Below are 142,014 nucleotides of genomic sequence, written 5' to 3' on the forward strand. Positions count from 1 at the left end.
TAACTACTGGAAAAACTATAGCTTTGACTATATAGACCTTTGTTGGCAAAGTGATGTCTCTGCTTTTTAATACAGTCTAGATTTGTCATAACTTTTCTTCCAAGAAGCAAACATCTTTAATTTCATGGCTGCAGTCACCATCCACAGTGATTTTGGAGCCCATCTGAGCAGATACAAACTACTATATATAAAATAAGTAAACAAGGTCCTACTATATAACATAGGGAGCTATATTTAATATCTTAGACCCTGATGCTGGGAAAGATTGAGGGCAGGAGGAGAAGGGGACGACAGAGGATGAGATGGTTGGATGGCATCACCCATGTCCATGATGCCATCACCCATCATGGACATGGGTTTGGGTGGACTCCGGGAGTTGGTGATGGACAGGGAGGCCTGGCATGCTGAAAGAGTTGGACACGACTGAGCGACTGAACTGAACTGAACTGAAACTATTTCTTACTTATTCATTTATTCGGCTGTGCTGGTCTTACTGTGGCACAGGATTTTGTCTTTGCTGTGGTGTGCAGGGTCTTTAGTTTCAGGATGTGGGATCTGAGCTCCTTGATCAGCAATCAAACCCGGGCCACTTGCATAGGGAACATGGAGTCTTCGCCACCACGCTACCAGTGAAGTCATCCAATCTCTTGTAATAAACTGTAATGGAAAAGAATATAAAAAAGAATATGTGTATGTATAACTGAAATACTTCTCAACACCAGAAACTAATGCAACTGTAAATCAACTACACTTTGATTTTTTTTAAAAGCCTATAGCACATTGCTGGATGCTTGAGTGTTTTTATGGTTAATCTCATTGAGAAGCCTTGCTAAGAAAACAAGGAAATTGGAATAAAAACCAAGGAGGTCTTCTTACAATGAAAGCAAGCCCAGAGGTTGAAAAATGAACCTCCCGGAAACCTGGCTGTTTCCCCTCCATGCACAGGCTCCAATCTATAAACCTCCTTCCCTGACCTTGCCACCCAGGAGTGCCAGAAGGGTGGATATAAACATCAAGCAGCCCAAGAGGTGACCCACAGCAGGCACTTGTCACCTTGAGCCTGTCCTGAGTCTGTGTTCCTTTTCTAGCAGTTCTTTGATTACCTTTCAGGAATCACGTCTTCTCCACTGAATGTGGTTTTGGTGAGCAGGCAGATCGAGGCTCCGGGCTCCTACCGTGGGATCTGGAGGAGTCTTCCAACCCAGAAGACAGTACAGAGAAGACACGGGCCTGGGGCTGTGCTGGGCCAGCTGAGAACACCCTCCCTGGCAGCACACGCATCAGGACTGAAACCGTTCTTCACAGCCACCATGAAAATTTGCTCCGGTTCCGACTGGCTGATTCAATGAGTCTGAATTTACGGTTTCCTATTGATTTTGTGAGCCTCTGATGTCTTTCCAACACATATTTCCTTTTTCCTAAATTAGCCATTTCATTCATTTTCTAAAATGACGATAAAAATAGATGTTCATAGTAGATGAACAGTAACAGAAATTCAATCCACTAGACGTTGGATGTTCTCTCCTAGGAAAGCCGCTGTTACCATTTTGATATATGTCCTTACAAACTTTTCTCTGTGTACATATAGAGAGATGGACTAGATCTCTAGATAATTTGGAGTTATGGGAGAATGGAAGAGGTTTTACCAAAAAAAGAAGTCACACTAAATAATTCTTATGTGTATTTTTTATAGGATATAGTATAAACATCTTCCCTCGTGAGTACAGAGAAATTTACACCATTCCTTTTAGTGGCTGCATAGCAATCCATGGTGTAAGAACCAGAATTTAATCACCCCCTGTTGTCATACATTAACACTGCCTCCAACTTTTTAGTATTACAAATAATAATGCAATAAATACTTACACACCCCTTCATGGGTCACAGCCTTGTCATGGCAAAGAGGCTTACATAATTCAATGACGCTATAAGCCATGCTATGCAGGGCTACCCCAGATGGATGGGTCATGGTGAAGAGTTCGGACAAAATGTGATACAAAATGAGAAGGAAATGGCAACCCACTCCAGTATCCTTGCCACGAGAACCCCATAAACAGTATAAAAAGACACCAGAAGATGAGCTTCCCCCCACCCCTGCATCAGTTGGAAGGTGTCCAGTATGTAACTGGGGAAGTGGGTGGTGGTGGTTTACTTGCTAAGTCATGTCCAACTCTTGGGACCCCATGGACTGTAGTCAGCTAGGCTCTGCTGTCCATGGATTTCCTAGGCAAGGATACTAGAGTGGGTTGCCATTTCCTTCTCCAGAGGATCTTCTTGACCCAGGGATCAAACCCAGTCTCCTGCATTATAGGCAGATTCTTTACCAACTGAGCCACCAGGGAAGCCCCTACTCAGGAAAAGCAGAGGGCAAACACTAATAGCTCCAGAAAGAATGAAGCATTTGGGCAAAGTAGAAACAATGCATCAGCTGTGGATGCGTCTGGTGGTGAAAGGAAAATAGGATGCTGTAAAGACCAATATTGCATAGGAACCTGTAACTTTAGGTCCATGAGTTGGACGTGGTTAAACAGGAGAAGGCAAGATTGAACACTGACATCTTAGGAATTGGTGAACTAAAATGGACAGGATGGTCGAACTTAATTCAGATGATCATCATACCTACTACTGTGGGCAAGAATCCCTTAGAAGAAATGAAGTAGCCTTCACAGTTAACAAGAGTCCAAAATACAGTACTTGGGTGCAACCTCAAAAATAACAGGATGATCTCATTTCTAAGGCAAACCATTCAACATCACAGTAATCCAAGTCTCTGCCCCAACCAGTCATGCCAAAAAAGCTGAAGTTGACCAGTTCTATGAAGATCTACACGAACTTGTAGAACTAACACCAAAAAAAAAGATGTCCTTTTCATTATATGGGATTGGAATGCAAAAGTAGGAAGTCATAAACAGATACCCAGAATAACAGGCAAGTTTGATGTTGGAGTACAGAAAAATGAAGCAGAGCAAAGGCTAACAGTTTTGTCCAGAGAACATGTTGGTCTTAGCAAATACCCTTTTCCACAACTTAAAGAGATGACTTTACACATGGACATCACCAGATAGTCAATTTGAAATCACGTTGATTATGTTTTTTGCAGCTGAAGATGGAGAAGCTCTATAAATCAGCAAAAACAAGACCTGGAGCTGACTGTGGCTCAGATCATGAGCTCCTTATTGAAAAATTCAGGCTTAAATTGAAGAAAGTAAGGAAAACCATTAGGCCATTTAGGAATGACCTAAATCAAATTCCTTATGATTATACAGTGGAGATGATGAATAGATTCAGGGGATTAGATCTGGTAGACAGAGTGCCTGAAGAACTGTGGACAGAGGTTCATAACATTGTACAGGAGGCAATGTTATGGTCCAGAACCATCCCAAAGAAAAAGAAATGCAAAAAGGCAAAGTGGTTGTCTGAGGAAGCTTTGTAAATAGCTGAGGAAAGAAGAGAAGCAAAAGGCATGGGAGAAAGGGAAAGATACACCCTACTGAATGCAGAGCTCCAGAGAAGAGCAAGGAGAGATAAGGTTTACCTAAATGAGCAATGCAAAGAAACAGAGGAAAACAATGGAATGGGAAAGACTAGGGTTCTCTCCAAGAAAATTGGGAGATATTAAGGGAACATTTCATGCAAGGATGAGCATGATAAAGGGTAGAAACAGTAAGGACCAAATAGAAGCAGAAGAGATTAAGAAAAGGTGGCAAGAATACACAGAAGAACTGTACAAAAAAGGTCTAGGTCATTCACCTAGAGCTGGGCATCCTGAAGTGTGAGGTCAAGTGGGCCTTAAGAAGCATCACTACAAACAAAGCTAGTGGAGGTGTCAGAATGCCAGCTGAGCTATTTAAAATCCTCAAAGACAATGCTATGAAAGTGATGCACTCAATATGCCAGCAAATTTGGTAAACTCAGCAGTGGCCACAGGATTGGAAAAGGTCAGTTTTCATTCCAATCCCAAAGCAGGGCAATGCCAAAGAATGTTCAAACTATTGTACAATTGTGTTCATTTCACATGCTGGTAAAGTTATGCTCAAAATCCTTCAAGCTAGGCTTCAGCAGTACGTGAACCAAGAACTTCCAGATGTACAAGCTGGGTTTCGAAGAAGCAGAAGAACCAGAGATCAAATTGCCAACATTTGCTGGATCATAGAAAAAGAAGGGAATTCCTGAAAAACATCTGCTTCAGCATCATTGACTATGCTGTGGAATAATTAGAGAGATAGGAGTACCAGACCACCTTACCGTCTCCTGAGAAATCTGTATGCAGTTCAAGAAGCAACAATTAGAACCAGACATGGTACAACCAACTAATTAAAAATTGGGAAAGGAGTATGACAAGGCTGTTTATTGTGACCCTGCTTATTTAACTTATATGCGGAGTACATCATTCAAAATGCCAGGCTGGATGAATCACAAGCTAGAATCAAGATTTCTGGGAGAAATAACAACAACCTCAGATATGCAGATGATAACACTCTAATGGCAGAAAGTGAAGAAGAACTAAAGAGCCTCCTGATAAGGGTGAAAGAGGGGAGTAAAAAAGCTGGTTTAAAACTCAACATTCAAAAAAATAAGATCATGACATCTAGTCCCATCACTTCATGGCAAATAGATGGGCAAACAATAGAAACAGTGACAGACTTTATTTTCTTGGGCTCCAAAATCACTGCAGATGGTGACTGGAGCCATGAAATTAAAAGACGCTTGCTCCTGGGAAGTAAAGCTGTGACAAACAAAGGCAGTGTATTAAAAAGCAGAGACATCACCTTGCCAGTAAAGGTCTGTAGAGTCAAAGCTATGGTTTTTCCAGTAGTCATGTATGAATATAAGAGTTGGACCTAAAGAAGGCTGAGTGCCAAAGAATTGATGTTTTTGAATTGTGATGCTGGAGAAGACTCTTCAGAGTCCCGTGGACAGCAAGAAGAACAAACCAGTCAATCCTAAAGGAAATCAACCCTGAATATTTATCTGAAGGAGTGATGCTGAAGCTGAAGCTGCAATACTTTGGCCACCTAATGAAAAAAGCCAACTTGCTGGAAAAGACCCTGATGCTGGGAAAGATTGAAGGAAAAGGAAAAGGGGGCAGCAGATAGCATCACCGACTTAATGGACATGAATCTGAGCAAACCCCAGGGGATAGTAGAGGACAGAGGAGCCTGGCGTGCTGCAGTTCTTGGGGTTGCAAAGAGCTGGACATCACTTAGTGACTGAACAACAAACCATAAGCAGTTACAGCAAAAAGTGAAGAAGCCATGGAGTCTGATGTTGTAATCCAAAACAAAACACAACACACACCTGCCCCTGGGAGAGGGCATGCTCCATGCTGACAGCCCCTGGTGGTTACAGAGATTGCTGCTTGCTGGTAGAGGCCTATGATGGTGTCCATTGGGCACTGCCAAGGAAGCAAATCTGAAGAGCAGCTTGAGCCTAAAAATAAGTTCAAATATTCCAAATGCAGAGAGGCCCATATTTGTATTCCATGCCCCAAATGTCTCAAGAATGTAATAAAGAGTAGCCAGGCTTGTGCACAAGTTTAGAATGTTGCAAGTTCCTGCTAAAGAGAGGCTGGTACAAAGGGTGTGAACCCAGGAGAGGCTCTGAAAAATAAACTGCTGCCACTGCACTTTTCCCCCTTCTCCTCTGCTGTCCTACCTCCCCTTCCCGGGCCCCACCCTCTAGTCATGTCAAGTGCCCAGGGACTGGGAGTGATCCATGGGGAAGAGTAACATGTTCGGTCAATCTTTATGGCAAACTGAGAGACCTCTAGGAGCCCAGTGGAAATGGAATGGAATAGGGAGCATCCGGTAGACATAGCAAGGGAAGGGAAAACAAAAGCCAAATAGATGTAAACCTAAAATGTTAATATGATCTTTATTATACAGCACATCTGGTGTGTGTGCATCCCAGAAGCACACGCTATAAAACCAAGTCCAGCCATTCAAAATTACACTAAATGAAGACTTAACCCATAGTTGTATGGCTTAAAAATATACACAATTAACACTGTCCTGCTGTAAAAATATTATGGATAGAGACAGGGAGCACAAGAGGGGAGAGAGTGTAAGAACTGCAGTTTGTGTCTGAGTAATTTTCTCTTGTTATTGCACTTTTATTCTACATACTTAGTATATTACACTTTTATTTAACACTGTAATAATAAACATTAGTCCTTTAAAACAAACACACAAAAACATTACGTAAAGACAAAAGACAACAAGCTATCCAGACCGGTTTCCAATGTCAGGTGTTCACACACAGTCTGTTTTCCATCAGCTCAGCTGGACTGGATGTTAACAAAGCAGATAAAGTTAAAAATAAAACCCTTTAAGAACAGTAGTGCTATTTAAAATCCCCAAGGGAGTTTGCCATACAAGTTTCTCAAGGTTGCTCCCACCTAACCCACTTAAACACCCACTAGTCCTAACCCACCCCACCCTCATACTTAGAAGGATAAACCCTCTTTTTTTCTTTTAAAGAAAAAGTGGGGTATTTGATCCAGCAAATCCAAAAATCAAGCTTTGAAAACTCAAAGAAAGCAACTACTCTTTTGGCAATGGACTCTTGGAGGGCCATTTATCCCACTCTGATGCAGTATGAACTTCCTGACTAGTCAGATGGAATACCACGCATGCCTTCTCTCCAAAGCAAGGCCAGGGGGAGTCTACTCCCCAAAGTGCTATTACAATCACCAACCCCCTTGGCTTCTCAGTGCTAAATAATAAGCCAAAAAATAAAGTGTCGTTCAGTGCAGTTATCACTTCGCAGCCCTGCTACCCCAAACCACTTCTCTGATCAGGGAAAAACTTTCTCGATGCCTCTTTGGCAGCTCAAGCAAAAATGCAAAAAAAAAAAAAAAAAAAAACCACCAAAAATGCAACGGAGAGCTGACAGGTAGGAGCTGAGAGTTGTACAGTCCTGCGTTTCTATCTGTGGCAGTACTACAGCCTTCCCTTTCACTCTTTTTAGTGTTAAAAATTAGGAGAAGCTGCTGCCTAGGCTCTGTCCCTTTAAAACTGATGGGAGTCACAAATGACTTCTTTGGTCTGGGAAGAACCAGCACAGCCCTCCTTTCCAGAGAAGTGAAAGGCTTTTGCTCAATGAGCCCCTCTCTGCAGAGGATCCAGGGAACTAGGGCATGTCTAGGGAAATCCACCCCAACGTGCGTCCCTCAGTCTGCCCAGACCAACCTTGCTGCCAGCTCCCTCGGCCACGGCAGCGACTCTGGAGCCCCAGGCCCCACTGTGTCTCCTGACTGCTCGGCAGGAAGGTTCCTCAGCCAGTTCTGAAGCAACAGAAGGGCCCAGACTTCAAGCACATTAAAAGTGGCCAGGTGATCAATTTCAGGCTGAGGTGAATTTCCCTAATTCAGGTGGTAAGAAGGAGGGAACATAGTAAGGGTAATTCTTCTCTCCACCCTTCCTCCTACCCCAGCCACAATCTCACCACATCACGTGGGAGCACAACCAAAGCTAGGAGGTAAAATCTTCAAGACTTTGGTCTTGTGGAGCCCTCTACAGCCCAAGAACTGCCAGACTTCTTTGAATATCTAGTGTCTTCCCAAGTAATATACAATACAGTACATTTCATGGCATTCCATCACTTAAATAATGGGTGCCAAGGAATAAAGAACCCAAAATTAGTGGACACTGTTATTAAACAAAAGCAAAGTATAAACACATGTTATACATATGTATTCCTGTACTCAGCCTGCTGAGTGTTTAAATAACACTTCCAAATATCTACATCTGGACTGTGGCTGGCCTGGAGACTTTCAGGAATATTTTGCACCTTTTCTTGATACTTTTTAAAAAATGAACTGTAACCACTCATCTCCTTACTAAGCATTAGCCCCTCCCCTGCTTCTTCCTACTCAGGCAAGAGACATGGGGCATCTGCTAGCAAACTAATGTCTGAGAGCAAACTAGGCCACAGAGGGTAAACTGAAAAGCGGCTCTGGGTAGAGAAAACCCTAGCCTCCCATGTGTAGGTAGGAGTGTGGACTACTAAGGCTTCTTAGAATGTTGGGAATGTGGGCTCCACAATGGAAGCACAGAGTCCCCATTACAGCTGGAGCTAAAAGAGTCTGGAAAAGGGAACTGTGTACGACTTTTCTTGAAATTTCATAAGAAGAGATTTATACTGGTTTTTTTTCTTGGCTAAAGAAATAGCTTGGGTACAGGGGACTGCTGGATATGCCTAAGCAGCCATCCAACTCTTCACTATCTGGGAGTCATCCCAGCCTGGGAGGGTCTCAAGTTTCCCAGCAAGCATCAGTCCCCTTGGGAGCTCTCTGTAATGAATAAATGTCAAATTCTACCCATAGCCAAAAGGTGAGGGGAAGGAAAAAAAAATAAAGAGTGAAACAGAAAGGTCTCTGCTGTCAAGTAGAATCATCGAGTCCTCTGTTTGGCCTCTCAGAATGTGACTTGCATAGCCGGTCCATGATGCCCTGGAGCATGGGCTGGACAATGCCCAAGAGAGGTCTCTGAGAGGGGTCACCATCCCAACAGGCTTCCATCAGCTGCCAGCACTCCTCATCAAACACAGGAAGGCGTTCTGGACGGGCCCCTAGAAAACGGAGCATCGAAATAAGACCAGAGGCAGCGAGAAGGGACCGACACAACGAAGAGGCGTGATCAGCCCGAGGCCGACTGCCCGGTGTGGGCTCAGGATGTTAAACGATGCAATAAGTTTTGGCTTCAGCTGCATTTATCTAGGTTAGAACTTAATAGTAACAGTGATGAAAAACTGGAATATACCGGCATAGGAAGTTGAAGAATTAGACATTTTAAAGAAAAAAAGCCTTCTGAGAATTCAGAACCATGCTGCCTGGAAGGAAAGGTTGGACTTAAATGTCTTTTCTGGATTCCACGATGGTTTAAACGTGTATGAGGTCCTGCTGTGGAGTGGCCAGAGCGGGGGATGGGAGGTGCTGAGGGAGCAGGGGGTCTCAGCGTGCTCCCGCCAGGGGAGTCGGTGAAGCAGGGCTCGTGGCTCTTACCTCTCCGCACATTGTTCCAGAGATGGTCTTTGCTGGCACACCTCTCAAATGCCTCAGGGAGCTTGACAGAGCCTGAGCAGATATACCAGAAGAGAATGCCAAAAGCGTAGACATCCACGGAATTATCATACTTCCCTGCAGCAAGAAAGTGTGACAAGTAGTGAGCAGGGATGGAATCAACAGCATCACTCTCACCTCCATCAGTGGAGGCCTTTTCACACTTTTTTCTAAAGCCTTCTCTATCCATTATCTCTTATAACAACCCTGTTAGAAAGGACACATTTATAATGCCCATTTTATAGTATAAACAATTATGGCACTGGGAAGGCCAAAGATTAAGAGAACCAAGACTAGAACTTGACAAAGGAGAAGGAAAACAGGCCTTTAATTTTAATGGGACTGTCAAGAAGATTAATCCTGAAAGGTCGTATTAGGGAAATAAAATTGGAAAACACAGGTGGGTAAATAGGTTGGAAGCAGAACATGAAGATACTTAAAGTCAGGTAGTCTGGACTGGGTGGGTAGAAGGGGTCATTTATGCTCTAGAGCAGGAGGGAACATGAAGAAAATATTTTAGAAAGATTACGTTTACAACAGTAGGATGAACTGCAGTAGAAACGATCAAAGGACTTTAAATATGAAGTAGCCAAGATCAAATAATAGAAGTGGAATAGAAATTTTTTAAAGTCAGGGAAAGAAAAATGATGGCTGTCTACTTCTTTGCGATGTGCGTAAGACTACAGTTAGTACACGACTACTAACTACTGTGAGTACACTACAGTTAGTGTGTCCAGCCAACTCCCGATCCTAACACTGTCGCCCAGCCGTGGCCGACTCTGCGACCCCATGGAATGTAGCACGTCAGGCTCCATGAGATTCTCCAGGCAAGAATACTGGAGTGGGCTGCCATTTCCTTCTTCAGGGGACCTCCCCCACCCAGGGAGCAAACTCGACTCTTCTGCACTGGGAGGCGGATTCTTCACCACTGAGCCACCAGGGAAGCCCGAGCAGCTTCCTACTAGCCATCTATTTTACACATGGCAGTGTACATATGTCAGTGAAACTCTCTTAATTTGTTCCACCCTCTCCTTCCCCTGCTGTGTCCACAAGTCCATTCTCTTCATCTGCATCTCTATTCCTGCCCTTCAAATAGGTTCATCAGTATCATTTTTCCAGATTCTGCAATATATGTGTTAATATATGATATTTTTCTATTTCTGACTTCACTCTATCAATACTTTCTGATTAAATAATTGGTTGACTATGGCAATTACGGCACTAACAGCCCAGAGAGACAGCCAGAAGACAGCTGGTGCCCCCCATTTATAACTGTCTTTCTTGCTCCTGTACCTCTTCCTTTTCTCCCTACTTGTCTTGGGTTTCTCCTGTTCTGGTTCCTCCCCTGCCTGTACCAGAACTGCCAGTAGTACTTGTGGGTATTACTTAGTCCGAAGGGTAGCACTTGGTTAAAATACAGAGCTCTGCCCAAACCCACTCCCCGCCCTCCGGCTTACCTGTGAAAAGCTCAGGGGCCATATGGATTGGCGTCCCCACAATGCTGCCTGACATCATGGCCTCTGGCTTGCAGAATCCTAAGTCTGTGATCTTGGCACGGTTCTGCTTGTCCAACTGCCGACGAAGCAGGATGACAGTCACCCTATGCCTGGTCCTGCACACAGTGCTCAACTACATACCCAAGCTCAGAAGTAGGCATCTACCTCAGAGCAGCACTTCATCAGCTCTGCCTCCAGATCCACTCCCATTCCTTCTTTCCCTAAACCGTAAGCAACCTGGCGCAAGGACTGTCTTTTTCATCTTTGCGTCCCCGGCACATACATAGTGCCTGGCACGCATCAGGAGCTTAGCAAATCGTGGAAGAATGAGTAAGTGAAGGACATAAGGAAAGTATTTCAGTTCCTGATTATTCTCCTCTGACCTCCAGAACCCAGGGCAGAAAGTTGGTAAGTAAGAAGGCTGAGCTCCTTTGGTCAGCTGAGGGCTTTTCTGACACCCTCAAGTTTCCTTTCCTAAGGAAATCTATGTCTCAGAGGAATAAAGAAGCAACTGCATGTATATATAATGGAATATAACTTAGCCACAAAAAAGAACGAAATGCTGCCATTTGCAGTGACATGGATGGACCTAAAGATTATCAAAAGAAGAGAAGTCAGTCAGACAGAGAGACAAATATATGATGCCACTTCTATGTGGGGTCTAAAAATGATACAAATGAACTTATTTACAAAACAGAAGCAGACTCACAGACATGGAAAACAACCTTATGGCTATCAAAGGGGAAAGGGGTGGCAGAGGGATAAACTAGGAGTTTTGGATTAGTAGACACAAACTATACATATAAAACAGACAATCAACAATGTTTATAGCACAGGGAACTATATTCCGTATCTTGTAATGGCATAGAATTGGTAAAAATATGATAAAAGAATACAGATATGTAGAACGGAATCACTTTGCTAATGCCAGAAACTAACACAACGTTATAAATCTTTATGTAACTGTAGCCGTGCTGTGCTCAGTCCTGTCCAGCTCTTTCTGACCCCATGGGCTGCAGCCCGCCAGGCTCCTCTGTCCATGGAATTTCCCAGGCAAGAATATTGGAGTGGGTTGCCATTTCCTTCTCCAGGGGATCTTCCCAACCCAGGGATCAAATCCACTCCTCTTGTGTCTCCTGCATTGGCAGGTGGATTCTTTACCACTGAGCTGCAAGGAAGCCCCGATAATGGCATTTTAATTATGTGGAAGAATGTCTTTTCCTTAGAGATACAAGCTGAAGTATTTGGGAGCAAAGTTTGTTTTAAATTAATTTAGCTGCTCCCGGCCTTGGCTGCGGCACTGGGAGCTTCCATCTTTGTTGTGGCATGCAGGGTCTTTAGTTGCAACTACGTGAATCTAGTTCCCTGACCAGGGATCGAACCTGGGCCTACTACATCGGGAGCACAGAGTCTTAGCCACGAATCACCAGGGAATTCCCTAGATGCAGACCTTTATCTGCAACTTACTCTCATATAGTTTAGTAAAAAAATGTGCATGCATATGCAGGTGAAGAGAGAGAGACAGAGACAGAGACAGCCTACACTGGGGGGGAGAACATGAATCTGGATGAGCAGTGTGTGGGTCTTCATCATACCACTTTTTTAGCTTCTCTGTAAGTTTAAATTTTCTCACGAGGGTTAGGAGAAAAAACCTTAAGCAATATAAGCTAGACCTATGATGCAATTCTTCCCTATGCTGCAAGTCCAAGATACCATCCATCTATTCTTCTGTGAACTGTTCTACTCTCACCCCAGTCTTTTCCTGTGAACAAATTTATATTTATATGTGAAAGTATTAGCCACTCAGTCATGTCCAACTCTTTGAGACCCTATGGACTGTAGCTAGCCAGGCTCCTCTGTCCGTGGAATTCTCCAGGCAAGAATACTGGAGTGGATAGCCATTCCCTCCTCTAGAGGGTCTTCCCGACCTAGGGCTCGTCTCCTAGACACGAGTCTCCTCCATTGCAGGCAGATTCTTTGCTATCTGAGCCACTAGGGAAGCCCTGATGTATGTGTACCTCCTTCCAAAGGTCACTTACACGCAGAGACAGGGAGTTACCCTGGGGAAAGCAGCTCTTACGTACCAGCACATTTTTCAGTTTGACATCACGGTGGACAAGTCCCTGGCTGTGCAGGAAGCGGATTCCCTCCACAACATCTAGGGCTATCTGCAAACGGGTCTCCAGGGCCAGCCCAGCCTTGGGGAGACAAAAGGGTTTACGTGTCACCAAGAGGACGACTCCTCAACCCAACTCGCTTATACCAACTGAGAGTTCCTCTGTGAGGTACTGAGAGACTGTGCACACAAGGGCACACGAGCAGAGAAGTGGATGAGAACAAGGGAAGAGGAAGGCAGGCAGGAGAGGGAGACAAGGGAGAAGCAAGGAAAGGCAAGCTGCAAGGGCCAGAGCAAGCCTCCTGGAGGCAGCACTCAGGCAGCCGGACGAGCCCCAAAGGCGACCAGGAGAGCCACAACCAAACACCCGAAGGAATGAGCTCATCTCTAACCTGAATCAACTCTAGAACTGCCTTAGAGACTCAGGGTGAGTATTTCTAGGACTCTCAGGCAGATTTACTTCTGTTGCTTTGTAGGCCTGGTTGGTCCAGGTTTGGTTTTATGGATTCAAATGCCAAAGTCATTCATGTTACTTCTAGCAAAGTTCCAATTTAGGGTCTTCTGAATTCTGGAGAATGTTATACCACTTATCCAGAAGCCCATATATGGTTCTCTAACCCACTTATGGAAAAGCACCTCAAGGTGCTGAGCCTAACTCCCATGAAATGAAGAAGAAGCCACTTGGAGAGTCCTTTTCTTCATTTTATTGATTTCTCTTGGCTCCTGTAAGCATTTCTGAAGATTCTTCTGTCTTACTTCTGAAAGCTTCCATATAAACTGGGAAAAGAGGCACCTGTCAGAAGAAACCTACCAGACACTCTGGGGTTAGCTTTTCTAGCTTGTGTAAAGGACAAACAAAAGAAACCTCCCTATTTCCCTGCTGGGGGCTGTTTTAGTTGAGGGGAACTCAGCATTCAACTGAGAACATTTTACCTTCGTTCAAAATCTTTTGCTTCTCACTGTCTACAAGAGGATTTGAATTTTATGGAATTCTTCACAGTTCTGGTCTTCTATAATTTGCTCCCAGCACTTCCTTGCATGTCGTTTCCCCTCTCTTTCCCAAACGAGCCACCTGCTCCACACAGTCATAGTGTCCTTCCCACGTCCTGGGCACTAGCCTATTTCTTCCCCTGGTATAACTTCTCCTTTCCAACATCTGCCCAAATTTTACCCACTAGGGTATTATCAAACTCAAATGCCACCTGTTCATGAAATGATCACTGACCAATTTTTTTAAAGTCCTGGCCAATATATATATATATATATATATATATATATATATATATGCTTTTTTTCCAATTATATATATATATGTTTTTTGATATCCTCTTATGTTGCTTAATACGAGGCCTTGTACAAAGTAACCACTAATAAATATTTGTTGACCAAAAAAACTGGTTTAATTCACAGAGAACAAAAAAAAGAAAGAATAGTAGCGTTATAGGAAGCTTTTCTGCTCCTCTGTGTAGTCTAGATTTTTACTATTACCACAATAGGTAAAAGTAGTGAATTGCAATATTCTAGATATAAAATGGGGCCAAAAAACAACTTCTGAGACATTTTTTAGGGTTTTGGAACTGAAGGTAATAAAGTTTGATTACTCCAAAAATGTCTTATGAGAGCTAGAGGCTCTGAATCAGGAAGAAGGGAGGAAAGGCCAGAAAGGAGCCCATGAACCTGGCTGCCAACTGGCCATCCCCTGTTGGCCCCTCACCTTCAGTCCCGTGTAGAGGTCCCGGTGCAGCCGCTCCATGATGAGCAGCACAGCAATGCTGGAGCCACCGCCGTAGCTGTAGTCGATGACGGAGCCGTGCAGATCCACCAAGCGCTCATGCTTTGGCAGAGACCTGGTGAGGAGCAGAGAGGCCTGGGCTAGAGCATCTAGGTGCTATCCTTGAGTAGCACGTCACCACGGGGGACCATGCTTAGTCCAGGCCCAGAGTAATGGCCCTCAGGACAGAGAGAGGGCAAAGAGAATGGCCTCTCTAACAAGGACAGAGAATTATGGAATCTGAAAGGGGACAGGCTTTGAGGACTAAGGAAGAAAGGCAAATATGAGGATGTGTCTAAGAATTAGGATGGGGGGAAAGGGCAGGGAAAGGAGTAAAGGCCTTGAAGAGAGCACATTTCTGGACCTGACCCTGAAATACTGGTCTACAACATTGTGAGACGTGGAATGGAGAGACAGGGCACACTGTATCTCTTGGTACAAAATTTATACGAGGTTTCTAGGTTCTTCTCTAGAAGAATTGCTCCCCACAAAGCTGACGGAGACCAGAACCTACCTCATGTAGTGGAACTCCAAAGCGAGGTCATTCCAGTGCTTCTCATCTGGAGGGACAACCGACTTGAGGGCACAAGGGAAGTGCCCCCCCCAGCTGTCACACAGGTACACCACGCCGTACTGGCCCCGGCCCAGCTCCTGCCCCAGTTTAGGTTTACCTGTAAGGCAAGAGATAAGGCAGCAAGGGTGTGAACGTGCTGGGCAACTGACTCTTGAGATTCAGACGCGGACCTGCCTGGAAGCAAGAAGTCATAACTATGCCAGGGGAAGAAATGTGGGTGTTTTGTAAAGTAGTAACCTAACTGCTTTAATTTAAATAAACTTCGGTTGTGTTATTGGAACTATATAAACAGCAGGACCAAGCAGACTTCATCAGAAACTCAAAAATAGTAGATGTTTAGACAGCTTTGCAAGCTTTAGACTGTGGCATTCTCCGAGGTTGGGTGTGAAGATATTAGATATCCAGAAGCCCCCTCCAATTTCCAGGAAAAAGTAAGGACTCACGATGCAGTAAGACATCCTGTAGAGAACGGCTTTCCAGCGAAAGGCGTGCCAGGCGGGGAGCATGATCTTTCCGAACCTTCAGCCATAGATCTTCAGTTTTCTCCAACCGGCCTGAGTGGCCAGCTTCCAGCTGGGACAGAAAAAGAAGAAAGAAATATGGCTTATCAGGTCCCCAGCTTTGGCTTCCTCACCTATTATAGGGATAACAGTATCTACCTCATGAGGGTAACTGTGAGAATTAAGTAAGATGCATGTAACGCAACTCAGGAGTTGGCAGGTACTGAGCACTCATTAAGTAGTAATTTTTTCCTCCTGGATGTATAATCACAACTACCCACCCTCCCCTCCACAAACATGTACACATATGCAACTGCACACACCCACACCACCCCCACCCTCCAAAGGCACAAGCAAATGCCACGTGATTGCAAACTACTATGAAAGCTGGGGGCTTCCCTGGCGGCTCAGACAGTGAAGAATCTGCCTGTGGTGCAGGAGACCAGGCTTTGATCCCTGGGTTGAGAAGATCCTCTGAAGGAGGGCACGGTAACCCACTCCAGTATTCTTGCCTGGAGAATCCCCATGGAGCCTGGCAGGCTGCAGTCCATGGGATTGCAAAGAGTCAGACGTGACTGAGTGACTAAGCACACACATGGAAGCTGAAATGCCGTCCCTTTTTGTCACTCATTCCTAAAATACTATATAAACTCATATAAAATTCCTACCCCTTGATTTTCATTCCTCTGAGTTTTCTCCATTCTCTCTAGAGTTAGAAAAACATCCACATGAAACATTTATTGATGAAACACCCTGTAACTTAGTATTATCCTCTAACACAACAGAAAGAAAATATACTGATGATTTTTTAAACAATTATATGGAGGGCAGTAGATAAAGCACTCCACAGCGGATGAGGCTCCTCTCTGCTTGATCCGGTTGCATTCCCTTTCCGACAGACTCACCTGCCGCAAGGAAGCTGCAAAGGCTTCGTGAGAACTGTTGAGCCGAGTCCTGAACTGGCTGCAAATGCTTTTGGCCAGCTTGGAGGCACTGAGGCTCTCGATGGCTTCCTGGGCCACCTTCCTCTTCCACTCCAGTGTGATGGCAGGTGGGCTCACCCAAGTGATGCGCTGGATGATCTGTCAGGACAGGGGTAGTGAGAGCACTGAGGGGTGGAGACCGGAACCGCTAGAACCCCTTCCTTGCTGGATTACCCATTCAGCAGGCCAGGATCTTAAGACAAGAGCTGTATGAGGTCCAACACTCCTCTCCAATTTCACCTACCTCAAAATCGGGGCTCAGTCCAACGGAAGGCATCAAAGAACACTAGGCTTGGAATGCATGTTCACGAATCCTCAATACATTACAGTCAGTACTGGGGGTGCCTGGTAAATCCCTTTCTAAAGTCAGCAAATAATTCAATATAAGAACCAGACTGAATACCAGAAAATAAATTCTATTCATGGTCTTTGGTAACAAAGCCTGGTTCTGAGAAAACACTTAGGTTGGGGAAAAGAACATGAAACAGCTAGAGAAGTAGAGCTTTATGGCTCCAAAAAATATCACTTAGATACATCACTTCTAAGAGTTAAAGGGGACACTGTTAATAATTATTTCAGAACAGGCATAAATCAGAACTTCCCCAGGCAGGGAAATCAGGACAAACGGCCACCCATATTGACAGATATCAGTTTGTCTAGGACAGACATCCTAGACATTAGTTCCTGTTGGAGCGACCAAGATTCATTTGAGCCAATTAGGGGCTGAAAAATCTTTCCCTAAAAAACCTCTACCTGTTTGATTTGCTCCCACAGCATCCTTGTAACTGAGGACCCTGAGTGAAATGTGACTTCAACATGATAGGCAGCATTTAAGATCTGAAAAAAGAAGACACAATAAGAAAGTCAATATGCCCTGAGTAAAGTGGATAATTTAAAAATGCAACAAATGATATTTATTTCAAGAACATGGTCCAGTTTCAAGGTTGCCAAATCCACCCCTCAATGTATGTGCAGAGTCAAGGCAGGGCGATCATCTGTTTTGTGACCAGTGGGACCCCTCTACTTCATCTTCATCATCTTGCTCATCGGCTGAACTGCAACCTGACAGTTCACAAGCGCCTCCCACAGACAGTGGTCATGAGACAGGAAAACAAAATTCAAACTGGACTGGCAAAAAGACTGAAAGGGAAATTCTTGGCTAACTTGACGCTGGGCTCGTGGGTGGATTCCATTTCATGTGTTATCTGTGGCCAGCTCTTAACTACCCTCTGAGTACCTGTTTGAGATAATTACTGGTGATGTGAACTGAGACATCCTGAGACTTCTCCAGGCTCTGCAGACACCGTTCCAGGGTTCCAACGAAGCTCTCACGTAGGTAATCCACGGAGCTGATCAGCTTGTTAGCCACTGCTTGATTAAGCCGGGAAATGATGAGCTCCTGGATCTGTCGGATGCAGCATTTGATCTCTCTGGTGCCCACTGGTTCTCCATTCTCAGGGACAATGACATCTATGGAGGCACAGCAAAAAGCTAGTTGGTTGTGAGGGGAATGGGCAGGTACACTGAATAAAGTCGGACCCAAGGAGCTAGCATGCTGATGGCTACAAAACACACATGGCTGACTACCTCGGACTCTCAGCATGCGGGGCCACGCGATCCTCAACCATTTCAGGCATCTAGGAGTCCTGAAGGAGCACCTGTTGTACAGAATGAACCTCCTGATCCTGTCAGCTCTTACACCACATTTACAGAAGGGAAGGAACAACACTCACTGAGTGCAGGCTATCTGAAATGCACAGGAAGTATTTTACATATCTAATCTAATCTAACCCTAACAACACGTCAGAAGGGTATCACTGGTTATATTTGATACATCAGGAAAAAGCTCCAAAAAAAGAATAAACTGGGCACTGGGAGGGGATGCTGGAGTTAGGGAATAATATACCTAGCATTTGAACGCAAAGCTCATGAATTCCAAAGCCTCTAATCTTTGTAATATTTCACACTTCCGAGCAAATTAATGAGAAAAATCCAAGAGTCAACAATTCAATTCTAATCAATTACTAGAGAAATAAAAAGTAAAACTGGAATGCTGTCATTGCCTCAAGGATACAAATGTGCATCCTTGCATTGGAAGTGCAGAGTCTGAACGTCTGGACTGCCAGGGAAGTCCCCATGCTGAGGTTTTGAAGCTGGTTCCCAGGAAGATGGTAACATCAATAACTGGGAATAGATAAAGACGAAGTAAGTGTGGAAATTGTGAGCATGAGCTCAGGAATCAGACTGTCTAGATTCAAGTTCTGCCTCTACTACTTAGTATCTGTGTGACCTTGAGCAAATTACTGAAGCTATCTGAGCCTTGTTGCTGCTGCTAAGTCGCTTCAGTCATGTCCAACTCTGTGAGACCCCAGAGACGGCAGCCCACCAGGCTCCCCGTCCCTGGGATTCTCCAGGCAAGAACACTGGAGTGGGTTGCCATTTCCTTCTCCAATGCGTGAAAGTGAAAGGTGAAAGTGAAGTTGCTCAGTTGTGTCCGACTCCTAGCGACCCCACGGACTGCAGCCCACCAGGCTCCTCCATCCATGGGATTTTCCAGGCAAGAGTACTGGAGTGGGTTGCCATTGCCTTCTCCGATCTGAGCCTTAGAAAATGGTAATAAGCAGAACCCACCTATGGAGGCTGTTCTACTACATTAAGAACTATGGATGGAAGTTCATGACATTGTACAGGAGGCAGTGATCAAGACCATCTCCAAGAAAAAGAAATGCAAAAGGCAAAATGGTTGTCTGAGGAGGCCTTACAAATATCTGAGAAAAGAAAAGAAAAGAAGCAAAGGCAAAGGAGAAAAGGAAAGATATACCTACCCATCTGAATGCAGAGTTCCAAAAACAGCAAGGAGAGATAAGAAAGCCTTCCTCAGTGATCAATGAAAAGAAATGAGGAAAACAACAGAATGGGAAAGACTAGAGATCTCTTTAAGAAAATCAGAGCTACCAAAGGAACCTCTCATACAAAGATGGGCACAATAAAGGACAGAAATGGTATGGACCTAATAGAAGCAGAAGATATTAAGAAGAGGTGGCAAGAATACACAGAAGAACTATTCAAAAAAGTTCTTCATGACCCAGATAATCACGATGGTGTGATCACTCACCTAGAGCCAGACATCCTGGAGTGCAAAATCAAGGCCTTAGGAAGCATCACTATGAACAAAGCTAGTGGAGGTGATGGAATTCCAGTTGAGCTACTTCAAGTCCGAAAAGATGGTGCTGTTAAAGTGCTGCACTCAATATGCCAGCAAATTTGGAAAACTCAGCAGTGGCCACAGGACTATAAAAGGTCAATTTTCATTCCAGTCCCAAAGAAAGGCAATGCCAAAGAATGTTCAAACTACCATACAATTGCACTCATCTCACACGCTAGCAAAGCAATGCTCAAAATTCTCCAAGCCAGGCTTCAACAGCACATGAACTGAGAACTTCCAGATGTTCAAGCTGGATTTAAAAAGGCAGAGGAACCAGAGATCTAATTGCCAACATCCTTTGGATCACAGAATAAGCAAGAGAGTTCCAGAAAAACATCTACTTCTGCTTTACTGATTATGCCAAAGCCTGTGACTGTGTGGATCACAACACACTGGAAAATTCTGAAAGAGATGGGAATACCAGACCACCTGACCTGCCTCCCGAGAAATCTGTATACAGGTCAAGAAGCAACAGTTAGAACTGGACATGGAACAACAGACTGGTTTCAAATTGGGAAAGGAGTACATCAAGGCTGTATACTGTCACCCTATTTATTTAACTTATATGCAGGGTACATCATGAGAAACACCAGGCTGGATGAAGCACAAGCTGGAATCAAGACTGCCGGGAGAATATCAATAACCTCAGATATGCAGATGATATCACCCTTATGACAGGAAGTAAAGAGAAACTAAAGAGCCTCTTGATGAAAGTGAAAGAGGAGAGTGAAAAAGCTGGCTTAAAACTCAACATCCAAAAAACTAAGATCATGGCATCCGGTCCCATCACTTAATGGCAAATAGATGGGGAAACAGTGACAGACTTTATTTTCTTGGGCTCCAAAATCACTGCAGATGGTGACTGGAGCCATGAAATTAAAAGACGCTTGCTCCTTGGAAAAAAAGCTATGATCTATCTAGACAGCATATTAAAAAGCAGAGACATTACTGTGTCGGCAAAGGTCCGTCTAGTCAAAGCTATGGTTTTTTTTCAGTAGTCATGTATGGATGTGAGTTGGACTATAAAGAAAGCTTAGCATCAAAGAATTGATGCTTTTGAACTGTGGTGTTGGAGAAGATTCTTGAGAGTCCCTTGGACTGCAAGGAGATCCAACTAGTCAATCCTAAAGGAAATCAGTCCTGAATATTCATTGGAAGGACTAATGCTGAAGTTGAAGCTCCAATATATTGACTTCTTGATGTGAAGAGCTGACTCACTGGAAATGACCCTGATGCTGGGAAAGACTGAAGGCAGGAGGAGAGGGGATGGCAGAGGATGAGATGGGTGGATGGCATCACTGACTCAATGGACATGAGTTTGAGAAAGCTCCGGGAGTTGGTGCTGGACAGGGAGGCCTGGTGTGCTGTAGTCCATGGGGTTGCAAAGAGTTGGACGTGACTGAGCGACTGAACTGAACTGAGAGCTAATGTTCACACAGGAGTCACTATACAAAGTCAGTAGCACCCAGACCTCAGATACCAAAAGACCTAAGCATTTGGCCCAGTTTTGTTAACAGTCACTCATGAAGTATAGGAATGCCAGAAAAGCTAAAATCGCTACTTTGGGAAATCCTTCTGAGTTAGGTCTCAGGAGCACCCTGAAAAGAAAATGAGACCATGACACACAAAAAAGAACCAACAAAGCAGCATGGGCCATGACAAAGGAGTCAGGATTAAAGCATGACTCTGACATTCTTCAAGCAGCTCTTCTCCAGTCTTAAAAAGGCAAGGGGATACAAATAGGAACTGGAGACTAAAGAGCAGTATTGGGATGAATTTATCAAATAGGAAGGAATGATGGCAGACTTTTCCAAGAAGGCCTCTCAGAAGAAGAGAGGCCAACTTCGCTCAATGATTTCAGGTAGGCTGCTGCTAATGAGCCCCATCGGGGTAGGTACCTTTGGGCTTCAGAATTGACGTACTCTACGCCACCTGGAAAGGGTTCAAGGATGCCCCAGTTCCTGCACCCTACCAAGCTCTAAGACCCACCTTTGAACTCCATGTTGGCAGCATCATCCAGAAGTTCCTCCTTCATGGTGTTAAGAGTCTCAACGATCATGTCCTTCATTTCCTCTTGCTTCCGGTTGGCAATATTCATCAATGATTCGTACAGCTCATTCTCCTTTTTTCGAGTGTATTCCAGACGTTTGGGCGTAATCTGCAGGTCCCGCTGCATGTCAAAAGCCTGGTTAATGAAGATGTCGAGGCAGCGGCAGTGCACCAGGTTCAGGGCCTTGGCTGCGTCCACCAGGCGAGTCTGCAGCACCTGGTGAGAAAACGTGTTCAAGTGTCTCAGCTTCTCACTTTGCTCCACCAACATGCTCTGAGCTTTGGTGTCCTGGCCGGGGGCCCCACAGTTACAGTGGCTGCTGCTCAGATAGCCCAGGTCAGTCAGCTGTCGATGAAGTGGCGATCTTTCACTCTCCATTCTTTCAGTGGAGGAGTCAATTATCTCCGAGCCCAGCTTCGGCACTTTGAAAAAGAATATAGGAAAGGAGAAATACTTTCGGATTTCCTGAAGCTCTTGCTCATCCCTCTCAGAGAGTTCATCTTTGTGGAGCGCATAGGTTATCACAGGCAAGAAATCATTCACCAAGTCACTCAGAACATCCACTGTGGGCCGGAGGCCTTGGCACGGTGCTACCACAATGTCCACTTCCTGGAAGGGGAAGGGGGTCATATCAGCACTTCAGGGTCAGAACCAGTCCTTGCCTCCCCAGAGTCCCACACTGAGACCAAAATCCAGACCTATGATGGGGCAACTGGGCTTCAGTATATGCCCTAATCACTTGTCCCCCTCCTTCCTCGGTTAGCAACACTCCCTGGTGCCACCTAAGCAGGCAGGCACTCATCAAGAGAGAGTGAAAAAACAAGTAAGTAGGAAGGATGGCAGTCCTTTCAGCCATTTAGATTAAAAAAGAACCTGGAATCCCTTTTGTTGCTTTGGAAACTCCCGCTGATTCCCTCTGTGAAGAACTCTTAGACTGGGAGTGGATCTGCCTGGAACATTCCTCCCCCTCTTTCTAACCTGACTCATCCTCAACTTTCTAACTCCCATGCATCCTTTAAATCTCAGTGTATACACTGTGTCATACCCTTCTGGAGTCTCTCCTAATAGGAAATCCCTATTAGGGGAGCACTCGCTACTTCTGCTTCTCTTAATGGTCAATACACTTATATACTTATAATTTACTTATTTAAAAACAAGTTGTTTTTTTCCCAATTAGCCCATAAACTCTTCCGAGAGAGGGAACATGTCTATCTTTCTCACTCCTGTAAGTCCAGTGCCTGGTATAGAGTAAGTCCTTAACACTGTTGAATCAATCAATCAAGCAGCAAACTAAAGGTTAGATGTGTCAAACATTACCATCCTATCTTAAGAGTTGGCAAACATCCCACGGTCTCAGCCATCTAGGTCTCAGGAATACCTTTATGCTCATGATCAGTTGGTCCGGCAGAGACTAAGGTCTGCCTACCCAATATTTAACTTCTGCATCATTGGGAAGGCAATGTCTTTCATAGATGGGGCAGCCAATAATAGGTAGGACAACAGAAAGCTCTTCAAAGGGTTGAATCTGCTAGCAAGTACACCCTTTGGCCCTGCCCTTCTTGCCTGGAGCACAGGTGTGACAGACAGAGCAGCAGTGGTCATCCTACAGTCCCTAGGCAATCCTGAGAGTAGAAGCCAGCCTGAGGATGAGGAAGCAAAAAGAAATCGGGAGCTTGGATCTCTGATGACTACAGAGCTGCCACACCAGCTCTCAACTGCCTAGCTTTGGACTTATATAAGGGAAAAATATATTAACCTCTGTCTTGCTTAAGCAAACCCCTATTTTTCTGATTGTTAACTATGTTTGAAGCCAATCATCACTGATACACCCAACTCCTAAACAGGTCATTTCCCTAGCTAGTAGTTTCTGCTTATCATTCTACTTCTTCACTAAGGATCTCGACTCACTTAAGAGCATACATTTCCATCCATATGGGAATATGGAGGGAAATAAATTTTGCTCCTCTAAACCTCTGAAACTGCCTACTTTGCCTGGCACTCCAGACCTAAACACTGATCTAGAGACTCGTGCCCATATTACCACTGCAGGCACACCAACCCTGAAGTCTGCAGACTCAAAATCAATCCTTTGCAGAATTCTAAAATGTTTTAAAGAGTTTTCCTTTTTTATCTCCTTCTCCAGACAATGGAGAAAGGGCTGGGAAATGCCAGCTTATTGCTTCTTGTACTATGTGTAAGTGTGTGTGTGTGTGTGTGTGTGTGTACGTGTGCCTGTACTAAAGAACAGAGAGTGAGAGACAGCAAGCTCTTACTTCCACCAAAGCACAAAGGTCTCACCTTCTTCCTCAACAAAGAATTCATAAATTTTATTCTCAGGTAGGCCACAGAGCTTTCATTTGGCTGGCCACTTTGAACTCCCTAAAACTAAAAGTGCTTTTAGCATCTCATCATTTGTAATTTGAGCAAACACTGTATAAATCTACTAGCTTTCTAGCCAAGCCTAGGCCAAGAAGAAATCTGCGATTCACCTGTGCCTCAAACTGCATGGAATGTTTTCTGATTGGAAGACTAATCTGACACTCACTCTGCTACTTGAAACAAGCCACCTCTCACTGCCCTGAGTCACAGTGCTGGAGTATGAATCGTTTCATGAGGCACATTCAAAAAAGAGGGTACATAAGGACATTTAAGGTCCACAGTATAGCATGCAATCGCTTAAATGCAACATTCTAATTACATATAGTAATTACAGACTAGAAGAGAATTTCAAGAAATGAAAAGTTATAACAAGATAATTATAGGTGACAGTGGCTTTAAAAAATTTTTTTAAATGGCTTTTGTCTTAAATATATCTTTTTAAAGATATAAATGAATCAAACTTATTAGAGAAATATTAAGAGAAAAAAGTCTAAATATTTAAACCAAAGTAAGTATTGTTTAGAAAGTTTTCAGGAAGAATTTTGCTGCTTGTTTATTTGATGGATTTTCTTAAAATTTTGAAGTGAATTTCCAGGTTTTTCTCAAAGGACCATTTTAAGTGTGCAACAGAACCGTCAGCCAAAGCCGCCAAGTCCACTTGTAGAACCAACATCCTTTGTAAAGGAGAGCTGACTTTATTTGCTCACAAATGCAAATTCATTTTTGAAAAAAAAAAAAAACAGGATTCAGTGGATAGAGAAGATGTGGTATATATATGTATACACACACACACACACACACCCCCTACCTATACTTCCCTGGTGGTTCAGATGGTAAGAAAATCTGATCCATGGGACTGGAAGACCCCCTGGAGAAGGGAATGGCTACCTACTCCAGTATTCTTGCCCGGAGAATGACATGGACGGAGGAACCTGGTGGGCTACAGTTTATGGGGTCACAAAGCGTCAGATGACTAAGCAACTAACATTTTCATCTATAACACACACACGCACACATACACATACAGTGGACTCCTCCTCAGCCATAAGAAGAATGAAATCTGGCATCCGCAGCAACGTGGATGGACCTGGAGGGCACTGTGCCAAGTGAAACGGACACAGAAAGACAAACTCTGTACAATCTCACGTACATGTGGAATCCAAGAAATAAACCAAGCTAGTGATTGTAACGAAAAGGAAACACACAGGTACAGAGAAAAAACTAGTGGTTACCAGTGCGGACAAGGAAGGAGAGATGGGAAAGATCGGGGTAGGGGATTATGAGGCACAAACTGCTGTGCATAAAATAAATAAGCTTCAGGGAATATAGCCCGTATTTTATAAATAACTATAAATGGAATATAACCTTTAAGAATTGTGAACCACTACATTTTCTACCTGTAACTTATATAATACTATACGTCAGCTATACATCAAGCTTTAACAATCCCCCTAAAATGAACTCTGATGGTAGATACTGCCTGGTGCATTGGCACCTAGAAAGAAGGTATCTACTCCTAAATATATCTTGTACAAACAAAAACATATAGAAAACAAGTACCGTGCTCTCTCTTCTCCATTCCCCAGTTAATTAATTTGTGTAGCAGGTCTCACTGTTCTGACTATCTTGACTGTTGGAAGACAGGCAAAAAGAGCTGCTGCTGAGACCCTGGCAGCAGTACAAACTAGACTGGAATGTGATACATGATTCTGCAATACTCACGGCAAAGAGATGACTCATGCCTGACGGTTATAAACAAAAAGGGAAGCCACAATGTCTCCTGGAGACAGGGAGTGAAAAAAATTCAAGAGAGGATGAGCCCTATTCTTGGCCCATATATTACAGCCACCTGAGAGGGAAGACTGACCTCAGACTATTTCATGGAAGACTGTACTCCTTCCTGGCACTTAGAACAGTGTTTGCACTTACTGAGCATTCAATAAATAAATGTGTAATTACTGGATGAATGAATGATGCCTTTACTATTTGCTCAAAACCATTTTCAATCATCATATGTAAAACTGTCTATTTTTTAACCCATATCTCACACATTTATCTGGAACTGCTGTTTGCGTCTACTCTAAGAATGAAGCAGGGAGGAAGCATTTTGCTCTGAAATCAGTCAAGGAAGAAGAATCCAAGGAATCAGAAGAATATGCCATAATTCCCATTTTGAGTCGCAGAAAATTCCTAAAGAGATGTCTCTTGTATAATATATCTGCACAAATCTGTGGAATCTACAGAAGCCAATATATTACCATCAATTCTCTTGGCAAGACTAAGAGAATATAATAAAAAAGCAAACTGCTACTCTGCAAACACCAGGATTTTCCTCTTTGGTGTTTTAATATAAAATTACACTATCGTAAGTGCCAAGAAGAAATGGTTCAGTCACCGAAGCCTGACCACTTCCTAAGAATACTGGCTCTGACTGGTGAGGACTCTTACGCTATGGCTCACAGTACATTACACCCTCAGCGATAGCTAAGGATGGTCGTCTTAACCAACAGTTCAAACAGAAGACGATCATACACTCAGATAGGTCATGAGTGTCTTTGCCTACAGCTCTGCAACCTCATTCCATCACACAGAAAAGCAGCACATAACTAGGTCCTACCCCTTGCATAACAACGGACACATCCCGGACGCCAGTCCCTGTCTCCATATTCTATCAACCATCACCATCAATTCTCCTCCCATGCCCACTATCACAGAACAATAGGAGGTTTTCCCCATTTTACTCAGGGTTGATTCTTCCTCATTTGTGTACAGTTCTCTGAAATCACTACCCCTCTTAAACATCAATTATACAGTAAGGCAAATACACCCCTCCATGGTGTTGCAGAGAGTCACACCACTGAGCACACACAGTCCATGCATACCCCTCTCCCTGTTACACTGCAGAAAATACCCTGACTCTTGATCTGAACACTCTCCAGTGGGGAGCTGTGACTAAGCTGCTTTCTAGAATATAATAGGCCACAAGCAGCTGTGCCAACCCAGGGCTTCATCCTAGTAGTCCACATAAAATGGATACTAGCTCATCTCCCTAGTCAGTAAAAGTAGGGAGTGGTAACTTACAGATCAGAACAAGACTTGAGAAAAACCATAATCCCAACCAAAGCCCTCAACTAGCCACAGAAAGCATGAGACCATCATGCTAAAAGCCGAAGTGTGTTTATGATCCCAAACACATTAAAGCAAAGGCTTTAGATCTGCATCTCAACTCACAAGCATGAAGCCCTCCAGGATCAAAACTATCTGATTTCATATTGTGATGAATCAGATAACACACAAGTTGACAAGAAGGTACTGAATAGCCTCCTACTGTGTGGATATTCAAACATCCAGGTGTCCACAGATACAAAATTAGGAATGTGAATTCTCTCACCATTTACTAGACTCATCAAGAAAGACAACAGAAGAATGGAGAAGAAAGAAATGTCTGAAGAAAGTTAAAAGTTACCTTTTAACTTTATAACTTTAACTTCTGTATTTTTTTTTTACCTTTATAACATCTCTCTCTTCTTTCATTTTATTACAAAAGTACTTCATAATAATTATGAAGAACTTTGCTTCTGAATGGAGCACAATAATAAGTCTAAGTAAGTAGGAACCAGAAGGACTTAAGTCTCACAATGGAAGGAGTTCCAGTATGGATGGCTGTCAGGGAACAGATGGGTGGCTGAGACAGGACGAAGTCCTCCTCTCAATTCATTCAAAGGGAGGCTTACTATGGGCCAGACACTGTGCTAGATGCTTTACACCTAGCCTCTCATTTAAGCCTCATACCAGCCCTAAAACACACGGATTATTACTTCTGTTTTACAAATGGGGGATGCCCTAGGACCACAGTCACACAGTTAAGTAACCAAGCCAGGATGTAAATCCAGGCTCACCTGACTACAAAGACCGTGTATAAACAGTGACTGAGGTCCACTGTGTCAGGAATTGTCTGGCCTGGTGTTAGAGAAGTTCTGAGAGAAGAATAAAGGATGGACAAGATCATTTCAGGGACTCTAACAGTCCTAGCTTTCTGTGTTAAAAGTATATGTTGGCAACAAGTAAAAAGCCCTGCTCTGCTCAAAAAAGGATGATTAAGACCATAATCTCTGCCAGATTTTCTCCCAAAGAGCTAACCTTGGAAGGCCAAAAGTGAACAAGTGGTGGTGAATTGAGAAAATAGCCCTTTAAGCTAGTCTTTTTAAGAGGGATCAAGGCTACTACAGCGAGCATGGGATTTTAAAAAGAATCGTGCCTTTAAAGCATACATATCCTTAATAGGTAAATTAACCTATAGTAAGTTATTACCAGGTTTGTTAGCAAAGAGCAATGTATTGGTTATATTTCACTACATATGTTAGTGTGTGTTAGGGGAAGGCAGAGAGATGCTGAATTCAAAGAACATAGAATTACTGCCTAGAAGGAACTTATATTCAGCATTTGCCTGAACTTCCCAAATCCTTTTTTAACACATTACTTTTAGTTCCCTTTTCTTTTTGCCGCATAAAATAATGGTTTCTTTATTTTAATATATATTTTTAGAATACCATTCTTTATTTCTCTTATACATATTACTCCAACCTTGTTATTTTTCCCTTGGAAATGGCCATCTTTGACCTAATTCCATATACTCTCTTTTCCAAAAGTATCCGCTTACTGTCAGATAAAAGACTATCACCCAAACTTCTTTCATAAGGTTTACCTTTCAATCGAGATACATTCCAGAGAAGACACAGCATCTAACTTAAAAGTAAGCAACACTTAACAAATTTATTTTCATAAGGCACCAAAACAAATGCCAAAAATTAAACAAAACTTGAAAGAAGACAGTTTTCTAGCAACAATGTTTAATGAATTTGGGGGTTTAAATTTTGCATAAACTTGTCATTTTTACTTTGATTTGGGGTTGTGAAAGTATTAACTGCTGAGAAATTAAAAAAAAAAAACAAAACAGTGTCTGTATGGACAGAACAGAGAGCTTAGAAACAGACCCACACACCTATGGTCAATTAATCTCCAACAAAGGAAGCAAGATACACAATGGAGAAAGACTGTCTCTTCAGCAAAGTAGTGTCCGGAAAGCTCATGAGTCAGAATCCCAAGGCAATAGAAATAAAAGCAAAATAAACAAATGGGGCCTAATCAAACCTATAAGCTTTTCCACAGCAAAATGAAAAGAATAATCAATATGAATAATCAACAATCAAAATGAAAAGACAATATACAGACTGAGAGACAGTATTTGCAAATGATGTGACTGACAAGGGTTTAATTTCCAAAATACACATATAGCTCACATAACTCAATAACCAAAAACACAAACGACCCAATCAAAAAATGAGAAGACGTAAATACAGGTTTCTCCAAAGAAGAGATATAGATGGCCAATAGACATGTGAAAAGATGGTCAACGTCGCTAATTATTAGAGAAGTGCAAATCAAAACTATAAGGAGATGACAGAGGAACGGATAAAGAAGATATGGTACACTTATACAGTGGAGTATCACTCAGCCATAAGAAAGAACAAAACGTTACCATCTGCAGCGACACGGATGGACCTAGAGGTTGTCATACTGAGTGAAAAAGTCAGGTAGGGAAAGACAAGTATCATATATATTGCTTATGTGTGGAATCTAAACAAAAATGGTACAAATAAACGTATTTACAGAACAGAAATGGAGTCACAGATGTAGAAAACAAATTTAGGATTACCAGAGAGGAAAAGAGGGGGAGGGATAACCTGAGGGACTGCGACTGACACGCACACTACTGTATGTGAGAGAGGGCTAACAAGGACCTACTATCACGCGTTACAGCACTCTGTCAGGACCTATGTGGGAAAAGAATCTAAAGAAGAATGGTTATACGTGTAACTGATTCACTTTGCTGTACTCCGAAACTAACACAACACTGTACATCACCTATACGCCAATAAAATTTTTTAAAAAATAGATCACAACAGCAGAATACAACTACAGTGAGGTACCATCGCACACCAGTCAGAAGGGCCAGCATTAAAAACTACAAATAACAAATGGTGAAGAGGGTGTGCAGAAGCCTCCTACACTCTTGGTAGGAATGTAAATTAGTATAGCCACTATGGAGAACAGTATGGAAGTTCCTTAAAAAACCAAAAATAGAGTTGCCCTATGATTCAGCAGTCCCACTGCTGGGCATATGTCCAGAGAAAACTCTGATTTGAAAAGACACAGGCACCCTAATGTTCACAGTAGCACTATTTACAATAGCCAAGACACGGGAGCAACCCAAGCATCCATCCACAGAGGAATGGATAAAGATGCGGTGCATATACACAACGTCCACTTCTCCTCAGCCATCAAAACGAATGGAGTAGTGCCGTTGCCAGCGACATGGATGGAGCTAGAGAGCATCACACCAAGTGAAAGAAACCAGAAAGATAAATGCCTTATGATGTCACTTATATGTGGAATCTAAGATATGATACAGATCAACTTATTTATGAAACACAAACAGATTCACAGATAAAGAAAACAAACTTCTGGTCACCAAAGAGGAAAGTGGGTGAGGAGGAATAAACTAAGTGAGAGTTTGGGATTAGCAGACACAAACTACTATATGTAAAACAGAGAAACAAGAGGCTTCTACCGTATAGCACCGAGAACTACATTCAACATCCTGCAGAAAACCATAATGGAAAAGACTTTGAAAAAGAACATATATACAGACAGACACATACATACATACATATAAGACTGAATCACTTTGCTGTACAACACTGTAAATCAACTAAAAAATTATATACCAAATAAAAAGCTTTTAATTTTTAAAGATTAAAAAGTAAAAATATCAATGTCACTATGAAATGACAAATAGATTACTTCCATTGATGGCTACTGAGGGTTATAAAGAGAAAATTTAACTATTTCAACTCATTAGAGTTCAAAGTAGCAAAGAAAAAAAATAAGTTTATTTGCAAGTCATTAGACCTTTCTTGTAAACATCAGTGTACTTCAGTTCCCTGAAGTACCCCTTCCCAGACATCACCAGGAGCCAGGCACCAGGACGCGTGACAGCCCCGCGGCCACGTGACAGCGTGTTTTTCCGCGGGGCCAGGACACCCGGCAGGGACACACGGGCGACTGGTGAGAGCGGAGCGCTGAGGGCTGCCCAACGGCCGTCAGAGATAAGATGCCGCCGCCGGGCTGCAGGAATCCCATCTCAGGCCGAGGAAGCGTAACCACCTCCGTTTCCTTTTATTCCTTCATAGGGAATAACATATCTAGACTCACATACATCAGACTGAGGCAATTCTAAGGCAGACGACTGTGTGCCGCTGGACTTGTAAATGGAACAAAAAAGAGAAGGAGCTGAGATATACACCAGAAAGAGGGCGAAGGTTAGGATGGGAAGGATGTACATGAAGACAAAACTAGTGAACATGGAGAAGGGTGAAATGTACTGCCAACTGGAAAATGACCATGTTTTGACACTAAATGAGGTTTTAGGAACTAATGGTTTGACAGTATTCCTCTATTATTGAATTATGAACTGAGAATCTCAGGGGACCCAGAGCTAAAAAACTGGGAATACTGTAGTATTCCATGTGGGTACCATGTGGTATGGGGTCCGTGTGAGTTGCCCTACTCTGAAACAAATTGAAAATGGCTAATTTATGAGGACTTTAAAGTAACATATTAGAAGAATGACCATTGTGTAAGAGAGTAAGGGGAAATTCTGCTTTAGTAATTTGACAGTTAAAAATGAACATCACATTTCCCCTAATTCAATCTTGGTTTCCTTTAGCTAAACGTTTCCTTTCTTTACGACCCCTTTTAGGAACCAAATTGAAGGGCTGTTTAGAGCTAATTCTCTAGTTCTAAATATAACTGGAGCTAAAAAAAAGATCTTTCTCTCTGGCAAGAAAAATCTTCAAGGTAGCTTAGGAAATGCTCCCAGCAGTAAGCCAATGGAGACAGGAGTCTGACGACAGTGGCAGAGCAGAGCCTGAGGCTGCAGAGGCTAAGGCCCCTCTGAGGCTCACCATCAGGGGGTTCTAAAGTTAGAAATGTGGGGGTCCGTGGCTGTTTCCACATCAAAATCACTGCCGTATAAAGCAGATCCAAAGAAACATTACTATAGAAGCCTCACAAACCACATGAAACAGAACACGGGAGGCTAGAAAATTCTTGAAGAAAAGAGAAGGATATTTCTCATGAAAGAGAATCTATACATATTTCAACCGTGCAGAGAAAACTGGTTAGGTATCTTAACTTCCCTCCCAGCCAAGTAGCCTTCTTAATTGTTAACTCAGTTTGAGTGCTTACTATATATACATGGGGGTTTCCCTCGTGGCTCAGTGGTAAAGAATCTGCCTGCCAATGCAGGAGATGGGGATTCAATCTCTGGGTCGGGAAGATCCCCTGGAGAAGGAAATGGGAACTCACTCCAGTATTCTCGCCTGGGAAATTCCATGGACAGAGGAGCCTCATGGTATAGCCCATGGGGTCCCAGAATTGGACACAACTGAACGACTAAACAACAACACTGTATTCCTTGAGCATCGCTGAGAACTCTCACCAGTAAGACATGCGCTCATGGCTTCCCTGGTGGCTCAGATGGTAGAAGATCTGCCTGTAATGCAGGAGACCAGGGTTAGATTCCTGGGTCGGGAAGATCCCCTGGAGAAGGAAATGGCAACCCACTCCAGTATTCTTGCCTCGAGAATCTCATGGGCAGAGGAGCCTTGCAGGCTACAATCTATGGGGTCGTAAAGAGTCAGACGTGACTGAGCTACTCACACACACACACACACACAGACATGACTGAGAGACTCACACACACACACAGACATGACTGAGCGACTCACACACACACACTTGGGAAATAGCTCTCACTTTCTTTTCTGTGACTTTATTAGCTTAGCTCATGGGACAAAAGTAAATGAGCACTAAAAATCAAAACCAACAAAATGAAGGAACACAGAGAAATCAATCAAATACTGCACCTGTCCTACAGATGGCTTTGTTCACATTCCAAGACTGTTTTTAAAACTCAAGAACAGGAAAAATCACCACCCAACCAAGAGCAGTCATTTCAGCTATTTAACAGTGTTTTTTAAGCTGTAGGTCAGAATACATTGTCAGATCAACAATTTAGTGGGTTGCTATCATTTTTCAAAAAAATGAAGTCAAATAGAATAGAGAAGAAAATATCAGTGTATTTTGCAAGAAGTTAAAGTACTGTTTCATGGAACTTTATTCCAAATGCACACATGTATATATGTACTCGGTCCTAATAATAAAATGCTATTTCTGAGCATGAATTAAAATCTAAAAAAGTTTGAAAACCACTGAGCTCTTGGAAACTGAAGTAACTAGACCAGAACAGAATACTATAGACTGTGCTTGGATCATACACTTACAAAGCTTATGAGTCAACTGAGCAGGCTCAGTCAATAAACAAGGGTCACAGCCAGAGTCATTCGAGAACTCTCGCATTGTCTTGGAGCTAAGAAGTGCACGCTCTCGGTCTGAACACAGAGGAAAGCCACCAGTGAAACTGAGCTGAGAGAAAATGCTGGTTTGTATACTAAATCCCTCTAGCATTTATTGAGATAAAAGACAACTGGACTCTGGAAAGAAATGAGATGACAGTTTCTACCTCCAGAGAATCACAAGCCAAAGCCACAATCAAAGGCCTCACTGCACTGACTGAGAGACCAAACCTTCCAGAACAGGAGTAGGTGAAGCGAAGAAGAAAGTGCTCTCCAAGTCCTGCCAAACGAGCCCCTCCTTCCTGGCACAGCTAATCAAGGTGACAAACTCTCTGAGAATGTCTGCTTCTTTTATTCCTGCCAGCTTCTGATCCTTGACATAGGCACCTTCTCTGCCCAACCCCATGCTCCTGACACATTCACATGCTGTGCCTGTCACCTTTTGGTCTAATAAATAGTCTAGTCCTAGCTATACAGTAGCAAAGGAAGTCTTGCACAAGAGACAAGTCCTTCCTAGGTAGAGATATAAATACCAGACAGATAATATTATCTTTTAGGAAATGCCACAAGACCTGTGTCCTCTTCGGGAGTTTACTTCAAGAGAGAAACAGACATATTCTTCAGTTGATAGGATCTCTTTATTTGAGCCAGATCTGTCCTCATGTTCTGAAGTCCCTTAGAAAGTAGGAGACATGACCTGGCTCACTTAGTAAATGACGGCTGCTGCTGCTGCTGCCAAGTCGCTTCAGTCATGTCTGACTCTGTGCGACCCCATAGACGGCAGCCCTCCAGGCTCCCCCGTCCCTGGGATTCCCCATGCAAGAACACTGGAATGGGTTGCCATTTCCTTCTCCAGTGCATGAAAGTGAAAAGTCAAAGTGAAGTCGCTCAGTCGTGTCTGACTCTTAGCGACCCCATGGACTGCAGCCTACCAGGCTCCTCCGTCCATGGGATTTTCCAGGCAAGAGTACTGGAGTGGGGTGCCACTGCCTTCTCTGAACTGATGGCAAATCTAAGAAAAAACTCGTAAGTTCTTCACTTGTTTTCAATTCCGTAAGAATGTCAATCATATGTTCCTTTTAGAAAGGGATGGCTAGAGACAATTCTAGCCACGCCTTCCTGCTAAGAAATGAAAAAGGATTTCTAACCCTGATCCTCTCTCTGTAAAGGCAGGCTGAGATGTAAGTATCATATTCTTCAGTTTTAGAAAGGGATTAGACAAACTGCTCAGGGCCTTGCAGCACAGCAGTAGAGGCAGGGATGGGCACTGCTACAGCCTTGTCTGGTTTTCAACTTCCTAGATCACGTTCCTTTGACTCTATCTGCTGATGCTCAGAGCCCACAGTACACACTGCCAAACTACTTTCTGAGAAAGCTCAGGTACAATGAAACTGGTGCCTACGAGTGCACCCGTGTAAGGACGAGACCAGTACCTGTAAGAGAGCATGGCGCATCGTCACCTCCAGTTCGGCTAGAACTCGGGCAGCGTCCTCACTGTCCTCCCGCGCCTCTAGGTCCTCCTCAGGGACGGTCTCCCAGGTGCCCTGGTGAGCAGCCAGCGTGTGCACTAGTTCGTACCGGTCAGGGAGCGCCAGGCTGACCCGAGTCTGAGTCCCATAGGTGAAGCGGAGGCGCCGAAGCTTACAGTTCTCACCGCCCAGCTTGTTGGTGGGAAGCACCTGCACCCCCAAGAGCAGGTTCAGCAGCTGGCACTTGACACTGCAGTCCTGGCCGAGGATCAAGATGCAGGGCAGGCAGTCCACCATCTGCTGGAGGCGCTTCTCTTCCTTGGGTGGGAAGGAAATGCAGCTCAGCTGGCCTGGGCAGGGACGGGGGTGGAAGGAGAAAGGAGTACAGAGAGAAGAGTGAGGAGGGGCAGACAGAGACTGACACAGAGATCCCATTAGATGGCAGCCTCCTAGAAAAGAAACTTCTAGGAAGCTCTTGGTGGAAGGAGATACCAGAAAAACATCCCAGTAAGGAAAAGTTTCTCAAATATCACACAGGAGTCCCCTCTATGGCTCACCCCCGGAGCAGTTCTTTCTTTCCAGAAATTTCGTGGCAGTGACCTAATCTCCCCTTCCTGACCCGGTTTCAATCAGTGGAGGGACAGCCTAAGGAGTTTACAAGGACTCAATCAAAGGACATTAAACTGACAAAACCAGAAAAGACTATGCTACTGGGACGTGAGTCCAAGGACTGAACGCGTGCGTTAATGCTCAGACACGTACAACTCTTTGCGACACCATGGACTGTAGCTTGTCAGGCTCCTCAGCCATGGACTTTTCCAGGCAAGAATACCAGAGTGGGTCGCCATTTCCTACTCCAGGGGATCTTTCCAACCCAGGGATAGAACCCACATCTCCTGTGTCTCCTGCACTGAGAGGGTGATTCTTTACCACTGCGCTACCTCGGAAGCCCGCAAGGACTGAACACAAATCAAAATAAAAACCTTCCTTGTGACACAAAACCTAATACTCGAACACAGAAAGGTTCTTTAAAATGACTCTACCACATGCAGTTTATTTTCCATATTTTATTGTAACTAAATGTGTGTAGTCTTTTAACACACATACATTGAAATAAAATGTTATTTGAGTGTGCATAAGCATAGAATCTTTTCCGGTTCATTTCTCTGATAGCTGGTAACAGCATCCCAGCTCCAAGTCATTTGTTTTCTTAAAACACTGAATGCTTAATTAAGATCAGTATCTCTAATCAAATCATATTCTTTCAGTTTATGGAAGACAAGACCCCAAGTAAGACAAAGGGGAAAGGACTACCTGTTAGGATAAAATCCAAGCAAATCAAGGAAGATTTGATCTATCTCAGAAATATCTTTCCAGGATACACTCATCTATACTGCAAGCTTCCACAAAACAGATCATATAATACTCAAGAGAAAAAAAAAGGCTTCCTAAAGTATGAGAACTTCTAATTGGGAAAAGGAACCAGAAATTTGTTGACTGGAACTCTCCGATTCCAAACTCAATCACTCCCCAACTTGTTCAGTGACAGTGCCTGCCCAAGTCTAAGATTCAGGCAACTTCGTGTTTGTTCAGAAAGGCACAGACACACAGTTCTTAGGCTGTTAGAAAGCCGATCTGTATTTGAAGCCATTTAAATACATACATCTTCATTAAAATTTAGGGTGGCACCAACTGAAACAGTATTTGCTTTAGTCATGTAACCATGAGCTGCATTAAACCATTCTTAAGCTATTTATTTTATGTAATTGAAGCAAGAGAGGCCAGATTCATTTAAAAGGTTGTCCCACTCTGGCTCTACCTGCATGCGTCCCTTCAGTCGTATCCAACTCTACAACCCCATGGACTGCAGCCCGCCAGGCTCCTCTGTCCATGGGATTCTCCAGGCAAGAATACTGGAGGTGGCTGCCATGCCCTCATCCAGGGGATCTTCCCAACCCAGGGATCGAACCCAGGTCTCCCACATTGCAGGAAGATTCTTTACCATCTGAGTCACCAGGGAAGCCCAAGAATACTGGAGTGGGTAGCCTATCCCTTCTCCAAGGGATCTTCCCAACACAAGGATCAAACCCAGGTTTCCTGCATTGCAAGTGGTCTCTTTATTGACTGAGCCACCAGGGAAGCCCCTCAACTCTACCTATCCTGCTACAAACTATTTTAAATCTTCTCTCCAACAAATGGCAGTAAAAGATTTAAAGAAGCTGGCTTTCACTCAGACCCCTTTACGCGTTTCATTACGCTCTTCCTTTCATGTCTGCCTGTTAAGTACGTCACCTGGTCAGCAGAAGCACATGAGCGCACACCAGCACACCAGCAATACGAGACACTGAAACACGGAAATCTATTCTCCTGGGAGAGATGAGAAGCAAAACATTAACTGAGGGCCCAACTCTATGCAAGGCATTTATTAAGCACGAGGGAAAAACACCAGACAACTGGTCTAATTTCTGACTTACAAACTAAAAGCAAGGGGACACAGCCCCTTGCGTGTGTGACAACTCAGCAAGTAGGGAGTCCTGAGTCCCTCCGTACCTCACTGACAACTAAACAGCATTTACTACAGTTGTCAGGGAGGAAAAACAATTTTCCTCTACCCTTTTAGTTTCCTCTGGCTGGGGCTAAGAATTAAATTGACATGAAAAAGATTAACAGTAGAAAATGAAATTTAATTACACACACATGAGGAATCTGAACACGAGAGTTTCAAAAGACAGGTTAAATGAGATACATACGTTATCCTGGAACAAAGAGAGGGGGCAGGGGGCTGGGTCTTCAAAGAGAAACAAGACAATTCACAGAAGAGTAAATGTTTGGTAAACAAATGTTTGCTGGGCCATCCAGAAACAACCGGACATAGAGAAGATTTTGACACCGAGTTCATACTACACTGTAGCTAGCTCCGGTGATAGGCCCTCTATACAAATTCATTTAGGCAGTTAAGGTGAGGAAGATAACAACTCTTGCTGAGCTTTTTGTTTCTTTAAAACAGCCAAGCCTGAACTAATTCTCATACCAAAGAGACACATTTTGGGACGGCAAATCTTGCTCACCTCTTCAGACTATTCTAGTCATACGTTTATAATTACCAAAGGCAGGAAGAACCATCGTATTTCTCTCTGTATCCTCAATACCCAACGCAATGACTAAAAAATGTTTTGTTATTTGTTTGCTCATTGAGAACTGTCTACAGAAAACCGTAAGTGGCTCTACTAAGTACTCAGAAAAATCCAGTAATATGATGAACAGTCCAGGACCATGAATAGTATAGGAGCAAGCGTCATTCCTAAAAACGCCCTTCATCTCAACATGGAGAGCAGAGGCGGACAGCAGAACAGGACTTCCCCATTCAGCTGCAGGATTTACCCCCCAGGCTCTGCCTGAGCACGAGGGCTCCTGCTAGATCCGCTCTCACCTTACTTCCTTTCTCTCCAGTCAGAGCTCAGGTGGCTGTCTAAGTAAGCTCATAGCAACACCCTTCATAGGGCCCACAAGAAAAGCTGGTCCACAGTAACAACAGTGAGTCGAAATGAGTTTTGTGACTACTGCTGCTGCCAGGAGAGTGGGTAACAGAGAACGAAAACTAACCAACCATTTTTCAGGACCAAAGGGAGAGATCTCAACACCTCGGAGACTATAGGAAAACCAGTAAACCATGTGGCACTGGCCAAAACCACAGCAGACACACCCATTATTCATCTGACCCAAAGTATCACACCTCCACCTCTGCAGTGACAGAAACGGTCACTATAAATAAACTCGCTGGAGTCAAACAACCGTCGGCCAGTGCAATGGGAGAGGGGGCTGACAGTGAGTCCAGTTCGAATTTTCGTTTCCAGGTGCTTTGCTAGGGTTGTGTGTGCAACTTACTAGACAGAGAAAAGGTCTTCAATATGGATATCTCCATCTGGTTTTCAATATATCATTATCCAAGCTCTTCACTTCTCCCACTAATCTTTAGTTTTTTTCATTGCTCTTCAATGTGTCTACAAGATTTGAACGAGAGCATGGAGAAAAATGAAGCTGAAACTAGAGGGTTCCACTCCTCGCTCCCCTTGGCAAATGGTCTGGTGAGGGTGGAGCATAGCAGGGCGGTGGGCAGAGCACCGGCGGGGCGGCGCTCTGACCCGGGGCCTCACCGCCGACTGGCCCCGTGACTCTGGCAATCCACTTGTTTCTCTCAGCCTCGGATTTCTCATCTGTGAACTAGGGAGCTGGATTAGATCATCTTTAACATCCTTTCCAGTTCCAAAATTCCAGGATTCCATCAGGTTTTAACTGTTGAAAGAAAAATAACTGAGGGGGCCAGGCAGTTGTCTGGTTGTTTTTCAACGAGACGTGAAGTTAATTAGGAGAGCTCCCCTGGACTGCTACAGCTGCAGATCAAAAGGTGACGGAGCAAGCCGGGGGCTCTGAGGGCCTCCTGGGCAGTCTCAGCGGTTCTCTAAAAAAGAGATGAAAAACGGGAGAACGACAGGAGGAAGGAGGAAGAAAACCTGCTTCAGAGCTAAAGCAGCTGCTTCACTGACAGTTAAGGACTTTTGAGTTAATCATGTTTTCTACTGTAATTAATATAACGGCATCTGCATATGGGACTGCCAGAAGGTAACAGCACGGCCTCTCAGCTGGAACACATTAACCCTGCCGACTCTGACTGCAGGAAAATTCAAAGCAAATTGTCTTAACAGCCAAAACATTTTTTTTCCCTTTATGATTCTTAAATACAGATTATCTTGGTTAACAAATGTTTCAAATACAAGAAGGAGCAGCTAAGCAGCAATGCATTTTGTTTATCTGTATCAGATAATGAAGGGGAACAAAACATATCATCCCAAAATATGCCTCTTTGACATACTACTTTGAGGTTATTTTTAAGAACTAGCAGACACAGGTCAAGCTCCGAAAACTGAGAAGTTACTTTTTCTAAGAGACATTTATACTTAAAAGGGAAATCTCCCATTTGTAGGGGTATATTCCTCCAGTTTCACGAATAGGAGGAAGACTCGAAATGTCTAGAAACTCTTCTCAATGCAGAACGCAACCACTTTAAACTGCCTAACAACCTTACCCCTGTTTAGTGTGCTTTTCCTGATAACCACCGATAACTGACTCCCCCACCTCACCTCACCCCGCCCCAGCGTGCTTCATCTTTAGCTAGAGACGGTATTTCAGGTATTGGCCTGCGCCATTTCGGAGTTACTTAGTTTTTCCTGGGTAGCTCCTATGTGTACACATCTGTCGTTTTCCCCTCATTAGTCTGTCTTTTTATAAAAGACAAAAATCTAGAAGGGTAGAGGGAAAATTATTTTTCCTCCCCCACAATATTTACTGAGCCCTTTCTAAGTACATCATTTTATTTGCCTCAGCTCATTTAATGCTCATAATCCTACCAGAGACAAACTGTTACTATCCTCATTTACAGAAGAGGAAGCAGTAACTTAAAAGGCAAAACAGAACAAAAAAGAAGCCATGTTTCTCTATTTATTTAGGACGGAGCAGGAGCTGTTTTTTAGGTCTCAGGGGGCCAGATGAATACCTCGTGGTAAACAATGTCTGTGAAGGGTGGCAGAATATACCATCCCCCAAAAGGCCTCTTTCGCGTAAGGATGATTTTGAGCTAAAGGCACTGAACAAACAGCAGGTATGAGAAGGGCACTCTGACCTCCCTTTTATCTTCCTGAAAGCCAGAAATAAAATCCTCACTGGGAAGATGTCCTCCCTATAACAGAGGAAAGCAACATTCTTATTATCGGAGCCGAGGTCAAGAAAAGTCTGTACAAATAAGTCTTGTTAAAGTAACCAGTGTCTTCCTAGTCACTTGCCCCCATTAACTGCCCTACAAGCCCCTTTGTCTTGTCACCTCTCGTAATTTGCTTCTCTTTGTCCAATTTCAGTATATAGAAGCACAACTCTGCTTCTGTGGGTCTTCATTCTTTTCTGAGGACTCCCTCGTACAGATAAGATTTAACAGTGTATTTACGCTCTTCTCCTGCTTATCTGTTTAATGTCAGTTTAATTCTTAGGCCCAGGTGGAGATAAGAGGGTAGAGGAGAAATTCCTTCCCCGCTACACCCCTCCCCTACACCACACTTTCTCCCTATGTGGGGTCAAACACAACTTAGTAGCTGCAGGACCCCAATTAAAAACAGACTGAGAGATTCCTTATGAAAACTGCCCAAGACCATGAGGAACAAAGCTTGGAGGAAAAAGACAGTATGACCACTCGGTGGTGAACGCTTTTTTAAAATCTTGTTATTCTACCTAAGAGCTCTTAGGGTCCCTTTCCTTAAAAAAAAAAAAAAAAAAGTAGGTACTTTTCAGAGGAACTTTTATTAGTCCCCTCATCAGTTAGTCTGTATTACCCTTTGGGTTGAAGTTAAGGTAGAGTGGGGAAGTAATGCTAGGAACAACTGATGTATCTAGAGACCCATTAGCGGAGATAGTTCGTTTAAATTGTTTTTGGAGTAGAGCTGCAAACCGTCAGAGAGAACACGCACTCCACGCCCAGTCGCCTAGGTTAGCTCTGTCTGAGGCGGCACTGTCAGTTTCTGAGGCGTGGGAGCCGAGTGTATCAGTACACGAAGACCGCAGCAGCCCTTCAGAACGCAAACCACTGCCACTGTGTCATCTATGATGAGAAAAAAAGGAGAGCCACTATCCAGACACCACTGGGTCGTTTTTTCAAGAGGGTAGATAGAAGAGAATCCAGCAAGACACCAGAACCTGAGCCACAATCGTCAGGCGTGACGAAACTGCAGCTTGTTCTGTCTCCGGTCGCTGACGACCCTTCAGCTCTACCATCTCCCCCACCCCGTCCCTCCTCCAGTCAGCAACTCTTTTCGCCTGTTCACTCGACGCCAGCCCATATGCCAGCTGTTGTACCATACTTTTCAATATGCCGTACTGTAACATTAAAAATGACTTTTTTACTTGTAGTTAATGTACATCCATGCTTACTAAATGATTAGCCTCCATTTTGTAAATCACAGAAATCATAACCGTCATTAAGTCACGTTTCTGAGAGCCTGTAATTTGCATTTTAATCAACACAATGAACTGTAAAAGATTTCAACTATACGTGAAATGAATATATATTAATAAAACTGAATGTTTTTTAATTGTCAAAAATGACTTATTTTGTGTGTTTGTTTTTTATGTATTGTGTGAAAAGTATTATATAGATGTATTAAAGTACTATATAGCCAATTGTGTTAGTTAGGTACCTAGGCTAACTTTGTTGGACTTACAAATAGACTGGACTACGAACATACTCTCAGAACAGAATGTGTAGGGAGGGGACTTACCGTAGTGGATTTAGAGCAACACATTCTCCTTCCTGCCTGTGTTCTACCCCAATCAATGATATGAGTGAAGGCCAGAGTAAGGCACAGTCCACAGCCGAAGAGGGGCGGCCGTATGGAGTGAATGAAGTGGAACTCTATCTTTGCTTCCTATTCTTGCAACTCTAAGGTTGCCAGGGCTTCAGCGTCAATTCAGGTCTCAGCAGAGTTACGACTGCAATACTTGTCCCTGATATCCAAGGATTTCCTTCCTTTGGTAAAATTTTTTTACGTCACCTTTAATACTGAACTTGAAGTCCTCTCTGTAAGTGACTGAAATACAAAAGATTTTATAAGTCACTGAAGTAATCAGTGACACAAATTTGCATTTACACAAATAAGTAGTAATGTTTTATTTCTTATTAACTACATGCGCCAAGAGTAAAGGACAAATCCTAAGTCGAGAAATGAATTGGTCCTTCTACTACAGTCAATTCTACTACAAGCTTCAAAGTACTGAGCTACAAAAAAAACCCCAGGAGTTGAGAGAGAAATAATTCTGCCAAGGAACATTTATCATTTCCAAACAAGCTCTCTGACCTTCAGCTAAATTTAAAGGATTCTGAATTACAGAGGAGGTATTCCCATTTAAGGAAAACACATGCTTAGGTAGTCTGGGTTTCAGAATTGTCAGGATCAAGTAATACACAGCATTTTGCTTGAAAGGGACAGTTTCTATGGATGGGTAACGGAAACGTGCTCAAGCAGCCAAAGCTCCTGGCAGCTGAGAGTCAAGCAGGCAGAAACGCCGTCAAGTCATCCTACCTGGTGGCCACGTGGAGATCCTGAATAGTGTGAAAAGCAGACCTGACTGCACCTGGAAAGAGGGACGCAACACCCCCCACCGCCCAGCCGAAGACTTGGATCTCCTGGGAGCTACACGAAGCCCAGAGAGCGCACTCAGCAGCCTGCTGACAAGCTCCATTCCAGGAGAAAGTGCTCCTGAGGCTGGCCACGCTGCAGAGGGAGCAGAAAGGCAGCTGGAACTGTGATTCATGGGATGCAGAGGCAGAAGCAGCTCCCTAGGAAGCCAACCCCACACTTCACTGAGGAAAGGCAGCATCTCTCAGCTACGAACCACTAAGAATGATCCAATGGTGGGAATGTGTTACAGAGACACAGGAACCAGCCCAAAGCAGGGCTTACTGACCAGACTGGGGACAATTTACGCATGAAAACATTTGTTAAATAATAATAAGAAATTAAAGTCCATTGAAAAACTTCAGAAGTCCACATTGGTATAAACAATAAACAAACAGTGGCAAAGGAAAGCTCTTCCATCCCAAACACTAAGACACACAGAGGAAACACAGGCCAGGTCATGTTAAACATGTCAAACACCACCACTGAGGCAGGTGTACGGCCTGGGCTCGGTCGTGTCCACTCTTTGCAACCCCACAGACTGGAGCCCAACAGGCTCCTCTGTCCATGGAACTTTCCAGGCAAGAGTACTGGCGTGGACTGCCATTTCCTTCAACTGAGGCAAGTGGGTTGTCAATGGACGCTAGGTCCAGTAGTAGGAGGCACCTTCAGGAGCAAGATTATCACTGAAATCTTAGAACACCTTCCCACAAAAGACTAAGCAACTGGAGAAGGAAGAACAGTGACTTGAAGATAAAGAAATGTAAAGGGCACTGACATGACCAGATATCAAGTTTAACATCTAAAAACGGTGGATGATAGACATCATGCACCCCTGGGTAATGACTATACATCACATCATTTCTGTGCCTGATCCTGCTGAGAGCTCGTGACCTGAGTTTACTCATGGAATAGCTCAATCCAGGCTAAGGGTCACCCCATAGAATGTAAAGCCTGCTCTTTAAACCTGTCAAAGATATAAATGCCAGGGAAAGACCAAAAGACTGTCCACAGTGAGTCTGAAGAGACATTAACAGCTAAATGCAACGTGCTCCTGGACAGGATCCTGGATAAAAAAGAAAAAGAAAAATGAAACTGGAGCCGATTATACAGAGTGAAGTAAGCCAGAAAGAAAAACACCAATACAGTATACTAACACATATATATGGAATTTAGAAAGATGGTAATGATAACTCTGTATGTGAGACAGCAAAAGAGACACAGATGTATAGAACAGTCTTTTGGACTCTGTGGGAGAGGGAGAGGGTGGGACAATTTGGGAGAATGGCATTGAAACATGTATAATATCATATAAGAAACGAATCACCAGTCCAGGTTCGATGCAGGATACAGGATGCTCGGGGCTGGTGCACTGGGATGACCCAGAGGGATGGTACGGGGAGGGAGGTGGGAGGGGGGTTCAGGAAGGGGAGCACGTGTACACCTGTGGCGGATTCATGTTGATGTATGGCAAAACCAATCCAATATTGTAAAGTAATTAACCTCCAATTAAAATAAATAAATTTAATAAAAAAATAAAAAAAGGGAAAAAAAATAAAAATTAACACATTTATGAAAATAAAAGAAAATCCAACTTTTTGAACATAAAAAAAAAGAAAACGAGATTATTGGAAAAGTTGGCAAAACTTAAATGGGGTCTGTACCCTGAATGGTACTACTGACTCATTGTTGATTTCCTGATTTAGGGAGCTGCAGGCTGAAATACAAGGTTATGCTCAAAATCCTTCAAGTTAGGCTTCAGCAGCACGTGAACCGAAAACTTCCAGACATATAAGCTGGATTTAGAAAAGGCAGAGGAACCAGAGATCAAATTGCCAACATTCGTTGGATCACAGTGAAAGCCTCTGACTATGTGGATCACAATAAACTGTGGAAAATTCTTGAAGAGATGGGAATACCAGACCACCTTATCTGTTTCCTGAGAAACCTGTACGCTGGTCAGGAACCAATAGTTAGAATAGGACATGGAAGGAAGGACTTGTTCAAAATTAGGAAAGGAGTACGACAAGGCTGTATATTGTCACTCTGCTTATTTAACTTATAGGCAGAGTACATCATGCAAAATGCCAGGTTCGATGAATCACAAACTGGAATCAAGATAAGCTGGGAGAAATATCAACCACCTCAAATATGCATATGATACCACTCTAATGGCAGAAACTGAAGAGGAACTAAAGAGCCTCTTGACGAAGGTGAAAGAGGAGAGTGAAAAAGCTGGCTTAAAACTCAACATTCAAAAAGCAAAGATCATGGCATCTGGTTCCATCACTTCATAGCAAATAGGTGGGGAAAAAATGCAAGATTTTTTCATGAGCTCCAAAATCACTGCAGCCATGAAATTAAAGGACACTTGCTTCTTGGAAGGAAAGCTGTAACAAACCTAGAAAGAGTATTAAAAAGCAGAGATATCACTTTGCTGACAAAGGTCCCTATAATCAAAGCTATGGTTTTTCCAGTTGTCATGTACGGATGTGAAAGTTGGACCATAAAGAAGGCTGAGTGCTGAAGAACTGATGCTTTTGAATTGCATTGGAGAAGACTCTTGAGAGTTCCTTGGACAGCAAGGAGATCAGACCCAGTCAATCCTAAAGGAAATTAATCCTGAATATTCATTGGAAGGACTGATGCTGAAGCTGAAGCTCCAATACTTTGGCCACCTGATGTGAAAAGCCTACTCACTGGAAAAGACCCTGATGCTGGGAAAGATTGAGGCAAGAGAAGAGGGTGAGAGAAGATGAGACGGTTGGATAGCTTCATCAACTCAATGGACGTGAGTTTGAGCAAACTCTGGGAAATACTGAAGGACAGGGAAGCTTGGAGTGCTTCCAAGTCCCCAATACTGAAGTTCATGGGGTCGCAAAGAGTGGGACACAACCAAGCAGCTGAACAACAGCAAATGCTAATATGTAAAAGCATGTCCTTGTTTGGGAGAAATGTACACTGGAAGTGTTCAGAGGAGATAAGAGCTATCTACCTATCAAGAGCTCATTTTCACAAGGTTCACAAAAATATATACATATAATAGAAACAGAGATAGACCGGGTGATGAGGCAAATGCAGTAAAATCTTAACAACTGGGGAGCCTGCATGGCATGGGTATGAGAGCTCTTTGTAGTAGTTCTGGTGACATTTACATAAACTTGAAATTATTCCAGAATAATTTAAAAAAATAAGCCAAAAGGATAACCAGCAAAATATATCCAGGTCTGGATCTCAGAGAAAAGAGATTGAGAGACAGAATTCTACTCGTCAAAAAAAACCCAGCAGGACAAAGTCCATTATATACAGAAACAGCAGACTTTAAACAAGAAGTTTCCTCACTGTCCCCACTTCTGCCCTGTACATTACTTCCTGTCTCCACAATCTCCCAGGGATGGTTTACTGATGCCAGTTGTGAGTCTGGGAAGTCCAAGGCTCTCATCTAAGTAAGTATCTAAGTTCAGGATCAGATTTAGAACCCGAGTCTTTAAGACCAAGCAGGGGCAGACAAAATACCCACTCCAGGACAGGATACTCTGATGAACCACTGAAGTTGCTCAGTCGTGTCCGACTCTTTGCGACTCCATGGACTGTAACCTACCAGGCTCCTCCATCCATGGAATTTTCCAGGCAAGAGTACTGGAGTGGGTTGCCATTTCCTTTTCCAGGGGATGTTCCTGACCTGGGGATCGAACCCAGGTCTCCCACACTGCAGGCAGACACTCTACCATCTGAGCTACCAGGGAAGCCCATTTTGATGGAAGTAACCTATAACCACCCAGTTAATTGAACTAGAAGCCTCCAGAAGCAGCTCCAGCTTGCACTGCCTGCAGTGGCCTTCTGATTACTCAGCAGTAGGGAACACACCTCCAGTGCAGCTCCGGCCTCCTTGGTATCATATGCCAACAGACTACTTTTATCTTAGACTAACAAGCCATGTCTCCAAGTTGCAGTAGCAGAACTTCTCCACTTCTCTTCATGGAGTAAGAGCCAGAAGAGGAGCACAATTCTTCAATCAGGAGAAACTGAAATAGGTCTTCCCAGGGGAGTTCTTACATGTCAAAAGAATGATTTCTCTCCTACTAGCTGTTTCCCCCATGTTCTTCCTTCTTTCCTTGCCCCTACATATTTCCATAATACTAAAAGTTATATATGTGTTAGTTGCTCAGTCGTGTCTGACTCTTTGTGACCCCATGGACTAAAGCCCACCAGGCTCTTCTGTTCATGGAATTCTCCAGGCGAGAATACTGCAGAGGGTAGCCATTCTCTTCTCCAGAGGATCTCCCAACCCAGGGATCAAACCTGGGTCTCCTGCATTGCAGACAAATTCTCTACCATCTTGAGCCACCAGGGAAGCTCCCATTAAAAGTTATTGGTAGAGTATATTATATAGACTATTCCTAAAAAGTAAACTCCATATTGGTTCAGTTACTCTCCCTCTAATTTGAATAAACACAAAGCTTTTACTCAAATTAGTCTCACTACCTACTTGCTTTTGATATGGCATTAAGTCTCTCTAGTTTGGAAAATTTGGCCTCACCAAAACAATCCTGGGAAATGTAATTCTCTTCCATTATATGACCCAGAAAGGGTAAAAACTGTCTGGCATAAATAACACACTCAAGTTTTAATCTGATGAAGCTAAAATTAGACCTTTTTTTATATCTGAGTAAAATAAAAGTGATAAAAGCATTTTTTAAGAGTTTTTTTTTTTTTAAACAATCAAAGGCTTTTATGAATACATAAGCTTCATTATTCTTTGGGATAGTTTTGATGCCTTATATAAAACAAGTGAAAAACAAAACAATCCCTCAAGTTCTACTCCCCATCTTCCTGCCCAGAGAACACCACCCCAGGGAACAGAAACACATTATAAAGCCCAACTTCAAAGGCTTGTGGTCAAAAGGTTCCCACAGCCACATGGCACCCCCAGGCTGGGGATACATCCAAACCACTCACATTGCCTACTAAACACCACAAAAGAAGGCACCGCACATCACGCGCAATTCAACCAGGGGCCCACGGCGAATTCGGAGTCCCCATGCTTTAACCAACCTTCCTTCATGGAGTTTTCGTGTGGCCTTTGGAGGAATTTTCAGCGCAGTCCAGTCGCTCAGTTGTGTCCAACTCTTTGCGACCCCATGGACTGCAGCACGCCAGGCTCCCCTGTCCATCACCAACTCCCGGAGCTTTCTCAAACTCATGTTGAGTTGGTGATGACATCCAAACATCTCATCCTCTGTCGCCCCCTTTTCCTCCTGCCTTCAATCTTTTGGAGGAATATTAGGAGGAGACTTCCTCATAGAGGCTGATTTAAGCAAGGGAGCACTTATCTCAATCACTGCTACATCTGTCCTATTAAAGTATCAAGTTCCAGGATCCCTAAGATTACCAGACTCCCCACTTGGCAAAGAATGCAGTCAATTTTCAAGCATGGGGTGGCCTATGCTTAGACTAAAAATCCTACAGGAGACTCCAGACATCTGAGAGTCATAAAGGAAAAGCTGTATCTTTCTCAAGGACTCTACACTCTTGTTATTTTAATATGAATGACGCCTTTCAAATTCCCTGGACCATCCCTAGACGTGAACTATTTTCCTACAAAAAGTAAATAGCAAGTTCACCTCAGATCTTAAAACTGTTAGAGAAAAAACCACATCCACCCACACACCTCACACTCTTCACACTGGCTCCCCTGTGAGAAAGCTCTGATGAAGATGAAAGACACTCTAACCACAACCTTCATGAATGCATTCTTCTTCTGAACCATGCAAACAAGACAGTTATAGTTATTCCATCAAAGATACACTGGGGTGAATTCTCCTGTACTGTCACAAAGTTAGTGAAGCATCTCAACTCCTATTTTTGTCAATACCATTTAATCTTAGAACTTCTCATATGCATTATCCTTATGCCCTCAAAGACTAATGGTTAAGCGGGAAATCCCAATGTGTAAGAAATCCTTCAGAGGATACACAATGAAACGCTAACCCTTCTTTCTTTCATAACCTCAACTTAAAAATAAAAATATCAGTTACTTGGACGGTGCTTCACTATTGAGTGTCCTGAACCCAGTACAGAGTTAGGCATTAATATAGATTTGCCGAGGGAATGAATACTAAGGATTTATTTCCTATATCATGGTGAAGCTCTGATATTGCATGCAACTAATTATTTGGGACATGAAACTCATTCTTTGGGATACTGGCAGCTCTAGCCTAACTAGTCATCTATCAAATGCTTATTATTGCTCTTTTTTAGGGACCAGACAGGAAAATGTGAGCAAATATACAAAATAGTGTATCTTTCATGGAGGAAAAATGTCCTTCTGAAGTGGAAAAACACATCATTCCAATAATCTACCAGACATGGAAACGATTTAACAGATACTAATTTGTCTGTTATGTACTATGGTAGGCATTGCAGGGATACAATAAAGATGAATAAAACACATCTTTACCATTAAGAATTCACAATGTAGCAGGTGAGATAAGACAAATATATTCATAGTTATTATACAAATAAATAAATACAAGCATGATCTATATGTCTAGAGCCTATAGGAACTGAGCAATAGGTTTAAGGTGAAATTTACTTCAATACATATTTGTTGAGGCTCTATTTTCAAAAGACTGCTTTCGAGAAGTGCATTTATTACAGGAAGATTCTTTGTTGCCTTAACCTAGTGAGACAGAGAGGCATGGAGAAAGAAATGCTGATGCTGGAAAGTGGACAGAGCAAAATAAAATTTTAAAACCAGAACTAATTTTTATTTTAAACCCATTCTTTATTTAAATGCTACTCACAAGGCTGAAGAACTCACCATACTGAAATCAGAAATGACTTTTAAGACTAAACTAAGCATGTTGCAAATGATAACCATCTTAAAGGTAATAATGTCTTTTCTTTCAAGAGCAGGCAGAATTATCCAAGCCTTTTTAGTAGTGGGCTACCCCATTCCATGGAAAATAGATTATCCTAGCAAAGAAGATTAGGAAGGGGAAAAGGAACTGGAAACTGGAATAAGAAGCTTAAGTAGGTAATGTCACACTATACTCAATCAGATAAAATCTCCCACTGAAGTAAAATACTGTTTCATGGCAAGCTACAGAGCCTGGGTTATGACTCACTTGTAACAAAATCTCTCCTATGCAAGGGTGCATTTTATAGTCTCATGGGCAGAGCAGGAAAGAACAAGAGGGGAGCTGCAGAACTGAACTGGGAGCTTAGAGACCTGGGCCTAAATCTGGCTTCAGCTCAAAACTGTTCTGTCCCTCATTCTTTCCTGCTGTTCCTCTTATTCTCCCCTCAATCCCCATGCGTCAACTTCCTAATCTAATGTTCACCAAGTACGGACATACACACACACACACTCAAACATTGCATGTTTAGTGCTAACTATACGCCTGTGCCATGTGCTTTATATGATCTCTAAATGTCACAACTTTGTGAGGTAAACATTATCATTCCCATTCTATTTGCTTATTTAGATAAAATTTACATACCATAAAATTCTAGCACATTAACAAAGTTGTACAATCATGACCACTATCTAATTCCAAAACATTTTTATTCCCTAGGAAGTAATCCCACACCCATTAGCAGTTACTCCTCATCCCCTGGCAAAATCATTAATCTACTTTCTGTCTTTACAAATTTTCTTGTTCTGGATGTTTCAAATAGATGTGGCATTCTGTATTACTCCCATGTGACATATGAAGAAACCAAGAATCCAATAGGTTAAGTGCTATGCTTAGTCACTCAGTCATGTCCCACTCTTTTCCACCCCATGGACTGTAGCGCCCACCAGGCTCCTCTGTCCATGGGAATTCTCCAGGCAAGGATACTGGAGTGGGTTGCCATTTTCTTCTCCAGGGGATCTTCCCAACCCAGGAACCCATGTCTCCCACATTTCAGACAGATTCTTTACCATCTGAGCCACCAGGGAAGCCCGTAATAGGTTAAGTAATTTGCCCTAAGTCCCACAGTTAATAAAGTCGTGAAGTCGCTCAGTCGTGTCTGACTCTTCGTGACCCCATGGACTGTAGCCCACCAGGCTCCTCCATCCATGGAGTAATTTGCCCTAAGTCCCACAGTTAATAAAAGGCTGAACTAGAAGAGGAACTCAGATCTGATTCAAATGCCTGTGCTTGCTTTTGACTACCTTTTTTTTTTTTTCGGTGCTGCCACATAGCATATGGGATCTTAGTTCCCAACCAGGGATCTAACCCCTACCCCCTGCAATGAAATAGAGGAAGCCCAACCACTGGACCACCAGGGAAGTCCCAGTTGACTACTCTTTTTTTCCCCCCATTGGTTAAAGCAAAAAACAACCGTGGTTGAAACTTTTGACTACTATATATTGCCTCCATGCCAGAAGAAAACAAAGAAAGTGAAAGTTTTAGATATACTTGGGGAAATGGGGTTTTCTTCATTTAAGGTAATATAACTAAGAATCACATTTACAGCACCACCTCTGCTAAGCTTATGTTGAAATGCTGAGGCAGCTCTTCCAAATAGATCAATACAAATTACTACAAACAACTTTGTTTCTTAAGAAAAGCTTTTCTTAAATCAATAGGTACACTATGCTTTTCTCTTTCAATTGTGGCAGCCAGTTTACATCAGATGTGACCAAAGGAGGGTGAAGGATGCTACAGAAAGAAAGCTGTTCACGAACCAAAGGCAAAAAGCTATAACAGCCTAAGAATTGTAACTCAATTAAAGGCTTATAATCTAACTTTAGCTTTCTGCTGTTTTTCCACTTTATATGTTGCACATGGTTGTGATAAGATTATACCTTTCTAGAGGGACAAGTTCAGATTTTCTTAGTCCTTTTTGTCCTCATTCAACATAAACAAACAGGTGCACAGTATTGATAATTGTAATTATCTTTCTTAACAGAAAAATATAGAATGGGAAGACTGATCTCCACTAATCCAAAGCCAAGGCCAATGTTTTTATTAGACTCTTTATCTCCCATACCAGATACTCAAATGTTTATTGACTAATAATCAGTTCACTTCGGTTGCTCAGTCTTGTCTGACTCTTTGTGATCCCATGGACTGCACCACGCCAGGCTTCCCTGTCCAGCACAAACTCCCAGAGCTTGCTCAAACTCATGTCCATTGAGTCACTGATGCCATCCAACCATCTCATCCTCTGTCGTCCCTTTCTCCTTCTGCCTTCAATCTTTCCCAGCATCAGGGTCTTTTCCAATGAGTCAGTTCTTTGCATCAGGTGGCCAAAGTACTGGAGTTTCAGCTTCAGCATCAGTCCTTTCAATGAATATTCAGGACTGATTTCCTTTAGGACTGACTGGTTGGGTCTCCTTGCTATCCAAGGGACTCTCAAGAGTCTTCTCCAGCACCACAGTTCAAAAGCATCAATTCTTCGGTGCTAAGCCTTTATGGTCCAACTTTCACGTCTATACATTACTATCGGAAAAACCATAGCTTTGACTAGACGTACCTTTGTCGGCAAAGTAATGTCTCTGCTTTTTAATATGCTGTCTAGGTTGGTCATTGCTTTTCTTCCAAGGAGCAAGTGTCTTTTAATTTCATGGCTGCACTCACCATCTGCAGTGATTTTGGAGCCCAAGAAAATAAAGTCTGTCACTGTTTCCATTGTTTCCCCATCTATTTTCCATGGAGTGATGGGACTGGATGCCATAATCTTAGTTTTCTGAATGTTGAGTTTTAAGCCAGTTTTTTCACTCTCCTCTTTCACTTTCATGAAGACGCTCTTTAGTTTCTCTTCACTTTCTGTCATAAGGGTGCTGTCATCTGTGTATATCTGAGGTTATTAATATTTCTCTCAGCAATCTTGATTCCAGCTTGTGCTTCCTCCAGCCCAGCGTTTCTCATGATGTACTCTGCATATAAGTTAAACAAACAGGATGACAATATAGAGCCTCGACATACTTATTTCCCAATCTGGAATCAGTCTATTGTTCCATGTCCAGTTCTAACTGTTGCTTCTTGACCTGCATACAGATTTCTCAGGAGGCAGGTATTCCCATCTCTTGAAGAATTTTCCAGTTTGTTGTGAACTGCAGAGTCAAAGGTTTTGGCATAACCAATAAAGCAGATGTTTTTCTGGAACTCTTTTGCTGTTTCTATGATCCAAAAAATATTGGCAATTTGATCTCTGGTTCCTCTGACTTTTCTAAATCCAGCTTAAACATCTGGAAGTTCACACACAGTTCATGTACTGTTAAAGTCTGGCTTGGAGAATTTTAAGCATTACTTTACTAGTGTGTGAGATGAGTGCAACTGTGCGGTAGTTCGAACATTCTTTGGCACTGCGTTTCTTTGGGACTGGAATGAAAACTGACCTTTTCTAGTCCTGTGGCCACTGCTGAGTTTTCCAAATTTGCTGGCATATTGAGTGCAGCACTTTCACAGCATCATCCTTCAGGATTTGAAAGAGCTCAACTGGAATTCCATCACCTCCACTAGCTTTGTTCGTAGTGATGCTTCCTAAGGCCCATTTGACTTCACATTCCAGGATGTCTGGCTCTAGGTGGGTGATCACACCATCGTGGTTATCTGTGTCATGAAGATTTTTTTTGAATAGTTCTTCTGTGTATCCTTGCCACCTCTTCTTAGTATCTTCTGCTTCTGTTAGGTCCATACCATTTCTCTCCCTTATTGTGCCCATCTTTAATAGCTAATACTTACACAGCACCTTACCAGGTACTGTTCTAAGCACATATATTAACTCCCAACAACCCCAGAGGCAACTACTATTATTATAATCCCCATGTTCAGATGAGAACATTGTGGCAAATCACAATAAGGTCACTCAGTAAGGACCAGAACCAGGAGGAAAGGATATAGCACAGACTAGAGCATTCCAACTAAATATATTCGAGTCATTGCAACTTCTTAAAATCCAGAGGTTTATGATACACTGCAATAGCTTGGAACTCTGCTGGACCAGAAAATAAGAAAAATACTTCTCCCTCTGCTACTTTGTAATACTCCACTCTGCCTATCTTCAGAAGTGCTCAAAGCCTTTATCTCACTACCTTTGAACCCCCTGTTACAGAGCTAAATCAACAGACAGGCTCTCAGCCCCCATAGTTAAGTGAAAAGAAGGCCAATGATTTGGGAAGAAAAGAGGAGCTGGGACTTCCCTGTTGGCCCAGTGGTTAAGAATCCACCTGCCAATGCTAGGGTTCAATTCCTGGCCTGGAAAGACTCCACCTGCCATGGGACAACTAAGCCCGTGCATCACAACCGAGCCCAGGTGCCGCAACCACTGAAGTCCGAGTGCCCTAGAGCCCGTGCTCCACAACACAAGAAGCCGCCGCAACCAGAGGTCCGGGCATCACCATGAAGACCCAGTGCAGTCAAAAACAAATAAATAAAAAAGAAAGCTTTTTTTTTTTAAAAGGAGGAACTGAATCAAAGCAATTTATAATTCAGTTTTTCCTGTACAGGCTAAGCAACTCTCATTTCAGTTTTATTCTACCTACTTTTCAACTTCTAAAACATCAAGTATATATACGTTATATGCTCTTTACACTGCCCCAGTGAATTAAAAACTGTCAAAATTAAGAAGGAAGAATTATTTGGGGGGTTCTCCCCATCTCTTTTGTGATTAAAAGTGAAATAATGAAAATTTAGTCTCTGATCTTCAATTGCTCAAATACCATACTACATTCCAACCCAGAAGACACTTCCATTCAGAAACAATTAAAACTTTCAGGAGGTTTATGAGGTTAAGCAAGGAGTGTTCCTTTCCTTGACATTTCAAGTTCCTATTAATCAGAAGAAAGTGGAGAATCTTTGAACGAACATGACCTTGTAAAGAGATGGTCTGTAAAGGGAGAGAACAAGAACTAGTTGTCGTTTAAGGAATGGCTTCTACTTTCTAACACAATCATTTAAACAGCAGGGAAAATCAGATCCCCCAAAATATACATAGTAGGTGCCACCTCTCTAATTTCTCCTTTTCACCTCCAAAGATAAAACTCTCCACTCTAAACTAATGGAAGCACTTTATGGAACAAAGTCAAAAGGCTCCCTGTCCTGTCATCTGTACGCTTCCCTACTTTTTACTTTGGATGAACAGACTCCAGAGGGTGTACAGAGTTAAATACGCGAAGATGAGTTCATGATGCAGTCAACTAGAAAAGCCAACGAGGCAAAATACAAAGGTGCATTTGCATTTCTTAAGTTGGCGTTTAAAGAATGAAAACAAGAGCCAACCAATGTGCCTTGAAAACCTCCATCTCTCTGAGGTGAATCTACTCTTTTTTTTCAATAGTAATTCTAAAATAAACAGTTGCTGTAAAATTACAGCAATAGAGGGTTTTTTAAGATAAAAGAAAAACTGAGCAGGGAAAGTTTCTGGCAAGCACTGCTGAGGAAGAGGGTGAAAGTACCCATTCTGGGGCTCATCTCTGAAAACATCGGCCCTTCTCACCCAAATCAGTTTTTTAATACCTTCACAGAAATCAATCCCCTTTATGGGTCCATTTTACCACAGCAAATCGATGGGCAGATGTCAAAACCACAACTTCAGAAAAGCTAGTCATCCCTCTCCTCCCACGTATCCTATGAGATAAATAAAAGCTTTTATCTACATCCAGGCCAATTACGTGAAATATCATTAATCAGAATCTGATTTTTATCACCATTTTTGGAGTCTCAGACAAATTTAGGATATTAAACATGCAACTTTGGAAACACAGGGCCTGACACAGAAACTCTGAAGAGTTTAAGAACTCAACGCATTCTACACCTGATATTCAAATTTGCTGTCAGCCTCTAAATCAGTGTTTCTGAAAGTGTTTGTGGCCCACCTGCATCAGAATCCCTTTGGGATGGCTTGCGTTTAGATTCTTAGGACCCACCCACTAGACCTACTCAATCAATCTGTGGGATAGATGTTTTTTACTTTAGTTTTAGCACACATTTTCGCTGGAGAATCACTGAATGAAATCCACTGACTCTTTGCTGTGTTATCCCAATATATCTAAATACATGGGACGCCAGTCCTTTCTCCCATCCAACCTGTTATTTCCTAATTAGACCAAGTGGTTAACAAACCCTCCTGTTCCCACTAAGAGCAGTTTAAGAGGAAGCAAGAAATTAGGCAAGATCAAAGACGCTGCACGATTTTAAGTGCTTTAAGGTCTCTAACACATGCCAGAGAGAATCAAGTCAAGTTTCAAGACAAAAAAAAGAGAGAGATCCTTCCCCTCTCTAACTTTACCATAAGCGCAAGCCGCCATCTCTGGAAATACCGTGGCAGACATAAGATACCCTTTTAGCGATTCCAGCCTCATTTAGAGTTATATTCCTTACTTCTTCAGAGTTGCCTCATGATTGATGTATATTTCACATACAAAATCAAGCATGCACACATACGCGCACACACAGCGGACACACACAACCTCCACTACAGTCCCCTGGCCTCCTTGGGTACTGAGGGTCCCTGCCTACCGCCCATCCTGCATCCACCCCCCCCCCCCCCCGCCCACTCCACCATCCCTGAACTGGGACTCTAAGCACAACTGCTTACCTCCGAACTTAGAGTAACTTTCCTAGGCGCCACCTCTGCAGCCTCCAAACGGGGGCCCCCAGCTCCCGCCCCCGCCGCCGGTCCCTCCGAGCCCGCTCCTGAAACCCCGCCTCGGGCGCCCCTCGCCCCCGGCCCCGCCGGCCGGTCCCCGGCGCCCCCTCCCCCACCCGAGACGCCTTCCCACGGCACCTCAGAGAGCCGGTCCGCCGGGCCCCGGCCCGGCCACGCCGCCCTCCTCCCACTTTCCGCCTCTTCCCGGGCCTGTTTCTCTGGGGCAGGGGCGCGGCCCGCCCCCCGGGCTCGCCTCTCCGGCCCCGTCTCTGTCACCGCTTGCCCTCCTTACCCGCCGGCAACCCGGTCGCGGCGACATCGCCGGCAGGGCCGCGCCCGGCCTCGCCGCCCTCCGCAGGGGAGGAGGGACAGCCGCGGGGCTGCGAGCCCCTGAGGTCGCGGAAGAACTTCTGCGTGTCGCGCAGGTTCTGCCGCAGCCGCCCCAGGTAGCGGCGGTAGCGACCAAAGCCCCGGCACAGCTCGCGGATCACTCCGCCGCCTCCCGGGCCGGGACCCGACTCCGGCTCGCTGCCCCACGGCACCCCGTCGCCCTCCATCGCCTCAGCCTGCTCTGTCTCCGCCGTTCGGTTCCCGGCCCTCAGGCCCGGCTCCCCTCCTCCCGCGCCCCCGTGCTTAAGACTGCTGGAATCCGCCTCCTGACGCCCCCGCCTGCAGTCGGCCGGGCTCCCAGCCTCCGTCACCGCCGTTCAAAACAAACCAACCCGCAGCGGGCCCTGAATGGAACCTTTATCTCAACTGTCTGGAAGAGTGAGGGGAAGGATCGGTGGCGCACCGGGTCACTGCGGGGGTTTCTGGGACTTGTAGTCTGCGCCAGGGCCGAACTCCAAAACCTGGAGACTGTGGAGGCGACCCCCACACACACATACACACCCACACACCCACACACACCCTGTATAACTCTACCCCAGTCTCACCCAGAGTTCTCACGCTCTTCCTGGTTTAAAAACATGTTCCTCCTTCCTACAAAAGTGTCTCTGGAGTGAGACAGCTTCTGCAGAACCAGAACTCCTGCAGAAGGGGAGTGCCTTACTGAAATCAGAGCGAAAGATTGTAATAGCAAAGGAAAGGAAGGAAACAAGACTGAGGCTAGTACTATACCCTAAATGGCTCTCGCTTTCCCGTACAGTAGATACTGGGGAACCGGCTGAAAATTTCATGGAAATAGGAAAACTCCTATATTTGCATTGCATTCTCCTTTTGACTTTCCTTTTCCAGGGGTAGAAAGTTGGGGGCGGCGGTGGTGGTGTGTGTGTGTATGGGTCGTTAAAGAGCCATAAGCTGAAGTTCACTTGGTCTGTTGAAGTAGAGAGATGGAGCCGGGTTAGGGGAAGTTGAGGTTAGTAGCCTTCCAACCCAGTTTTGATTATCTTAACTTGGCTTCTGCTAATATGGACCCAGTTCTGATTATCTTAACTTGCCTTCTGCTAATATGGAAGACTAGAATTCTAATGACACAGACTGTCATGGAGCTTAGGACACAATTAGGAAGAACACAGAACTTGACAGCCACCTCTTCTTCTCTTCCTGCTTTTTTTCTCCTCTTCTCCAGACAGGGATCCCTCCTATCTTTCCTGCTGTGTAAAGCCCCAGTATTCTATCCAGGCCAGGTATCTTTTTAGACAGTCTGGATAGTGTAGGTCCTCAACTAAATTTAAGAGGTGACTTGAGACTGAGTCTGAACTTCCCCAATGCCTTACCTTGAGATCAATGAAGTAAGAATTTGGGGTAGTCGATCTTTATGCCCTCTAAAATTTCGTGAGTTTTGCTTCAAAAATGTTAGCTTTTGTCTCCCAACCTCTCGTTCCTTGTATAAGTGCTCTTAGCACTTGTCACTAAGTGATGTTGTGATAATTGGATGAAGTCCAAGTGAAATGGGAAGGCTTTACCGAAATCAGGAGTTTTGGGGCTTCCCTGATAGTCAGTCAGTAAAGAATCTTCCTGCAATGCAGGAGACCCTGGTTCAATTCCTGGGTCAGGAAAATCCCCCAAGAAGAGATAGGCTACCCACTCCATGGACTGTGTAGTTCATGGGGCTGCAAAGAGTTGACACAACTGAGCGAGTTTCACTTTTCAATCAGGGGCTCTTCAATTCAGTTCAGTCGCTCAGTCGTGTCTGACTCTTTGCGACCCCATGAATCACAGCACGCCAGGCCTCCCTGTCCATCACCAACTCCCGGAGTTCATCCAAACTCTTGTCCATCGAGTCGGTGATGCCATCCAGCCATCTCATCCTCCGTCGTCCCCTTCTCCTCCTGCCCCCAATCCCTCCCAGAATCTGAGTTTTTTCCAATGAGTCAGCTCTTCGCATGAGGTGGCCAAAGTACTGGAGCTTCAGCTTCAGCATCATTCCTTCCAAAGAAATCCCAGGACTGATCTCCTTTAGAATGGATTGGTTGGATCTTCTTGCAGTCCAAGGGACTCTCAAGAGTCTTCTCCAACACCACAGTTCAAAAGCATCAATTCTTCAGCGATCAGCTTTCTTTACAGTCCAACTTTCACATCCATACATGACCACTGGAAAAACCATAGCCTTGACCAGACGGACCTTTGTTGGCAAAGTAATGTCTCTGCTTTTGAATATGCTATCTAGGTTGGTCATGACTTTCCTTCCAAGGAGTAAACATCTTTTAACTTCATGGCTGCAATCACCATCTGCAGTGTTCTTAGAGCCCAAAAAAATAAAGGCTGACACTGTTTCCACTGTTTCCCCATCTATTTCCCATGAAGTGGTGGGACCAGATGCCATGATCTTCGTTTTCTGAATGCTGAGCTTTAAGCCAACTTTTTCACTCTCCTCTTTCACTTTCATCAAGAGGCTTTTTAGTTCCTCTTTACTTTCTGCCATAAGGGTGGTGTCATCTGCATATCTGAGTTTATTGATATTTCTCCCAGCAATCATAAATCCAACTTGTGCTTCTTCTAGCCCAGCGTATCTCACGATGTACTCTGCATATAAGTTAAATAAGCAGGGTGACAATATATAGCCTTGAAGTACTCCTCTTCCTATTTGGAACCAGTCTGTTGTTCCATGTCCAGTTCTAACTGTTTCTTCCTGACCTGCATATAGGTTTCTCAAGACGCAGATCAGGAGGTCTGGTATTCCTATCTCTTTCAGAATTTTCCACAGTTCATTGTGATCCACACAGTCAAAGGCTTTGGCATAGTCAATAAAGCAGAAATAGATGTTTTTCTGGAACTCTCTTGCTTTTTCGATCCAGTGGATGTTGGCAATTTGATCTCTGGTTCCTCTGCCTTTTCTAAAACCAGCTTGAACATCTGGAAGTTCACGGTTCACATATTGCTGAAGCCTGGGTTGGAGAATTTTGAGCATTACTTTACTAGTGTGTGAGATGAGTGCAATTGTGCGGTAGTTTGAGCATTCTTTGGCATTGCCTTTCTTTGGGATTGAAATGAAAACTGACCTTTTCCAGTCCTGTGGCCACTGCTGAGTTTTCCAGATTTGCTGGCATGTTGAGTGCAGCACTTTCACAGCATCATCTTCCAGGATTTGAAATAGCTCAACTGGAATTCCATCACCTCCACTAGCTTTGTTCATAGTGATGCTTTCTAAGGCCCATTTGACTTCACATTCCAGGATGTCTGGCTCTAGCTGAGTGATCACACCATCGTGATTATCTGGGTCATGAAGTTCTTTTTTGTACAGTTCTCCTGTGTATTCTTGCCACCTCTTCTTAATATCTTCTGCTTCTGTCAGGTCCATACCATTTCTGTCCTTTATCAAGCCCATCTTTGCATGAAATGTTCCCTTGGTATCTCTAATTTTCTTGAAGAGATCTCTAGTCTTTCCCATTCTGTTGTTTTCCTTTATTTCTTTGCATTGATCACTGAGGAAGGCTTTCTTATCTCTCCTTGCTATTGTTTGGAACTCTGCATTCAGATGCTTATATCTTTCCTTTTCTCCTTTGCTTTTCGCTTCTCTTCTCTTCACAGCTATTTGTAAGGCCTCCCCAGGCAGCCATTTTGCTTTTTTTGCATCAAGACCTGGGGATGGTCTTGATCCCTGTCCCCTGTACAATGTCACGAATCTCTGTCCATAGTTATCAGGTACTCTATCTATCTGATCTAGTCCGTTAAATCTATTTCTCACTTTCTCTGTATAATCATAAGGAATTTGATTTAGATCATACCTGAATGGTCTAGTGGTTTTCCCTACTTTCTTCAATTTAAGTCTGAATTTGGCAATAAGGAGTTCATGATCTGAGCCACAGTCAGCTCCCGGTCTTGTTTTTGCTGACTGTATAGAGCTTCTCCATCTTTGGCTGCAAAGAATATAATCAGTCTGATTTTGGTGTTGACCTTCTGGTGATGTCCATGTGTAGAGTCTTCTCTTGTGTTGTTGGAAGAGGGTGTTTGCTATGACCAGTGCGTTCTCTTGGCAAAACTCTATTAGCCTTTACCCTGCTCCATTCCATATTCCAAGCCCAAATTTGCCTGTTACCCCAGGTGTTTCTTGACTTCCTACTTTTTCATTCCAGTCCCCTGTAATGAAAAGAACATCTTTTTTGGGTGTTAGTTCTAAAAGGTCTTGTAGGTCTTCATAGAACCGTTCAACTTCAGCTTCTTCAGCGTTACTGGTTGGGGCATAGACTTGGATTACTGTGATATTGAATGGTTCGCTTTGGAAACGAACAGAGATCATTCTGTCGTTTTTAAGATTGCATCCAAGTACTGCATTTCGAACTCTCTTGTTGACCATGATGGCTACTCCATCAGGGGCTCTTAGCATTGTATGAAAAGGGGCACTGCTTCACATGAATCTCTACTTGGTAAATGCATGTGAAGTCTGCCCCTAAGGAGGATATTCCCATTCCTTCTCATGTTCTCCCTCCCTTTTACTTGCTCACATAGTCTCCACTGGTCATTCTTTATTTTTGAAGATCCCCATGCAATCCCTAAAAGGCTCAGTGAAACAGAAATGAAAATACCAAATGCAAAGTTTAATATAAAATGGTCGATACTACTTAAAAGAAGAAGTGCTGTAACAAACCAATATGTGGTAATTTGCCACATACAATAATTTCTAGCAAAGGAGATCCTATGAGAGAGTAGTTGAGCTGGAGTTGTCCAAAAAGGGAATTGGGAATTAACATCTTGAAGAAAGAGTGAAATGTGGCTAGATAGAAGTAATCAAGGAGGGGCATTCTGTCAGGTAAAGGTCATAGAGCATATCCTTTTAAAAACTATTCATTAGTTCTTTATTTATTTCTAAAGTAAGTAGTTTAGGACTGTGGTGCAAAATGCAAATAGTGCAAAAGGTATGAAAGGGAAAACTAAGTCTTTCTACTGCCTTTCTCCCAGTCACTTAGTTCCTCTCCCGAGAGGTAACTACTGTTGCAAATGTAGATACTATATAAATATATTTTTAAAATTCCAACTATGGCAAAGTATACTTATTCTCTGGACTTCCCTGGTGGTTCAGATGGTAAAGAATCTGCCTGCAATGCAGAAGGCCCAGGTTTGATCCCTGGGTTGGGAAGATCCCCTAGAGAAGGGAATGACTACCTACTCCAGGATTCTTGTCTGGATAATTCCATGGACAGAGGAGCCTGGTGGGCTACAGTCCTTGGGGTTTCAAAGAGCCAGACAGGACTGAGCAACTAACACTTTCACTTTCACATACTTACTCTATTCCACCCTTACAGACTTTTCCACACCAGAACATAAAGATCTGCCTTGGGCTTCCCTGGCGGTCCAGTGGTTAAGAATCCTCCTTGCAATGCAAGAGACGATGGTTCGATCCCTGGTCTGGGAAGATCTCACGTGCCTTGGGGCAGTGGAACCCACAGGCACAACTACGGAAGGCCATCACCCTAGACCCTGTGCTGTGCAACAGAGAGGCTGTCACAGTAGGTCTGCACAGCGCAACCAGAGAAAGCCTGTGAGCAGCAGGGAAACCTAGCACAGCCAAAAAATCTTAAGAAAAATAAGCTACAGGAGTATTTTGTACAGCACACAGAATATAGCCAATATTGGAGAAAAAAAAAAGATACAGATTAAGATGTTTTATTTAACACGTCCTCTGTCGATGAACCTTTAGGCTGTGTGCAGTCTTTTGATATTATGAACAATGCAGCAGTAACTAACGTTTTAGATACATAATTTTTAATATCTATATTCTCATCTCCATTTTTGATCTGCCGGGGAAAGTGGTCAATTGTTTCCTGCTATTTATTTATCTATTTTTGGCAGCGCTGGGTCTTCTTCGCTTCGCAGGCTTTTCTCCAGTTGCAGCGAGGGGGCTAGTGTCTAGTTGTGGTGTGCGGGCTTCTCACTGCGGAGGTTTCTCTTGGTGCAGAGCACAGGCTCTAGGGAGTTCGGGCTTTCAGCAGTTACAGCACATGGTCTCAGTGGTTGCAGCTGCTGGGCTCCAGAGCACAAGCTCAGCAGTTGTGGTGCACTGGCTTAGCTGTTCCACAGCGTGTAGGATCTTCTGTAATCAGGGATTGAACCTGTGTCTCCCGCATTGGCAGGCAGATTCGTTACCACTGAGCCACCAGGGAAGCTCTGTTTCCTGCTATTTAAAACTTTAAAGGATGTAAATGACCGTGAACTCTTTCTAAATTACAATCATCTACAAGTAAAAAAATATTTTTTTCAAATATCTAAGGACAAATGGGAGAGAATAACGGTTGAATGATAACTAGAGAGGGTTTATGTTAGTATAGGACAGTGTTTCCTGAAAGTTATGAGTGTTAAACACTTAATGAAAATAAATACACAGATCTACTTTTGTTCCCTCCTAGAACACAACTAAAATGATAGTAATGGAATTTTTTCAAATCATAAGCCTGCAATAATGAGAGGAGCCAGTAGCAAAACCAGAAAACAAAGTAGAAGCTGAAAAGCAAATGGACAAGTGTTAATAAAGTTACTAGCCTGGAAAAACCTGAATCTGAAACCCAAAGTGGGAAAAGCTGAGACCCAACCTGCTCTATACTGCAGAATACCTCAAGTCTCAGGAGCTGGTAACAGTAGGTCCCCCCACCTCCACTAGCTGCTGTGGGGGTAGAGGACAATAGGGCTGCCATGTACAGGTTGTACCCTGGGCAGGGATTTAAAAAAGGAGTCTGGAAGCTGTTTATGAGCAGTCAGATCTCCAAGTCACCTTCCCTTTGTTCAACTGTCCCCCTGACCCCACTCCTCAGAAGAGCGAAGTACTTATTCTCCAGAGAGGGCTGACTCAGAGATCTCTGTATAAAAATGGAGATTAACTGAACTAATGGATTTTGGATGTGAAGATTCCCAACTCTCCTCCTCCGTTTAATTCCTGGATCTCTGGTTATGTTTATTCTTCAGAGAGGAAACATGCAGTGTCTTCTTCAAGGAATCTGAGCAGCCCAAGAGGAAAGGCTCAAAGATACTGCTATCAGGACCAAGATTCTGGTTTTATTAAGGTATAATTGACATACAACATTATATTAGTTTCACAGTACGTGAACTGAGAACCTCCAGATGTTCAAGCTGGATTTAGAAAAGGCAGAGGAACCAGAGATCCAATTGCCAACATCCACTGGATCATAGATAAAGCAAGAGAATTCCAGAAAAACATCTACTTCTGCTTCATTGACTACGCTAAAGCTTTAACTGTGTGGATCACAATAAACTGTGGAAAATTCTTCAAGAGATGGGAATACCAGACCACCTTACCTGCCTTCTGAGAAAAGTGTATGCAGGTCAAGAAACGACAGTTAAAACTGGACATGGAACAACAGACTGGTTCAAAATTGGGAAAGGAGTACGTCGTGGCTGTATATTATCACCCTGCTTATTTAACTTCAATGCAGAGTACATCATGAGAAATACCAGGCTGGGTGAAGCACAAGCTGGAATCAAGATTTCTGGGAGAAATATCAATAACCTCAGATATGCAGATGACACCACCCTGATGGCAGAAAGCAAAGAGGGACTAAGCCTCTTGATGAAAGTGAAAGAGGAGAGTGAAAAAGCTGGTTTAAAACTCAACATTCAGAAAACTAAGATCATGGCATCCGGTCCCATCACTTCATGGCAAATAGATGGAGAAACAATGGAAACAGTGACAGACTTTATATTTTGGGGCCCCAAAATCACTACAGATGGTGACTACAGCCATGAAACTAAAGACGCTTGCTCCTTGGAAGAAAGCTATGACAAACCTACACAGCATATAAAAACCAGAGACATTACTTTGCTGACAAAGGTCCATATAGTTAAAGCTATGGTTTTTCCGGTAGTCATGTACAGATGTGAGAGTTGGACCATAAAGGAGGCTGGGTACCAAAGAATTGATGCTTTTTGAACTGTGGTGTTGGAGAAGACTCTTGAGAGTCCCTTGGACATCAAGGAGATCAAACCAGTCAATCCTAAAGGAAATCAACCCTGAATATTCATTGGAGGGACTGATGCTGAGGCTGAAGCTCCAATACTTTGGTCATCTGATGGGAAGAACAGACTCATTGGAAAAGACCCTGATGCTGAGAAAGATTGAGGGCAGGAAGAGACGGGGATGACAGAGGATGAGATGGTTGAATGGCATCACCAACTCAATGGACATGAGTTTGAGCAAGCTCTGGGAGATGGGGAAAGATAGGGAAGCCTGGCGTGCTGCAGTCCATGAGGTCTGAAAGAGTTGGACACAACTGACCAACTGAACAACAATTATATTAGTTTTGGGTATACAACACAATGATTTGATATTTGTATATATTGCAAAATGATCACCACAATAAGTCAACATACATACCATACATAAAGGTTTTTTCTTATGAGAACTTTTTAAGATTTACTCTCTTAGCAACTTTCAAATGTGCAGTTACAGTATCATTAACTCTAGTTGACATGCTGTACATTACATGCCCATGACTATTTTATAACTGGAAGTTTATGGCATCCTCATCCTCACCTCAGCTTTTGACAACCACCAATCCAGAAGAGAGATTTTTATCTGGCTTGCTTATTGCTGTGTCTCAGCACCTAAAACAGTGCCTGTCACTTAGTAAATGTTCATTAAATATTTGCTGAATGTTCACTGTAGGTATTTTTGAATATCCAGAAAAACTCAAAAGAGAACATGTTTTAAAACCATGCATATTTCTATCCAGAAAGAACCAGTAGCTTATGTTTGTATCTATTAATATTGATCCTCTTGGGAAGAAGAGGAATAGATAAGAAATCTTGGGCTTCCCTGGTGGTTCAGTTTAAAGAGTCTGCCCGCAATGCAGGAGACCTGGGTTTGATCCCTGGGTTGGGACGATCCCCTGGAGGAGGGCATGGCAACCCACTCCAGTATTCTTGCCTGGAGAATCCCCATGGACAAAGAAGCCTGGTGGCTTGTAGTCCATGGGGTCACAAAGAGTCAGACCCAACTGATTGACTAAGCACAGCACAGCACATGTTACTTTTTCTAACTTTTCTGTGGCGAGTTTTCTCTGTGGCCATGAAGTGATGGGACCGGATGCCACGATCTTAGTTTTCTGAATGTTGAGTTTTAATCATAGGTTAGATGATTGCTAGAGAGATCCCAGACCTGATCCTCATGTTCATATAGGTGGAAATCAGTGCTTTTTGTGCAACACCAACAGACATTAATATTGAATTCTGTAATGTGAATTTGGAACAAGTTTACTAAGAGAAGATGTGACTATTCTCAACTATTCAACATAAAATCACAATCACAAGTCCAAGAATTAAAAAACCCACAGGGCTTCCCTGGTGGCCCAGTGATGGAGAATCCGCCTGCCATTGCAGGGCACGTGGATTTGACCCCTGCTCTGGGGAGATCCTACACGCTGCGGAGCAAGTAAGCCCATGGGCCACAACTACTGAAGCCCTCGTGCCCTAGAGCCCCTGCTCCACAGCAAGCGAAGCCACCGCCCATGCACTGAAACTAGAGAGTAGCCCCCTTCTTTGCAACTAGGGAAAGCCTGCGCACAGCAACGAAGACCCAGGACAGCCATAAATAAATAAATATTTTTGTAGGTGCTTTTTAAAACACCTAAAAATTAAAAGAAAAAATACAACAAACAATGTTTGTGAGTTTTCCCTAGGTATTTACTGCTTGTTCAACTGTTGTCATCTTCTAAAGTTACTAAAAGGCAAGTGATATTTGACTCCAAAGAAGAGAGGAAGGATTATGGAAGGTGAGAAAATACAATTTGTTAACTTAATTTTATCTATGAATTAGGGGAAAGATTACCATTATCAAGGTGAGCAGTAGAACATATCTCCATTTAGTTCAAAACTGAGTTCCAAGGGAACCTGTTTGAGAATCCCTGTTCTAGACAATCTTGCTACCTTCTCTGCTTATCTTGTACATTGCTGGTGTGTTGCAGAGCAGTCTTCCCAAACTTGAAGGTGCACAAGACACATGTGGGCATCTTATTAAAATACACATCTGATTCAGGACATCTGGGGTGGGTTTGGGGTTCCACCTTTATGACAAGCTCCCAGGTGATGCCAGTGCTGCCGGCCTGTGGACCACACTTTGGGTAGAAAAGGTGCACAGAGACAGACCAGGAATCAGCAAAGCCTCAGGATTAAGAAAATAGAACTGCAGCCAAAGATACTTGCGTTCAAATCCTAGCTCTACCCCGTCCCATTTGTATGCCGTTGGAGACATTACTTATTTTCTATAAGTCTTAGTTCCTCATCCATAAGATGGGAATAATGGTACCTTCTTCATAGGGTTCTTGTGAGCATTAAAAAGAACAATGCAATTATAAATCTCTAAGTATGTAGAAATCAAAAGTCTTTTTAAAAAGCAGTTTCTGGGGGCTTCCCTTGTGGTCCAGTGGTTAAGAATCCATCTTCCAATGCAGGGGACATGAGTCCAATCCCTGGTCGGGCAGCTAAGCCCACATGCCACAGCTACTGAGCCTGCACGCTAGAGCCTGTGCTGCAGAACAAGAGAAGCCCGTGTGCCACAGCTAGAGAAAGCCCGCACACCACAGCGAGGACCCAGGGCAGCCAAACAACAACAAGCAGTATCTAACACATAAGTATTTATAAATGACAACTGCTATTTATCAATTGTATGATCATCTTTACAAACCTAAATTCTAGTCCTGACTTGCTACTGCATAATCTTGGACAAGTTATTGGCTCCTCTGCATCTTTGTTTTCAGTCATCAAGTGGGATAATAATTATGACCACCTTATAAGGTTATAATGAGAATTGAAATGGGGGGGAAAATATTTAAAATGCTTAGTACAGAGCCTGGCACACAGAAGGTATTCAGTAACAGATAATGGAGATGACGATGACCGTCACAAGCTGGGCTCTACTCCTGTATCTGTGCCTTGTAAAAGGGAGAGTGCTCTGATTGTGCTTAACATCACTCTGTTTGGGGAGGATGGAGTGAGTCCATCCCCTCTTCACAGGAAGAGAAAATGCTTTGGAAATGAAATGTAAAAATTAAGGAAAAAGCACAGGAGTCAGAATCTGACCTGAGTTCTGGTCTGAGCTATGATTAACTTTGTGATTTACTCTGCTGCTCTGTGGTTTGGAATCACTTAACTTCTTGGAGTCTCAGTTACTAATGCTTATCTCACAGAATTGGGAAGAAGAAATGAGAATGTATAAAGCAGTTAGTACTTTACCTGCTTAATTCTTAACATTTATTAAGAATGCTTAATAAATGTTTCTCTCCTACCTACAGTAAATACATTCAGGTTTATATATTTTTCCAAGAAAAATCGTGTATTTCCAAGAATATTTTGATTTTACTTAGAGATTCTCTACATGAAGTTTCATTAACTTGAAGATTAAAGGTCTATAAAACTGAATTGCTAAATGCATTCTATTTAATTATACATCAAGTATCATTCCAATGCTAAATATTTCATCAGTGGCATTCCTGGCTGTTAGGGTGCAGAGCATGGAAGGAAAAACAATCAATTAAAAGAAATTTAGTATAAGCCCAAACGGAGGTCATCTGTTTTACTGCCGAGTAGAAGAACAAAGGTTCCAGAAGTTTTTTAGAGTAACTGACTCAAAGCTTTCGAGAAGAAGCCCTGAACATTGTTTTGCTGCAATTCATTTATCATCAATAAGACCGGAAGATTGGTAATGCTTTTCCATATCTAAATGTTTTTGATGCTTTTTTTCACTATGTTACCTGCCATTCTGGTGGAACTCCTTTTTGGTTAATTTCTTTGCTTGCCCAGCCTACGACCTTGTAACATGTTGTATTTTTATCTTTCTGGGCTGATCTGCATGAAGAAAGATGGAGAATTGAAAACCTATCAATAATACCCTTTCCTTTGTCTATGTTATCTTCGTGGAGGGTTTCTGGAAGATTCTGAAACCTGAGTTCCAAAACATATTCCAACTGGCTTAGTATGTATCTATTAATATATGCCAAATACAATGCTTGACATAAAGAATATGCTTCCCCCCAAAAAAACATGCTCTATATATTTTAGCCAGAAGAAAATATTTCATATCATCCTCCTGCCTACCCCATTTCTCATGAATCAAGCTCTGCAGGGAGGTGGTTTAATGGAGGTGAGGGTTAGGATGCTGGAGCAAAGGTGAATGGATGTCATTCTGGTCATGAGAACATTCCCCATCCTCAAACTGTAGTGGAAAGAGGGAGCACTATCCAACAATCCTCACACAGATCTCTAAGTACCTGGAAAGTAGGTCTTGAACCTAGCTGAGCAACTTTCCTGCGTGTCAGTGTTTAGGGCTCCTGTCATTTCCCTGGAGCTGATTTCAGAAGTTCTGATCTAGAACCCTTCTCAAAATACGGCTCAGTGAAAGTGCTGCACTCAATATGTCAGCAAATCCGGAAAACTCAGCAGTGGCCACAGGACTGGAAAAGGTCAGTTATCATTCCAATCCCAAAGAAAGGCAATGCCAAAGAATGCTCAAACTACCACACAATTGCACTCATCTCACACGCTAGTAAAGTAATGGTCAAAATTCTCCAACCCAGGCTTCAGCAAAACGTGAACCGTGAACTTCCAGATGTTCAAATTGGTTTTAGAAAAGGCAGAGGAACCAAAGATCAAATTGCCAACATCCAATGGATCGAAAAAGCAAGAGAGTTCCAGAAAAACATCTATTTCTGTTTATTGACTTTGCCAAAGCCTTTGACTATGTGGATCACAATAAACTGTGGAAAATTCTGAAAGAGATGGGAATACCAGACCACCTGACCTGCCTCTTCAGAAACCTGTATGCAGGTCAGGAAACAACAGTTAGAACTGGACATGGAACAACAGACTGGTTCCAAATAGGGAAAGGAGTACGTCAAGGCTGTATATTGTCACCCTGCTTATTTAACTTATATTCAGAGTACATCGTGAGAAAAATGCTGGGCTGGAGGAAGCACAAGCTGGAATCAAGATTGCCGGGTGAAATATCAATAACCTCAGATATGCAGATGACACCACCCTTATGGCAGAAAGTGAAGAAGAACTAGAGTTGATGAAAGTGAAAGAGGAGAGTGAAAAAGTTGGCTTAAAGCTCAACGTTCAGAAAACGAAGATCATGGCATCCAGTCCCATCACTTCATGGCAAGTAGATGGGGAAACAGTGGAAACAATGGCTGACTTTATTTTTCTGGGCTCCAAAATCACTGCAGATGGTGATTGCAGCCATGAAATTAAAAGACACTAACTCCTTGGAAGGAAAGTTATGACCAACCTAGATAACATATTGAAAAGCAGAGACATTACTTTGCCAACAAAGGTCTGTCTAGTCAAGGCTATGGTTTTTCCAGTGGTCATGTATGGATGTGAGAGTTGGACCATAAAGAAAGCTGAGCACCGAAGAACTGATGCTTTTGAACTATGGTGTTGGAGAAGACTCTTGAGAGTCCCTTGGACTGCAAGGAGATCCAACCAGTCCATCCTAAAGGAGATCGGTCCTGGGTGTTCATTGGAAGGACTGATGCTAAAGCTGAAACTCCAATACTTTGGTCACCTGATGCTAAGAGCTGACTCATTGGAAAAGACCCTGATTCTGGGAAAGATTGAGGGCAGGAGAAGGGGACAACAGAAGATGAGATGGTTGGATAGCATCACCAATTCAATGGACATGGGTTTGGGTAAACTCCAGGAGTTGGTGATGGACAGGGAGGCCTGGCGTGCTGCGGTTCATGGGGTTGCAAAGAGTCAGACACGACTGAGCAACTGAACTGAACTGATCCATAAGCAGGTTTTCAGATGACATGGACACACATCTCCTACATAAGGAGTATGACATTTTTTTAAGGGTGAGAAGGAATAAAAGAAAAATAGTTTTAACTTTAAAATATAAAAAATAATTCATTTCAAATAAATTTTCAATAGTCTCAAATCTTGGCATAAAATTTAGGATTATTTCTTAGCACTCCCCTTCTATCCTTACACAGGCTTTATCCAAATTTTATCATTTAGTTGATATCATCTTTAATTCTTATGACAACCCTGGAAAGTTATATATTTCTAACCCTATTTTATAGATGAAGAAATTGAGACTCTGGTTAAGTGATTTATCTAAGTTCAAACACATTCATATGACTCCAAAACCCTTATTCTAGCTCAACACAATTTGCTTTCTAATGCTTTCCTTTTGTATTATTTAAAGAAGCCTTTTTGTGTCTAGATATTCTCCATATTTACGTCTTTTAAGAACAGCCTGACATTCCATTGTACTTTTACACCACTGTTACTCATCCACTCCCTATTCTTGGGCACTTAGCTGGTTTCGGGTTTTTCATTGTTACAAACATTTTTTTGTTGTTGTGATGTTGCCTCTTTTCTTTTGAATTATTTCCCAGGATAATTCCCAGGATGGTTTTACTGGAGAGTACAGACATTTATATGGCTCTAGCTCTATATTACTGAATTATGCCACGTCATTGCATCTTGAAAGAGAGTACTGTCTTCTTTTTTTTTAATTTAAATTTGTTTATTTTAATTAGAGGCTAATTACTTTACAATATTGTATTGGTTTTGCCATACGTCAACATGAATCTGCCACAGTTGTACACGTGTTCCCAATCCTGAACCTCCCTCCCAACTCCCTCCCCATACCATAACCCTGTATGCGAGACAGCAAAAGAGACACAAATATACTGTCTTCTTTCCCAGCGCCCTGTGAGAGGTTTAAGGAGAGCCTGGGAGATTTACCAATGAAAACAACCCTTTGTCCCTCTATCTGCTTAGATGTGCCCTAGGGGTGTATTAGACTCCCTGAAAACACTTCATAGCATAAGCATGAATACTCTTGAATAAGATCTCACATGGGATAATGTGACTCCCCCTTCCCAGGAAAGGTTTCCTTGATTAAGTTGTCTTTTTCTCTTTGTAGTCACAAGATCAGCAGAAGATATTTCAAGCAGCTGACATTTCCATCTTGATTCAGGCAGATTGAGCTCTTCATTTCTGTGTTGGGAAGAGGTGTGGTAGCTGTTAGAAACAAGCCTGGACTTCACTTAACGGTTTTCTATTCCAAACTAGCTGCAAAGGGTCGGGATGAATAACACCAGAGAAAGGAGGCCCCAGTAGCAGGTGGAAAATGTTTTAGGAATTTCAGGAGGAAGTAAAATTGAGGGAAAGTCATATGAGAAAATTGAGGAAAAGCCACCAGGCTCCCCTGGTGGCTCAGAGGGTAAAGAATCCGCCTTCAGTGCAGGAGGCCGGCGTTTGATCCTTGGGTCGAGAAGATCCCCTGGAGAAGGAAATGGCAACCCACTCCAGTATTCTTGCCTGGACAATCCCATGGACAGAGGAGCCTGGCGGGCTACAGTCCATGGGGTCGCAAAGAGTTGGACACGACTGATCAACTTGCAATTTCATGTTCATACTAGAATAAGCAGCTCCATTCCAACTGGTGGAAGGTAATTTTGGGATATATATTAATATCTCTGAATCCTAGTTATCTTACATGACTAGAGGACCAGCCACTGGAAGGTACTAAAAGATTTAGCCTGAAATTATATGACATATAATAGGCATTCAATCCCAAGGCACAAGGCACAGCAGGCATTGTGGGAAAAGCATAAACACTGAAGACAAGCAGAACTGGTCTAGCTAGCTCTTTCTAGCCAGGTGACCTAGGGCAAATCTTTAATGCTCTTTGAGCTTCATTTTCCTCTTCTGTAAAATGGAGATTACGATACTTATATACAAAGTTTGTCTTACAGACTAAGTGGGAGTGTATGCCAAACATAAAATGCTTGATAAAAAGGTGCTGTGCTGTGCTTAGTCACTCAGTCGTGTCCTACTTTTGCCACCCCATGGACTGAAGCCTGCCAGGCTCCTCTGTCCATGGGGATTTTCCAGGCAAGAATACTGGAGTGGGTAGCCTATCCCTTATCCAGGAGATCTTCCTGACCCAAGAATCGAACCAGAGCTACTACTAATTCACAAATCTATCAATAAGTGTGTCAACTAAGTCTTCCCCTACATCTGTGGTTCTCAAACTTAGTGAGCATAAGAACCATCTAGGTTATTTGGTTAAAGTGCAGTTTTCAGGCTCCACCCCAGAAATTCTGTTTCCATTAGTTTAGGATGGGGCACAGGAATTGACATGTGCCACTCAATTTGAAGGTAATTTATGTTGCTGGTAGTACGTAAACCATACTTTGAGAAACACTGCTCTGTGGTCTCAGGCAATAAAGAGAGAGGGGAAAAAAAAAGTTTTTCCCATCACTAATATGCCATAAAAACTCAAAAACATGCAGATATAAAATTAAATAGATCCAAATAGTGAGTGATTCTATATTCAGGAAGATTTATACAGTTCTCACCTACTTAAAGGCTTCGGAATCATCCTAAAGTGACATTTTATCCTTTTAATACTCATGGATGAATGACTCTTACTTGGAGTCATCTTAACCCCTTATGGAGATCTCTCTCTCTCTCTGGACTGTGACACTTAATTATCTCCCCCTAGGAATATTGACAGACGTTACCACTTAAATCTTATGCTATGCTATGCTAAGTCACTTCAGTCGTGTCCGACTCTGTGTGACCCCATAGACGGCAGCCCACCAGGTTCTCCCGTCTCTGGGATTCTCCAGGCAAGAACACTGGAATGGGTTGCCATTTCCTTCTCCAATGCATGAAAGTGAAAAGAGAAAATGAAGTCGCTCAGTTGTGTCCGACTCTTAGCGACCCCATGGACTGCAGCCCACCAGGCTCCTCCGTCCATGGGATTTTCCAGGCAAGAGTACAGGAGTGGGGTGCCACTGCCTTCTCCGCTTAAATCTTAGGTGGTTGTTTTACATTTCATTTGTGTCTCATTTCCCCAACTGGACTTTAAGTCCAAAGGCAGGGACCAATGTCTTTTTTTGTTCTGTATCTCCCACAAGCATCTTGCAAAGCCTTTATAAATTATATTTATTTCATAAATATATTTGAATGAATGGAGATGCATCTGACTATAGCTTAATAATCACTGATAAATTCTTAACCCCAAGAATGGCTCAAAATTACAGTTAGGAAAAGACTATCAGGCTTTTAGGTTTGGAGCCAAACACAGCAAAGTGTAGGTCTCAGGCCTATGAAAGTGCTATAATTTCTGTGAGCCTGTTTTCTCATTTGTAGGGTGAGTAACGCTCACCTCGCGGACTGGACATGCAGATTAAGAGAGAATTCATAGGGTTCCGAGCAAAATGCCTAACCCCTATGGTTCTTTCTGCTTGCTCTGACTGTTATATTTAAAAGTACCACATAGAACAATAGATGGACCTGCCACAGATACTTATCTTCAGATGTGAAATAATAAACAACTGATACTCTCGGAGCAAAGCTGATATTTTCTCTTTCTTTTCTCTTCTTTCTTTCTGATATTTTAAGGTCTAGCATTTTCAGCTTTAAGTAACAGATTGTCCAGGGATTTGTATGGATTCCCTCTGGGGATGGGAAAGGACACAAAGCAGCCATTTTTCCAGCCCCGGGCTCTCACACAGAGCAGGACAATCAGGGTTTAAGTTCATGCTTCACAAACCTCCTCTGTTCTGGCCGTGATTCTTGTGACTGTTCTCCCATTACTAAGAAGCAACAATCACCCAGAGTGAAGAATATGCATCCGACCCAAAATTAGAAGGTCCCCTTTTTGTATCACAGATAGGAGATTCACTACTCCCAGGGATGAGATAGACTTTGGATTTCCCATGTACGTCTTAGGAAAGCCGGGAGGAAAATGGTTACAAAAGTAACAAACCAGACTTGTTTACTCCTTTAAAGCATTGCTAGTTAGGTATCAGAGGTTCTGTGCAATGGAGGAAACAATAAACACAGTTTCTCAATAAAAACGGTAATTACAGTTTTATACCTGAAGGCAAAAAACTGAAATGAAAGCTGAGAATAAGGTGGATAGAGGTTAAATAAACCATGATATAGTCACTTGATAGAATGGTAAACAATCATTTAAAATGTTTACTTAGACATACAGAGATATGCTGAAGTAATACCATATGGAATAACATGGGAAAATGTAAAAACATATTGGAAAATGCTTCTGAGCACATTTTAACTAAAAAAAAACAGAATAAAATTTAGTTTAGACTTAAGAGCTTTCTCCAATTCACAAGTGATGCAGAGCCTTCCCAGGCCTGCCTGCCTCTTACAATAGCCAATAAAAGCGCGTACTTAGGTGGTGGGACTGTGACATCAGCAACTATTCAGCCAATCTCCCTGATGGTTATTTGCATAGTTTACACCTCCTTTGCCAACAGAACCCAGTTTCTTTTAGGGAGAGCACTGAGTGTAAGTGAAAATCTCCAAAAGAAAGGGAAGAAAATTACAATAACAAACGAATACTTGTAATGATGTTGGTATCAAGATACAGTGATTAAAATTATTACATTTAGTGTCTGAAGAGAGTACTTTTACCTTCTAAGCAAAGCACTCTAGTTAGTATGCTAAATCTTAAAATAGCTCTCTGACAACCCACTTGATGTTTAAACATTTTTTTATGAATTCCCACAGAATAGGAAACAATTTCCTGCCTCTTGCTATTGGGAAAAGAGAAGTCTTTTATTTCTTAGGATTAATTGCATTTACAAAAAGAAACAACTTTATGCTTACCTGTTGATCTTGACACCTTATCTTCAACACTTAAGGCTTCATCATTTTCAAGGTAAATGAACTGGCTGTTGACAAGGAAAACAGGATTCTACAAGCCTACTCTTTATCCTCCTTGTTTATACACGTACTACTTTAGCAAATTTGCTATTACCAGGAGTGTTCCCTTTCAGCAGCCTAATTGGGATTTCCTTTCACAAGAAGCATTAAGCTGAGTGGGATAATCCCACCTCTTCCATGAGGCGGACAGTGGGTTTAGACGAGTTTGTTAATTATTTTTGTTTCATTCAGGCTCGCTGAGCACATACTGTGTGTCAAGTGTTTTCACGCTCGTTTTTCAACAAGCGTTTTCAGTTTAATCCTCACAATAACCATGTAAGGATAGATATTATTAGCCCCTGTTTACAGAAGAGACAACCAAGGATAAGAGAGGTTAAGGGATTTGGTTGCCCCAAAACATGCAGAGAGTAACAGAACCAGAATTCTTACATGAATTTTCTAATGCCAAGACAAGTGTTCTTCCCACCACATCATGTTATTTATTTATAATTAACCAGTGGAACCAAAGTAAACTGGAAAATGCTACTCCTACATACTGAATATAATCTCTTGTATTGTAAACTTACACATTTTTATCTTATCGTGAACGTCAAAATATAGTATGTGCCTACATTTTCCCAAGAAACCTTTAATAGAATAATCTAGTCCTTTAAATAAAATTTCAATCCAAGTATTTTCAAGTTCTCTTTATTTTAGGTACTCAATAATTGACTGTGGCTAATGAAAATTTGTCATCGTCTTCAAACTGATGGTTGCATGTCACACAGCTCTTTACACAACTTCTCACCCAAACTTCTTTGGCAGCATAATATGACACTCAATGTAAGTCAGAAATGGGTGAGACACATTTGAACTCCCAAGGATAGAATCACTGGAGTGGAATGTTCAACTTTTGAAGCTGGATGACATTTCTGTTTAAAGCCATGGCCCTCACTCTGCCAGGCAATGTTTAAGTGCTTTATATATGTTACATATATAACACCCTATGTTACCCAACACCCTATAAGGTTGGTATCCCCACTTCTAAATGAGGAAACTGGGGCTTAAGGAGGTTAGACAACTTGCCTCCAATCCCACGGTCAGTGGATAGCAGAGCCAGGATTTGTCCGCAAGCAGACTGGCTGCAGAGTCTGAGCTCTTAACCTCTCAACACTGTCTCCCCAAAAGGGAATGTAAAGTATTGGCTGATTTCATGAAACACACCACTTTTATATTGACCTGCATCACTCCTCGGAAAATATGGGCACAAACAGGAAATCTGGGTATCATGCTATGTGTACATGAAAATATAAATATAAAATTCAAAGTCAGCTTCAACCTAGTATGGAAAGGAGATGTAATTCAGGATGATAATGGTCTCTGCTTCCTTAAAGCTTCACACTGACAGCCTCCACTTTTCTTCGGCCTAGAGTCAGGTCATGAACGTACATCCATACGCACTCACCATTTGCCACCCAAGACTTGTCCAGGGTCTGTGGGACCCCTGCACTTCCCTGGGGTGAGCCATCAGAGGACAGCGACATCGTGCACCAGGGTCATCGGCCCCGACTGGTTCTGCCGTGTCCTGCCACAGACTTCACTGGTATTCTGCTTTTCCCTCACCACTGAAAATGCTGGAGGCTTGTGGCCTCGTTTTCCACGTTGTGCCTGACACTGAGTAGTGGAAGTGGAGGGGGCTTTACATTTCTAGCCCATTCTAAATTTCTGTGTTCTAAAAATGGAGCTGCCTTGTTTAGAAAGTAGCTGCTTGGCTGAAGTAAAAACAACTTAGGCTCTTCTAGGACACGCATTAAAACAAGTGGTTGGAATGGGAAAAAGAACAGTCAGGAAACTCACAGACTAGCAGGACTGAAAGGGTAAGTGAAGTGAGGCTAGAATGGTACCATGGGTGTGAAAGAGCTTGGGAAACTGTGAACGCTTTAGAGATCACTGTGACTCACACACTAAGTGGCCCCTTCACTAGGGTCTAGGCCAGAGGTCCTCAGACGTTAGTATGCATCAGAATGACCTGAAAGATTTGTTGAAACAGATCTTGGGACCCACTGTTTCTGATTCAATAGGTCTGGATGGTGTCCAATAATTTGCATTTCTATCAAGTTTCTAGGTGATGCTGATGTGCTGGTCCTGGGACCTACTTCCAGAACTGTTCATTTAGCCTGCTGGGTGGGCAAAACCCATGGTATCCACAGTAACCACAAGGTAGCTACTCGGATGGGGTTGTTATTATTACCCAGCTCCATCTCTTGGTAACCCCAGTATTTGCTCTCTTCTGCCTCCAGATTACTCAGCCCAGTTTTGCTGAGATTTATGGGGGGAAAAGATTGAATTCCTTTCCTCTCTTCCATGTTTCAATGTCCTGCCATTAAAACCCCTTCTTATTTAAAAGCTGCTTCACAGTTTGCAAAAACTCTCACATACATTATTGTGTTCAAAAATGAGATACTTTCTTATTTCTGAGCACAAAGCTGAGACTCTTCAGAAAAATAGGGGAGGAGGCGATGGGGCAGAACACCCGCTCTCTTCCTTCCCTTTGCATTTGCAGCTCTGAAGGTAGCAATCTGTCCGCGTTTCAGATCAAGGGTCTTAGGATCTGCGTCTTCCTCACCGAAGAGATGCTATAATGTGCGAAGTTAGAGCAAAAAAGGCGTGATGATAAGCATCACTACGGCGCCTCCTCCCCGCCAAATAAAATGAGTGGGTGGGGGACACCCCGACATGTCCAGTGTTTCCTGGAAGGGTCCCTCGGGTGCTTCTGCTAAAATCGCGCCTTGGTGGCCCGACGCCCCTGATCTCAACTCCGCAGCCCGCTGTCCGCAATGCTAAGACGCAGCACTCTAGCCCTCCCGATTGCTCCTGGGGGATCGCGCGGTGCAACCAACCCCAAGGACGCGGCCGCGACGCCCCCCCGGCCCTCGGGGCTCCCTATTGGCCCGCGGCCGTCGTCACGCCCTCCTCGCCTCGCCTCCCCCCGCCCGGCCGCCGCACCGGCCGGCTAGGTTGCACGCTGGCCGCGGGCTCAGGCCGCGGCGGCGGCTTTGCAGCAGGCGGTGCGGCGGTCGGGGGCCGGGCGCGCGGGCGGGGCGGGGGCGCGCTGCGGGCTCCTCCGCCGGCAGGTGCGGGCCGGGGGCCCGCGGCGGGGCTGGGGGCCGCAGTCGCCGCCAAGGGCGGCAGACGAGGACCTGCCCGGCCGGCCGCCCCATGCCTGCCGCGCCCAGCAGCCCGGCCCGCCGGGAGGGATGCGCGGTGCCGCCCGGTTCTCCTCAGCCCTGCGCGTGCCCTGAAGCAGAAAGTTTGGGGGCCGGGGGCCGTCTTCCTCCTCCCGCTCCAATGACTGCCCAAGGACTCCTGCTGCCTAGCCTCGACTGTGACCTGCCTTCTCTCCCCGGGTGGCGATGAACTATTCCAAGCTGTAACCAAGGCTCCCCGCTCCTCGCCCTTTCCTCACCCTCCCTTGAAAAGGTTTATTTTTTCAATTCAAGAGATTGTGATCCGCTCGACTCCCCTCCTCGTTAATAATTTAGACCCCGAGCCTCGTTTCTGAGTGTAAGAGGGGGTGCGGTCTCCCTCCAGGACGGCGCGCTGGAAGGACAGATTCCCCTTGCCGACCCATCTACACCATGAAGAGGTGCAAATCGGACGAGCTGCAGCAACAGCAGGGCGAGGAGGATGGAGCCGGGCTGGAAGATGCTGCTTGCCACCTGCCGGGTGCGGACATCCGGCCTGGGGAGGCCGCGGGTGCTAACTCTGCTGGCGGGCCAACTTCGGATGCGGGCGCTGCCGCGGCGCCCAACCCGGGTCCCCGAAGCAAGCCTCCCGATTTAAAGGTGAGCGCAGACCCTCCCCTTGAGAGCCCAACCGGCGACTTAGCTTTCTCCGCCCCACGCAGAAGTGCTGTAACAGGCTAAAAGTGATGGGGAAGCCAGACAGAGGTCAGAGAGGATGGTCAGATGTTCAGCCAGACCCCGGGCTAGATCTCGGGTACCGTTTGTGCCTCTGTCTTTCAGCTTATTTCAGGCCTCTGTGTTTGTTCCTCATTATTCAGCAGACGTTCTAGTGACTCACGCATCCGAGGTTGTTTGAATAATGTGTGTGAAGCGCTATTCGCAGACAAAGAGCTGGAGAAATCCGAAATGCTAACTAAAAAGTTGACATCCCTTCCCCTCCTTGGAAGGGCAAGAAAATGACAGGGGTGGGAACCCAAGCAAAGGACCATTAGCTCCTTTGCTGAATTAGTTCCCTCCTGGGACCTTCCTGGATTGAAGCTCAGTTTGTCCATCTGTGAAAGGGGAGTGTGGGCTTCCTGCCGTTAGGTGGAGCCAGAGGTTAAGCTAGTGCTTGGAGATCCGGGCTGGTTTCCTAAACCAGCCCCCAGGGTGGAGAACTGACAGGTGGGTGCTTGGTGCTTGCGCTGGTTTGGGGCCTCGGTTTAAGTTGCACACATGCTGAGCCGGCAGGGAGAACCAGGATCCGAAAGAGGCGGCCGCATGCAGCTGGGAGTCCTTATTTTCCAGCCTGAGGTTGTGGAGACAATTATTGAGCTGTACTGGATATGTCTCTATAGTAACTAAAACAGCAGCTGTGATAAATAATGCACCTTTGCTGGAGCTGCCACAGGAATTGCAGGCTCAGGCTTCTCAAGCAAGCTCACAGCCGGGCTGAGAGAGATGTCAGCTCAAGGAAGGAACTTAGATGCCTTGGAGATTGATGCCTTGGGGAGATTTTCTCCAGAGGGGGTGCAAGGTCTTGGCTGAAGGAGCAAAAGGACTCCATTATGTTAAATAAAGCCTGTCTCCTATGGCAGCAGCCACTAAGGAGCTCGCCAGAATAAACCAATGACATTCCTCGTTTGGCGTGAGCGGCACAGAGTCAGGAAGTCAGAGCGCAGGTGAGTGTGCCCTTACCTGTGTGTGTTACCTGTCTGTTTCTTGGGGAGAGGTAAGATGACTTCTGCCTCCATGTGTGTATCTTAAAAATTGGTGGCAGATATTTGAACGTAACCTCTGATTTTGCTGCTGCCCTTTTTCAGAGGATCGGGGCTAGCTTTATGTGTAAGATGAGCTCCACTGGGTAGGCAGTGCAGGGAGAGTCCTTGGTACCTGGCCCGCCTGCCACCTCTGAGCCCACCTGAGTGGTCAGGAGCCATGGTTCCTATTTTCAATGAGATGGTGAAGCAAAAGGGCTGCCCTTAGTGCTGACGTGGGGCGGGGGCAGCCTTCTGCTGCAAACTTCAGCTTCCTTCTGGGCTGATCCAGATGGGTCTGGCCAGCACATCCTGATTCCTTGGCGAGGTGGGATCCTCACCCCAAGTCCGTGAAAAGCAGCCTTGGAAACTCCCCCACGATTCAGCTCCGGCCGCAGTGAAAACCACCGGCTCCGTTCATTTCCCCCGCTGCCTTCAGGAGGGAAGGTGGGCTTGTGGTGTGGGGGCTGCAGTGTCTTTGTCTCTGTAGATAAAGCTGTTGAAAGAAGCTCATTCATCTCCACCCGCTTACCTCTTTTACTCTCTCTCTCCTTTTTGGGTGGGGGTGGGGGGGGTGGTTGACACTCTGATTCTGGTTGGGGCAGACACAGCAACAACAGCTCTACACTTGATATTAAATGCGGGCCGTCCCTGAACCAAAGTTGAGATCAGGACACACCTTTTCTTGTCCTTCCAAGTTGTCCTCCACCCCCATCAGAAAACATATTTCTGAGCTGACCACAGCCATGTGAACCCAGGCTGGCAGCTCAGGGAAAACCTAGCTGCTGCCTGCTCCGTAGGAGCTCAGGGAGACAAGCAGGGCCTTTTCCTGTTTGTCTCCATCTGCTTTTTCACGTGTTTACAAAGTAAGGACTTCAGAGACAGACACGAACTTGGGGGCTATCGCAGTTTAATTTGCTGTGTGATCTCAGGCAAGTCACTCAACTTTTCTGAGCCTTTTTCTGGGGAAAGGGACTAGGAATTTTGAAGTCTGTCCAAACTTGTTTTCCAGCACTGGCATAGTTTTCCAGCAACGGAAAAATCCTATCTTTGGCTCTAGCGCTGCGTATAAGCTAACTTGTTTTAGATGTGATGGTGGTACTGGAATAGGGTAAGTGATTTTTTTAACACCCCCTGTCCCCTACCTGTGTCTGGCCTGGAGCAACCTGCAGTTCTGTTTTCATTTTAAACTTTGGAAACAGGAATTTTTGGTCCCTTAGTCCACTGCTGTTTTCTTGTAATAGCTCTAGGTGTTGTGATGGATTAGCTGCAGTGGAGGAAATCATCTTGAGAAAAAAAAAAAAAAGGTTTTGTCTGAAGCACCTCGTGGAAGTTGGGTGAAAGGAGAGGACAGAATGATCTACTTGTGCCCTGATAGCCAAGCTTGTCGAGCAGCCCCAGAGCAGGGGCTCCGGTGGTCTCCCTTCTTGTCCTTCAGTGTCCTGGAGGACTGCACTGTAGACTTCTCCTGTGGCGGCCTGGGATCTGAGATTGGGGGCCATGGAGGACCAGTGAGGAGGAAAAATAGTTAAGCAGCAATTTTAAAACTCTAACTGAAAAATAGCCTGAAAAAGTACATTGCCCCACAAGCAGCTTATGCAGGTGCTTTGGAGGCCTTCTCAGCTACTCTGCACACTTAATGTGACCTTCAGGGGCAATGTCACCAGACACTCCTGCAACAGGAGCCCCAAAATTCAGAGTCACATCGCCTTCCCCCTTGGCTTGTGGCTTGGACTCCGTTGACCCACTCGAGTTCATGTCTTGGATTCATTTGTGGTCATTATCCAGGCCTTTGCTCCTGCCAGTTTCCTTACTAGCTGGGAGGACACGCTAGATTGCTGCTTACAGACAGTGTTGGCTGACCAAAAGTACACTGAGATTTTCCAGCAAGTAAACCCAGTGCTAGTGAGAGCGGGAGTGGGAGGAGCTCAGGGGAAAACTGCAGAAAGGGACATGGAGCACATGTTCCTGTTAGAAACACAACATGTGGTAGATGTCGCTAAGGCCCGGGATGGGTGGCTAAGCACGAGAGTCAGCTGGCTCTGCCCTGAGGCCTTTTAGAAGCCCGAGGGCAGGGGAGGAAATCGCCAGCCTTGCCATCTCTCCCACCCCTGAGCAACTGGAGGACTTGTGCCTCTCCTGAAAGGAAGGCTCTGGGTATGCTGGCCAGAAACCGTCCCCTAGACTTTCCCTGAGCTTCTTTTTCCTTTCACAGATGCCTCTGCGATTCATTTCCCCAGAGAGTTCTGAACAGTATTAATATTTTTTCCAAGAAGAAGAAGGGGGTGCTCTGAAGTGCATCATCCCAGTCCTGGTTCGAAGTGCTTCTAACTCAGGACTCACTTGGGTGCCTTCATCTGTACCATTCACTAGTCTTCCTGTCTGCTCGGAGTGAAGAGCGATTCGGAACCAAAGAGCTGAGGGAGTCACAGCTGAATCCCGTAGGACTGTGCTTGCTGGCTCGCAGCCTGTGCTGAGCATGGGCGCACCACGTTCCTCGCCGCTCCCGGAGCGCCCGCTGGCGAAGGCTTCACGGGGCAGCAGATACTGACCTTCCATGGGAAAGCCTGTTTTAGATTGTGAAACATGCCATGTTTGTAAAAGTGTCTGAGAGTATGTGTACTCTTTAAATAACAGGGGCAAAATAGATACCCCAGCTACCTGCTACCCAAGAGGGGGAACATGTATATTTCCAAGAAGCTTCTGCTTATTTTTCTGTTCTTTTGTTGATTTTTAAGGCCCTGGGTTTTGATGAAATTTGTGGGCCTCAGTTTCTCTACTTTTTCAACGGAGAAGATCAGCAGCTTCGGGGAATGCTGGTGAGGTGGAAAGGTGCCTGTGCTCTAGGGCCTGGGGAAGGGTTCTGGCGGTAGGCAGGGCTCTCTGTGGCCTTCTGCAGCAGGGGGCCCCCAGCTGTCCTGCAGAAGGGACATGTTCCAGCGTGACGATTTCTGCAGTCTCAGGTGGGAGCGGGACCCTAGGAGAGGTTTCATCTGGAGAGGTACAGTCGAGGTAGAGCCAAGAATAAGGAAATGGGTAATCAGTTCTTTGGCAGCAGGTGCTGCCTCGGCCTCCAGGCAAACAGGCTGAAACACTTGCAAGAACGTCCTCATCAAAGCACACCGAAGTTTAAGGGTGCTTCAAGCATCACTGATGAAATCAGAAACATGAGGTTGATCAGAAGAGGTGTGCTTAGAGCAAGTTGTAAAGGGTGGAACTTTAATTACTGAAGAAGAGGAGAGCACTTTCTACGTGAGAGGGCAAGTGTCAGGTCCCCTGTAAGGCCACTGACTAGATGCAGCTCCCCAGCCCTGTAAGTAGTCAGGCTCAGTGGAGGGTGATGAAGAATGCAGAGGGTGTCTGTTTTTGTCCCACCTGGACCTAACGGGAGGAGCATGGAGGGTCCTTGGGCCTGGGGTTGCCCCTCCCCCACCCCCACTGCGTTCAGGAATTTTCAGAGACGTTGTGGATATGGACTCGGGAGGGACTGGTGGCCAGTGGGAAAGCACATGCCAAATGAAGCTGTCTGTTCTGCTGCATATCGCGTTCTAGATGAATCCCCAGCTGCCCTTGTCCCAATGAGAACTGTCTTGCAGGCTTGGCATCTACAGAATGTGCTATTTTTTGTGTATTTAATTGTCTTCACTGCCAATCCCATTAATAAGAATCTCTCCCTCAGCAAGGAATTGAAACATCTGATAGAACCTGAATTGGGAGGCTGAAGTTTTAAAAAATACGTGTCAGGACTGGGGAAAAAAAATCTCAGGTGGCTTCTCAGTGGTGGTCTTGGAGGCCAACTCAAAACTCATGTCTGACTTCATTTCTCCTCTAAGAAATGGGCTTTGAAATTCTCATAGTAAAGAATGAATACATTCTTAGAACGAGGCCACACTGGTAGGGTCCACCTTTATCAACCAAACACTTAAGCCTCTCTCTATGTTAAGAACTAAACAAAGCTGTTTGAGGGATCACAGGTATGTTTTGTGACTGTATGAAAAAGATAATATTTGATTTTTCATACCTATTGGCTAAAGGCGTCCAGCCAGGTTAGCTGAATGATGTCCACTTGGAAAACAAAGCTGGCTGGGAGAACATGGGCCTTGACCTAAGCCATTTGTGAGGACAGTCAACACATCCAGGCTCCTGGGTCTCTGTTCATCTTTCCCCAGGAAGCTCGATCTTGGCAGTTACTGAGATGACAGACTGAGATGAGGTTTAAACTGCAGCAGGAGAGATCTGGGCTAGACATGAGAAAAAGTTGTGCAGCTGAGCTTTTAAATCTTTGGAAAAAGGTAATTGTCTAAGGATTAAATCTCCTTTTTAAGATGATCTTGTAGATGTGCATAGTTTCCGCTCAGAAATTTATTAAGCAGCGACGGGGCTCAAATTATAAAGAATCTACCTGCAATGCGGAAGACCTGGGTTTGATCCCTGGGTCGGAAAGATCCCCTGGAGAAGGGATTGGCTGTCCACTACAGTATGCTTGCCTGGAGAATTCCATGGACAGAGGAGCCTGGCAGGCTGCAGTCCATGGTGTTACAAAGAGTCAGACATGACTGAGCAACTAACACTTTCACTTTCAATGGCCATATTGGTGTGAAGGTCTCTGCCCGCTACCATTGGAGGCACAGAGATAATAGATGATATAGCTCCTGCCCTCTATGTACTCATTGAGGATTCCATCCAGAGGCTAGTGAAAAGTTGGATAACAGTTTGAGAGAGCCCTGTCACAAGGCAGAATGTGATTAATGGCAAGATGAATGGTGTAGATAACGAGCTCTCTGGAGTTCAGAGCAGGGTGGTGAGATCTCTTTAGACTGGCGTGGTACGAGAGGACTGTATGCAGCAGGGGAGGTGGGTGGTGAAGGGTAGGTAGGACGAGAAGAGGCAGAGAGAGGGCATACCAGGAAGATAACTTTAATCAGAATCTTTTATGCTGGTATATGTTGAGCCAATTCTGCCTAAAGACCCATTGTATGAGGTCACTTGACCTGACTTGCATTGACTCCAGAATTCTCTGAGCAATAAAGGAATAAGAAGTTTAAATAAAATTGAGAATGGGAAAATCATTTGCCCCTAAGTTGAAATCTGTTCTTTTTTTTTTTTTTTTTTATGTCAGCTGGGTTGCTGGGGGAGAAAAAAATGATTCCGAAAGTCTTTCATCACTGTGTTTTTAAGAGAGACAGTTGCAGCCGCTCACTCTTCTCCATCACTATGGCCATGAGCGCCAGACCTGGGGTGACTGCTCCTCTCATGCTCCAGCCCCAGGCTCCCCACCCAAGGCTTCTTAAGGGCAATCGGAGACTTCTGCAATGCACTTTTTATCTTGAGAGTAGGACTCTGTGGGTTTTTACAGTGATTAGCTCTTTAATGCTGGCCCTGTTTCCATAGAGACCCTATAAATAGAGGAACGTTGGCGACCTAGGCTTGCTGAGACTCACGGTGACCCAGTCACCCCACTGAACCCTACCCGCCAAACCAGTGGTGGGGCAGAGGGCGTTTCAAACCCAGCTGGGAGGAGGGGAGATGCAGTCAGCTGCCAGGTGGGGTAATTAGCTATAGGTCAGCATCACTTTTAAAGATCCTTTCAGCATTAATGGGAGTTATTAAGAACACAGGGACTTGGAAGAATTAGAAGCCTCTTTTGGCTGTTTTTAACCAGATGGTACCAAAGTCACTGCACCCCAAAGCATTTTGCTTGATCTCAGGCAGCTGTGTTTGCAGCTTTTGGAGCAGACTTCCCCTTTTGGGGACCTACACCCAGGGAGGAGAACAGATGAAGCCTAACTGTTCGGAGACCACAGCCTTCTCAGGAAGGATCTTTCGGAAACCATTTAGTCCACCCTTTCTTCCTGAGAGGATGATGGCACCCCAAGGAGGCGGGGCCCTTCCTGCCCTTAAAGATGATTCAGGGGAGGGTAGCAAACATCCCTCATTTCCCTCTGCAGGCGTGGGCACCTGGCCCTGGGGCGCTCTGCATTCTGCCTCCCTTCTGGCCTCTGGGCAGTTGTGGGACAGTTTGTGCTCATTCTCGTGGATTGGGATAGCTGTTTGTGTCCCACCTCTCACTCCGAAGCAGCTCAGCTCTCTCCTCCTAATAAATACATGGCTGCGTTTGGCCACCAAAATGGCTCCTGGTAGCTGGGGAAAAGCAGGAGTCAGTGTGGAGAAGCAAGTGACATTTAGTAGCTGGAACCTGTTAGTCAGAGCAGGTGGTGCTTTCTGCTGCGTTGGTGGCTGAGTTCCCTCAAGCTAGTCACCATGGTTTTCCTCATTTCCAAAACTTGTGGCTGGTTATGTGTGTGTGCCGGGCTTTTTGTTTTGTTTTTTTTTTAAATACTTACCATGTTACGTCAAAACTCCTTAACCATCTCCTCTCTGACACCCACATGCGTGTAACACTCGGCTTTCTTGCCTTGCTCTTTGTGAGGATAAACCCCTTTGTATGGAGCCACCTCCCTCCGACCAGCATTCTTTGTCTTCTTTGTTTTGTTCTTTTTCTTCTTCCCCACCGTGGACTTTAGCACACTCTTCCGTGCTGCTGGGACAAAGGTCCTTGGGTCACCCTGTCTCTCCTTGACCTGCAGAACGGAGGGCAGGGTGGGCAAGGAAGACCTACACTGGTTACAGCTCTTGCCCACGTCCTATGACGTAACACGAGAAGATCTACCGCCTCGGGTCAGGGGACTGAGCTCCCCACGACTCAGGCATTTTGTCCTGTTTTCATCCTGCCTGTTCCATTGTTGTTGTTCAGCTGCTAAGTCGTGTCCAGCTCTTTGCGGCCCTATGAACTGCAGCACACCAGGCTTCCCTGTCCTTCACCATCTCCAGATCTTGCTCAAACTCATGTCCATTGAGTCAGTGATTCCGATTCTCTTCTGGGACCTGTGTAAATACTGTGTCTGCTTTAGTCTTGGAATCGGTGTGTGAGCCAGTGGAGGCTCACTCGAGTAGAAGTTGGAGACTCTTCTCCGGGAATGGAACGAGCCGCTTAGCTGTGCTCTGCTTACGTTTCTTCATCTGTAAGATGGAGACACATCCTGCCTCCCAGGCTTACACTCGTGTCAGGCAAGAAGGACAGCACACATCGGAAAGCACCTTGAAAAATGCTGTCGTATGATGTTTAGAATAGCCTGACCGAGGTATTTTGGATGCAGAGCAATATGGCAGACAGTGGTGACTGCTGTCCCCAGCGCCCACCCCTACCTCCCGGGGCTCCGGGAGAGGAGGTGCCTCGGAAGTCTAGTGCCGTCTTTTGAAGGAAGTCTGTGTCTGACTCAATGTGGAAGAGGGGCCTCAGCGTTGGAGAAGCTAGGCTGGGAGTGCCAGGGAGGGAAGGGAGAGGCCTGGAGTAGAATGCTAGAAAGACCGTTTGTAATATGTAATGTGACCACTTGGCAGAAGTTGCTGGGCAAGTGCCAGAGCCAGCTGGCCCCATCCGTGATGTCTGCAGGAAGGTCTGGTATCAGCCTGGGCCCGAGGAGGGGGAGGGTGTCCCGGTCTGTCTCTGGTCCAGAGGCCGCAGGATCTGGCGGTTTCCAAGTCTGGCAGAATGCACGCCTCAGTCCGGCCTTCCTTGAACGTGGTGGTTTTACCTGAGCCGACTCTGCCCCGGGCTGGACCTGGAGATGGCGGCTCCGTGGAGAGACTCAGCACCTCCAGGGCGGCCCCAGGATTAAATTCTTAAGAAGCAGTGGTGGTCACCTTCATCTCCGCACCTAAGAATGGAAATGTTGCTGCTGTCGCTTTTATTAGTTTCTGGGAAATTCAAGTGAGATCATGCAGGAGAAAGAGCATATTGAAAACTGTAAACCAGAAGTTCACAGTGAGCTGTGGTGATAAAACTTATCTGGTCTGTAAAATGGGTGTTATAAAGGCCCCACCTACTTTGAGGATGGTGGGACTATTCAAACGGGGTGAAAAGTGAAAATCCTCCACTTTGACACAAATCCACAGTAGTGTGCGTAGCTACTGACATCAGATGTAAGTGCAGCTATCTGCACAAAGCACGCTGAGGTGTCAAGTAGCAGTGAGGGTGATGCTGCGCTGTGTTTAGTCACTCTGTCGCGTCCAGCTCTTTGCGATCACACGGACTACAGCCCACCAGGCTCCTCTGTCCATGGGAATTCTCCAGGCAGGAAGATTGGAGTGGGTTGCCGTGCCCTCTTCCTGGGTATCTTCCCAACCCAGAAATCAAACTGGGGTCTGCATTGCAGGCGGAGTCTTTACCAGCTGAACCACCTGGGAAGCCCTACCAGAGTGAAAGTGAAAGTCGCTGAGTTGTGTCGAACTCTTTGCGACCCCATGGACTGTAGCCTGCCAGGCTCCTAGTCCAAGGAATTCTGGCCAGAATACTGGAGTGGGTAGCTTTTCCTTTCTCCAGGGGATCTTCCCAACCCAGGGATCAAACCCAGGTCTCCTGCATTGCAAGCAGATTCTTTACCAGCTGAGCCACAAGGGAAGCCCAGGAATACTGGAGTGGGTAGCCTACAGTTAGAGTGGGGTTGGCTAATACAGATCTGAAGATGGTTTTCTCTTGGTGTCTGCATGGTTCAAGTTTTCTCCTCTGTAAGTTTGTTTCTAGAAAAAAAGAAAATCCAGTACTTGTAATCCTTTGGAAGGTTTCCTAGCTGACAGGCTGCCTCCCAAGGCCGTTCCTTACAGATGAAGACATCCTGTAGCTCACGGAGCCCCGGGTTGCTTGGTTCTGAGTTCCCCTCTCAGGAGTTAAGGGTTCCGCTGGCCCTCCAAGTCCCAGCCCTCCGCCTGCTGGCTCTGAAGTTCTCTGCTGAGGGTCGGCTCTACCACGTGAGCCGGCCCCCATGCAGAAGCAGTGGTCTGGAGTTATCCCACACATGGCCTCGCCCTGGCCAGGCCGTAGACTGCCCCTCTCTGAGCAGTTCTGCCTGGAGAGCTGGTGGAGCACCTCAGGGGCAGGACTGTGAAAGCCTGGGGCCAGGGCACCACTGGGCTCCAGCGCCCCCTTGGTCTGCTCCAGCCTGTGGACAGCTGGTTCTGATGTGTGTGCTGAGGAAGTTGTCACTTTACTGCCTGCAATTCAAGGTGTGCCTGTAGACGTAGTTTGTGGGCTTTTTTACATTTACCAGGTTATTATGCCGGATACAAATGAACAGCCAAACGAAGAGGCACACTTCATGGGTGCGATTAACCTGAGTGCACAGGTTAGGCCCTGAGCGACCAACCTCCAGTGAAGATGTTTGGAAGGGTCTTGGGTACAGGAGTTTCTGTTGCCCTGGAACTGGGATGTGCTACCCTCCTGGCATGTGGAAGTGTTCATCAACCTGGAAGCTTCAGTAAAATTTATTGCTATGTCAGAAATGAGATTGGCTATAAATAAGAGAAATTTATTCTAAAGTTGTATAGGTAATGATAGACTTGTTTATTTCATGAACCAAGAATCCCAGGGTAGGTATCCACACCCAGTTTGGTGACTCCATGGGGTCATCAGGTTCCCAAGCATATCCCTGGGGGCTTTACCAAGATGGCTGTTGGTAAAGCACGATCCAGGCATTACCTCCACATTCCAGGTGGGAAGAAGCAAGAAGGGCTTCTTCTGCACAAAGCCTTTATTAGGAAAGCAAAAGTTCCCCCAGAAAGCTCATCTGCTTTTCATTGGCCAAGACTGTGTCATGTAGCTACCCCAGGCTCCTGGGGCCTCTGATGAAGCAAGAATTTTTAGTGTGGTGCAGTAAGGCCATGCAATTTGGGAAGAAAGAAAGGAGAATAGATATTGGGTAGGTGATTAACAATATCTGCTACATAGTATAATCTGATTGCATGACCCTGATTTTCCCAAGGAGCATTGCAATGAGGCATCTTTTGGGCCAAAAGAGGATCCTGAGGAAGGATCTGATTTAGAAGGAAGGAGGTCTCATGGGTGGAGGGAGAATCCATCCAGAGGGATAAAACTCATGAGCCAAGTGCTGCCAGCATGTGCCACTGAGCCCCAGACTGTAGCCACAAGGATACTGTGACCAGGAACCCTGAACCATGTGTGGATTAGGAGTGTCCTGAGGGAAGCCATGGGGATACACATATGTGGGAAGGAGAGGAGTGGGTGTGGGTTCCCCCCTTCCCGCAGCCGTTCACGGGGATCTTCCAGTTTCAGGTGGCTGTAGGAGCTGCACTAGTATCCCAGGAACAGACCCCTTACCTCTGCCCCCAACCAGCTTTGCACTCACAGCGTTCTTCGTCCTTCTCCCTTCAGAAAATCCAGCAGCTCTCAGAGGGCTCCATGTTTGGCCACGGCCTGAAGCACCTATTCCACAGCCGCCGCCGGTCGCGGGAAAGGGAGCACCCGTCGTCTCAGGACCCCCAGCAGCAGCAGCAGGGCATGTCCGACCACGAGTCCCCGGACGAGAAGGAGCGCTCCCCAGAGATGCACCGCGTGTCCTACGCCATGTCCCTGCACGACCTGCCCGCCCGGCCCACCGCCTTCAACCGCGTGCTGCAGCAGATCCGCGCGCGGCCCTCCATCAAGCGGGGCGCCAGCCTGCATGGCGGCGGCGGGGGCGGCAGCCGGCGCGCCAAGAGCAGCTCCCTGGAGCCGCAGCGCGGCAGCCCCCACCTGCTGCGCAAGACCCCCCAGGACAGCGGCCTGGCCGCCATCCTGCACCAGCACCAGGGCCGCCCCCGCTCCTCCTCCACCACCGACACGGCCCTGCTGCTCCCTGACGGCGGCTCCCTCCTGGCGGAGGAGGCCGAGGGTCTCGGTGACAAGGTGAGGCTGGCCTTCCGGGCAGGGGCCGCTGTGCGGGGGACCTCAGGCCTCGAGGACCTGAGCTGGGGCCTGGCCTGGTGGGTGCGGCACACCGCCTCTGGGGACCTGTCTGTTTCATGGAAGGAGCCAGAGAGAGGACCAAGCCAGAAGCAAGGGGCGAGCCCCCCAAAGCCGATTTTTGTTTGCTTAGGAATTTAGTTTTGCAAAATTATCTTTTGATCGGGCTGATAGTAATTTTGGTGTGTTTTCCTTGAGCGTGCTCTCAAGAAACAATACATGCGGCAGTTTGGACTAGCATCAACCATGGTTGTGCCACTTTATGCCTGAGTCAACTCAATTTTTTTGCACTTTAATTTTTCTCAATTAAAAATAGAAATAAAAAAAAAGAAAATAAAATAAAAATAGAAATAATAGTAGTAGAATTGCTTTAGGATTAAATAGGTTCGTATATGTCACATTTTTGGAATAGAGTCTGGTGTGGTATAGTTTTTATTATTGCCAGCCCAAGATGACAGAGGAAGAATCCATGAAGGGCTGTTTGGAAGGGAGAAAATCTAGTTGGATATTTCTGAATTTCTATGTTCACATTTTCATTCATGTACTAAGTATTTCATGCATACTTATTATGCGCTATAAGAATGAATGAGCTGGAGGGAATAAGTGGGGGTAGGGCTGTCCTCACTGAATAGAAGGGAGACAGACGGGTGAGCAGGCAGAATGGGGTGATGAGGGTGTGACAGAGGATGTGAGAACTTGTCGGGGAGGACCTTCTGGAGGAAGCCACTGAGCTGAATCTTGAAGAAGGAGTACAATTTAGCCAGAGGACTGGGGGCAAGCGTGGGGGCTGGAAGGGTATAGTGTACAGAGAAACAGGCCGCTGCTGGGGACTGCCTCGGATTCACTGCAGTTGGCGTGTCCAGCGCTTTTGGGGACCGACAGGTAGGCAGAGGTTAGATCACACCAGGTCTTGCCATGTGGAGCCTGGGGGAGTGTGACGTTGTCAGAGGGTGTTAGGTAGGAAACTGGCCAGAGGAGGCCCCACTGGGTCTCAGTGTAGACAGTAGGTTAGGAAGAGGGGCAGGAATGGAGTCAAAGAAACCATTATCAGAGCTGTTGCTGGAGCCTAGGCCGCATCCGTGAGGATGGGAGGGCAGAGACAAACTCAGAGGGCCTCTGGCAGTTCTCATCAATGGCACTAGGCAAGAAGGTGGACGTGGAAGATGGAACTGAGCTGGGTGTGGATGAGACTTTGAAGCAAGTGTTAAGGACAATGGAGCCGAGAGCTGATGTATAAGGGACAGCAGCAGGTCTATAGGAGTGAACCTGGGGAGGGATGATGTCGAAGCATGACAGAGGAGTTTTCAGAGGGAGGAAGTTTTCAACAAAGTGAAATGCGGTGAGAGTGAAAGGTCAGATCTGGATTTGAACACGTACGTCGATGGTATCAAGCAGTGAGGGTCACTGATAACTGTGGCAAGAAACTGGTTTTAGTAGACTGCGGAGATGGTAGAAGTGGAGGGGCAGCTCTTCTGCGGGGAGAAAGGACAGAATTGGTTGAGACAGTCTGGTTTGTGTTAGTTTTTAAAAGACGGGCAGGGAGGGCTACAGATCACTTTAGTGGGTCAGGAAAAAGGCTTTTGACTTCTTTGCTCAGTGAAATGGGAAGCCGTTAGGTTTTGGACAGATGAGGGACACCATTTAAGGAGACGGATCTGGGTGCTGTGTGGAGGCCAGGCTGTGAGCAGGGAGCCTAGGAAGCTGTTGGAAGCCCCCAGAGGTGAGATGCCAGGGATTGCTGCAGGGTGAGAGTCGGGGGAGGGCTGGATTCTGGACTCCCCTCAGAGATCAAACAACAACAGTTCCTGAAGGATGCGGGGCAGGGCAGAAAGGGAGCAGGCAGAGAGGGCTCACAAGTTTTGGCCTGGTTGCTGAGAAGAAGAAATTGCCATTAGCTGAGTTGGATCAGCACAGCTAGGGGGACTGTGGGGGCAGAAATCAGAGCTAGTCTTTGGACACGTTCCGTTTGAGATGATTGTTAAACATCCACGTGGACATGCCAAATAAGCAGTCAGATGTTGGAGTCTGTAGTCTTGGGAAGAGACCCAGGCTGGAGACAGACGTTTAGGGGTTGTCAGCATATAGAGTATTTAAAACGATGGCCCTGAACCATCTGCAAGCTTAGTTTCAACTGCAGAGACGTCTGTGCCAAGAATGAGATCTGGATGTGTCGGCTGCAAGGAAAACGTGGCTTTGTGGAAGGAAGGGAGACCCAGAGGGAACTAGCAGCAGGAACCAAGTTGTTCAGCCCTTCAGAAGCAAGTTTTTTTTGTTTGTTTTGGGTTATTTTTCGCCATGCAGCACAGCTTACAGTATCTTAGTTCCCCCACCGGGGCTTGAACCTGGGCTCTGGCAGTGAAAGTGCCGTGCCCTAACCACTGGACTGCTACAGAATTCCCAGTGAGCAAGTATTTTATTTGCAGCAGCCACCAGGCCCGCCTCTTGCTGCTGCTGAGTCAGTGGATACCTTTAGAACAATCCTAAAACAGGGTCTCTGGTCCTGGAGCCATTTCACGAGGAGAGAGAACGTGGGCATTGTAGTCCTGAAGCTGTCTGAGCAGATGGAGTGGGTACACAGCGGGCACTTTTGGAGGCTGGCAAAGTTTGTTGCTGTTTGCTGAGTGGGAATGCAGGGGGCTAGGGGGATGGGAGGGCATCAACTGGGTAGTTTTTCCACGAGGTTCATGTTTGGTCTTCACACTGCCCCCAAGATATCCAGGAGGCAGACAGGGTTCTGTTCTTTGTTGCTGGTGGAAGACATGACTGCAGACTCTTGGGTGAGCTCACTGTGGGGTGGTTCCCTAGGTGCAGGGTGGAAATGGGGAAAATGGTTATTCCTGTGACTGTTTTATATCCTTATTTAGAAGGTTCATCTTTCCAAAGCTTCGCCACCTGTGTTCTTCAGTCGCTCAGCCCTGTCCAGCTCTTTGTGACCCCATGGACTACAGCACGCCAGGCTTCCCCGTCCTTCACCATCCCCTGGAGCTTGGTCAAACTCATGCTCACTGAGTCGGTGATGCCATCCAACCATCTCATCCTCTGTCGTCCCCTTCCCCTCCCGCCCTCAATCTTTCCCAGCATCAGGGTCTTTCCTAATGAGTCGACTCTTGGCGTCAAGTGCCGAAGTATTGGAGTTTCAGCTTCAACATCAGAACTTCCAATGAATATTCAGGACTGATTTCCTTTAAGATGGACTGGTTGGATCTCCTTGAAGTCCAAGGGACTCTCAAGAATCTTCTTTTGAACAGCACAGTTCAAAAGCATCAATTCTTCGGCACTCAGCCTTCTTTAGGGTCCAACTCTCACATCCATACATGACTACTGGAAAAACCATAGCTTTGACTATACAGACCTTTGTTAGCAGTGTAATGTCTCTGCTTTTTAATATGCTGTCTAGATTGGTCATAGCTTTTCTTCCAAGGAGCAAGTGTCTTTTAATTTCAAGGCTGCAGTCACCATCTGCAGTGATTTTGGAGCCCAAGAAAATGAAGTCTGTCACCGTTTCCATTGTTTCCCCATCTATTTCTCATGAAGTGATGGGACTGGATGCCATGATCTTAGTTTTTTGAATGCTGAGTTTTAAGCCAGCTTTTTCACTCTCCTCTTTCACTTTCATCAAGAGGTTCTTTAGTTCCTCTTCGCTTTCTGTCATAAGGGTGATGTCATCTGCATATCTGAAGTTGTTGATATTTCTCCCAGCAGTCTTGATTCCAGCTTGTGGTTCATCCAGCCTGGTATTTCTCGTGATATACTCTGCATATAAGTTCAATAAGCAAGGTGACAATATACAGCCTTGATGTACTCCCTTTCTCAATTTGGTACTAGTCTGTTGTTCCATGTCTGGTTCCAACTGTTGCTTCTTGACTTGAAAACAGGTTTTGCAGGAGACAGGTAAGGTGGTCTGGTATTCCCATCTCTATAAGAATTTTTCACAGTTTGTTGTGATCCACACAGTCAGAGGTTTTAGCGTAGTCAATGAAACAGAAGTAGATGCTACCAGAAGTAGAATTCTGGAACTCTCTTGCTTTTTCTATGATCCAGCGGATGTTGGCAATTTGATCTCTGGTTCCTCTGCCTTTTCTAAAACCAGCTTGAATAGCTGGGAGTTCTTGGTTCACTTACTGTTGAAGCCAGGCTTGGAGAATTTTGAGCATTACTTTACTAGCGTGCAAAATGAGTGCAGTTGTGCAGTAGTTTGTCTTTGGCATTGCCTTTCTTTGGGATTGAAATGAAAACTGACCTTTTCCAGTCCTGTGGCCACTGCTGAGTTTTTCAAATTTTCTGGTCTATTGAGTGCAGCACTTTCACAGCATCATCTTTTAGGATTTGAAATAGCTCAACTGGAATTCCATCACCTCCACTAGCTTTGTTTGTAGTGATGCTTCCTCAGGCCCACTTGACTTCACATTCCAGGATGTCTGGCTCTAGGTGAGTGATCACACCATTGTGGGTATCTGGGTCACGAAGATCTTTTTTTATAGCTCTTCTGTGTATTCTCGCCACCACTTCCTAATATCTTCTGCTTCTGTTAGATCTGTACCATTTCTGTCCTTTATTGTGCCCATCTTTGCATGAAGTGTTCCCTTGGTATCTCTAATTTTCTTGGAGAGATCTCTAGTCTTTCCCATTCCATTGCCTGATTAATCCTGATGACATCTCTGTGAAGTTGCCAGAGCAGTACTGTTATCTCCATTTTATAAATGAGCAGACCGAGGTCTAGAGGAATCAGGAGGCTGCTTGCCTAAGGGCACCTGCCTAGTCTGTGGCAGAGAGGCGACTAGATCCTGTGTTTCTAGCTCGTCCACTAGACCAAACAGATCTGAAGTCTCTAATACCGCCAGGGACCTTTTATGCAACACCTGTGGTGAGCGGGTTGCCTCCTCCCAAGGACAGTGACTTTATCTCTTGGTTGCTGTTTCCCCTTCTGTGTACATCCCTTCTGACCCGGTACTGTCCCCTAGGAATGGGTGTGGCCCTGGGGGATGCTGAGAAGCGAGGATGCCTTCACGTCCTGTGGAAAGGGGTCTTCCAGGCGTCAGCGAACCCTGCGTGGTCAGCCAACTCCCTCAAACCCAGAGGCCCTTGGCTGGTGTGCGAAGCTGGTGGTAGTCCCGCCCTGGTCTCTGGGCGTGAATAGAAGGGATTCTTCTCTCTCTAGTAAACACAGCCCCACATGCTCTCTGCAAGCTCCCTGGTGATTACTAGCATCTATTTTTAATTCATAAGCCTCCCCCACTACCCACACCCCTTGCCATTGTTTAGAAACCAGCAGCTGCCTTTCAGCCCAGAGCTGGCCCTGCCGGGGGTTGAATTGCCCATACACCCTGGAGGCAGCTTCAGTTCCTCAGCTGTCCTGAGAGGCTCAGCCCAGCCCCTCCCTAGGAAAGTGGGGCACCTGAAGCCTCATGGAAGGCAGGGTGCAGCAGAGGCACAGAGAGGGGTTTGTAGTCCCAGGAGGCAGCTCAGCCCTGGTGTGGTTTGCCTCCAGATCCACTTCGAGATTGTGCCTTAAATGATTCCCCTTTCAAAACAGAAACAGATTATCACCTCAGCCTCGCCATTCTGCTTTCTACTATTGGTGTGACACTGAGCAAGATCACCACTCTTATAATCTAGAAAGCAGATACGTGAAGTTATCGCCATTGGTGCACTGGGCCACCGGCAGATGAGCAGGCAGTGACATCGGGTTCCCGTTTGCGTGTGGGCTTAACCTCTGGAAACCCGGGCCCTGGCGGTTTCAGCAGGAGCCGCCGGTGGTGCGTGCAGTGGCAGTAGTTAGGCCGCTTGGTTCCTCGGCAGGGAAGTCTCAGCCCTCTTCCCAGTCTCTCTTTTGCTGAGCAGCAGTTCTCAGAAAATGTAGTGTGCTGTCAGGAAAGCCCAGCAGCTCTTCTGTCCTGCCTTGATAACCTGCTCCTAGACTTCCAGAGAGTGGATTTGTCGTCGAAGGGGTCAGAGATTGTTTTCCCTTTCTCCCAAGTTGGGCTGGGTCATTGCTTCCCTCTTGGCCCTGTTCAGAAGCTCTCCGTAGCTGTTGCTTCAGGGAAGGCTTGAGCTGGGTGCTGCGGTGGGAGGGTCTCTGGAGAGGGAGAGCCTGGCATGCTCATAGCTCACAGCCAGCTCTGCCAGCCTGGCCCTGACCTTGCCCTGGTCATCCTGCCCTGTCTGTGCAGAGAGGCTGGTCCCCCTAAGGACGAGGCATGGCACAGGTTGGGGGGTGGGTGTCTGAAGCTCACAGAGGGTGTCCAGAGCCTTAGGAGACTGGCACAGATTGCCCATTGGCCTGAGAACTTTAGCAACAGGCCAGTCTGTGGCCCCTGGCTTTGAGGGCAGGTGGGGTGGGAGAGAGGCCCAGCGCTGCGGGGAGGGCGTGGAGATGATATCGTCATGGACCTTCGCCGTGACCTCACCGAGGTGTTATCTCCAGGTCCCAGACGGGAAGGCTGGGGGGTCCGCCCATCGTGTAAACCAGAGCTCTGGACAGCCTGTTTGGTACACTCCGGCCAGATTTATCCAACAACAAAATTTCCACTCTGCCATGGTAAATAAGGGGCATAAACAAGCAACCCTGTTTACTGGCAGGAATGCCAAGTGAGGGGCCGCCCTCAGGCCTAGGCTGCTGCCAAGTAGACAGATTTTGGCAGGCGTCGAGGGGCCGGGTTTATTTATGGCTGGGAGCCGGTTCGGAGGTGGGTGGGGCCCGCTCTGCTGAGAGAGGTTTCCGAATATGCCCCTCAAGCGCGGGGAGGCTGGCCTGTTCGTCGGCAAGGTCTGCTGACATGTGTGAGCGGCCAGGTTCCCTGAGAGGCTGAGGGCCCCATCTGCCTGCCCGTCCACACCAGAGTGTCCACCTTCAGAGCCGTGTCAGAGTCCCTGTGTGCACGCGGGGTCTGCCAGCCCGAGCTTACCACCGGTGCCTGGGAGGACGGCTGCCCTCTCCGTCACCTCCTCTTCCGTCCTTGCTTCCTCTGTGTGTGGGGAGGCTCCTCAGATGGGGGGCACCCAGCCCAACCTGGCGGCCTCTGGCTGCCGGCCACTCGCCAGGCCCAGGCCGGTGCCTCCATGCTGCTGCTAAGTCACTTCAGTCGTGTCCAACTCTGTGCGACCCCATAGATGGCAGCCCACCAGGCCCCCCAGTCCCTGGGATTCTCCAGGCAAGAACACTGGAGTGGGTTGCCATTTCCTTCTCCAATGCATGAAAGTGAAAAGTGAAAGTGAAGTCGTTCAGTTGCTTCCGACTCTTAGCGACCCCATGGACTGCAGCCTACCAGGCTCCTCCATCCATGGGATTTTCCAGGCAAGAGTGGTGGAGTGGGGTGTCATTGCCTTCTCCAGTCTCAGTGATTAAAAGCCCCTATCTCCCAGTGTGTTTGTGGTATCTGGTGAGTTGAGACATTCTTCCTTTAGTCTGATTTGAGGGCCTCATGTTCAGGTGAAATCCCTGTGCCCTTTAGGGGTCCTCTGCAGTCAGGAGAGGGGTCAGGAAAACAGAGGACTCTGCCCCGTACTCCCCACTCTGACAGCAGAGGTTGTAAGCAGCAGCCTCTTTAGAGCAGGATTTGGGGCTCAGTTGGCCCAGGAGGCTGCCGGCCTCTGGAACTAGCCTTTAGTCATCTTTTCTGCACTGACATCCACGACTCTTTCCAGATAGAAAGTACCCAGCGCTCCCCAGGTTAGCTCTGGCTTCTGGAAATACAGCATCCCCCCTGGGTATGGAGGTGAAGCTAGATAACATCCAGCTTACCTGGCAATGCCTAGATGGCACTCCAAGCCCTGCCCCAGGGGGGTGAGGTGCTTCCAGCTCAGACACAGGCCAGAGGCCCCATCAGGCCCAACCTTCCCCCTCAGGAGCCTCAGCCCCTTGCATCCGGCCCAGTGCCCAGGGGGCGGTGTGCCCAGGGCTTGGGTGTCAGCCCCCAACGCCTGCGCTGATGACAGCAGCAAGAGGAGGCTGTGTCTTCGGCTCCCGCTGATGGGGAGCCGGCACTGGTGGTGTGGGCCGGGTCACGGGAGCTGGCCCGGGTCTCCCCCGCCACCGGGCACATTCCTCTGTGAATCCAGCCCATCCCTGGGATGCGAAACCTGACCCTGGTCCCCTCTGGTGCCAGATGAGGCAATGGAAATACAGTATTGTTTACCTGATCCCTGCTCCTCCTCTTCTTGCTCTTCAAAGGCACAGTTTAGGCTTTCTACCTGTGCTGCAGGGCAGAGGACCCTGAAACGGGAGCAGGGAGGCTGCACACACCGCACTGCATTCCTTCCAGGCTCCGAGGAACCCAGGGCTCCCCCAAGCTGCAGCGGGGGCTGGGGGCAGGGAGCGAAGTTCCGGGGAACAGGAGCCTTCTCTGACCTCCTTCCCTCTCCAGTGACAGGCCCCAGGGTGTGACAGGCGGCGGGCCCGACTGTTCTCTGCCTCCCTACCCCTCCACTGCTGCAGCCCCTATGCCCGTGTCCTCCACAGTTTGAGCCTGCTGCGCCTGCGTCTTTCGTCTCTTTGGCCTTCCTTCAGGCCAAAGATTTGGGAAGTGTGCTCGCTGCGTCCTTTTCAGCCTCTTCAGGTGCCCCACCACTGGGACCCCGAGCTGGGCCAATATCCATAATTAGTGAATAATTCAGCGTGCTCCGCAGAAGCTAAACCAGATCCTAGGTGATACTGTAACCAGAAGGCCTCCTTTGGGTGGCCAGAAAGGCGAACCCTGCCCTGGAAAGGAAAGTGCTCTGTAATGTTAACTTCATTATATAAGGTTTCTTCAGTGCCTGAGAAGGCGGCTTCAGACGCAGATATAATCTGGGCACTGTGCCTGTCTGCTGGCTTTGTGGGCACCCCCACTCCATGCCAGCCCTGGCCTTTGACGCGTCCCTTTGAGCCCTCCTGGCACTGGCACTGCGTTGGGGAACACGCTGCAGTTTGCAGACTGCTTTGCTTCCACATACATTTCTCCCTGAATTCCCGTCAGTTCGTGGTAAACTCTGATCCCCTGAGTCAACAGGATGCCCCGAGAGTTCTGTGTTTCAGCCCTCTGCTTCTAGAAAGGGGTCATTCTAAATTTTTCTTGGCAAGTAGGGTGGGGTGGAGGGTGCTCTGCTTCCTCAAAACTCCCGCAAAAGGAGAGGCTGCTTCCTCTCTGGGTCACTTTCTTCCAGGCCTGTCCCCGGTATCGCCTCCCCCAGGGAAGTCGAGCGGCCATAGGAGGCATGGAATCATCCCTTTTTCCTACCTTCCTGGCACCAATTCTGATTTTCCTAAAAGTGACCTTAGGTGTGTGGTCGTCTCCACTGCCCAGCATCTGGCTCGTGACCGTGCCTGAGCAGGACTCTGTAACATGAGTGTCCGTGGCATTAGACAGGCCGGGAGCCTGAGGGCGGAAGAGATGGTCCCCCCTCCCTGGAAGCAGCTGCGAGGCGGCGTGGACTGCGTGCCCAGCAGCAGTCCACCCTGGCCTTCCGGGCCTGCTTTCCCAGCTCGTGTGGCCGAGCCTCTGCACGTGCTCCTGGGAAGTGCACCCACGTTGGTTGTTCCAGTTCACCCTGAAGAAGATGCCCGTTTCTCCTGTGTGTTCCCTGGAGGAAGCAGGGCGCCTGGGTGGCTTCAGTTTCTAAGAAAGTGCACTGACTGGCTGGCTGTAAGAGAGTTAGGGGAGGGACCGCTGAGGACTGACCACTTCCGGCCCCTCGTTTCTGAGAGGTGACCCTGGAGCAGCGGCTCACCTGTTATGGAGGAATCCTAACTGGGAGATATTCCACAGCACATTTGAAGCCTGAAGTTTTTTTTTAAGGCCTCACCTGGTATTTGAAATGACTAAATTTAGCTGCTCTTCAGCATTTGTCTTTGCTCCCAAAGCCTATGACTTCTCAGGTTTCCCACCCTTCAGAATGTGTGTGTGGTGTGTGTTTTTTTCCCCCAAGAGAAAGAAAACTAAGTAGGAAGATTTGAAATAAGGTTTAAAATGTGTGTGTTGGGTGGCGGGGGTGGGGAACCTGAAGAATAATAGTAAGGGCTGCTGCTGCTGCTGCTAAGTCGCTTCAGTCATGTCCGACTCTGTGCGACCCCGTAGACGGCAGCCCACCAGGCTCCCCCGTCCCTGGGATTCTCCAGGCAAGAACACTGGAGTGGGTTGCCATTTCCTTCTCCAATGCGTGAAAGTGAAAAGTGAAAGTGAAGTCGCTCAGTCGTGTCTGACTCTTAGCAACCCCATGGACTGCAGCCTACCAGGCTCCTCCGTCCATGGGATTTTCCAGGCAAGAGTACTGGAGTGGGGTGCTATTGCCTTCTCCAAATAGTAAGGGCAAAGGAAGAAAAAATGGAAGGAAAAAGGGGGCACAGCGTGAAAATGAAAGGAAGAGGAAGCTAAAGGGGACCCAGGGAAAGAGAGGGCTGAGGCCTGCGGGGCGTGCAGAGGAAGGCCGGCCCCTTCCAGGACGATGGGAGCCCATCAGTGGCCTCAGGACTGGGGCTAATGCGGGCAAGCGGAGAGAGCCAGGCACGCCTACAAAGGGCCAGCGACTGCCCTGCCCCGCTCAGATGGGGCCCATCTCTGCCAGGCCAGAGAGGAGGTGGCAGGGTGTCCAGGAGTTGGTGGCAGGTACCCGGGGCACCTCCTCTCTGTGCAAGGACCGATGCTTGGGGCTCCTGTCTTCACAGGGCCTGTTGCTTTAGCGCAACTCTTCCATGTCTGCCTGCCCCTCTCTCAGCTTTGCTCCACGTGTAACTACTTTCTGGCTTCGTCTGTCCCAAGTGCACGCTTCCACGCACCTCCTAGAGTGACTGTGGGGGGGTGTGTACATACTCGTGTGAAGGGGCCTCAGGACTCCTGTATTTCAGTAAAACGTAAGATGCGTCAGGTATTTTTACTCATGTTCCCCTTTGATCCCCAGTGTAGCCCTGGGAGGTAACAGTCGTATGTACAGTTTTGCAGCTAAGAAAACAGATTCAGCTGCAGAGGCTTCAGGGCTCAGCTCACCCACCCTCTCTGGCTCCTGACACCACCGGTCTCGTCCCTGAGGCTTCTTTCTCCAAGCCCCTGCTTTATGGGTGCTGCCACCTCTTCTTGCTGTTGTGAAGAGGTGCGAACAGGGCTTGTGGAGGGCACAGCAGGAGTGAGTTGGCGGGGTGCGGATTTACATCGGGCCTTCGGACCTGACCCTCGGCCTTGCCACTGAAAGACAGGTCTGCCCCCCAGGAAGCCAGATGTCTTCCTGCAACACATTCCCTCCTGCTGGGACTTTCCAAGCCCCGCTTCCACTTGCTCTCCCAGTGCAGTTGTGGACACTGCGTCTCACCTGTACCGACCTGACCCAGGTCCCATAGCTGGTATGGGACCCCACCACGTCGCGGTGCCCTGGGCTTCTGCTCCTCACCCCTAGAACAGGAAGCTCTGCATCCTTGACACGTAAGGACAAGAACCGACACTTGAGGAAAAGGGACCTCGCCCGGCTGGCTTGCCTGGCAGACGCCCCCAGCTCCTGTTTGTCTCTTCTCTTGCCCTGAGCTCCGCCCTCCTTTCTCTCGCTCTCCAGTTATTGTGCTGGTGGGTGAGGTGTCCCTGCAGGCAAGCTGAGCCTCCCATCAGGGGGATGCCAGACGCCTACTCAGGATCTTCCTGGTGGTGCAGTGAGGCCTGGAAGGGACTTCTTCCTGGTGTTTCTGAGCCTTTCTGACACCAGCAGCCGGGAGTGAGATTGCACAGTGTCGTGAGAGCCCCATTGCTCAGCTGACTCAGCCCCCTCCTCGCCTCTGGGCTCCTGCCTTCTTTTTCCCTCCCACTGTTACGCTTGTAAGGAAAGGCTACAAAGACTAGCTTGGCAGAGCCTAGAAAGGAGGCGGGCAGAGGAGGGATGTCTTGACTGAGAAGTCCAGGCTGCCTCCGGGGCTACCTCGGACAGACTGCAGTAGATGGCGTGCCTTCCATCTCTGCTCAGTGGGGTAGGTTAGGTGGTCCTTATACACACGTCTTATGCTAGGCACAGTGAAGGGCCAGATATAGTTAAGATCTGACCCCTGCTTGTCTCAGAGCATTACGACTCATTTATGCAAGAGGAGCAGCGCACAGTGCCCAAAGAAAGAAAGAGGGTTGTGTCCGACTCTGCGACCCCATGGACTGTAACCCGCCAGGCCCCTCTCTCCATGGGATTCTCCAAGCAACAGTACTGGAGTGGGCTGCCATTTCCTTCTCCAGAGGATCTTCCTGATCCAGGGATTGAACCTGGGTGTCCCACACTGCAGGCTTTACTGTCTGAGCCACCAGAGAAGCATGAAGCGAAAATCGAGTGCCGTAGGCGGGAGGTCATTTACAGATGAGGGGAGCTGCTGAAGGTGTTCCTGACCCCGTGTGTCCCTGACGCACATGCTTGGAAAAAAAAGTAAAGTGTTAGTTGCTCAGTTGTGTCCAACTCTTTGCAACCCCATGGACTGTAGCCCACCAGGCTTCTCTGTCTATGGGATCCTCCGGGCAAGAACACTGGAGTGGGTTGCCATGCCCTCCTCGAGGGGACCTTCCAGACCCAGGGATCGAACCTGGGTCTCCCACTTAAGCTGGCCCCCAAACTGGGACCTGTGTGCTGTGCCCTCGCTGGGCTCCTGTCCTCGCAGACCCCAGGTCATCGCCACCACAAATGTTTGTAAGGTTTCCCCCAGCCCGGGGTGTGGGGACTCATGCTCTTGGTGTTTTGGCTGAGGGCCCTGGCATTGGGGCCTGGAGATAGCGCTGGGCCCTTATCTGGGTGCACCTTCTTGAACCGGGGACCGCCCCGTCAGCATGATCCATGCCGATCCTTCATATTTAAGCCCCAAGTCTTTCGTCAGCCCCCAGTGGGCACAGAATCTGCGTCATCTCTGACTGGTGATCCTGCTGTTGGAGGCTGTCCTTGGACCCAGCAGACCCTGCACCCCGCCGGCCACCCCGTGCCCTCCTCACGGCGTGCGCGCCCCACCTGTGGATCTCTGGCCCCCTCTGCTGGCCGCTTGCTGGATTTCCTGCTGGGACTGGCAAGATGAAGTCCAAGGAAGAGGAGAAGGCTGTGAGTTTGCCATCCATCTTTTTATCTTGGGTGCTTTTGCTGGGGGGTGGGGTGAGGAATGGGAAGCGGAATCCAGTGGTGTCCAGCGCAGAAAGTAGATGTCTAGAACCTCAGAGAAGAGAAAGTCAGACAGCCACTTGATTAGGAAGGATGTCTGGGGAGTGAGGGTGCCTTCAGCTGTGGGCAGGGCCACAGGGAGAGGTGCAGAGGACCTCAGGCTGACCCGGCCATGTTGGGATCTGTCAGGGAGTCCCTTCCAGGCTCCAGCCTTTATGGCTTCGAAGAGCTTGCCTCCATCCCGGAAGCCTGGCTAGGAGGTGCACTTCTGTTCTGAGGCTGATGAAGGGAATCAGTGGTGCCGTGCCTGTTTGTCAGGGCTTTCTGAGGGCGAGAAGCGTCTGCACCCATGAGAGGGTCTCTCTCCCATGAGAGGTGGGAGAGGCTGAGCATGCGTCTGGGCGGGTGAAAGATGCAGGAACCGCGTCACCACGTGCTCGTGTAACCTGCCTCCAGGCAGGAGTTGCTGTGGGTCACACCCAGATGTCCTCCTGCACGTTGGACTCAGAGTGGCAACAGCTGGCCTCGGGACGGGCGGTGTGGAGGGGGCCCCTCATCAGAGCTCAGTGCCCCCGCTCTGCTCTGTGATCTCCCTTCCTCCTCCCAGATGGGAAGGAGCAGCCATGAGCCCCAGGGCGGGGGGGATGTCCCTGAGCAATCCGCCCCTAATCCCCAGGCCTGGCCTCAGACTGGAGATGGCGGGTGCAGAGCCCGGGAGCTCCGGGACACCTGCTCGCAGAGCCCGGCTTCCCTTGGCCAGCCCAGTGCTGCCCCGGGACTGTGACCCTGGGGGCCTGGCACTGCCTGCGGAAGGCTGGGCCCTCAGAGCCTCTGGCACCCCGTCGCCAGCCCGGCTGTGGGAAGCAATGCCCACGCAGGTGAGGCCCTGGCAGGGGCAGGGGCGGGAGAGACGCAGTTTGTCAGATGAGTCGGGTTCCCCACATTCTCTCGGGGTACAGCCCCTTTCCTCTAGTGTCTGTGTGAGAAAGATGGGAGGGGGACAAGGCTGACCAGCAGGCCTCAACGCTTGGGCCGCTGGACGCTGGAAGGCCCCTGGGGTTGGGGGAGGGGACTCTGGCACAGAGCCCTGCAGAAATCAGCAGCGTGTGTTACTCCACTCAGGCCACAGGAGCCGCCGTGAAATTAGGCGGAAGGGGTGAACAGGCAGAGGGGATCGCAGGCCGCCTGCTGGACAGAAGGCCATTGTGCTCAGCAGTGCTGAAAGGAGGCCGCTAAGCTGAGGGTGTGGTTCCGACCAGAGCCGGGGGTGGGCCTCAAGGAAAGGACTGGCATCCCATGGCTGGGTGAGAGCCGTGACATTCTGCCAGGCAGAGTTGCCCCTAGGACCAGGGTGGGCAGGCGCCCGTGGGCTGCTGGGGAAGGCTGATCAAAGCCTCAATGCCTGCTGCCTGGAGGCCGTGGGCACTGCATGGAACGGGGAGGCAGTGAGTCTCCCCGTCTGTGTGGACTTGGCCCTGCAGTCCCTGGCGGCAGGGTAAAGCTCCTGGTTAATCCGCTGAGGGCGGGGTGTCAGGAGGACGGGGCACTGCATCAGGAGCCAGCCCCCCTCGGCGCACACCCTCAAATCCCTGGGGCCTCACTGCAGGAGCTTTTCATCCTCCTCTTCTCCAGACCCAGGTGCGTGTGTGTGCTCCTCCTCGTGTGCCCGTTTATCGAAACACTGGCCTCCCTGCCCGTGGGAGTGGAGCCGCTTCGGCTCCCAGGCGCCAGCGGAAGGTGGTTCCCTCCCCTCCTCGCTCTTGCCTTCCTGGCCCTCCCCCACTGGCTTGGGCTGGCGGTCATTATGCTCCAGAGCTGGGCTGAGTGGCCTCACACGCCTGCCTGTCCCTAGCAGCAGGAGAAAGCCCGCAGGCCACGCTTGCTGATCCTGGAGAACGGGCCAGCCGCCGACTCAGGGCCCAGGGTTGGCGTCCTCCTCCCAGCCCGTTCTGGCCCGAGCGTCAGGTTGGGATGGGAGACGTCAGGTTGCCTCCCTCCCAGCTTCATCACAGGGGCACCTGCCTGTTTGGGCAGAGGGGTGTTAGCCGGCCATGACTGCCCCTCTCCACCCCAGCCTGACTCCCCTCCCTTTCCCTCGGGGAGCCAGTGGAAGAGGAATCCGCGTGCTCTACCGAGAAAGGTGCTCAGATCACAGTCACGGGGCCAGAAGTCAGCAGATGGAGGCATCTCTGCTGAGTCACCCTGGCCCACAGCCCCGTTACCCTTGCCTGCGAGGCTGTTGGCCTCTGCTGCCCAGGCCTTGCCCAGAGGTAGTACCCTGCGTGGGCTCAGCCCGCCTGGCCAGACCCACGGACAAGATGGGATGGACGCCTGACTCCATTGCTCTCCACCCTGGAAGGGGACCACAGGCCACCTGGCCCAGGATGTCGGGGCCACCCTGACCTACTAAAGGGAAGCAGAGGAGCCCCAATGCTTTTTCCCCCTTTTTTTCCCTAAAAGAGACCTTAGCATTGGCTTTTCGATTCCTGAACAGGGAGCTAGAACAGGAAGGCCCCAACTTCTGTGTCAGCCTGCTCTGGGGACCCCTTTGTAAGCCGGGAGCACTCTGTAAATGTAGGCAGGGCTGTTGTCCCCAGAGAAGGGGCGTCGCAGCGGGGAGCCTCTGTGCTGTCCTGGGAACCTGGGAGCGCAGGTGTGGAGCACGCACTCCTTGCAGGTGTGACTGTGTGTGTGGTCCATCCTGAAGAATGTTTATGATGTACTGTTGCTGGGGAAACCAACCCCTGACACGCTAGTGCCCTTTCCCTCTGCACGGACGGGCTTCATGAGAGCCTCAGAGACCCAGGCTGCTGGGCTAGCGTGTGGGAGGAAGACCCGTGTCCAGTGTGGTTAACCCGAGGACGTGAGCTCAGGCCCCGGAGGAGCTGGGGGTCTTGGGAGGCCCCGGGGATCCTGGGCCGGGAGCCCTGTAATCTGGCGGAGCGCCTGATCTGGCTTCACTGGGTGCTGCTGGAAGCGGGCAGGGAGGAGAGTCTGAGGCGCTGTGAAGCCTTGTATGAGGGTGCTCTCGGGGGTGTGTGGAGGGGTCTCACCAGAGCAAGGAGACGAGTAGGGAGAGTTGTATCCCAGACGCAGGCAGTGCCCCCACTTTGGCTCTTCCAGAATGTTCATCAGCAGTTCTGGGACCTTGGTGTCTGTGGCCTCAGCCCTGGCTGTTGGTCACCCTGAGCAGGGAGCACCACTGCCTGCTGGTAGCCTCCTGGCCGCCTTGTGTGGATAGGGGTCATGGAAGAAGCAGGCTCACCCTCTATGGTTCACCTCTTCTTAGAACTTTCCCCGTACCCGACGGTGCTCAGGGATTCATCGTGGGGCCAGGTACCTGCAGAGCGTCCGGCCTCTTAGATGGGACAGTGGGGAGAGGAGGCCTTGGTGCTGGTGGCTGGACCTGGACAGAGGGCTGGGGCCTGTGTAGCCCACCCAGTGCCGTGCTCCGGGGCCGGTGAGCCCTGGGAGTTTTCTCCTGCTAGCGACCTGGAGCTCGGTGATCTGTATTGCTCCTCTTTTGAGGGAGTTAGAGCTTCTGCCATGTTCAGAATGTGGCTGTAAGAGGAAGGAGCCTGACGCCCTCCTGCCACCCGCTCTGTAACAGGACATGGGCTGGACCTGCAGCGCAGGCTGGCAGGCTAGGACCAGGCCTCGCACACCCAGGCTGTGCCGCCCCGTCCCCTCTGTCCAGCGCCAGAGCCCTTTCATCATCCCCAGAGGAATCCTGGACCCGTTAAGCGGCCGCTCCCCATTTCTCCCTTCCCCAGCCCCTGGCAGCCGTTAATCCGCCTTCTATCATGAAGAGTTTAACTATTCTGGACATTTCATATAAAAGGAATATGACCCTTAGTGCCTATTTCCTTTTACTTGGTGTTCTTGAGGTTCACCCGTGGTGTGGCGTATGTCAGTCCTTCTTCATTCTTTGTACAATCAAGTGATATTCCATGGTGTGACTGTATGAGTTTTGCTTACCAGTGATCAGTGGACGTTTGACTTGTGTCCACCAGCCTCTGGCTATGGTAAACAGTGCTTCTGGGAACCCATGTGCACCAGTGTGTGTTTAAATACCCACCTTCAATTCCTTGCGGGTGTAGCTAGGAGTGGAGTTGCTGGGTCATATGATAAGTCTGTGTTTAACTTTTTGAGGAACCTCCAAACTGTGTTCCACAGTGGATGCACCACTTTGCATTCCTACCAGCATGGTACGAAGGTTCTGATTTCCCCATATCCTCGGCAAGCCTGGTTATCTCCCTTTTTAAACTGCAGCTGTCCTGGTGGCTGTGTGTTGTCAGTTGCCTGCGGCTTGTCTCTGTGCCCCAAGGCTGTACCCCAGCCATTGTCCTCACAGTCTCGTTTCATTCCCCTGACAATCTGTCGATGTGGGTAGAATTACCCCTTCTTTTCCTAGACGAGAAAGCTGAGTCCCAGGAAAGTTAATGACATATCCGAAGGCAAACCGCTGGTGGGGGACAGAGCCAGCACTCTAAGCCGGTGTCCGCTTGCATTCTTTGTGCCCTTTCTAGTGGGCTGAGTGGGTCCTGCATCCTGTCTCGTTGCCATTCTTCTTCATTTTTTGTGGGCAAATCTCATTCTCCTCCAGGGCTGCTTGTTGCAGCCCTCTTAACAGCTTTCTCATCTTTTCCTCCTAACGCTCTAATTTTCCTTCCTTTGTTAAACCATAATCCTTCTCTGAGCCTCTGCCCGTCTGTCTGCAGCCTCCTTGGCTCTCTTTCCCTGGGGACCCTGTTTTTCTTTAGTCCTAAAAGGGTGTTGCGGCTTGGGGGACGTGAGGGAGTGGAGAACTTCCTACTTGCCTCCCTCGGGGGAGACAGAGGAAGAAAGTGGGGTGTTCTGTAACCTGAGGTGACCAGAGGCTGCAGGCATTGTAGACCTCAGTGGAGGGGCAGGAGGGAGCTGGGGCCCTGCTGCAGGACCCCCAGGCTTGAGTCTGAGCCCCACAGCAGAGAAGAGGGCCGGCTGGTGAGGAGGAGCTCACCACCAAGCCCTGCTGGTTTCCTGGAGTGTCTGTCCTCTCATTCATGGGGATTTTACAGCCAATTTCAACTCTGCTTTTCTACTTGTAAGCTAGACAGCCGCCAGATCGAGGGGTAAAAGGCTCAGAGCTGCCAGGCTGGAGCCAGGACAGGCAGGGAATTTGCCGTCTTACACTCCCTTGTAATCCCAAGAACTTCTGCTTTTCACAGGCTTTTTGAGTCCTTGTCTCATTAGGTCTTCCCACACTCCTCCAGTGGGTGGATTGACGCGCTCCTCTTTATAAAGACAAGCCCAGGGCCCAGCTGAGCACCAGCCAGAGAGGCAGCCAGATCACAATCGTTTCTGGCTGTTCTTTCTCCTGTGAAGAGAGCGGAAGAGAGAAAAAGTGTTGAGTCTCTTTGGAAAGCACCTTTGGAAAGCGGCCTTATAAAGGGGTCAAGTTCTTTAACACATTCTTGACCAGAGACGTATGAATACATCTTTGGCTGTTGTTCAGTCGCTACATCGTGTCCAACTTTTTGCGATCCCATGGACTGCAGCACACCAGGCTTCCCTGTCCTTCACTGTCTCCCAGAAATTTTCTCAAACTCATGTCCATTGAGACAGTGATGCCATCCAACCATCTCATCCTCTGTCGTCCCCTTCTCCTCCTGGCCTGAATCTTTCCCAGCATCAGGGTCTTTTCTAATGAGTCAGCTCTTCATGTCAGGCGGCCAAAGTAGTGGAGTTTCAGCTTCAGCATCAGTCCTTCCAATGAATATTCAGAACTGATTTCCTTTAGGATTAACTGGTTGGATCTCCTTGCAGTCCAAGGGATTCTCAAGAATCTTCTCTAACACCACAGTTCAAAAGCATCAATTCTTTGGCACTCAGCCTTCTTTAGGGTCCAGCTCTCACATCAATACATGACCACTGGAAAAACCATAGCTTTGCCTGTGCTGTCTTCCCTGGTGGCTCAGGTGGTAAAGAATCTGCCTGCGATATAGGAGACCTGGGTTTGATCCCTGGGTCAGGAAGATCCCCTGGAGAAGGGGATCGCTACCGTCTCCAGTATTCTTGCCTGAAGAATTCCATGGACAGAGGAGCCTGGCAGGCTACAGTCCATGGGGTTGCAAAGAGTTGGACACAACTGCGTGACTAACACTTTCAACATCTTTTTTACCTGAATGTTATTGACCAGAGAGGTTTCAATATCACTGTGCAGCAAATTGCCAGGCACAGGCATTAGTTTCTGCAAAAATCCCCCAATCAATAACGAGTTAGTATTAAAACTTGTGTTGCATGTAGAATTTAATTTTGTCTCATAGTTTCAATGATGAGTGAGTTTTTTGGTATCATCTTTTAAATAATTTAACTTCATTTCCTCTACCACACAAAGTTGTGCTGCCAGACCCAGCCAGCACAGATGAGTACCTCTGTGTGCCCACACTATGCCAAGTGCCCTTGGACATCACGTGGCATGCCCCTCACCAGAGGCCTGAGAAGAGATACGAGTGTCCCCATTTTACAGGGGGGAAGACTGAGGATCAGGAAAGTCCAGAGGCTGGCTGTTTGCCATCACTGTAGGGAACAGCACAGGTGGAAGGAGTTTAACTGCAGGATGCTGTCTGAAGTCCGTGTGATGCAGTGAGTGGTCCTTGGGATCAGTGTGGGCTCGTCTGGTGTACAAAGTCATGAAGATACCAGCACCTGGCAGAGGGCATGGGGACACGAGGAAAGTCCCGACTTTAGGAGGGATGGGAAGGGATGGTATTGTTCCCAGCATCCCCAGTGGTACCATGACCTGGAAAGGCTGGAGAGGAAGCCCACAGGGGAGCCACCCTCCCCTGGCTCCTGAGTTTGGCAGGGCTGTTGTTTTGCATGGTGTTTTCCAATAACTTTGTACCTTGCGAGAAATGGAGCCCAGTGACTTCTGCCTGTAATTGGCACGGGCTGCTTCCGTTGCGTGAGCTGAAGGGGCCGCTTTGTCTGTGTTTAACCCCTTCCCCCACGTATACCTCATCCTGCCCCCACCACAACATACGCATAGAGAACGAACGACCTGACCCGGCCGCCGTCCTGGGGTGTGCTGTGTGTAAAAATACATGGGGTTGAGCCATTTCCTGCTGCTTCCGTTGCTGCATGGTGATAAGACACTTGGGGACTCGGCTGTGGACCGAGGTCCTGCAGCAGGCCGAGGGGGGTCCGGCCCTGGAGAGTGGGGCTCCAGGCCTGCCTGTTTCCATCCAGCCTGTCTCCCCCTCGCCCATCCTCTGTGCCCCTTCCTGCCCCTTGCTCCACCTCCCCATCTTGTCTCCGTCTCTGGGCTCCTCTCTTTGTGCTGCCTGATGCACCCAGGGAGCCCGCCTGCCGGAGAGGAAAAGGCACTGTCCGCTCCCTGCTGCCCTATCAGCTCCTTCCACGCTGGGCGGCAGGTGTCCCCAGGTCCCTCGCCTGGGCCCCGCGTCCCTCGCCCTGTGGGTGCCTTCTGGGACCCAAGCCCCCTGAGACCCCACTGGCAGGCAGGGGGGTGTGCTCCTCGTCTGCTCCTGCGGGACAGGGCGGGCCCAGGCGCCCCCGCCACCATGAAGCGCAAGAGGCTGCTGATGACTCCAGGGAGCAGCAAGGTAAGGGCAGGACGGGGAGAGGTGTCGGCAGAGCTGGGCGGCCTGCTGAGCCACACCCGGGAAGCCAACGTGGGAAAGTGGGGGGTGCTTCCCAAGTGAGGCTCTGGTCAGCCCTGAAAGAGAGGCCTACGCGGGGCCGAGTGAGGCTCCGGTCAGCCTGAGAGGGAGGCCTGCTCCAGGCAGGAGCCATGTGGACACTTGAGTCCAGAGGAACGGTGTGTCTGCTCCCTGAGAAATAACCTGGAATAACGGTGAAGCCTCAGGCCTGCTTGGTCCATGTGATGGGGCAGCAAGAATCCTGGGCTGCTGGTTCTGTCTTCCTGTAGCTGTTTATCCCCAGCCAACTTGCTTGAACTCTCTGCACCAAAGGAGGCGCAGGTCTGCCTAACTGCACGGCAGGGACATTGTAGGGATCAGGCAGGGGGCAGGTGTGCACGCCCTTCATAAATGACAGCGGGAGGGGATTCTGTTGTCACTGCTGGGACTCTCTTGGACTCCTTCCTTAAAAATTTCCTATTCCTCCTGCGTCCATTTTCCAGAGAGTGAAACCAAGTCCAGAGGCTCCGGGGACCCAGGAGAGCCTCCTGTGGGCCCCCCTTCCCTCGGTTTCCTGATGGACTGCAGCTTCCTTTGCCTTCCTCCCCAGGTCGACAAGGGGGACTTCCTGGCCCTGAACCTTGCCGGCGGCCCTGGCCATGGTGACGCCGATGGCCCCATCAGCTTGGACGTGCCGGACGGGGCCCCGGACCCCCAGCGGACCAAGGCGGCCATCGAGCACCTGCACCAGAAGATCCTGAAGATCACGGAGCAGATCAAGATTGAGCAGGAGGCGCGGGACGACAACGTGGCGGAGTACCTGAAGCTGGCCAACAACGCCGACAAGCAGCAGGCGTCTCGCATCAAGCAGGTGTTCGAGAAGAAGAACCAGAAGTCGGCGCAGACCATCGCCCAGCTGCACAAGAAGCTGGAGCACTACCGCCGGCGCCTGAGGGAGATCGAGCAGAACGGGCCGTCGCGGCAGCCCAAGGACGTGCTGCGGGACATGCAGCAGGGCCTCAAGGACGTGGGCGCCAACGTGCGCGCGGGCATCAGCGGCTTCGGGGGTGGCGTGGTGGAGGGCGTCAAGGGCAGCCTCTCGGGCCTCTCGCAGGCTACGCACTCCGCCGTGGTATCCAAGCCCCGGGAGTTCGCCAGCCTCATCCGGAACAAGTTCGGCAGCGCCGACAACATCGCGCACCTGAAGGACCCCCTGGACGACGGGCCGCCCGAGGAGGCGGCCCGGGCGCTGAGCGGCAGCGCCACGCTCGTGTCCAGCCCCAAGTACGCCAGCGACGACGAGTGCTCCAGCGCCAGCGCCAGCTCAGCGGGTGCGGGCAGCAACTCTGGGGCTGGGCCCGCCGCCGCCGCGCCGGGGAGCCCCAAATCCGGCCAGCTGTACGGGGCCCCTGGCAACGTGGACGCTGTGCTGGAAGAGCTGCGGGAGATCAAGGAGGGCCAGTCACACCTAGAGGACTCAATGGAGGACCTGAAGGCGCAGCTGCAGAGGGACTACACCTACATGACCCAGTGCCTGCAGGAGGAGCGCTACAGGTGGGTGCGCCGCCCCGCCCCGCCCCGCCCCGCCTGTGAGAGGGGCCGGATTTCAGGTTCGGTGGTGGAAGCAGACGCAGCATCTCCCAGCGCCCTGGGCTGCTGGAAGGGGCCAGGAGGAGGCCCCCGAGGAGCCTTCCACCCGCTTCCAGGGCGATTGGAAGATAGGATGACGGGGCCTCTGGAAGAAGCGTTGTGGCATCCCTACTTGATTACATGGTGGTTGTACAAAAGGGGAAACCGAGGCAGGGGCCAGCTTCTTATCTGGAGAGACTCTGGCTAAGAGCACTGACCCCAGAGCCAGGTTCCCTGGGTTTGGATCCCAGCTCTACTCTTCCACTCTTTACCTTGGACAAAGTACTTGCTGTCTGCACCTGGGGTCCTCCTCTGTGAAGTGGGAATAACGCGAATCCCAGCTCACAGGGTTTGTGAGGACGGCGCCCTGTGCAGGTGTCCGGTGTGGTCCGGTCCGTGTGAACATCAGGCCAGAGCTCCCGAGCCAGCCTGGGGTCAGCTGGAGCCCCCACCCCCTCCCTCTGCTGGCTCTGCTTTTGTTCCTTGGGATCCTTGGAGAGTTGCTCTTTAGATAGCACTTTTCCTCCTTGACATATTTGAAGAAGGTTTGGAAAATGGGGGGAGAAACCTGCCTGAAAACTCAGTGCCCCCACGTAACAGTCGTCCTCTGATATCTGTGCCTTTGGGACAGGGACTGTGCGTCTGTGTCCCTGTCCCCAGGGGAGCACCTTAGCCCAGGCCCAGGGCCCAGGCTGTGGGCAGTCAGGCCCCGACCCCCTCCCGTGACCTCCGTGCTCTCAGGCGGTCCCCAGCGCCTCTGGCCTCAGTCTTCTTGTCTGTAACGTGCAGATGGCGCTAGTCCTTATCCGAAGATTTGTGAGGAGGACCCCAGGAGGCAATGTGGATAAAGTGCCTACCACAGAGCCCACCTCTAAGAAGGGCTGTGTGTATACATGTGTGTGCTAAGTCACTTCAGTTGTGCCCAACTCTGCGACCTTACGGGGTACCAGGCTCCTCTGTCCATGGGATTCTCCAGGCAAGAGTACAGGAGTAGGTTGCCATTTCCTTCTCCAGGGGATCTTCCCGACCCAGGGGTTGAACCCACGTCTCTTATGTCTCCCGCACCGGCAGGTGGGTTCTTTACCACTAGCGCCGCCTGGGAAGCCTGCTGTGTACATAGTCGCTTTCTTGTTGCTGTTAAAATCGGACAGGGCTGGACACACGGGGTGGACTGAGTCATTGTTGAGAATGAGTGACCTTGACCCTGGGGAGGAGCTGGGAGACGGGGAGCCAGGGCTGGTGTCATGTGTTTTCCCTCCTGCAGGTACGAGCGGCTGGAGGAACAGCTCAACGACCTGACCGAACTTCACCAGAACGAGATGACCAACCTGAAGCAGGAGCTGGCCAGCATGGAGGAGAAAGTGGCCTACCAGTCCTACGAGAGGGCCCGGGACATCCAGGTACTATGGCCCCGAGAGGAAGCTGGGAGTGGGCTGCTTCCGCCCCTTCCCCTTAATCAAGACTTCCACTTCCCCTCAGCCTCTCCAAATAGTAAGCATTAAAGGACCGGGGCCCCTAGCTGCAGCTGACCACCCTCCGGAGGGGTGCGCCCTGAGCATTGTCACCTCCCGAGGGGCAGGTGGGGTTCGGACCGGAGGTCTCCCCATCCTAAGCTCACCCGCCCTGTGCCCCTGCAGGAGGCCGTGGAGTCCTGCCTGACCCGGGTCACCAAGCTGGAGCTCCAGCAGCAGCAGCAGCAGGTGGTGCAGCTGGAGGGCGTGGAGAACGCCAACGCGCGGGCCCTGCTGGGCAAGTTCATCAACGTGATCCTGGCGCTCATGGCCGTGCTGCTGGTCTTCGTGTCCACCGTCGCCAGCTTCATCACACCGCTCATGAAGACCCGCCTGCGCGTCTCCAGTACCGCCCTCCTGGCCCTCGTCCTCCTTCTGCTCTGGAAGCACTGGGACTCCCTCACCTACCTCCTAGAGCACGTGCTGCTGCCCAGCTGAGGGCCCCGTGCTCCCCCCAGCTCCCCGCTGGCCCCTGCTGCTCCAGGGGGGACCCTGGGGCTCCTGAGTCTGTGGGGCGTCTTCATGTGTCCAGTTTGACCTCCTGCCCAAACTGTCTGTCCTGGCGACTTCTGCCCCCTTCTCTGTGTGTGCTTCTTCTGTCTGATGCCTTTTCCTTGTTGGGCTGAAGGGAGCGTTGAGTGTAGCTCCCGCAGGAGGTTGGGGAGGTGCCTGTGGCCACGCGGAGCTAAGGACCCGGATGGACTGTTTACAGTCACAGCAGAACTTCTCCCAGCAGACGCCTGGGGTCAGGAAGGCCGAAGAGAGCTTTCCTGGTGGGGAGCCCACGCTGGAGACAGCTCTAGCCCCGGCTCGTGGAGATGGTCGGGATGAAGGCAGGAGCACGGGTGGCCTCCCTGGCCCAGGAGGCTCCCCAGCTCACCCCTCCGTCCTCCAGAGCTGGGTCCTGGGTGGGGCCCTTCTGGGATCTGAGGATGCCGGCTCTGTAGGCCGGGTGGGTGCGGCTTTGTGATGGTGTTTTCCCTCTTCTCTCTTTCTGCTGGTCACTGGATCTGCTCTTCAGGGAAGACGCCCCCGGGGGCCCCAAGCCTCAGCCCACACTCTTAGGGCTTTATTTATTTATTTATTTGTTCCTTGGCACCTTGTCCTGAGCTCCAGGGAGAGGTCCCCTGCCCGCCTCCTGGGTGCCCTCTCTGAAGCCAGGGCCGCGTCTTGGCCGTCGGCACTTCCGTCGATTTAGCTCTGGGTGGTCCTGGCTGGGGTGGGGCTGGCCTCTTTTATACGTGTTTATTTTCTATGTGTGTCCTCGCGTGGGGGAGGTCGTTGTGGCTGTATTTTTTAAGGCTCTGGAGTGTTGTGTGTGGTTTCTCTCCACATCCCAGTCTCCCCAGGGGCACTTCTGAGAAGAGAGGGGATCTCTCACCAGAGGAGCGAGAACCTCCTGGGAACAGGGGAGGGGAGTGCCTGCCAGTTGCTGTGGACCTTCCCGAGAAATAAATCCTCCAGATTTTCAAACCACCCTGTCTAGTGTTGATCGATTAGGCTGTTTCCATGGAAACCACCGAGTTGCTCCCAACATTCCAGCATTCTGGGTAACACAGACTAGGCCTCACCTGTGGGCCCGAGACCTTCTTCCTTCCTCTCAGATCTGACGTCGGACAGATCCAGCCTTCCCGTTTGCTTTCTGCAGCTGAAGCGCTGGCCTTGGTGATAGGCGGGTGAGATGATGCCCACCCTGTCTGGCCCCCACTGCTTTCTAGGAGGAGGGGAATCAGAGAGAAGCCTCTGGAGGCCCGGAGGACAGCAGTCATGCCCAGGCATGGCCACAAGAGGGCAGCGGTGTCCTTACTCAGCACTTCCTTGGGTTTCAGTCGCAGAGAGGAGCATCAGCTGGAGTTGGCTTGGCCTTATTAATGCTGTGTAGCCAGAGCTGAGGTTCCCCTGCTCACCAGGAGCTGCAGCATAGAGGCCAAGCCCTCAGTGTCTGCCCTGACAGGGAAGGGCACCCACGGAAGGCGCTGGATTCCCATCTGGAAACCTGTGGGAGCTTGGTGGGCCCACCTGAGTCCCCTTGTTGTGAGCAGGAGACGCCCCCCGCTTCATGCAAGTGGGAGGGGTGTAGCGAAAGCACCCCCGCCCTGAGACCTGGTTCATAGTCAGTGCTCCTGTGGCCAGTTCCTGTCTCTCTGGGCCTCAGTTTCTGCATCTGTAACATGGGTGGATGAAGGGCTCTGACATCTGGTTCTGAAGGTCTGAGAAGTCAAGTCACAGCTGTACCCATGGCCGTGGGCTTCAGGGGCCTTTAGGGGTGAGGGACTGCGCCCTTAATTGGATCAGAGTGCGTGCTGGGCTGGCACCTCCAGGAGGGCAGCCAGACGGCTCAGCTTCACCTTCTGTAACCAGGCGGGAGTCTCACCCCGTGACCTTGCAGGGCCTTCCAACAATGCCATTCCTGGGCCCCGCACCCACCTTCTCTTCCGGCCACACATGCACCTCCCTTGGTGGCCACAGGCTGCTGGGCCAGGAACCCGCATTCCTGGGCCCCAGGTGGGGGGTGGCTGCCAACATTTCACACATTCCTCCCCAAGGTCAGGCGCCTTCTCTGCACTGGTTCTTCAATGTCACTGCCAGCTGCAGTCCACACAGAATGGGAGGGGGAAAGGGGGACATTCTCAGCAGATCCTGAGGCCACACAGCAAACAGCCTGGGGAGGGGGACGGCACCCACCTACAGAGCCATCTTCTGCAGAAAAGAGGAACTGGCGGGCCTTATGTTGGCCTCTTTGTGACAAAGGCCTTCGTGTAAAGCCTAGCCTGACCAGGAGTTGAGTTTCCTTCTTCTGACAGTCACTGCCCTTCTGTGTTTATGTCCGAGCCTCTCTGCACTCTGTAAACAGTGGATGAGTTGCTGTTGTCTGAACCCACCTGCCTCAGGATGAGACGCTGAATCAGGGCCCGCTGTTCTCTGGACTGCAGAACAGCAGGCAGCCTTTGTCCCAGGTCGCATATCCTCTCAGCCCCAAGCCCCACACTGGGGTTCGGAGGGCTCGGCCTGGCTGGCATATTCCCGCGGCTTCGGCCACCCAGGGTGGGGGCAGAACTGCCTGGGGCCAGGGCTCCAGCAGCACTTGGTGGGCAGCTGGCCGGCCTGGAGCTGGCCTGTTTGCTGTGCCAGCCGCGTGGAGACTGGAGCTGCAGCAGGTGCAGCCTGGGCCAAGACCAAAGGCCTCCGACGGTAGGAGGCAGAGGGCGCCACCTAACCCTCCCCACGCAGGGTTACTCAAGGGTGATTCCAGGGTGGGGAGAAGAGACCTGGAGCCCCAGGTGGGGGAGGAGGGGAGCTTTAGCCAGGGCGCCTGCTGAATCCGTGTGGCAGGGCCCACAGGTAGGGTCAGCTTCCCCGTGTAAGAGCCTGGGCTTTGGCGCCTGCAGACCTGGGCTCAAATCCAGCACCACCACTCAGGTTAGACCAGGTCCCCGGTGTCTCCGTTAGCCTCCTCCTCTGCCCATAGGAATGCAAACGATACCTGGCTCGCAGGTTTGGGGTGCAGGGGAGAAGACATTCTGTGTGTCAAGACCTTAGTCTGGTGCCTAGAACATGGTAAAGGACTAACCCAAGGCAGTTATGACTCCTCCTCCTTTCTGAAGTCAAGGGATATTCAAGTGCAGAACTGCTCAAGAGATGTCTACAGCAGACCCCACAGATACAAGTGAGGCCGAGGGTGACTGAGGAGGTCGTGGACTTCAACTCCTGAAGGCCCAGTAGGGGAGCTCACGGCTCCCCTTCCCTGGTAGCTGAGAACCTGCTTATTCCAGACACCTTTACCCTAAGACCTACAGACAAATCCAGTCCCAAGGAATCAGGCCCCAGCCTGAGACAGGACTAGGTGAGGCCTGCCTGGCCCAGGTCCTCTGAGTGTGGGAGGCCCTGCCTCCCCGAGACCGTGGGCCCTGGTGTGCACTTGAGAATCCACATCTGGAGGCCCAGGTTTAAGTGGACGCTCAGCCACTCAGCACTAGCTATGAGGTCGTGGGCTTCTGTCGTTCGTCTGAAATAAAGACACCGGGGCTGGCCAAGGGGCAGGGTGCTTGTGAGGCTCAGAGAAGGTGTGAAATGTGGGTGCCCACCCTCCAGGTTCCCAATCTCTCCCTGAGGCAGATGCATGTCAGGGTGCTGCTGGGCCAACTGGGGTCCCCCACGGAGGAGGGCTCTGACCTGCTCTGGGGCAGGGCTTGAGAAGGTGACCGGCGGTGGCCTTCAGGCTGACGCATTGCAGCCACCCTCCCAGTGGAGCGGGAAGGAGGAGGCCCGGCCTCTACCTGGAGTGCTGAGACAGGAGAGGGGAGGGAGGGGAGGCTGGATTTGCCTCAGCACATCCAGACCTGCCGGCAGGACCTGAGTCATCCAGCCGCCTGCAAGGACGGTCCAGGCTGTGGACGCCAGCTCTGCTTCCCAACGTGGGTCCTCCCCGAGGCGTGCACCCCCCCGCAGCCCATCCCTGGGGCCCCACCTCCCAAGGCTAACTGTCCTGGGCCCAGGGGTGCTGGACGGGCCACCCTGGCCATGACCCTGCCTCTGGGGAGCCACCCACTGATTGGCTCTGCTTCCACAGGAGATTCCACAAGCTCTGGGTGTCTCCCTGGGGCAGCAGGCCACCCGGGGTCCCCAAGGAAGGCTCTGACCTGCTCTGGGACAGGCCTGGGCAGGGCTTGAGAAGGGACAGCAGGGGCCCTCAGGCAGAAGCGTTGGAGCCAACCTCCCAAAGGAGCTGGGAGCTGCCTTGCGGCCCACCAGCTTCCCAGCTAGAAAGTTCTTTGATTGCCTTGTTCTTAGAGCAATTTCAGTGTACTGCTGGTAAGACTAGAGTAAAGGCTTTAGAAAGATCTAGCTCTCCGGCTGGTTTGGGCACTCTGATCTCTGGGCTCCTAAGGAAGGCTGAATTCTCTTGGTGCTGCTTTCTTGGGTCCCTTTGTTCTTTTTCGAGTTGAGCCCAGCCCAGGCCTAGCACTCAGAGTTGAGATGGAGGTGAGGAGGAGAGGACTTCCCACGAAACTGGGCCTTAAAAAAACTCATGCAAGAGACAGGTCACCAGCACAGACCTGTCGTGTATCTCAGTCTGGTTCCCTCCTCATCTTCTCAGCCAGGCAGGGCCAGGCCAGGCCAGGCCAGGGATGGAGAGACCTGGAAAACGGCAGCACACATGCTGAGAAAGAAGGGGCTGAGCGGGGCTCCCGTTCCTTCCTCTTCGTTCACTGGTCTTGGAGTTCCTATCACAGTCAGGCAGCCTGGAGTCCAGGTGGGTGGCCCCCAGTTTCCCTGAGCCTTGGGTTCAGTGAAATTTCAGAAGCGCAGTTTTGAACACCTACTCTGTGCCAGGCATTGGAGACAAAAAGGAAAGCAACATAGGGTCCATATCCATAGGGAGCCCACGGCCTAGTGTGGGGACACGCACACACACACACACACACACACACACAGAGGCAGGAAGAGATAACTGCTGCAGCAGAGCTGGGGGTGGGGGAGGCCCAGGGAGTGAGAGCTCTACTCTGATGGGGACCTTTGGAGAGGATTCTCCAAACACAGGACAAGCAAAAGGCAAGAACGCCCGCCAGGTGAGAGGCAAGCAGGGGGAGTGTCCTGTAGCAGATGGTTTCGGTCAGGTCCCGGTTTCGCAGGTGAGGCAGAGGCATCACGGAAGGCTTGCAGGAATATGCCGTGTTTCAGGCGTCATACTCCCGGCCCTCATCCCAGAGGGCAGACCACCTGGGAAAGGGGCTTCTAAGGCCACTCCAGGGAGAAGGAGCAGAAAGAGGGGAAGGGAACCCCACTCCAGAACTTCTGAGGCTTGGGGGTCTCAGAGGGGTTGTCTGTGCTTGGAAGTGAGAGGGAAGGCGTGGGGAGTTTGGGGAGATAAGGCAGGGAGAGCTGGGACAATCTGGAAAACTAGGAACTCGGGGGCTCACATTCAACTCTGCTGTGTGGTACTGGGAATATCATGCAAACTTTCTGGGCCTTAGGGTCCCTATCTTCACACAAATGGAGAATTTAGGATGGAGAGACTGACAAGGCTGGTGAGTCTGGGAGATTTAGAATGTGTCTCTGTGAAGCAGACTCGAGTGGTGGAGGGGAGGGTTGAGTTGGGCGAGGTCTGTGAGCAGGAACGCAGGCAGACAGGAGTCAGGAAACTAGTGCTCCAGCCCTGGGGTCCTAAGTGCTGATGCCCAGGGTGCGTGGGAGGCATCTGAGGGTGCGTGGGAGAGCCGGGTTGGGCCTGAAATCTCTCCTGGCCTCCCTCTTACCTTCCCCTGGCGGTGGGGATAAAGATGAGAGAGGTGCCAGGGTTTTCTTCTCTGCTTGGTAGCTATAAGATCAAAAAGGAGGTGGCTTCCATGCACAGCCGTCATCTGCTCAGGTATGATTTTGAGGGCGTGGAGAGGCCCTACCCTGGCCCAAAGCCATGGCAATATCAATCCCTTTTCTTAGCCAGGAACTCACAGCTCACAATGCTTTTTGTGTGCATGGATTAATTTTATCTCCATCATAACCCTAGAGGGTGACTAGAGAGATGTCATAAGACTCCACTTACAGATAGCAAACTGAGCCTCAGAAGGGTGAGGGGAACTTACTCATGGACACAGCTGGTGAACGGCAGCCCCAGGACAAACCCAGGCTTGCTGACAATGCCACTGCCTGTAACTGAAACCTGATACCCACAGTCAGCTTAAGTGTTGCTTGTTACATGTACAAATGCAGGTGCCCCTAGGAGGAGTAAATCTTGAGCCCTTCACATGTTAGTATGAATTAGTTTATCCCTCAGAGCACTTTATTTACTCTGCCAGAGAAAAAAAGGTTAGAGTTTGAGAGATTGAGGAAAAAACATTTTCAAGGAGGAAGAAAGGGAAAAAATTTTTTCTGCAAATTTCATTGACTTTCTATTTTTCCCCAGCTTGAGTCCTTTGAGGCACAGAGCTTATTGCCAACCCCAGAGGGAAAAGGCGAGGGAAGATCCAAAGAGACGATGTATTCATCTGTTCACCGAAGGTCTTTATGTCAGAGATGGAAGATATTGAGGTGAACTACACAAACTCTTTCCCTTTGAACATCTCAAAATCTATCCAGAAAGATGGAGGTAAAAACAAGGTAAATGACAATAGAGCTCAGGAACTGCTACAATGAAGCTATGATATAAAGAGCATCTAGCTGCCAGAGGAGGGCTGGGTTAGCAAAGTTCTCATCCCTTGATGACACACCCTTCATCACAAACGTTTCACCCATGCCTTGGAAGCCTTCCAGCCAGACAGTCCTTTCTGTCCCCTAAGTCCCTCTTGCTCAGCAGTGCCCAGTACTCCTGGCCATGCCCAGTTATTCTAGCCTGTGACTTCAGCAGCTAAGTGAAGGGCCATGAGGCCTTCATGAAATCTCTAGCCAATGCTCCCATTATACAGATGTGGAAACTGAGGCCCAGAAGGGGGCAGTGACTTGCTTGACATGGCCACAGTGAGGTGCAGCTGAGTCTGCACTCTCACTGCAGATGACACAGACACTTGGAAGGGTCTGACTGAGGAGCCCCTGTACTCTGTACAGGGTCGGAGAAGGAAGGTTAGGTGGTTGAGGGACGCAGAGGGGGTCCAGACTCCACCCTGACTAGAGGAAGCACTGCAGACAGGGAGGAGAGGGAAGGTGGGAAGAAGGCCCTTGTCAGGAGGGGTTCGGATGGGGACAGGGCAGAAAGCTTACTTCCAAAGTCCAGCAGCATCATCCACTGTCTGTCTTACTGAACCCTCAAAAGCCCAGCCCTATTTAAGTTAAATGTAAATTAATAAAGATTTGATAAAATTAAAAATTCATTTCCTCAGCTGCACTGGCCACATTTCCAGTCTCGAGAGCCACATGCAGACAGTGCCTGCCGTACTGGGCAGCACGGATGGGGCACATTTCCATCATGGCAGGGGTGCCGCTCTAGACAGTACACGTATAATCTCATTTAAATAGCATTTCCTGAAGATCATTAATACGTGTTTGTTGTAGAAAATTGGAGAAAACTCCAAAACAGAAGATGCCATCCACCCACCTTTATTCTTTCTTTAAAAGAAAATTCAAATAATGCACAGTTGGTGTAAAAAGTGCAAACAGTATGAGGGCAGAGAGAGTAAAAATGTCCCTTGCCGGAGGAAAGCCCTGGGGGTAGCTTGGCACACGTGGTTCCCGAGTCTGGTTTTCCTCCGCCCCAGGCTCAGGAACACGGAGGGGCCGCTTTAACCACAGGGCAGCCATTGCGTTGGCTTTGCCTCCAGCGGACTTCCGGCGCCTCCCTCCCACTAACCGGAAGTGCTGCGGGCCCTGGACCCAGCGCCATTTCAGTGGACCCTGCTTTGGACCCGGAAGCCCCTCTCTCGTCTTCCCTCACCCAGCTCTGCGCCCTGCGACACCTCATCAGGGCCTGGGGCGGGGGTGCTGCGGCCTTTCACTCACTTGACCCGTCATCTCTCCCAGCCATCCTGCGGGGACAAGCACAGAATAGTGGGGCGGCCCAGAGCGCAGGCCCTGATCAGACTGTCGTGGGTGATGTCCCAGCTTTACCGCTCATGGGGTTCCCAAGATCCTGACGGCGGATGTGACCTCTGAGCCTGTTTTCTCATCTGAAGGTTGGAGACAGCGTTCACCTCAAAGGGTTTCTGTGAGACGCTACTGTTACTGCTGCTGCTAAGTCGCTTCAGTCGTGTCCGACTCGGTGCGACCCCATAGACGGCAGCTCACCAGGCTCCCCCGTCCCTGGGATTCTCCAGGCAAGAACACTGGAGTGGGTTGCCATGTCCTTCTCCAATGCATGAAAGTGAAAAGTGAAAGTGAAGTCGCTCAGTCGTGTCCGACTCTTAGCGACCCCATGGACCGCAGCCCACCAGGCTCCTCCGCCCATGGGATTTTCCAGGCAAGAGTACTGGAATGGGGTGCCATTGCCTTTTCCGCCGTGAGACGCTAGATGCGTGCTGAAATACATTCTGCATTTCGAGATGCTAAGCAGTTGTCATTTTGCAGGTGACGAAACTGAAACTCAATGAGACCAGCGGTCAAGTTCCCGCTGGTAGGAGGTGGCAGGAACCGGGGTTCTGACTGCGTGTGTCTGGCTCTGGAGCCCACGCTGCTGTCCCCACAGGCCACCCCTCTCTTTTGTCCCTTGGAGCACCTTCACATGGGCCCACAGAGAAGCCAAGAAGCAAGGATGGCAGCAGCAGAGCTGTACGGCGGCCCCACCCCTCTGGCTTTTCCCCGGTCAGAGGCTGCCGGGCCCAGAGGACAGCAGTCCCCCCTGCAGCAGACTGGGCAGCCTGCTGCTTGCATCTGCTCTCTGAGGGCCTCAGTGTCTCCGAACATATAACAATCGTGACTGTCTCGTCATTCTGCGCTTTTGCGACCTCAAACCCCAGGAGGCCTCAGGGACCCAGACTCGCCTGGAGGTGGGAGGCCTGCCTGCCTCTCGGAGCAGACCAGGCCCTGGTGAGGGGCCAACCCATGGTTATGTTGCTCACCCCAGGCTCCCCTGGGGCCCTGCGGCGGGGCGTGGCGCTCAACAGGCCTGCTTGATGAGAGCAAGTTTGGAAGGAGGTTTGGGATGGGTGTGGTGGAGAGGGCGCGCCGGGCAGGCTCAGGTGTAGCCACCAGAGAGGGGGCACGCCTGCCAGCTTCCTCGGCTGTGCCAGACGGGCCGGGCAGCTTCTCCCACAGGCTGCACCCCTGGGCTGTCCTGTGTGACCCCCGCCCTTAGTGAAGAGTGGTGGAGGTGGACACACTCCCCTCAACACGGTCCAGGGCCCTGCCCTGCTGGGTGGTGGGTGAGGAGGGGCCCCGGAGCTGTGAGGCCAGGCATGGGAGACCTGTCCTCACAGGCCCAGCTGGCCAGAGGCCTCGTCTGCCCCAGCCACCCTCCCCCAGGGGGAACGGGAGCAGACAATAGCCATGGGTGACTCACCAATGAGCCATCTTCCATCCCCACCCCTGGCCTGGCCCAGAGCACCCCAGCCTGTCTGTCAAGGGGGCTGGAGCCTAGTCCCTTCCTCTGTCCTCACCCAGCCCTGGGTGCCGCCCTCTACAGAACATCAGGCTTGAGGAGGGAGGGATTCGACTGCAGGGGATCCAGGCAGTTAGAGAAGAATTCATTTGTGAAAGCAGACACAGGGTCCCATATCTGGCCTGCTCTTCCCTGCCCTGCCCCTTCTCGCCTCTACAAGGCAACACCAACTCTCCCTGAATCCCAGAGGAGGAGTGGTCATTGTCTCTTCTTCTGGGATAGAGCTTGGACCCCACAATTTATTCCCTTCCGCCAGACCAAATAAGTGGAGAGTTCCAGTCTGTCTACTCCCTGAAGGACTGAGCTCACTGTTAAAAAACATTTCCCTTTTGCTGAGTTTCTATCTGCCTCTCTATAGAATCCACTAGATACTATTTCAAGAATTTAATATCCACTCCCAGTCTTCCTCTACTCTATAACTCTTTGCTCTCAACCAAAGTCATTCCTCCTAGAAGACTGGATTTAAAACATTTTGATACCTTGGCCTATGTCCTCTGGAATCATTTCCATTTATCTGCTTTTTTCTTGTAACATGGTCTCTAGAATGGGACTTGGCTTTCCAGCCAAAATCAGGCCAGCACAGAGAATAGTACAGAATCATTGCCTCCGAAATTTTGGCATGGTGTAGAGCCCATGAGCTCTGTTGTCTTGCTGGTCTGCATTGAACTTGGGGTCAGCACACACCTCTTTGGCGATTTTGGACTCATGTGGCTGTTTAGCCATGTCCATGTTGAGTGGGTACACAGGTCACCCGGCCTGTGTGACTGTGGCCTCCAACGATTTGGAGGCCCCTCTGCCTCCTTGGGTCAGGGTTCCCTGGCAGAGTATCTGCAGGGATGAAGCCCCAGGTTCAGGCAATGGCTCTCAACAGGTCTTCATTGTGGACTCTCTTGAGGGTCTGATGAAAAACTCGGCACCCTCTTCCCAGAAAATGTACCTTCTGAAATGAAAATGCACCCTGCAAATGACACCAGGACTCCCTGAAGAACATCTGGATCCCGGGTTAGGAATCCCCAGCTGGAAGATGGTGCCTGAAAAATAAACTCTGAGATAGCCTTCCTGTTCTAACTGTGGGGTCTGAGGGTTCCCACAAGTTAATAGACTCTCACACCAGTGCTGTGCTTTATAGCTCACAAAGCATGTTCACACATATGGCACCAGACAGACCCTAGAGTACAGACTGCGTGCTAAGTTGCCTCTGCTGCTGCTGCTGCTAAATTGCTTCAGTCGTGTCCGACTCTGTGCGACCCCAGAGACGGCAGCCCACCAGGCTCCTCCGTCCCTGGGATTCTCCAAGCAAGAACACTGGAGTGAGTTGCCATTTCCTTCTCCAATGCATGAAAGTGAAAAGTGAAAGGGAAGTCGCTCAGTCGTGTCCGACTCTTAGCAATCCCATGGACTGCAGCCCACCAGACTTCTCCATCCATGGGATTTTCCAGGCAAGAGTACTGGAGTGGGATGCCATTGCCTTCTCCATAAGTCCAATTCTTTGCGACACTATGGACCATAGCCCACCAGGCTCCTCCGTCCATGGGATTCTCCAGGCAAGAATACTTGTATGGGTTGCCATTTCCTCCTGCAGGGGTATTCCTACCCAGGGATCGAACCCACGTCCCATGTCTCCTGCATGGGCAGGCGGATTCTTTACCACTAGCACCACTTGGGAAGCCCAGAGTACAGACTACAATTGAACAAATAGGATGCCAAGGTCCAGGGACTTGACTAAGGTCATGTAGACAATCTGGGCAGAGTCAACACGCTCCTACCCACACGGGGCCTCAGAAGAGCCCCCACAGTCTGTCTGCCAGCAGGGAAAACACAACAGAGGAATGGATGCATTTGGCCACAGGGGAGACTGGTCCTGACTGGTCCTGACGGGTCCAGCGGGCTCCCACCGCTGCTCCAGGAAGACACACCCAGCTGCCTCCATGCTGAGCTGTGCTTCTCACAGCCTCCATTCTGGCAAAGCAGTGCCAGGCTGTGGCCTGAGGGAGAAGAGAGACAAGGGCAGAAACCAGGCCTAGAGCCTGAACCCCAGGAACCCAGTGGACCGGGAAAGAGCCTTTGGACCCTGCCTTTCCCTGGGGTGCGGACACCTGGGCAGATCAAATGGGCCCGGGAAAGAGTGGGAGTCAGGACCCAGAGAATACCCGAAGGACTAAGGTTTGCGTATAGGCACCAGACAACTATTTGAGGTCAGTTTTAAGTTGTCAAGGAATTCTGGCTCCTGTAAAACACCTCTACTTGACCCAGTAAACTCCTCTGCCTGCAACACCCAGCTCAATCCCTCCAAGAAGCTTTCCCCCCTTGGCTGTGATGCAGGGCTTGCTCCAGCCCTGTGTTCACACCCTCCTCAGGCACTGTCTGGTCACTAACTGATCCCTGTAATGGCCTGTGCCCAGCAGGCCAGGGCTCTGGACTCAGCATCTCCCCTGGCCCCTGGCAACAGGGGATCAATCCATGTTATTCAATAAGCTAGACACCAGAAGCAAGGAACCGTCTTTTGTCTCGACCTGTTGTGTGACTTCAGGTTGGGAGGTTTAGAAACCTCCAGGGTCAAAGAAGGCCAGCCCTGCTCACACACGCCCCTTTAATCAGAGGCCAATAATGGCCTTTAGAAACCCTCTCAAGAAGCGTCTAACAGTTTTTCCCAGGCTGGCATGGGGTGAGAGAGAAGGTTCAAGAAAGAAAACTGTCATTTTTATGTCTTTCCCCAAACTAGGATTATTTTCCTTTGCTCCAAACAACCAGCAGAGATGTGTGGGGAGAGAAAGGGTCTGGAACTTGGAGCGTTGCTCTGCAAGCCTCTGGGCGGTTCTCTGTCCTCAGCTGGGTTGTAGCCTGGCCTGGGCTGGTGGTTGCTGAGGCAGAGGCCCAGGTTTGCAGTGGGTGGGTGACTCTTAGCACAATGAATTCATAAATTCGTGTCGGTTTTATACGCCTGTCTTCTCTACTGGACTTCCTCCACTGCTCTGGAGGGCAGGAATCACATTTTATCCAAATTGAGATCCTCAAGGCTGGATACAATGCCAAGTACACAGTAGATGCTCAGTTACATAGTTAAAGGCCATTAAAAAAAAAAAGCATCTTAACCTCTCTGCTAGTCTTATCTCTGGGGTACCCTTGCTTCTCTTTATGGAAAGAGCTTCTTAAAGTTTCCCCCTGCTGATGGGAGGAGGAAGCTGTGACTGGTCTTCATTCTCTTAGCTGGAGGGGTGGGCCTTGCTCCCCTGGGCTGCTCCTGAGACTAATTCTTTGTTTCTATTTATTTCTAGCCCCAAATATGCCTCTTAGGTTTTCCTGCCACCTGGCCTGACACCCCAACCACCCCAGCTGCACCTCTGCACAGCCCCACCCAGACACGAAGGTTCACCCCTGGCTTCCTGACCGCACTCACCCCTATGGCAGCCACAGCTATTTTTAGCAGAGCTAAGTGACCTCACTGCCTCCTGTTTTTGACATCCTCCAGAGACCTCAGTCCTCGCCGGCCCCCACCCAGCCTTCACCCAGCCAGTATCACGTCCTCCTTTTAACAACAACACGATGCTGAGTTTCACTTTCCTTTGCTTTTGCTCATCCTCCAGCTGCCTGGGTTTCCTCCTGGAGGCTGAGTGAACCTCAGGCCAGCCCACGGAAGATCTTTGCTGCTCATACCCCCTCCAGGTTGGCACCTCCAACCTTAAGCATTTAGGGCCCTCAGGCCCATTCGTTTTTGTTAAAAGTTGTCAGAAATTCTCCATCTGTTTCTGGGTCAGGATCCCAAAATCTGATTCAAGTTCTAAGCCTGACCTAAATCGTTCCTGCTGTCAGGGTTGACAGATTAGCAAATAAAAATACAGAATGCCCATTTAAATTTGAATTTCAGATAAATAATACATACTCTTTTAGTTTAGTATGTTTTAGGTAATATTACACTACAGAATTATTCATTGTTTAATTGAAATTCAAACTTAACTGAGAAGAGAATCCTGTATTTTGTCTGGCAACCCTACCTGCTATACTCCTTATTGGTAGAGCAGCAGTTTTTAATGTTTTGGTCTCTTTACACTCTAAAAAATTATTGAGGACACTCAAAGAGCTTTTATCTAGGTGAAATGATGTTTACCATATTATCAATTAAAACATAAATTTTAAAATATTAATTTATTTTAAAAAAACAGTCTAAAAAACAATGGTAATAATAACTTACTACACGTTTATATATACAAAACACTTTTTACAAAAAAAGCTATATTTTTCAAAACAAAAAAATTAGAAGAGTAGCATTGTTCTACGTTTTTGCAAATGTTTTTAATGGTTGGGTAAATGAAAAAGAGAACGATTTTTTTAATTAAAAAATTTAATTGCAGTAATAAAATACATAAAATTTACCATCTTAACTGTCTTAAGTGTGCAGTTCAATAGTATTAAGTATGTCCACATTGTGCAGAACTGGATTCTTGTACCTCCTCAACATTCAGTTTGCTATAATTCACACACTGTGAAGCTTCTGGAAGATTCCACTGTCCACTCATGACAGAATGAGAGCAAAAAGCCAAATGACATTTTCACATTATGATGAGAACGGTTTGACCTTGCGTATCCTGTGAAAGGACTTGGGGATCCAGGGGACCCCGACTACGCCTGGAGACCTGGTGCTCCTTCAGTGGTGGCCAGTACTGGACTTCCGTCTGGGGTGGGTGCAGTATGGCACAGCACACACGTGGTTGAACGTGATTCCAAGCTGGTTCTCATTTCTGAGCTAAGCGGTGGGGGTGGGAGGAGACTGAGGCTGGCTCTTGCCTGGTGCCCTAGCAGGGATGAAAAAAAATGGGCCTGGAAAGACTCGGGACCTTGGGACCTAGCAAATGGCACACAAGCTGTGAAGCAGACCAAGCTGGCTTAGAGAGAGAGACAATTCTGCTTCATCTTGAGGCTCTGAGAGACTAAAGAAGGCAAACTCCTCCAGGCAGGGAGGAAACAGTGGATGCCTTTCTCAGGACATGGTCAGTGACCAGCATGTTCGATGCCCCAACCCGCCCTCACGCATGGCTGGCGAGGTGGGAGCTATCCTTGCCCAGTGCCGGCTGCTCATTCTGGCCCTCACCCTCGTTTCCTGCCATGACTAGTGTATGTGGGTAAGGACCGCTGGGCCCTCCCATTTCTGCTGAGTGGACTCAGGGAGACCTTGCCTTGGGGCCGGAACACCATGAGCCTTAGTTATGGGCGTTTATTCCTTTTCTGACCAACCTAGTGACCAAAGCCTGGGGGCCCAAGACAGCCAGGGGTCTACCCCTCAGCCACACGAGTGGTCCCATTACAACCAAGTCCAGGGGAACCTGGACACATTTCCTGTACCAGACACACAGCCTTAGCACGCTCACATCTGTGCTGTTCACGGTCATCCTGTGGGTGTTATTTTATGCCTTCAACTTTATTATATACACATTCCTTGAGGGAGGGAGCCCTGTCTTGACTGCCTCTGTGTCTTCCATGGCGCCTACAACAAAGTAAGGTCTCGGTACGTGTTGACGGGTTTATTAGGGGGTGAGTTTTCACTGATGTAACTATCAGATCCCCTTTTCTAAGGGGCTGGGGCCACGGGAGCAGGTGGAGGCCCTTTATTAAACATTTATTGAGCACCTTCTCCCACTCCTTCGTTTTCTTTGGGGAGGTGTTGCTTACAAAGCACGTTCAGGAGTCATCCTGTGATATCCCGGGGCAGCAGAGCTGACGTGAGTGCCCTGGGAAAGTGACTGTCTAAGTGATTGCACTGGGCTCTGCCTACAGGAGGAATGTGCTAAGCCAGGGAGCTTGTCTCTGGGGCAGTCTGTGTGGGAGGCTCTCCAGAGGTCTGCTGGGGGAGGGCGCCCTGAACCAGCCACCTGGTGCGTCCTGGCTGAGAGGCTGCCACGCCACGAAGGCCATTCATGGCCACAGTGTTCTCTGCCCAGTTTCCATGTTCTCTGAGTAAGCTTCCCTCTGAATCTCAGCTTCCCCTCATGTGGAAGCAAAGGGTGAACACGCTCATCAGCAACCCAAGGGCCTAGTTGGTTTGACAGCAGTTTACAAACCAACAAACTGACGTTCTGGCTGTGTCTGTTCATCTCCTGGAGATTTTTTGCAAGTCTGGCCCTGAGTCTCCTCGGCCTGTGGCTAGCAAGGTTTCTGAGCAGCCACGTGAGGCCCAGACCCTGAATTGAGAAAGCATCTTAAAGGGGACCTGGCCACCACGTGAGACTCTGAGGAGGAACCAGCCAGCTCCCCCCAGGTGCCACCCAGCCCACGGCTTCTCCATTCATAGAGCACTGCGCTTAGAGACAGAGCCAAGCCAGGGGTCCTACAGCAGAAGTGGGGCTCCATGCCAGGGGCCGACCTGCTTCAGTAGGAAGCCAAAGGACCCGGAAGGCACTGCAGATCAGGCTGGAGGCGGATTCGGAATCCAGCCAGAGAACCTTGAAAGGTCACTGCACTCTTCCCCCTGCTGCTGGGTGAGGCATGTGGTCAGCCCTGCTGGGGAGCTGGGTCAGCACCCCTGGGAGCTGGCGTCCTCCAAGGAGGGAAAGCAGGGATGAGCAGGGAGTAGGTGGAACTGGCTGGGCCCTCGCTTCCACCCGGAAATGGGATTTTGGCCTCTCGGGCTGGGAAAATCCCACTATGCTTTTCTGTTTATTAGGGAAGCTGAGTCAGTCTCCTATCTCCTAAAAAGCTATTGTTTCTAGAATTTCATTGGTCAAAGCCGGTACTCCCCTCTCCCAACAGCTTCCTTTTCTCTGGGGAATTCCTGTGGGGGTAGGAATTGGAGAGTGAGACCTGAAATCAAAGTTTTTGCCCATTTATGGACTTGAAGCCCCCTCCCCAACTCTAGGATGACTCATTCCCCCAACTCAACCTAAACATCCCCAGAGGGGAAAGGGTGAAATTGAGTCAGGGGATTAGCTGGAGTGAGGAGGGGAAAGCCTGAGAAGCATGGGGTGCTGTGCTCAGTGGCTTCAGTCCTGTCCGATTATGTGCGACCCCATGGACTGCAGCCCCCCAGGCGCCTCTGTCCGTGGGGTCCTCCAGGCAAGAACACTGGAGTGGGTTGCTGTGCCCTCCCCCAGGGGGTCTTCCCAACCCAGGGATCCAATCTGGGTCTCTTATGTCTAACCTGCACTGGTGGCTGGTTCTTTACCTCTAGTGCCACCTGCTTATGAAACACAATCAGTAAGGAAGATTTTAGAGCCAAAACCAGGCAGAATAAAAGGGAGAGAGATAAAGAAGCTTGCAACCCAGAGAGGAAGCTGCCTGCCCAGTGGCGTGACATTTCTCTAAAGGCAGCAGCTCTGTAGAGAGAGGTTAAAAGCCCTCACTTGGAGTCAGTCCTCCAACTCCGGGGTCATCAGAGCCACTCACCAGGCCTGTTAAAATGCGGGCTGCGTGGAAGCTTGCCCATGATCTGAAGCAGGAAGTTCTGAAACAGCGGACGAGAACTGGGAATCCGGGAGCTGGCTTGTTCTCTGGGGCCTGGGTTGTACAAGGCAACTCCCCTCCCCTTTGCCAATGTCAGAGGCAGAACCCTGGCCCAAGAGTGACGTTTCCAATGTGCTTATAAAATCTCTAAAACCTTAGAAGGTGTGCGGTCATAAGTTTCACGGCTGCATGGTTTTGAGAGGTCTTAGCCCAGCCCTCTTGTACAGGAAGACAAAGGACGATCCTCCGCAGTCTTCTCCTTCCATCCCTGGGAGAAGCCTGTGTTTTCCTTAGGAGGAGAAAGTCAGTTGCATACGGGCAAAACTGCCTTCCTGACTCAGCAATAACCATCTCCTCCACTGTCGAGCTTTCACAAACTGATCAGCCACAGAATAACTGCTTTCCTAATGCGTGTGTGCATGCTAAGTTGCTTTAGTTGCGTCTGTTCCTGCGCGACCCCACAGACTACAGGCCACCAGGCTTCTTTGTCCATGGGGATTTTCCAGGCAAGAATACTGGAGTTGGTTTCCATGCCCTTCTTCAGGGAATCTTCCCGACCCAGGGATGGAGCCCGTGTCTTTCACATCTCCTGCATTGGCAGGCTGGTTCTTTACCACTAGCGCCACCTGGGAAGTCCTTCCTAGTCAATGAAATCCAGGAATCTTTAGAACTCAGGGACTTCAGAGATCAACTAAGCTGACTTTCCACCCAAAGCAGAAATTCTTTCCTAACAACTCCTGTCTTTATCTCCAACTCACATGTCTTTCCGAAATTCCAGACTCCTGATACCCTTCATCTCCACTGGAGATCTAAGTGCTCCCTAGCTTCCTGCCCCAGCCCCAGTCTCTTATAAATGCTGAGGCTGCTCAGCTAACCCTTTGTCCTGGTCCTTCCCAGCTCAGTCACGCTCTGGCTCTCAGTGAGTCTCCAGGTTCTGACTGGCAGAACTGAGCAGAAGCTCTGGTGGAGTGTGGGCACTATTTCATGAGAGGACTGCTGTTCCCCACCCATCTGAATTGCCATTTCCCCTTCCCACCAGCCCACCAGAAGGGTCCGAGGCAGCCCAACTGAATGGGGTCCCTGGGGGATCAGACGGCTCCTCCTGATGTGCTGGGGTTGGGGGGGTCTCCCCACTGCATGAAGTGGAGCTTCCATGCTCCCCAGCGAGGGGGTTTCCACCCAGGGACAGCCTGGATGGACTTGCCCCAGGGAAGGGCTGAGGGCGTGGAGAGAATTCTGACCAAGACTTTCTGGTCTGGTTTCTGAAGGCCCTTTCCTGTCTCCCAGAGTTGCCCCCCGGTGGTTGTCTGGGTTATTCACATTCCGGAAGCGCTGATGTGGCACTAAATATTCCTAGGGCCCCAGACTTCCCCCCTGGGGCTCAGAGTCATCTCTCTGAGTCTACTTTCTGGAATGTTTTTGGTATGAAGCATCTGGCAGGTGAGGGGAAGGGCCCAGCAATATGGAATCCACATCCCCAGAGCCTGGGTCTCCGTAGGGGCTGGTGTAATAGATACTCTCTTCCCCTCAGAGTCTCTTTCCCCAGCGGCCTGTCCGCCTCCCCCTCTCTCCTGCCCACCCCTCCCAGCCCCTGGATTGAAAGAGATTAAGCAAACAAACCTCAAAGAGGACAAAAGATCTCAGTCCTGGAGAATTGCATGGACTGTATAGTCCGTGGGGTTGCAGAGAGTTGGACATGACTGAGCGACTTTCACAGCCACAGCCCCTTCTTAGACTTTCCACCCCCAGCAGTGCTGGTAGGATGTGCTGCTGGAGCTGTGGTGTCCCTTCTCCAATCCCGGTTCCCCACACCAGCTTCTCCCTGTTCTCACTCACCCTCTGCTTTTCCAGCTCCCTTTCGAGGCTTTCGAGGGAAGGGGAAGGCATTTGGGGCAGAAACAACTGCTACCTCCATTGTGCCTAGACAAGAGCGGGGCCTGTACATTTGTAGTTCCATTCACTGATGTACACTGGTATTCTCCCAACTCTCCACAGCCTATCTAGATTAGAATCCCACATCACCTACTCCTGCTGAGATATGGCATTCCCCCAGACCTGGATTTCAAGAGATGTGGTTTTATCCCTGGGATGGAAAGATCCCCTGGAGGAGGAAGTGGCAATCCACTCTAGTATTCTTGCCTGGGAAATCCCATGGAAAATCTGGTGTCACAAAGAACGGGACATGACTGAGTGAACTAACACTTTTCACTTTCACCTGCTGGTTCAGTGGTAAAGAATCCACTTTCAATGCAGGAGACACTGTTTGATCTCTGGGTCAGGAAGATCCCATGGAGTAGGAATGGTAACCCACTGCAGTATTCTTGCTGGGAATCCCATGGACAGAGAAGCCTGGTGGGCCACAGTCCCTGGGGTCGCAAGAGTTGGACATGACTTAGCGGTTAAACCACCATCACCAAGTGTTTGATACATAAGCACTTAAATGGTAGCCCATTACCTCCTAAATCGCAATTATTCTTTTCCACCACCCCCATTTCCCCTTCACCATTATCGGAACTGACAATTTTTCTACTGAACTTTATTTTTAATACATGCTGGCTTGCTGCTCAGTCTGCATCCTCTTTGAGGTTATGATCTTCTGTGTCGCACCAGCAACAGAGCAATCACCTCTGTCTTTTACAGAGCTTTCACTTTTTTCCTGAGTCAGTGAATAAATGAACACAGTGATTCCACATCTGAACTCTCTGCTTCTTGGGTAACGATTTTCTCTTAAGCTTTTCCTGTGTCTACCCAGAGTTTGGCCCAGAGCTCTGGCATCCATTTGGACCACAAACAAAGATATCAGACTGAAGTATCCCATTTGCAGCCTGAACAGTTTGCTTCCTCTCCCATCCTGACCCCACATTACCTGGCCTCCTCACTTCCTTCCCAGACTCAGCAACTTTGCCAGCTTCACACAAGCAAGAAAGGGGAGGAGAGGGCAGGTGGTCCACGCCAGCAGGCACTGCAGGCTGGCGGGAGAGCAGGTGTGCACAGAGCGGGCAGCTGGGGCTGGCCAGGACTGGGGCTGTTTGGGGGCCTCTGCACAGCAGAGGTGGGTAAGGCATGGGGGAGGGAGTCTGCTTGGAGCCGGAGCCAGCCGGTTGCCGGCCTGCACTTTGTGCTTATCCTCCCTTTCATCCTGGCCCTCAGAGCCTGGGAGTTTCTCAATGGAACAGGCGTCTGGGGAATGCTCTGCAGGGGGTGGAGAGGGCTGGCCAACGAGGGGGGCATTCCAGGCATTCTTTACATCCTCCGGGAGCCAGGCGGTTGGGCGCAGAGAAAGGAGAAGCTGCCCTGCACTAAAGGGAAAAGGATTTCTTTGGAAGGAGAGAATGAAGGTGGCGGGGGTGCCTTCAAGCAGCCGGGGACAGAGCTGGATGGGGGGGATGGAAGGGCTCTATAACTTGACAAACCCAGCTCTTCAGTGCTAAAGGCAGAAAGGGCAAGTTGGGACGCTCAGTCCAGGGCTCTCTCCCCTCTGTGCGCTTACAAGGGCAGAACTGCTGATGGAGGTATAGCCGGGAGACTTTTGGAGCTAAGAGCCGGGTTTTTATTGTGTGTTTTGCTTTCATTAAGCAGGGTCTCCATTTTTCACCCCAGCGACTCCAAGGAAGTGTGTGTTACGAGAAAACTCAAAGATTTGTGTCCCACTCCCCAAACAGAATGACTGAAGCTATTTTCCAATCACCATTCTCATTTTTAATGGGGTGGTTCTTTCTAGTCACAGGAGGGAAGAGGGACCATCAGGTAGACAGAATCAGGGCGTGGAGTGAGGGAGCCAGAGACCCCCTCCAGATAGTGCAGTGGGACATGTAAATTTACAAAAGATCCCCACCCCCACCTTTAATCAGTAGGGAAGCACTGCAATAATACCTCTATGTACACAAAACTTAGATGTCACAGTGGAATTCCCCAGAACACAGCATTCACATTATTGAAAATAGTAAGATTTGCTTTTTTAAAAACACAGAGCTGAAAACATTAAAATAAATAAGAACTTTCTAGGGCCCTAAAGGCCCAGAGAAACAGATACATCCATTCTCAATAGCAGGAGCAGCTTGGAGGCTGGAGAAGTTCAGAGTCCTTGAGGTCCAAAGTGGGGTCCAGGGGAATCTGAGCCCCTTGAGATGAAGTCCATTAGCAGCCTGAGCCTTTTCAAGTCTTTTAGATTCATAGCAGCGACTCCATTTGCCCTACAGCATGAGGACCTCCTGGCTGACCCTCCCTCAGGGGGACAGCTGGTCCCAGGACGTTCTCTACATCCTGGTGCATGGCTCCATGCCCTTTGATGGGCAGGACCACAAAACACTGATAAAACAGATCAGCAACGGGGCCTACAGGCAGCCTCCTAAACCCTCTGGTGATTGAGGGATGTGGGCGTTCTCATCCAGACCCTGGGTGTCCTTTGCTAATTCCTGATGCAGGAATTAAACAGTGACAGTAAAGTGAAGCTTCCCTGGTGGCTCAGACTGTAAAGAATTTGCCTGCAAAGCTGGAGAGTGGGATTTGATCCCTGAGTCTGAAAAATCCCCTGGAGAAGGGAATGGCAACCCACTCCAGTATTCTTTCCTGGAGAATTCCATGGACTGGGAATTGTCTGCAATTGCAGCCTGGTGGGCTACAGTCCATGGGGTTGCAATGAGTCAGATGTGACTGAGCAATTTTCACTCTCACTTTCCAAGTTTGGAGGATGGGAAAGGGGAGAGAATCTTTGAGGAAACAGAGGTTGTGTTCTCTTACTGCTCAGCTAAGTATGGAAGGGCACACTCTAGGAGACCATTCCCAAGACACCCCAGGGAAAACTGGCGGGGAGGGCCACATTCCAGTTTGAGTGGTTCTGTTAGGGGAAGCACACTGACTGAAACCCCCCCCCCCCGGCCAGGCACCATAGTAACCATTTGCATGAGTTGTTTTATAGGAGATCCTGGTAAGGAACACGGAACTAATAAGCCTCCACCAACTGGCAGAATTCAGGAAAGGTCAAAAGGAGACACCACATGTCCCACCATCTCCCAGAATCCTTCTCTCTGGCATCCACCTTGGCTGAACAAGACATGCACCCCCAGGAAGGACTCTGAGTCAGAATGATTGGCTAAGGGCAACCCGGAAACTAACCCCATCACCATAAAACCCGAGACTGCGAGCTACGTGGCAGAGCAGCTCTCCTGGGTTCCCTTACCCTCCTGCTCTCCACCCGGGTGCCCTTTCCCAATAAAATCTCTTGCTTTGTCAGCACATGTGTCTCCTCGGACAATTCATTTCTGAGTGTTAGACAAGAGCCCAGTTTTGGGCCCTGGAAGGGGTCCCCCTTCCTGCAACAGTTGGTGGAGATGGGAATGTGTATGTGAATGAAGAGCTTCTAGCCCCACCTTGGCAGGATGGCATCACACACAAACTTACTCTTTACAGGAGCTAGGCACTAATAGAGTGCTCTTTCCAGCTCTCTGCAGCCCTACTATGGGGAGGGCACAGGCAACCCTGTGCCCGCACACGGGTGGGCACCCGGCAGCGACCCTGGCTGGGCCTCCGTGGCTCAGTGGCTGCGGCGCCAGCCTTTGTTTAACAAGTCCAGGGGTAAGAACTACACAGCCCAGACCCTCCAGGGGGATGCCGCCCCTCGTCCTGGTAAGGGTGGCCTCAAACTGCCAAAGGCATTCTCAAGAAGAAGGCGTCGACCCCCTCAGAGGGGGCAATGGGCAAGGCAACCTGGAAATTAACAGGCAACCTAGACTCAGCCACAGGCCTTCCTCGCTGCTTCTCTACTCATTTCCCCTCTAGGGCTACCATCTTGGTTCCATGGGGCTGAAGACATTGAACCCTCAACGCACTTCACTTGCCCACTGCCCACATCCAGCCCTCCCCAGGGCTCAACTGAAGCCACCTCAGCCTTCTGGGCTGGGATGCGGGTCCTGGGAGGCAGGGAAGAAGGCAGTCTCCCCCTCAGGGTGCATCCAGCTGCATCTCAAAGCCTGCCCGCATGGGCAATGCACCCCCTTTCAGCTGAGCTCCGAGCAGACCCTCAGTCCCTGCTGGCCGTCCTCTGTCCCCTCCAGGCAGTCCAGCAGGGAAAAGCAGCTAGTCCCCAGCAGGTCCTGCCTCCAGCGCCTCAGGCCTCGGCTTCCGGGGCCCTCCGACGGGGGTGCCTCCAGCCCCAGGAGGTTGTCCACAGACACAGAGCCCCGCAGTGGGGGCTCAGGGAGCCGTTCGGGCAAGTCCAGCTGGTCAAAGGACTCAGAGGACAGGATGCTATCCTCACTCACGGCCCCTGAGGGGCGGCTGGCCCTGGCTGGAGGGTGTGGGGAGGCCAGTTCATCCAAAGAGCCGAAGGTGGTGGGCGCTGTGTGCTCCAGGGCCGCATGTGAGAACTTGCCGTTGTGTTTGAGAATGCCCTTGCGATGCGGCAGCCGCCCCGAGGCTGGAGGGGGCTTGTGCTCCATGGTATCCCCACTCACAAATACGTTCCCGGCATTCGTATCCCCACTCACAAACACGTCCCCGGCATCCAAGAGCTCCCCAGACTCGCTGGGCTCAGGCGAGGAGTAGTAGCCGGACTCCCGCTGGCGCGCCTTCTTGAGGATGCCTTTCTTGGGGAGCAGCGGGCCGGCCTGGCCCGGGTTGGAGGGGCTGGGGCCGGGCTCAGGGCCCTGCCTCGCCCCCTCTGCGGGATTTGACGTCTTCTTCTTGAGAATGCCTTTCGGCAGCTTGAGGCCGCCCTTCCCAGGGCGAGGGGAGGCGTCATCGGCCGGGGCCACCTGGAAGGTCTGGGCCATGTCGTTCTCCTTGCGAGACTTCTTGAGCGAGTGCTGGCGCTCCAGGTCAGGGGCAAGGGCCCTGCCGCCCGGCGCCTGCTGCTTCAAGAAGCTGCAGACCTTGGCGCCGTTCTCCAGGAGGGGGCGGGAGGAGCGCCAGAGCCACTGAGCCACGGAGGTCCGGCCGGGGTCGCTGCCAGGGTGCCCACCCTCGTGCGGGGCCCCCTGCTCTCCGACACGGGTGGTGTAGCCCCAGTTGACCCACCAGTGGCTGGCCACGTCCTCCAGGGTGGCCCGGCGGGTAGGGTTCACCATCAACAGCCACCGGATCAGGCCACAGGCATCTAGAAGGGGAGAGAGAGGCTTCAGCTCTATAGCCACGAGCTCGGGCACCCGCAGCGTCCCTTCTGGCTCACCCCATGGATGCTAAGACAGGGCTCCCCCCCAGGTCAGCTGTGCCCCCAGGCAGGCTCCCCAGTCTCCAGGACCACAGCCATGTTTACATGTCTGCTCCTTTGCTCCAGTGAAATGCAGGCCTCTGGGGGTGGGGCTGTGCTGCTCAAGAGTAAACCAAGGTCCTCACACCCTTCTTCTCACCTTATACACCATACACGGAAGGACAAAAAGATTTCTAAGGACAAACGCAGTAGGAAATGAGACAACTGTGGCAGATAGGATCTAAACCAGGCTTTAGGAAGCACTTCCCAAATAAGCATGCCCATAAAGGAAGATTCAGCCCTTCCTTCCTTGCAGGTCACAGACACAGGAGGCAGAGAGATGAGAGCAGGAGGTGGGATGGAAGGTACCTTCATCTACAGAGGGTTGCCGTCTTCACTTAGAAAGTGAAAGTGAAAATCGCTCAGTCACATCTGACTCTTTGCAACCCCATGGACTGTAGCCCACCAGGCTGCAATTGCAGATAATTCCCTCAGTCCACGGAATTCTCCAGGAAAGAATACTGGAGTGGGTTGCCATTCCCTTCTCCGGGGGATCTTTCAGACCCAGGGATCGAACCCCAGTCTCCAGCTTTGCAGGCAAATTCTTTACAGTCTGAGCCACCAGGGAAGCTTCACTTTACTGTCACTGTTTAATTCTTGCATCAGGAATTAGCAAAGGACACCCAGGGTCTGGATGAGAACGCCCACATCCCTCACTCACCAGAGGGTTTAGGAGGCTGCCGGTAGGCCCCGCTGCTGATCTGTTTCACCAGCGTCTTGTGGTCCTGCCCATCAAAGGGCATGGAGCCATGCACCAGGATGTAGAGGAGAACGCCCAGGGACCAGCTGTCCACCTGAGGGAGAGACGGGGTCAGCCAGGAGGTCCTCATGCCGCAGGGCAAACGGCTCCAGGCTCCCCTTCAGTACCCACGGAGGGGATCCCAGAGCCCAGAGCATCCAGGGACCACCTCCTTCTAGTACCCAGAGTCAGAGAGGGCCGTACTGTAGACGGGACTGGGAGTCACGGAGGTGTCACCTGCCTCTGCTTGGGGAGGCTGGCCGGGTGCTAGGAGAGGCAACGGGAATGCAGAAGGTGTGGGGCACAGAGCCATGCTCTCAGGGGTCAGGGGTCAGAGGACTTAAGCTCTCACAGAGCCACGCTGTCAGGGGTCAGGGGTCAGGGGTCAGAGGACTTAAGCTCTGTCAGTTTTGCTACTCCCAGCTACAGAACTGGCTGGGCACTGCTCTGGCAGGGAAATGAATCTTGCAATCTGAGAAAGGGCATCATTAGAAAACCAGCTCATCCCTCTCTCAAGGTCTAAGCCAAGAGATTAGGAGGAGGCCAGGTACTCACCTCTGGTCCTGTGTAGGGCTTTCCATTGACGATCTCGGGCGAGGCGTAGAGGGGGCTCCCACAGAACGTCTGCAGGAACTTGCCTTGGTGGTAGAGGTTGGAGAGGCCAAAGTCAGCGATCTGTAGGATTGGGTCAAACATGGACAGGGTCACACCAAGGCCTGGATTGTTTTGTAGCTCCTGGTCTGCTCCTCTCCAGACTCCAAGGAAACACAGGCCCTGGCAGAAGCAAAGGGTGCCCATGACCTCTACCCCATACTGGGCATCACCAACACAGCTCAGGCCCTGGAAGAAAGAGCCCTTCAGAGGCTGTGTCAATGAGGTGTGCCTGGGCAGAGGTGAGGGGAGCTCCAGAGTCCTCACGGTTCCCCAGGCCCTTTGCTCATGCTGCGCTCCACTCCAGGGACGCTCAGTCTG

General features: G+C 48.3%; 3 protein-coding genes and 1 long non-coding RNA gene across 12 annotated transcripts in view; 2 read left to right on the forward strand and 2 right to left on the reverse strand.

Moving 5' to 3' along the window:
- Positions 1-336: 336 nt before the first annotated feature.
- Positions 337-57,647, reverse strand: DSTYK (dual serine/threonine and tyrosine protein kinase). 5 transcript variants are annotated; one of them, XR_009729843.1, is made up of 14 exons: positions 57,179-57,639; positions 35,048-35,433; positions 21,696-22,365; positions 17,739-17,971; positions 17,255-17,338; positions 16,424-16,600; positions 15,462-15,591; positions 14,959-15,115; positions 14,388-14,520; positions 12,642-12,755; positions 10,519-10,633; positions 9,005-9,139; positions 7,191-8,571; positions 5,856-6,286 (listed from the first exon to the last, which is right to left on the reverse strand). XR_009729843.1 is itself a non-coding variant. In XM_061381992.1 (13 exons), the coding sequence occupies exons 1-13, from the start codon at positions 57,441-57,443 to the stop codon at positions 569-571; spliced, it is 2,688 nt and encodes an 895-aa protein (XP_061237976.1). In that variant the 5' UTR covers positions 57,444-57,643; the 3' UTR covers positions 478-568. The 5 variants fall into 5 exon arrangements, 4 of the variants coding, with proteins under 4 accessions (XP_061237977.1, XP_061237976.1, XP_061237975.1 ...); XM_061381992.1 differs by lacking the exons at positions 5,856-6,286; positions 7,191-8,571 and adding an exon at positions 478-657 and having other exon boundaries at positions 57,179-57,643; XM_061381991.1 differs by having other exon boundaries at positions 5,856-8,571.
- Positions 57,648-79,120: 21,473 nt separating this feature from the next.
- TMCC2 (transmembrane and coiled-coil domain family 2) lies at positions 79,121-117,078 on the forward strand. 4 transcript variants are annotated; one of them, XM_061381996.1, is made up of 6 exons: positions 79,726-79,814; positions 80,792-80,875; positions 91,179-91,691; positions 113,073-114,016; positions 115,356-115,491; positions 115,729-117,078. In XM_061381996.1, exons 3-6 carry the CDS (start codon positions 91,206-91,208, stop codon positions 116,038-116,040), a joined length of 1,878 nt encoding a protein of 625 aa, XP_061237980.1. In that variant the 5' UTR covers positions 79,726-79,814; positions 80,792-80,875; positions 91,179-91,205; the 3' UTR covers positions 116,041-117,078. The 4 variants fall into 4 exon arrangements, with proteins under 4 accessions (XP_061237979.1, XP_061237980.1, XP_061237981.1 ...); XM_061381995.1 differs by lacking the exon at positions 80,792-80,875 and having other exon boundaries at positions 79,121-79,814; XM_061381997.1 differs by lacking the exons at positions 79,726-79,814; positions 80,792-80,875; positions 91,179-91,691 and adding an exon at positions 99,186-104,762.
- Positions 80,887-86,019, forward strand: LOC133227483 (uncharacterized). The gene is made up of 2 exons (XR_009729844.1): positions 80,887-82,061; positions 83,166-86,019. It is a non-coding gene; the product is annotated as an uncharacterized LOC133227483 (long non-coding RNA).
- A 19,655-nt stretch (positions 117,079-136,733) lies between the features above and the next one.
- NUAK2 (NUAK family kinase 2) overlaps positions 136,734-142,014 on the reverse strand; it is a 19,216-nt gene continuing 13,935 nt past the window's right edge. The window contains exons 5-7 of one of the 2 annotated variants that reach the window (XM_061382001.1): positions 141,598-141,717; positions 140,965-141,097; positions 136,734-140,150 (exon numbers count right to left, since the gene is read on the reverse strand). In XM_061382001.1, coding sequence (XP_061237985.1) covers positions 139,054-140,150; positions 140,965-141,097; positions 141,598-141,717 — 1,350 coding nt within the window. In that variant the 3' untranslated portion in view covers positions 136,734-139,053. Of the gene's footprint in view, positions 140,151-140,964; positions 141,098-141,597; positions 141,817-142,014 lie in introns of both variants that reach the window. The other variant, XM_061382000.1, reaches the window with a different exon arrangement.

The sequence above is a fragment of the Bos javanicus genome, chromosome 16, assembly GCF_032452875.1.
Source record: "Bos javanicus breed banteng chromosome 16, ARS-OSU_banteng_1.0, whole genome shotgun sequence".
NCBI lineage: Eukaryota > Metazoa > Chordata > Mammalia > Artiodactyla > Bovidae > Bos > Bos javanicus.

Bases quoted from the DNA above. Each gene is read 5' to 3' on its own strand.
- DSTYK (XM_061381991.1), bottom strand. From the start codon at position 57,443: ATGGAGGGCGACGGGGTGCCGTGGGGCAGCGAGCCGGAGTCGGGTCCC. The intron at 22,366-35,047 runs GTACTGGTCTCG...TTCCCCTTCCAG, and splicing joins TGCGCCATGCTCTCTTACAG to GAAGTGGACATTGTGGTAGC. The intron at 10,634-12,641 runs GTACGTAAGAGC...CTTCGTCGGCAG, and splicing joins TCAAACTGAAAAATGTGCTG to TTGGACAAGCAGAACCGTGC.
- TMCC2 (XM_061381995.1), top strand. From the start codon at position 79,608: ATGAAGAGGTGCAAATCGGACGAGCTGCAGCAACAGCAGGGCGAGGAG. The intron at 114,017-115,355 runs GTGGGTGCGCCG...TCCCTCCTGCAG, and splicing joins CTGCAGGAGGAGCGCTACAG to GTACGAGCGGCTGGAGGAAC. The intron at 115,492-115,728 runs GTACTATGGCCC...GTGCCCCTGCAG, and splicing joins AGAGGGCCCGGGACATCCAG to GAGGCCGTGGAGTCCTGCCT.